This window comes from Vombatus ursinus, unplaced genomic scaffold (genome assembly GCF_900497805.2).
Source record: "Vombatus ursinus unplaced genomic scaffold, bare-nosed wombat genome assembly UNPS02009062.1, whole genome shotgun sequence".
NCBI lineage: Eukaryota > Metazoa > Chordata > Mammalia > Diprotodontia > Vombatidae > Vombatus > Vombatus ursinus.
Genome location: NW_020948840.1, coordinates 13,797,211 through 13,941,389, shown reverse-complemented (window position 1 = coordinate 13,941,389; position 144,179 = coordinate 13,797,211). Strand labels below are relative to the sequence as shown.

The window sequence follows — 144,179 nt, the reverse complement described above, 5'->3', positions numbered from 1 at the left end:
TCCCTAGGGCTAGGCAACCCATTCCAGTCATTCTAATTATGAGAAATGTCTTCATTGTATTGACCTGAAATTTTGCCCTGTTGCTTTTAACTATTTTTCCTACTGTATCCCAGTGGAGCCAAAGAGAACATGTCTATTTCCTTTTATCCATCTTAACTCTTAAGGAAAATAGCTATTATGGCCCACTTCAAGACTTTGTTTCCCCTCCAGGAGAAATTCAACAAATAGCAAACAGGTCAACAAACATTTATTTAATATTTATTAATTATTTGATGCCTACTGTGTGTCTGGCACTGTTAGGAGGTAGTGGTAGAAAAATAAAGAATAACACAATCCTGCCCTTTGAAGAACTCAAAATCTTTGTCTCTTTGTACTAGGTGTCCCCCATGCCTAAGATTCTCTGCCCCATTTGCATTTTTAATTCCCTGGTTTCCTACAAGACTCAGTTCAAGTTCCACCTTCTGCAGAACTTTCTCAGTCCCCACCAGAGCTGCTAATGCCTTTTCCTCTTAAATCACTTTTCATCTGCTCTGTATATGGCTTGTATAAACCTAATCATTTACAAACTGTCTCTCCTCCAGCCGCCACCAAAATGTTAACTCCTTAATTCCAGGGGCTGTGTTTTCGCCTTTCTTTGTATCCCCAGAGTTTAGCACAGTCCCTGGCATATAGTAAGCACTTAATAAATGCTTCTTGACTGACTGATAATCCAAATACAGGAAAAAGGATGGTGAATACAAGTTCATAAACAGATACGCTACAAGATAGAATGAGATGAGAGCAAAGGATAGTCAAAGTATTCAAGACAATTATAAGAGAATTCACTTTCATTTGGAATTGTTAGAGAAGGCTTCGTGGAGGGTCCCACCTAAGCTGAAACATAAGGAAAAAGAAAGATATCAACAAAGTTACTTTTCAAGAGTTAATTTCCACAACTGCAATAATGGAAGCAAGAGAAAAGCAAGGGAGAGGGAAGGGAGTGAGAGAAATAAAAGGTTTGAAAGAAGGGTTCATGACTGCTCCAAAACGAGAGTATGGAATTAATTACATAGAAATGATTTATTTCAAAGAAGGATTTTTTTTCCTCTTCATCATTACACATATCCAATCACATAATTATGATGGTTCTATTTTTACAACATCTCTTACCTCCTACCCCTTCTCTCCATTCACACAGCCACCAGCTTAGTTCAGGACCTCATCAGGACCTAGATTATTGCAACAATCTCCTTTGACCTCCCCGCCTCAAGTTTCCCTTCACTCCAGTCTGTCCTACACACTGATGCCAAAGTGATTTTCATTAGCCTGCAGATGTGATCATGCCACTCTCCTACTCAACCAACTCTAGTGGCTCCCTATTGCCTCTAGGATAAAAAGTAAAGTCCTCTGTTTAGCTTTGCCTCTTCACAATCTGGCCACAGCCTATCTTTCCAGATTCACTGGACATGACTCCCCTTCCTGTGCTCTGTAATCCAAACAAACTGGCCTCTTCTCTTATTCTCACTCACGTGAAAAATAGCACAATTTTTGCCCTTGAAGGGGTGAAGTGCCTTTGCACTGTCCATCCACCATGCCTGGACTGCACTCCATCCTAACCTCTATCTCTTAAAGTCCCTCCTTTAAGAAGCAGCCTAACCACTACTTTTTGCATGAAGCCTTTACTGATCCACCCAATCGCTAGTGCCCTCCCTTCCAAACAAACTCGTATTTAAGTATTTCATATATATTTGTATTTATTAACTTCATATTTATGGTATATATGTTTTTCTTTGTTGTCTCCCACATTAGAATGTAAGCTCTTTATGAATAGAGATTGTTTCATTGATTGTATTTGCATCACCTAAACCCAGTGAAGTGCCTGGCACATAGTAGCACTTAATAAATACTTGGTGATTGACTCATTTTGCACTATACTTTAATTTTTAATTATATTTGCAAAAAAATTACCTTTACCATCTTCCCCTTAAGTATTTATTAGGCTATTTTAAAAAGTAAACAAATATTATTACAAGAATCTCTGATCATCCTAGAAATAATATACCTTGGAGAGTCTGGTGAAAGATTTCCATAAAATGGCTAAAAATATATGACAGACTCAACTGGTTCCTACTCTGCTTTCTACAACCACTCTCAAATCTCCCTAGTCCTGAAAAAGAAAACTCACTAGACCCTGACATTTATGCAAAATATCATCCATTATCTTCCTTCCCTTTCATAGCCAAACTCTTTGAAAAGGCTTCTATACTCATTACTTTTACTTTCTCTTCTGTCTCTTCAAGAGATTCTACAATCTGGCTTCTATCATGATAACTCAAATGAGGCTGCCCTTTCCAAAGTCACCAATGAAGTCTCAATAGTCAAATCTGATAACTTTGTTTTAGCCCTTCTTGACCTCTCTGCTGCATTTGATACTGTTCAACACCCTCTCCTTTCAGATGTGTTTTCTCTCTGGGTTTTTATGACTAATACTAATAATATCTAGCATTTATATAGCATTATATATAACATACATATTATAAAACATTATATATATACTATAGCATATATTACATGTTATATAGTACAATATATAGCATTTTGCTATAAGACTTACAAAGTATTATCTTCATAACAACCTTGGGAGGTAAGAACTGTGATTATCCTTACAGAGGAGGAAACTGAGGCAGACAGAGGTTAAGTGACTTACACAAGGTCACACAGCTAGTCAATGTTTGAGGCTGTATTTGAAAGTCTTCTTAACTCCAGGCTCAACACTCAATTGACTGCACCAATTAGCTGTCTATTTCTCTTTCTTGGTTCTCTTACCTGTCTGATCTTTGTCAATCTCTGTTGTTGGATAATCATCTATAGCATGACCCCTAATCATAGATGTCCCCTAACACTCTGTCCTGTCTTCTCTTTTCTCTATATGTTCTCTCTCTTGGAATAGGGAAAAGTTTCCTATAGAAAGTGAATTTTTAGCTGGGACTTGAAAGAAACCAGGGAAACCTCAAACTCAGTATGTTCCAAATAGAATTTGTGATCTTTCCCCCAAAATTCACCCCTTTTCTGAACATCCCTATCTCTGTTGAAAGTACATCTTTCCAGTCACTGGAATCAACCAAATGGATTTTTGTACAGCATAAATATGATTGTGTCACTTTTTTTCTACTCAATAAACTCCACTGGCATTGTATACAGGAACAGCAATATTGTTTTAAGAAAAACTTTGAGCAAATAAGTCATTTTGACTATTATAATAAATATCCAAATTAATACAAAGAACATATGAAGGAAGACACTATCTACATCCAGAGAAAGAACTGATATAAAGAAGCATGTATAGAATGGTTTTACGTACATATACATATTTGTGTCTAATGGTAGCCATCTCTGGGGGGGGGGGTGAGAAAAAAAGAAATTGACATGATAATTTTATTATATCTTTAGAATTTATACATAATGGATTTGCAGTTTCTTGTAAAATCTTTTTTGTACCATATTATGAAAATGCTTATTTTATTCCATAAATTAAAAATTAAATAAATAACAATTTAAAAAATAAAAGAAACTCCATCGGCTTCCTATTAAAGAATCACAGAATTGGAGAATTGTAAAGAAATTCATCAACTCTCTATTCCAATGCATGAATGAAAGGAATCCCCACAATAACATAGTCAACAAAAAGTCATTCAAACTCTTCTTAAAGACCTCTAAGTAAGGAGAACCCAAAACCTCTCTGGGCAGCCCATTCCTCTTAACGATAGCTCTAATTATTGGAAAGTTTTCCTGACCAACCTTAAATTTGCCTCTTCACAATTTCTATAAACTGTTCCCAATAGTTTTGCCCTCTGGACTCAAACAACCCAAGTCTAATTCTTCTAACATAAAATAGGCCTTCAAGTACTTGAAGAAAACTATAAAGCACCCCCCAACCTTAGCGTTCTCTGCTCTAAGCTGAACACAACTTCTTTCTTCAACCAGGTTCTCTATCATCCCAACTGTTCTCCGCTGGGCACTCTACAGTTTGTCAACTTCCTTCTTAAACCCAGAACTGAATGTAGTACTCCAAATAAGGTCTAAGGAGGGGAGAGTAAAGTGGTATTATCACTTCTCTATTCATGGAAGACATTTTTTTACACCCAAGTGTAAGACTTTCAGTTGTGTCCAATTCACTGTGACTCCATTTGGGGTTTTCTTGGCAAAAATACAGGAGTGGTTTATCACAAAAACAAGGTGATCAACAGTGTCAAAGGCTGAAGGCCAATAAGGTTGAGGATTGTGAAAAGGTCACTAGATTTGGTAATTAAGAAGACACTGGTAATTTTGGAGAGAGCAATTTCAATTGAAAAATGAGGTCAGAAGCCAGACTTCAGAGTTAAGAAGAGAATGAAAGGAAAGGAATTGGAGGCACCATGACCTTCTCAAGGAGTTTAAAAACAAAAGGTCCCTTCAAAGACCACTGAGGATGGCTCAGCAATCATATCTGTTAGTTTTTCCCAATGTACTGGGATGTAGTTTGCTGAACTTGGTGCCTGGAATTATTGAAAGCCATCTTCGTGCTTTCTTACTTTTTCTTGACTCATCTAGGACTTCAACTCCCTATTAGCCGTTTTTATTTTATCGTTTCCAGGCCAAAGATAACTCTCTGGAGAAGAGAAAACAAAAAAATTAAGAGTTGAATAATTCTGTCATCTCTCCATTGGAACAAAGGGGAGCACTGTCAAAGAGACCACTTTAGATTTAGTGTGAGGAAAAACTTATTAACAATTAGAACTATTGAACAGTAAAGTGGGATACCTGGATAGGTTGAGGATTCCTTCTCCCTGGAGGTCTCCAAGCAGAGGTTGAGGGACCACTCATCCAGTATGTTTTAATGAAGAGTCTTTTTGTGTATAGGGTTGTACTAAATGGTAGCTGAGATCCCCTCCAACTCTCAAATTCTGTGAAAGTCTAAAGAGATAAAATTCATTATTAACTGGGATGCCAGGGGCCTCTGCATAGAGCAGAGGTATCAAACACCTGGCTTACAGGCCCAAGTGGCCAGCAACACTCCTTAGTGGCTGAATCAGATTAAAATGTAATTGTGAAATATTTAACAAAATAAATAAAAATACAATAAAATATAGCTAACATTATATTTAAACTGGGTTAATATGTTGCCTCTGAATGATTTATCCAACATCATACAGGTAGTATGGGCCAGACCTAACAGCATCCTTTTACTCTTTCCACTAAGGACAAGCTTTAAGTCTCAGCTCTGCCACTAGGTTTATGAGCTTAGAATGTCATAAAGATGTTAATCTTTAATCCTCAATCTCATCATCTATATAACGGGGATAGCAATACATATCCTTCATTACCTCAAAGGTAATGACTGTTCCAGGGTCACACAGCCAGTATGTGTCAGAAGGAAGGAAGACTTTAAACTCAAGCATTTCTAGCTTTGGGGCCAGCTCTTTAACTGTTTCAGCACAGCTGCCTCTCAAAGGGCTATTAAAAGGATTAAATAAGATTTTATGTAGATATAAATATGTGTATGTACATGTGCATATACATATCTGCATATATATATAGTATTTATAGATATAGACACAGACATAGATATAGATGAAAGTGCCAAAGTATAATACCAATACCACTCAGTGCTATGGATCATTGTTGTTGTGTTTGATGAGATGAGAGATTTCAGGAGAGAGAAAGTACTCCCAGCTGGAGGGATCCTGTAAAGCTTCAGGGGAGTAGCAGCACTGAGTTGGGCCCTGAAAGAATGTAGGGTGTCTCTATCTCTCTCCTCCTCCCTCTCAGCATTTATTAAGTGGGTGATATAATGAATGAGGGCAGCTAGGTGGTGTAGTGGATACAGTGCTGGGCCTGGATTCAGGAAGACTCATCTTCCTGAGTTCAAATCTGGAAAATCAAATACTTCCTAGCTGTGTGACCCTGGGCAAGTCACTTACCCCTGTTTGCTTCAGTTTCCTCATCTGTAAAATGAGCTAGAGAAGGAAATGGCAAACCACTCTTTGCCAAGAAAACCCCAAAAAGGATCATGAAGAGTCAGACACAACTGAAACAATTGCACAGATAGCAAATAGAAGCCAGGATCCCAGATAAACTAAGTTCAAGTTCCATCTCTGATATGTGCTAGCTGCCTGCTGTTAGAAAGATCAATTCATCTCTCAGTGATCTAGACCAGAGGTCTCAAACATGCAGCCCAGAGGCTGCAGATAAGCCTCAAAAGTTCCAAATGGTCTTGAACCAGATCAAAGTACAATTGGTGGGAAGTCCACATAGAGAATTAGAGGCAGCCCTCCCAGCCAAACTCTCCCAACATTCCCCTCCAAACGACTTTAAAATAACCCTTCAGATCAAATTTTGGAGTGGCAAAGTCAACGAAAGGTCAGAATCAGGCATTTTTCCAGTGTAAGACAACTTAGGAGGTCAGTGTGACAGGTCTGTAAATCTGGGGTGAGAGTCATCCCAGAGTGCAGCAGCAGCAGCAGCAGCAACAGCAGCGGTTATGGGCTTTGAAGGTTGTTGTGACATCAATGGCAACAGCACAAGAAGTCTTGGGAACTCTTAGCCCAGAGACAGCAAGGGGGTTGGACAGCTGGTCAGAAACAGATGACAGGGGTCCCTTTACTGGCACTGGGTGCAACTGGCTCTGATTGGCAACTCTATTGCCCATACACAGTTCTAGGTCTCAGTTTCAGCAGCAGAGAAGAGCATTGATGATTAATCACAAGGGGGCAGGGGTCCTGCTCCCAGTTCCAAGGAGGAGAGGTGCACTAGCACATGTAGCTGCAATAGAACAGGAGACCTGATCTCAGTGACAGCACCTCTCCCTGAATCGCACCACTTTGGAAGCACCAACAACTTGCAGATCACCAGGACTAGCTATGAAAACAGCAACACAAAAAAAGCCTGAAGCTACCTCCAAGTAAGCAGATATCAACTTCAACATAATGTACAAAGTGAAAAAATAGGCTGAAAAAAATGAACAAACAACAACAAAAATTAGAATTTGGTCATAAAAAGACTATGGTGGCAGGGAAGACCAAGACATAAACTCGGAAAAAAACAATATGAAAATAGCTATGAGTAAAACCCCAAAGAAAAACGCTCATTGAACCCAAGACCAGCAAGAATTCCTCCAGGAGTTGAAGAAAGAGATGAGTGGTAGAGAAAAAATTGGGAAAAGAAATGAGAGTGAGGCAAGAAAATTTTTAAAAAGAGAATTAAGAGTTTGGTAAAGGAGATACACAAAAAAAACTGAAGAAAATAATACCTTAAAAAACAGAATTGCCCAATGGTAGAAGAAGCACAAAAATTCACTAAAGAAAAGAACTCCTTAAAAAGCATAATTGTCCAAATGGAAAAAGAGATACAAAAGCTCACTGAAGAAAAGAATTCCTTAAAAATTAGAATTGGAACAAAAATTCGAATTGGGCAAGTGGAAGCTAATGACTCTATGAGATATCAAGAAACAACAAAACAAAGTCAAAAGAATAAAAAAAAATACAAGAAAATGTGAAATATCTCATTGGCAAAACAAGTTACCTGGAAAACAATTTGAGGAGAGATAATTTAAGAATTATTGGGGAGGATTCTGGGAGGATGGCAGAATAAGTCAGAAAATTCCAAGCTCTCCAGATTTCCCCCCCAACCAAGACAAAATTTGCCTCAGAGCAAATGTAGAGCAGTAAAAGTAAACAAGAGTTGGGGCAGAACATTGGTCCTCCTGGGACAACCAGAGAAGATCTGAAGAAAAATCCCAGGACTGAGGTTTGGTCCCTGTTTACACCTCCAGGCTAGTTCCACTGAAATAGCAAGCAGTGAGCCCTGGGGCTAGCTGGGTTGGGAAGTAGTCTCAGCCCTAGCCACAGGAATTTTCACCTCCTGAACAGTGTGGGGAATCAGGCATCTGAGCAGGGGAAAATTGAGGGAACCTCTGCTGATCAGGGATGCTAGACCTATCTGTGCTACTGAGACATGGTCTTGGGCAAGAAGGAACCAGCACATGCCCAGTGAGAGTAAAAGCAGTGGGGTAGATATGCCACTAGCCTAGGGCACTGAAAGGAGGGTGGAGTTCTTGGTTTTGGTTTCAGGCCAGAGAGGAAAACTGAAGGAGGATCTGAATTCAGAGACACTATCCCCCATGTCCCAAGACTAGAAGTGATTACAACAATAAGCCACTACAAATTAGGAGAGAGAGAGGGAGAGACAGAGACAGTGACAGGGAGCAGGCAAAGGAGAAAGAACTCAACCATAGAAAATTATTATGGGAATAGAGAAGGCCAGGGTTGGTCTTCAGAGGAGGATACTGAAATCTCTCCTACACCAAAGAGTAATGTCAAATGGTTACCTGCACAGAATGAATCTATGGAAGAACTTTAAAAAGATTTTAAAAATCAAATGAGAGAGACTGAGGGGGAAAAAATTAAAAGAAATAAGAACAATCCAAGAAAAATAAGAAGATTATAGAAAGAAAGTCAACCAACTGGAAAAGGAGATTCAGGATCTTAAGGAAGAAAACAACTCCTTGAAAATTAGGATTTGGTGCTAAGAAATAATAAAACAAAATATGAAGAATAAAAAAATAGAAGAAAATGTGAAGCATCTGACAAGAAAAACAACTGATCTGGAAAACACATCACAAAGAAAAAACATAAGAATATTCAGACTATCTGAAAATTACAATAAAAAAAGAATCTTGATACAATAATACAAGAAATAATTAAAGAAAATTGTCCTGAAGAATTAGAACAAAAGGAGAAAGTAAAAATAGAAAAAAATTCACCAATCACCACCTGAAAGAGATCCTATGAGGAAAACCTATTAGAATATTACAATCAAATTCTGAAACCCCCAGCTCAAGGAGAAAATATGTGCAATAAGAAAAAAAATCAATTCAAATATGGTGGTGCAACAATTAGAATCACACAAGACCTAACAGTGGTGATAATAAAAGAGTGCAGTTAAGGGGCAGCTAGGTGGCACAGTGGATAGAGCACCAGCCCTGAAGTCAGGAGGATCTGAGTTCAAATCTGGCCTCAGACCAAACACTTGACACTTACTAGCTGTGTGACCCTGGATAAGTCACTTAACCCCAATTGCCTAAGAAAATAAAATAAAATAAAAGACTGCAGTTCTTGGAATATGGAAGAGTAAAAGAACTGGGGTTACAGCCAAAAATATCATATCCAGCAAAGTTAAGCATAATCCTGACTGAAAAAAATGGACATTCAATGAATTGCCAGGCTTTCAGAATTTTGTTGCAAAAAAAACCCTACACTTAATAGAAAATTTGATATATAAGATCCAAGAAATATAAGGTACATATGAAAGAAAAATTACAAGGGACTCAATAAGGACAGTTTACTTTTTATAAGAGGAGATGTAAAACATATGTCTAAGATTGTTATTAGTAATAGAGTAGTTCAAAAGAAAGATTGGGGTAGACTCGAGTAAAGTAAAGTAAAACCATTTAGGAAAAGGTAAAAAGAGTAATTATCTTATACAAATGAGGTGTGAGAAGAAGAACTGACACAGAGGAATTAGATGGGGGAGGAGGGTGATAGTTCTGGAACCCTGCTCGTATCGAGAATGGGTTAAAGAAGGATATATATAAAATCATACTCATGTATAGACATACATTCATATGAATGTATGTCTATACATGAGTATGATTATATCTAAGTATATGTAAGTATATATGTTTACATGTATGTTTGTGTGAATATGTATATATGTATGTGTGTATATATATATACGCAGTGATTAACTGATACATTTTCTTTCTCCCAACTTTCCCTTTTATTATCTGTGTGATCTCGTTCAAAGTCACTTAACCTTTCTAGCTTCTGTTTCTTCATCTATGAAATGGGAATAATAACATCTGTAAGAACTACTTCATAGGATTGTGGTGAAACTCAAGTGAGTTCATATATGGTGCTCTTCCCAGCATCTAACACAGTACTGGATTGTTTTGTGAAGGCAAAGTAGACTATCTTTTACCTCAATTTTTTTTTTTGGCCAGGCAATGGGGTTACGTGACTTGCCCAGGGTCACACAGCTAACAAGTATTATGTGTCTGAAGCTGTATTTGAACTCAGGTCCTCCTGACTCCAGGGCTGGAACTCTATCCATAGAGCCACCTAGCCCTTTTTACCTTGATTCTTACCTAGTCTTTAACTACTGAGTAGGTATCACCTCAAATAAACTGAGACATGGAAAAGATCTTAGCTTAAAAAGGCTAAGGTCTCCCAGTGCATCCTGGACCATCACCAGTCATCCTGACCTATGTCTTGCCACTGAACTCTGATGACTCTGGAGGAGAAAGTGGGGCTGATGACTTCACAGCTCTTCCTCACTTAAGTCCAATTCACTTGCAAGTCAAGCCATCACCTTCCTCATGTCATTGGTCCTCTTTGGGAACAACAACATAGTGCTATACATAGTAGGCACCTAATAAGTGTTGATTCAATTAGATCATTTAATAACCTTTATGGTTCATTTTCTTAGGTTTCTTGAAAATTTGACAATATTTCTTTGGTCATTTAATTTCCTCTTCCCTAAAAAAGTCAAACCAGTGATTTGAAGTTACACTATTATCAAATGAATTCAATAAGCATTTATTAAGCACCTACTATGTGTCAGGCTCCTGGTTACAAAGATAAAAATGAGAACCACCCTCTCCATATTGATCTTTATTTACTTTAAGAGGAAAGATGTCCTTATAAATCTTTTTGGCATTAACAGACAAGAAAATACATTATCTATCGATATAAAAATATTTCTAGCACCATTATTCATAATAGGAAAAAACTAGAAATAAGCCATACGTCTAGTGATTGGACAAAGCTTTGACAAATTGTGACATAGGAACATGATTGAATAATATCATACCATACAAAGTGATTAATGTGAAGAAAAAATAAAATATGGTGAAACTTACATGGAGTCTTATAGAGTTAAGAAAGAATTTTTACAAGAAAATACACACTACTACTATGTAAATAATAATAGTAATAATAATAACCTTAATTAAATCTTTTTTTTAGAGACAATGGGTTTTATGTGACTTGCCTAGCTAGTGTCTGAGGCTTGATTTGAACTCAGGTCCTCTGGACTCCAGGGCTGGTGCTCTATCCACTGCACCACCTAGCTGCCCTCCATTAATTAAATCATATTAAAGCAGATCTTTCATCTCATGGAAACTTTCTCCAGTAATATCAGAATGCCATCTGAACTCAATAAAGGTAAAATTATTCATGTGTACCAAGGAAGAATAAAGACTAAGATCTTTGGGCTTAAATCCAAGGATCAAATTGAACCAAAGGACAAAGGCAATACTTAGAAATACATCAGTCTTCTTCAGGAAAAACCAATTGAACATAAGATTGACTATCATGGAGAAAGCTAAGGTTGTACATTTTAAGATACTAAATGACATGATCCTGGGAAAAAGACATTTAGAGCAATTAATACCTATGCAATACGAGTCTTGATATAATAATATGAAAAACAACAACAATAATAATGACTAGTGCTTATATAGAGCTTTAAAGCTTTCAAAGTACTTCATATGTTACCTCATTTGATCTTCTAACAGCCCTGGAAAGTAGGTGCTATTATTATCCCTATTTTACAGATGAGGAAACTGAGGTAGGTTAATTGATGGGGGGATGGGAAGGGGTCACATAGCTAATAAGTTTCTGAGGCACAATTTGAACTCATCTTCCTGACTCCAAGTCCAGCACTCTGCTCACTGTGTCATCTTGCTGCCCAGCTATTATACTTTTGGCACAGCTCTAGAAGTTATCTAAATAAAAATCTATAAAATACTAACAGAATAAAGAACCCATTACCCCAGGGTGATTTTAGAAACCTGAATGCCCCCTCGCCTTTCATAAGGAGAAAAGTGAAATAAATGATAGATGTTTTCAGAGAATGTGATAAACAGGTTAAAAGTTTATAGAATTACTTTGGGAACAAACAGATCTCACTCCACAAAGCAAGGGTAAAGCTGGACAACAGTTCTACGCTCCTAGATTGTTGACTATAACAGAAAGTGGTTTATTTCCAGATGGAGCCCATGAAATGCCAAAGATATGAGAGTGGAGACAAAAAGCTTTTCCACTCTGACATTCACATGAATTCAACCAACAATATATTGACTTAGAAGTGTTGGATCAACCTCTGAGATAAGACTTTAGTGGTATTGGCCCAAGATGGTTGTTGTCTGTTGGATGGCAGAAGACCAGGAGGAGAGGAAGGAGTGGGGTGGGTGGGAAGGCAATAGAACAGGGGATGTAGAATATCTACTGGGGAGAAAGTCTCCCTTCCTCTGGGACAGAGTCCCATTTACTTGTGCTAGTTGTGTGTGAACAAGAGTGTGGGACGATTTTAGCTTATCTGTGGACCTGGCTTGTGACAGCTCACTATTTCCCACTAATGGACACTAAAAAATAAGTCCAAAGGTACTACAGCCAGCAGTTCCTCTCCACCACTGAAACACTGTCCTGGTCCCTGGCCAGCCTTAATCTCTGGTCTGTATGTCTTTTCCCGTCTTATGTCCCGCCAAGTCTGAGTGCCTTTTGGTAGACTCCAGCTCACAATCTCTTAGGCTGGCAGATCCAAGAGTCTCTCTTAGCCATACACTCATCCACCCAAACTCTCTAAAAAAGACCGGTGAGGAAGGCTACGAGTGGGAAGAATGCCTCTGGCTGACTCTGAGCCATCATCAGGCAGTTTTCATTTCTATTAAAGCGTTAGCCAAACCCTCTCTGCCTCTCTTTCTCTCTGTCTCTCTATCTCTACCTCTCTCTCGCCCCCACTCTGTTCCTTTCTCTGTGTCTCTGTGTCTCTGTTTCTATCTCTCTGTCTCTGTCTCTGTCTCTCTCTGTCTCTCTGTCTCTGTCTCTCTTCTCCCCTCCCTTCCCCCCCCCCCCTCCCTCCCCCCCCCCCCCCCCCCCCCCCCCCCCAATCCATACAGCCTTCCTTCCAGCTTTGCCTCCGGCTGAGCTTCCAAGAGAGAAAAGTCCTAAGAAGAGGACTCCCGGTTCCTGTGCCTATCTCCTTCTGAGAAGCCAGGAGTGGGAAGGCGGGGCCAGACATTTCTGAGCCACTGGACTGCTTCTCCAGCCCTCTGGCCAGCCTGGCCAGGGCTGCTCCATTCTATCCTGGGATGCTTCAGCTCCATAGACCAACTGATAGCGCGCAAGTCTCCGGGAATGGAAAAGGACACCTCCTTGAGCTCCTCCGTCCCTCTTTGGCTACTTGCCATCCGGAACCGGGGAATCCCGAGTGCGAAGACGCAACCCAGGACCCTGGGGCTGCTTGAGGGAGGGTGAGGAAAGAGGTGGAAAAGCTAGGGGCAGGCAGTGGGTACCTGTGGAAGTAATGTCCGCAGAAGAGGCCAAGCAGTAAGGTCCCTGGCCGGCTGAAGAGCGGGCCCTGCCAGGCAAGCAGCCCAGCGGGCACCACGAAAGAGGGGAGCTCCTGGAGGAACCAGGCTATGCGGGCAGGCAACTGGGTAGCCAAGGGCAACAGGTGTTTGCCATATCGGCTGGGGCTGGAGCTCAGCAGGTTAAACAGCCCCAAGCCGACCAGCAGCGCGCTGCCGGCCAACACCGAGTTCAGTTGGCATACCGTGGGCATCTCGACGGTGCGCTTCTCACCACCACTCCGCGTGTGAAGAGCGCAGCCCCCAAAGGCCCATTTATAGGGACAGAGACACCTCCCCGTGTCCGCCCCTTCTGCCAGGTCCCCCGCCCCTCCATCTTACCCACACACACACCCCTCCCTCCCGCCCCCAGTCAGAGGCGTCGGGAGGGTATGGCAAATAGAGAGGTGGCCCTGGCCAGGACGTCACCCACCCTCCAGGCTGATGTCTTGGCTGAGCAGAAATTGTGGGAGGCAGCCCGAGGCGGGAGAAGAAAGTGAATCCACTCCCGGTGATTTTTTAAAACCCCGAGGCTCCAATCCAACAGTTTCGGCCACCGCCACTACAAAGAGAGAAGAGACTTCATCCCCTCTTCTCCCCGGTTGCCCTTCAGCGGCTTCTTTTCTCCTTAAAGACTGATCCTGTTCCTCGTAACCTCCGGCTGGGATGGAAAATGCGTGGGTGGTGATGCTGACGGTGAAGTCTGGTTTACCCGCCACCACCACCACTAGAACTCCCTAGGGACGCTCCTGTCCCCAGTCCTCCTGTCCTACCTTACCAAACATCCTCTCTTCTTCACTAGCGTCTCTTCTTAGAAAGGTACTACCAGAGGTGGCGTGGTACACGGGAGTGATCACTGGCTTTGGAGTCTGAGGACCTGGGTTCTTATCTGGCCTTTGTCACTTACTACCTGTGTGATTTAAGGCAAGTTACTTAAATGTCTCTGGGGCCTCAGATTTCTCATCTATAAAATAAAAGGATTCGACTACACAGACTCTAAGGTTCCTTTCAGCTCTTAATCTACCATCATATCATAGCTGCTTGGACATTCTGCCTCTCCATCATGCAGTCTCATTATTGAACTTATCCAGTTCCTATCTGTGTGGATGTCTGTCTCTCTCTGTCTTTGTCTCTCTCTCTTTCTCTGTGTGTGTGTCTCTTTCTCTGTCTCTCTGTGTCTATCTGTCTTTGTCTCTCTGTCTCTGTGTGTCTGTGTGTGTCTCTGTCTCTCTTTGTCTCTGTCTCTCTTTCTTTCTCCCTATTTCTCCCCTTCTCTCACTCATCCTCACTAGTGCTCCAACCTCTCCCACTCATTCCTCCATCTCTGACCACTCCTCTTCATCTTCATCTGTCTCCTTTCCCTCCATTCGTACTTCACTCATATTGTTAGCCTTTTCATTCATTTCTACCATGGCTGCAGGTCAGATCATTTTCCACTCTCCTCTACTAGACTCCCATTCTTCATTCTTCCCTTCTGCCCTAAACCCTTTAGTCTTTCCCCTTCTTACTTCTTGTTCTTCTCCTCCACCCGTCCTTCTTCACATCCTCAGTGTCCCCCACCTCTCCAAAAAACAGTCATTCAGTAGACAGAATGTTGTCTTAGGCCCTTAGGAGATGCAAATATATGGAAGACAGACAGTTCACAGGTCCCAGAAAAGGGCTCCTGCCCACTCCTATCCTTTCATACTTCTGCTACATCTCCCAATAAGTTCCCATGGAATTGGTAGTTAGCCCTGGGTCTGAAAAGTTAAGTCTGAGAGAACTCTCTGGAAGACACATTGCATAATTAAGCAGGCTGCACCTCACAAATGGCACAGGTGACTGCTAATGAAGTTGCTTTCCACTGGCTTCTTTCTCATCTTTCACAAACAGATAAAAACTATTTCTATTCCCATTCCTATAGTTCTTAGCCCAATCAACTTGTTCTTTCAAGGTGTTTCTGCCAATATCCTTTACTTCTCCTGTTCTCTTCCTCCTTGTTGCTTCCCTTTTTCCTTTTTTCTTCCTCTCCAGCTTTTTAGTCTCTTAATCCTGCTTAACATGACCTCTCTCAACCCTTCTTTCCACTTTCTTTTTTCACTCTAGATTTCCTCACTGTTTTCCCTCTGCCCCAAATCCCTCAACAAAATAAATCAAAATCACAGAATCTTGGGAAGAGAATCTGCTATGAAGATGATCTAAGTGAATCCCTTCATGCTGTAAATGTAAAAGATGAGGTCAAGAGGTGTTTCCCTTCCCAGTTTTAAGTTTAAGATCCTAGTCACCAATTGTCACACAGCTAGCTGGTGGCAGAGGCAGGACAAAAGTCCATCCCTGCCTGCTCTCTCCCACTTCACCCCTCAAAAATCCCAGATTCTTACCACTTTTTTTCATTGTTTTTGCTTTTAGCTTCCTCTTTAAGCCCAACATACCTTATTTCTTTCTTCCCATTTTCCTCAGTCCCTTCTGCTTCCTCTACCTCTTACCCCAACTTGCAATGTTTCTTCCCCCTCTCATGAGTTCTACACCAGAAAATTACTGCCAACCTCTGCCTTAGCCCTCAGAGTAGCTGTAGGAGTTAAGATGGTGTTGGAGGCTTCCCAATGAAGAAGACACACAGACCACTGACAGTTAATAGAAAGGCAGTTTTATCGCACGCATCCATAGGGCATAAGACACTCAGCAGCTCTCTTGGGGGTAGTGGAAGAAGCCCTAGTCAGTAGCACTTAGCATCCTCACTGGCCACTGCTTTTTGCCCTCATATGTGTGTTAGGTTCTGGCAGCTCACCAATGGCAGGAGATAGCTTTCTCACTCTGTAGCACTTTAAAGTTTGCAAAGCACTTGACATACTTTATTTCATTCAATCCTCACAACAACCCTGGGAGGTGAGTACTATTGTCATAGAAAGCTACTTGAGGAAAAACCCATAACGGATAACAAAGTGTTGTCCAATGACAAAATGAAGGTTAGTAAGCTGGACTCTTCATATCCTTGCCATAACCCCCTTGTACCATCTCATTTGTTCACCTGTTTACCCTCTTTCTACCTCTCCTCCAGTTAGCTGTAGCTTTTGGACCTGCCCAGTCTTTAAATGGATCAGAAGAAGGCAAACCTGAATAACCATGGCAGTGAAGAGTGCTTTCCTGCAAGAGCTCATTGGGTAGAAGGAATAGAACAACCTGTCCCAGTATGTACCAATAAGTTCCTGAACATGGCCCCTCAGGGGTATTAGGGACTAGAATAGAATCTCCCTGCCCCTTAAGACCTGTAAGTCCTGTTCTGGTTCCAGTTTCTGTTTCTACAAGGCTGAAATCTTGTCAACAGCAATGAATAAACTCAAGTCAAGGACCCTATGTCCTCTCATGCCCATTGCAGATTTACTTTTCATCCCAAAGTTCATTGTGCCTTAACAATGCATATGTTGGATAGAGGAAGCCTCTATTAGACCCAGGCTTTTCATTTATTGTCATTATCACTGTTATCTCATTCTTCTCATCTTTGTAATGGGATTCATACAGAAATAGCCTGAAGACGACACTATCCTTTTATTCCTTCTTATCTTATGTTCTGTGGACTGTTGTGTAGGTCTGTTCCTCAACTTATTCCCCTATAATCTTCATTTCTTCTGCTATGATAATAAAAATAATAATGCTATATTAACAGAATAAGGGGTCCATCGCTCTAGGGTAGCATAACTACTTTTTAAAAGTAGCTTACACCTCCTCACCAAAAAGAAGGAAGATAGACCTTCTTACAGCACATGATAAAGAAGTCCAAAAAGCACAGAAATATTTGGAATAAGCAGATATTACTTCACCAATCAATAGTCAAGAATGAAAACAGGTATGCACTATTGAATTTGTCAAATGTAGCTAAAAAATGGTTTCTTCAGAATGGAGGCTATGGCATGGCTAAGATACAAGATGGAAATCAAAAGGCCCTTCATGGGCAACAGCTACATGAAACCAGCCAAAGAGAGGTCAACAAATAAGTGTCAAACAAATGACTCAGAATCAAATGACTCTACAAAGTTGACTTGTTTAAAGAAATGGAGTGGTTTATGATGGTAATTCAGGACCGGGCCATCATGACCAGAAATGACAGGAAGGGTTATAGTTAATGAACCACTTAATGATCAATGTAGATAGAGAAAGGAAACTGTGCAACACATGACTGTAGGCTGTAAAAATTTAGCACCTACCAAATACCTAGCAAGATATGACCTATTGGTAAGAGTCACGTACATCAGAAGCTCACAATCTTTTGCTATCATCACCATTGTCACCTCATCCTCAGTGGTATCTTCTTTGTGCACGAAAGCTCCCAGCTCCTGTAGAAGTGGGCTTTTGTCATCAATATCCTATTTACCTCTGGATGAAGCCTATGCCATGGCTTAGATCCAAGATGGACTCAAAAGGACTGTCAGACAACAAATTCCCATACTACAAATATAGACCTCAAAATATTTTGTGAATTCAATTAAAAAATTCTACTAGAGCCAGAGCATTATCACAGACCAACGTGTACAGTCTTTCTGATCTTGAAAAACTTAAGAATAGAATTTTAAAACCTGCTCCCATACCAAATAGGGCACCTTGCTGGCACAGTGTGTAGAGTGCTGGGCCTGGAGCCTCCTCTTCCTGAGTTCAAATCCAGCCTCAGACACTTACTAGCTGTGTGACCCTAGGCAAGTCCCTTAACCCTGTTTGCCTCAGTTTCTTCATCTGTAAAATGAGCTGGAGAAGCAAATGACAAACTACTCCAATATCTTTGCCGAGAAAACTCCAAATGGGGTCAGTCACAAAGAGTCAGACATTACTGAAAAACAACTGAACAAGACAGATGAAGAAGCTGAAGCTCAGAGAAATTAAGTGGCATGATTTGAACTCCCATCTCCACAAAATCAAGCTCTGTTTCACTTCACTTTTGAGTGATCAATCTCCTACTGCCAAGTTTTCCCCACCTGCTCTGATTCAAGGTTCAAAGCTAGAGAGATCATAACATTCTGAAAAATCATCTAATCTAGAGATGTCAAACACCACAGCCTATGACTCCTACTTCGATTAAAATGTAATTGGGGGGGAAATCAACTAAATAAATAAAAACACAATAGGATATAGTGTTATTGTGTGGTTTTCTAAGTGAATATGTTCCCACAAGGAACCCTTATATATTTAGAGGACCCATTTCTTTTCAACTTTCACACCACTGAATCCAATCCTCTCATTTCACAGTTGATAAAAACTAAGGTCAACAAAATTAACTGATGTGCCCAAAGTTACAGAGTCAGGATTTCTAAGAAAGGTCTTCAATCTAATTGACTTCAAATCTAATGCCCCTTCCATATTCTACAATTAAAGATTAGACTTAAATACCAGCAAAATAATTCAGTGCTGGAGGCAATATTCAAAGCCAGGGCTCTCCTGACTCCAAGTCCAACAGTCTTTGTTTTAATTATATTATTCCCACCATTATATTCTGTCATTCATTCTGATTTTTTTCTTTTTCTCCACTTCTTTTCCCCCCGATCAGCTAGTCTAGATATTTGATTCTTCTTGAGTCAACATTTTGGAGAAAAGTTGCACTGGCATTTATGGCATTTAATATAAAAGTCACTTGAAGGTTTGTCATATCACAGAGGGATTAGATTTAGTATATGTAGATCCAAAAAGGCAGAATCAGGAACAGTGGTGATACATTGGGAGTTGTGGTGTGGAGAAAGTACAGAGAAATAGATTTTTAATTCAATATCATAAAGAATCTTCTAGCTATAAGAGCTATCCAACAAAGAAATAGTCTGTCTAGTGAGAAGGTGAGCCCCCTATCATTAGCTGGAGGCGATTATGCAGCAATTGGCTGAGCTCCAAACATTTTATTAAGTGCCCAACTATGTGCCCAACTATAGCCCAGAGAACTATACCAGGCACCACTGGTGTCTTCTCCTTGAGTTTCTCTTTCCCTCATCTCCATGATGTCCCCAGATCTCATCTTGACAATTATGTCTCCACAATATCTTGCGAATTTGTCCCCTTCTCTCCACTCACAGTCTCTACCCAAGTCCATGATCTCATCTCCTCTCATCTGGACTATTGCTTGGAGTCTCCTAATTAGTGTTCTTCCTCCCAGTCTTCTCTCCAGTGCGTTCTTGACACGGATGCCCATTTGATATTCCTGAAGCACAGACCTAACTTGGTCAATGCCCTGCTTAGAAACCATCAGTGATTCTCTGATATCTCAAGGACAAAAGACAAACTTCTCAGTCTGCCATTTAAAGCCCTCCACAGTCAGGCTCCTGCCTATCTCTCCAGACTTATTGCGTATTACTTGCTTTTACTTGCTTTCTTGTTTTGGGTGACTAAGGGTTCTAGAGTGGAGCTGGGGTAGCTACAGAGGCAGAGGGAAATGCCAGCGAGCTAGCTGTCTCTGGCGCAAGACCCCCTAATGCCTTTTGCCCAAAGGCCCCCTAATGTATGGAATGTTCTCCTCATCACCCCTCCTTCTCTGGATCCCTAGCTTCTTCCAAAGCATAGCTCAGGTGGCGCCTACTACATAAGACCTTTCCAAGTGTCCTCAGCTGTTAGTGTTCTCTCTCTCTCTCTCTTGAAATTACTTTACATAACTTTCTACATGCTTCATTTTTATTCACTATGAATATATACTGTTTCTTTGCAATAAAATGTAAGCTTCACAAAGGAAATGACTATTAGTGCTTGACTCTCTATCTCCTGCGCCTAGCACAGTACCTTGTGCAGAAGAGGTACTTAATGTGTTTTGAACCAAATAACTATTTTAAAAGTTAAATGGAACAGAAATTTATTTACCCATCTTCTCCTCTCTTGCACCTCCTATTTCTATGTCTCTTCCTCGTTTTCCTTTTCCCTTCTTTCCTTATTTTTCTCAAAATTTCAAGGTAATGTTTGTAAAGTGCTTGGTGCTAATCGTTTGACAAATGAGGATTCCCTTCCCTCTCCTTCTCTTTCTCCAACAATTCATCAAGCACCTCGTAGTTGTCCAACATGATACTACACACTTGGGAAGCAAAAAAAAATATTTACTTTAAGTACAAGGAATGGCTCTTACCCTTCTGTAAAGAGCTGTTCTTCCAGAAAATCCAAACTAACACACATGAAACAGTTAACAATAAATAGGTGATTAAGTGCCAGGCAAAATGAGTGGTACAGACTGTGGGCAGTATCAAGTGCTCAGTTAGAATGTGAAAAGATTTGTTGTTGTTGTTGTTATTGCTTTTTTTTTTCTTTTGTTAAAGCTCCATGGGAAAGCAAACTAGAGGCATGTGGACATGGAGTATTTTACAGTCTGGTGTGAGCCAGATTCTAAGGTACCTGTGGGAGTTCGGAGAGAGAGGAAACAATGAGGGCTAGAGTTGATGGAAAAGGCTTTAGAAGGGAGATGGTATAGGAGAAAGAAAAAGGGAGAAAAGGGCTGAGGAGATTGGAGGCCTGGGCTAATGTTTTTTTTATTTTGGTGTGATTGTGTACACGGAATGCTTAATTTTGTGATTAAAGGCTCCAAGACAAAAATGAAGATAGTACATCCCCATACAGAGAATTATCTGGAACTACCCACCACCCCATACTATGTCTGTCCTGTGCACTGGCCATAATGCTAAGCAAAGATTGGGGGTGGGGCAAGACAGTAAGAATAGTGCCAAAAACCATGGCTAATGGCTGAGTGTAATGGAGGATGTCCCATTCTTCTTCCTTTTCTCTTCTTTTATATGACTTTATTCTCTTGGTCTCTTACATAATTTTCAACATCTCCTTCTCTATTAGAAAGCATTTCCCTCTGCCTCTGTACCTACCCCAGCTCCACTCTAGAATCCTTAGCCACCCAAAACAAGGAAAGTGATATTTCCAGTTTACCCTAACCCTGCAAAAAAAAAAAAATCCTGCCTGGGAGCACGAGAGGTGATGACAGAGTAGGAGGAGCAAGTGTCAGGCTTATTCTTATATTAAGCAGTATCTTAGTACTGCTCAAATGCCTCAGTAAGGTCAAGGATTGCCAGGAAGAGAAGTGTGTTACCCACTCACTATTGGCAGCAACATGGATTTATTGCAAGGACACACACAGTAGTTCAGGGATTTTCTGAAGGAAGAAGCCCTAGTCAGCAGCCTTATAATAATCACTTTCACTTATGAAAAGGGAGTACTTCTTTCCCTGGTGTGAGGGGTAAGGTGGTGATATCCTGGGCCATGGATAGATAGCTGAAGTGGAGTCAACTAGCAGAACCTAACCGTGACTAATCCTTCCCTAGTTCAGAAGGTTTTATACCTGTCAAGAGTCTTGGATGGAAAAGTACTGGCATTGCCCTTGTAAGCTGCCTTAAAGTTTTATTTACTGCTGTCCTCTCTCCTTGGACAACCTTGCACTGGGAGAGGAGGCAGACAGGAGCTAGGAGAGACTTAAGATATGTTATATTATCTCTGGGAGGAGATAACCACTAGAGGCCAAGATGAGTGGTACCTATGCCAGCCTGGCATTTATGTCATTTTAATATGACTGCATTCCTATCTATAAGTCTTCAGGTTTGGCAGCCAGGGTATGAGAAGGGAAGAAATGAAGACAGGAGGAAGGGAAGAAGAGAAGGGAAGAAATAAAACAGGGGAGGAAGGAAGGAAGGAAGGAAGGAAGGAAGGAAGGAAGGAAGGAAGGAAAGATGGATGGAAAAAGGAAGGAGGGAGGGAGGAAGGGAAAAGGTATTACTCTTCTCTCTTTTTCTCTCTTTCTTTCTTTCTTCCTTCCTTCCTTCTTTCCTCCCTTCTTCCCTAAGTTAGCGAGGTTAGGTCAAGGCAGAGAAGAAAGGCAAGGAGGGAGAAAGCCTTCCCTAATTATCCATTTAAAAGTAAAAAGATCTCTCATTTCTCCAACATGTTTATCAGATATGCCATAAAACAATTATTTTTATACCTCCTTAATCTCCCATACTAGATTGTAATTCCTTAAGGGCAGAGATCATGCCTTGCTAATCTTTGTATCTCTCTGGCAGTCTAGAATATTGACTAGTGGACAGTGGATGTTTGTGGAATAATCATTGGAAGAAGCAAAAAACATTTAACCAAACCCTAGACTTGAGGTCGGGGGAGTTCTGGGTTCAAATTCTACCTCTAATACTAACTAGCTCTACAACCACAGAAAAATCATTTAACTTCTCATCTCAGTTTGCTCCTCTGTAAAACTAAAGATAATAATACCAAAGTGCCCCCTAAATAGGTTTGTTATGAGGCTCCACAACAAGCATGTCCAGGCTTACCTGGTATTCAGTTAAGACTCTTGGACAAGGTATACGTGAATTCACCTTGCCTTGGATCCCCATTTTTATCCTAACTTGGTCTCACTGACTCAATTTCTCTATATGGAGATCTGAAGAAATGTCTGTGCATCCACAAGGCCTAGATAGGGAGCCAAGTGCTTTGAGCAGCCAATATCAGAGTAAGATACGGGAGAGACAAGGTTCAATTAGTGAGAAGAAAGGAATTCAGAGTCTCCATAGGAGAAATCAAGAGAGGACATGGAGATGCCCAGTGTCACTTAGACCGGTAGAGAGGCCTACATTAGCATCATTGTTGTGGCCACAAAGAGGAAGAAGGATCAACCCAGTAAGGAACCATGTGCATTGAGGAGCCACCTAGCTACCCATCATTGGGAGTCTATAGGCTCAAAGGGAAGATAAGACCCATCAGAGCAGGAGTTGCCCTCTGGAAAGGGGAATAGAATTTTCTTAAATAGTGATGGACTCAGGTAAAAAGTCATTCTGTTATTTGTCATGTTGTCTGGGGTTTTTACTTTCTAAATAAAACTCCAGAGTTGAGGTCAATGTTTTGTTAATCCAAATATTTGCCGAACATGCATGAGTCAGAATTTTGCTATTGCAAAAGAGACCTCTCAGCTGAATCTGAACACTAGGTACCACAGAGGACAGAGCACCAGGTCTAGAGTCAAGAAGACCTAAGTTCAAATCCAGCCTCAGACACTAGCTGCATGACCTGGGGTGAGTCACTTAATCCTGGTTACCTTAGTTTCCTCATGAGCTGGAGAAGAAAATGGCAAACCACTCCAGTATCTTTGCCAAGAATACCCTAAATAAGGTCACAAAGAGTTGGACACAACTGAGGAAAAAAAAATGACTTAAAAAATGCTGAAGCTAGTCAATCATTTCAGGGGCAATGCCCAAGTGCTATAAGTTACGTAAGTAAAACTGCTTTGCAAACCTTCAATGTCAGCTCTTCTTATTAATACCTATCAATAGTAACAATCTATTCTTTTGAGGGTGCTGCTGAATGCTACTGAAGGCAGCCACTTAATAGTGCTGACTGGTCCCATTACAAATTTATTTATCCAATCTCAACAGGGCCCTCTTTGCTTCACTCCAATCTATTGACTCTTTCCCCACTGACTCTCTAGCCTTTCCCAGTAACATTTGACTTCTACCTTCTTTTCTCTCCCAAAGTTATCATCTGGCATTTCAACCATTTTTCAGCTCCCAGTACTTTCATTCTTCTGTCTAGAGTCCCAGGGTCCCCATTGTGGATCTTTAATAGAACTTATGACCGCCAGGTCAGGGACCCACACTTCAGACTGATCTCCCTCCTCCCTCATGTTTGAAGACACCTGGACCTCTCCAAGCTTATCAATGCCCTTCTGCAGAGTTGGCACCAGAAGTGAACACAACATTATTGATGTGTCCTGACAAGCAGAATTTGGTAAATAGCAAGTGGGTAACCCTGGAGGTAGGGAGTCCACTTTCTTCTCCATTTAAAAGTCCTGCCTTCTCTTCAAGATCAAAGTTCAAAACCACTAAGAAGTCTCCCCCAGTCCTCAGAAACTTTCTTTTTGTTTGAATTCCTATAGTACTTATTATCTAAATCAAGAATTTGGCACATACTACCACTATTGTTATTTTTTTTAATGGATATGCTCTATTATCCCCTCACCAAACTAGATTGAAAGTAACTGGAAATAGGGGGTGTGCCTTAGACCTCCCTGTATTCCCAGTGCAGAATTTTTCATGTGCTTAATAAATGTTTAATGATAATAATGATGTTAAAATTGAAAGAGCACTAACCTAGACCTAGATTTCTAGTCCTGTTCTGAGGCAAGTCATGTCATCTTTCTTGACCTCTGTTCCCTCATTTATAAAAGAAATTGCTTGGGGGGAGGGGTAGATGGGAAAAGAAAATTGAACTCTGTGCAATGATTATGATCAAGTTTGGAAGAGTAGAAGAATGGAAAAAACACATCTGCTTCCCTTCTTTGCAGAAATGAAAGACAAAAGTTGTAGAATATTGTATGCCAGACACCATTGATGTATCAGTTGATTTTGCTGAACTGCATTTTTTCTCTTTCATTTTTATTCTTTGTTAAAAGGGATAGTGCACTGGTTAGGCAGGGAAGAGAGGTATATCAAAAAATGAAGGTGATGTAAAAACTAAAGATATTAATAAAAATATTTTAATGAATTGGTTGAATCAGATGATTGCTAAGATTCTTTCCAGATCTCTTAATAGGTCTTCCCTCAAAATGTCAATTGACAAGCATATATCCATATTAGCCAAAAATCAGATGATCTTTATCCAATGGTCAAGATAAAATTATATCTCTAGTGCAAATATTGACTGGCTGTATAATGCATCTTGAGCCTTAATATAATAACTCAATATAATAAGAATGACAATACTACCAAAATTAATTCTTACCTTTAATGTTATACCAGTCAAATTAACAAGAGGATACTTTACAAAGCTTGATAAAATAACAAAATTCATTTAGAAAAATGAAAGATCTAGAATATCAAGGGAAATGATGAAAAGAAGAAGGGATGAAGGGAGAATAGCACTTCAAACTATATTATAAAGCAGCAGTCATTAAAACCATCTAGTATTTGCTTTAAAATAGAGATAGATCAATGGAACAAACTAGAGAAGGGAGATTTCAGAAACAATAGAACTCAATAACCTAGTGTTTGATAAAGTAGAAACATAAATTACCTAGGGACAAACCTCCGTATTTGATAAAAACTGCTAGGAAAAATAGAAAACAGTCTGACAGAAATTGGGCTTAGACCAACACCTTATACCACACTCCACAATATATACTAAATGGATATGTGCCCTTAATATTAAAGATCATCCTATAAACAAATTAGAAGAGAAATAGATCATGTATCTCTCACAGCTATAGAAAAGAAATGTATTTTTAACCAAACAAGAGATACTAGTAAGAACAAAAGATAAATTAGATAACTTTGATCACAACAATCACGCAGATAACTTTGATAACAATCCTCCAAAAAAGTGCAAAGTATTCACAACCACATAAAAAAATGCTCCAAATGACCAATAATATGAGAAATGTAAATCAAAACAACTCTGAGGTTTTATTTTACACCCTGAAAATTGGCAAAAATGACAGAAAATGGCACCTGTCAATGTTGGAGGAATTAACTAACTAATCTACTAACACGTTGGGAGAGATCAGTCAGAACTTCTAAGCTAATGGAAGTTACATGATTCATAATTATTGGGCAAGGCAGTAGGTGTACTACTAAATTACCAAAAATGAGATTGATTTTTCAGGAACACATCTACTGCCAGGATTGCTAAAGAGATCATACCTGTATTGTACTAAGAAGCCAACTTTAACAGAAATAACCAAGATAAATGTGCAGATAATGTGTATATGTTACAGTTAAATCTCTCCTTAAATCTCTGTCCCAGGATAGCCAAGAGTTATTTATTACCAAACAACCATTTTTAGAGGATGGAGTCTCAAACACCCTGTGACCTACAGCCAGGATATATCTCAGGGTCATGCTGGGTAATACAGTATCTTAATCCACTGCCCCCAATGGAAGTTAGGCTAGTTTTTTCCTTAAAAGGTATGAAGACCATCCTCAAGACTTGGTTGGCTCAAGGCATTAAAGGCTCAAGCTGTTGATATCACTTCCTGATAACCTGAGTATGAAGCTGTCATGAGGAACTCCAAGAGATCTCTGATGCTGAGTTTGTAGACCATAAAAGGCACCTCAGGCAAGGGAATTTTTCTGCAAATGAATCAACTCAAGGCATCCTCGATGCCTATCTTTGTTGAATAGCCTTCTCCTGCCCATGGCTAACAAATCTGCTTTTGTTAACTATTGAATGGACCTACAAGCATCTCATTTTGTTACAATATTCAATATAAACTATTAGGGGCTTGGACTGAATGGTACTCAGCCTAGAATAGCCATTAATCTGAAGTCAATATAGTAAGCACTTGATGCTAATGGGAAAAAAATCCAGACATTTTTATTGAGTTATTTTATATAAGCTCAGCATGATGCTGGGGCTATGTGGAGTAAAAAATAGTCCAAGTTCTTAAAGTGCTTAAAATTATGTTGGAAAGCCAAAATTAAATCAAATGAAATAAAAACCAGCCCAAAAACTTAATCTGATAGACAATGACTATATATAATGTATAGCTAGGTCCCCATGAAGTGGCTAATAGTACTATTAAAAGTTCTAATTACGTAATTATGTATTGTCATTGGTTCTATCCCAATGGAAACATGAACTATAAAATCAGGAGCAGCTAGGTGGTGCAGTAGACAGAGCACTGGCCCTGGAGTCAGGAAGACCTAAGTTAAGATCTGGCCTCAGACACTTATTAACTGTGTGACCCTGAGCAAGTCACTTAACCCTGGTTGCTTCAGTTTCTCATCTGTAAAATGAACTGGAGAAGGAAATGGCAAACCACTCCAGTATCTTTGCCAAGAAAACTCCAAATGGGGTCATAAAGAGTTAGACATGACTGAAATGACTCAACAACAAGCCTAGAGTAAGAAAGAGGAGCCTGGGCTTATCTCCAGTATGATAGTCATGAGACGAAAAATGTTCACTATGAAAGGCAAATATAATAGCAACTATGTTTGTGCCAACTAGTGAAGTTCCTTGTTTTCCAGTGAAGTAACGTCTGCTAGACATAATTGAGCCATCTAGCAAGCTCATCTATGAAGATCACAGAAGCAACCCAGGACCTAAGCAAGTAAGATATTTGAAAAGCCAAAATAAATGTCACAAAGTCCTTCAATTCAATGATTCAGCCAACTTTTATTAGGCATCCACTGGGTGAAGGACATGGTGGATAGAATCCTGGGCTTATGCTAAGGAAGACACAGTTCTAAATCTATCTTCTAAACCTATAGTTCCAGTTCTAAATCTATAATCCCTGTCAAGAAGGCATAAAGTGTTGAAAGGAAGTTTCCATGTACGTGGAAATTCCTAGTAGGCAGAAGTACAAAATGATCTCAAGTAAGAGACAATACTGGGGATATGGATTTGAGAGTCATCATAGTGATGGGATCACTGAAGCCAGAAGCAGGAATGTAGCTAGCTACATCAGCCTGCCTGATATACCATATCCCAAATCTTTGTTTTTCCTTGCTTGTCCAACTAGAACTAAAAACAAGTTCATCTTACTTCTTTTTTACTATGAACTCAATCAATTATGAATCAACCATAATGAAGTGGACAGTTCTGTGACTTTACCCTTGAAAGAGTTGCAAAGTGTAGAGTTCTTAGAATTTGTTGAAGACATAAACATCCCTGACACTCACCTTTACATCCATTAACCAAGATCAAAAGTTAATTGGTTTCTTGTTGTTAAGTTATTTTTCAGTGGTGTCTGACTCTTACTTGTGTACAAATAATTACACCCTTCTCCATCCACCCTTAGCAAATCTAACCTATATGAATCATACTAACTCTCCTCAACTTTGCTCCTCCCCATCTGGTTGTTTACCCCGATCTATGCTCAGCTCCTACCCTGGCTTAATCCTGATCTGAAAGCTGAGGAGTGGCATACATTTTTTCCTCTTAAATTCTGAGATTACTCCTTCTAATTGCACCTTCCCTCTTTCACTTATGGGAGCACAAATCATAGGTCTACAGCTGAAAGGGCTCAGTTCATCTACTCTAATTCTTCATTTAACAGATGAGGAAGCTGAATCCCAAAGAGGGTTAAGTTACATAGCTAGTAATTAAAAGAACTGAAATTCAGGACCAGGAGAGGAAATGTGGAACAATGGAAACAGGATCAGGGTTCAAATCCCACTCCTGTCTTTACTGCCCACGACCTTGGGAAAATCACTTAGCCTCTTGTCCGTAAAAAGACTGGAACTAGATAAGGTCCCTTCCAGCTCCAAATCTATGACCTATGATGCCTTGTCTCTGAATTTAATACTTTTCCCACCATGTCATCTTTCAATTAAGTAAACATTTATTAAGGCCCCATTCTGCTCTCCAGTTCGTTTTACGTATGAAGAAACTGAGACAAACAGGGGTAAGGGACTTGCCCAGGATCATACAGCTAGTAAGTGTCAGAGGCAAGATTTGAATTCCTGACTCTAGGCCTGGTGCTCTGTGCACTATGGCGCCACCTAGCTGCCCATGGGGCCAAGGATACTAGGCAACAAATAAATAGTCTCATCGAGCTTTATATTCTCCCGAAGGGAAACAGTATGTGACCTGGGGCACGTCACTTAATCACTCTGAGGTCAGTTTCCTCTTCTGTAAAACGTAGATGGCCACTGAAGTCCTTTCGAGTTCTGGAGCCATGCTCCTATGATCCTAAATAAACACAAAGTAATTAATGGGGGAAGGAGGAAACACTAGCAGCCAGAGATCTGGCTAAGCCTCATGGAGAAGGTGGTACTTCAGCTGAGCCTTGAAGGAAGCAAGGAATTCTAAGAGGTGGAAAAGAAGGAGTACATTCCTGGCATGAGGGACAGCCTGGGTAAAGGCCGGGAGATGGGACACAGAATGCCACAGATGGGAATTAGCAAGTATGATGGCTCGACTGGAACACATTTGAAGGACAGATTTAGACAATAGCTTTACAGAGGCATCTAAGTAGTGCGGTGGGTAGAGTGCTGGGCCTGGAGTCGGGAAGACCTGAGTTCAAATCCAGACTCACACATCCTAGCTGTGTGGCAAGTCATTTAACCTCTGTTTGCCTCAGTTTCTTCATCTGTAAAATGGTGACAGTAATAAGTGGTATCTACCTCACAGGGTTATCATGAAGATCAAATGAGATAATATTTGTAAAGTGTTTGGCCTGGCACATAGGAAGTGTTTAACAAATGCTTATCCCTTCCCTTCCTCCCTTCCCCTTTCCCATCCCAAACAGAGTCCATATTTTATCTTAAATGTAACCAGGAGCCTCTAGAGTTTAATGAGCATGGGAATGACATGATCAGGCCTGTACTTTATGAATCTCACTTTGGCAATTGTACGAGTTACACCGGAAGCTGCTTGATGACACAGAAATGAAGTCCCCTTGATCCATATCATATCCATGTTTCAAAATAGTTTTTATTTGTGAAGATTTTACAGGACTCTGTGTAATGGGACCACAGTTAACTTTTAACTCTAACATGAAGAGTTCTTTGGTTATCATGAGTAAAAACTGACCTACTATGCACTTATTATCCTGAGTGCCGGGGATAACAAAGAAATAATGAGCACAGTTCTTGTCCTAGAGAAGCTTATCATCTAGCTGGGAATATACAATAATATAGTGGGGATAAAGAGGCAGGAAAAGATTGCTAGTTCAGGGAAGTCTTGTTCTTGTTCAGTCATTTTTCAGTCATGTCCAACTCTTCATGACCCCATTTGAGGTTTTCTTGACAAAGACACTGGGGTGATTTGTCATTTCCTTCTCTAGCTCATTTTACAGATGAGGAAACTGAGGCAAACAGGGTTAAGTGATTTGCCCAGGGCCCCAGAGCTAGTAAATGTCTAAGACCAGATTTGAACTCAGGAAGATGAGTCTTCCTGACTCCAGGCCTGGTATCCTATCCACTGAGCCACCCAGAGGCCCAATTAGTGAAGTCCTGAGATATCAATGAAAGATAGGGAGATAAAGGGAAAGGAGGAAAGGAACAAGCATTTATTAGGTGCCTACTATGTGCCAGGCACTGGGCTGAGTGCTCTCCAAGTATCTCATTTGATCCTCTCAACAACTCTGAGAGGTAAGTGCTGTTTATAGTTGAGGAAACTGAGTCAGACAGTGACTTGCCCAGGATCACACAATTATTAAGTGTCTGAGGTTGGATTTGAATTCTGGTCTTCCTGACTCCAGGCTCAGCAGTCTATTCCCTGTGCCCTGTAACAAAGCCTTGAAGGTCATTCTGATAGTTTGGGTGCAACACAACAAGTAACAGAGAGCTATTGTCATGATCCAAGTAATGAAAATAGGGTTTAAGAAAGATCATTCAGGGGCAGCTAGGGCGCAATGGATAGAGCTCTGGCAGTGGAGTCAGGAGGACCTGAGTTCAAATCTGGCCTCAGACACTTGACACTAGTTGTGTGACCCTGGGCAAGTCACTTAACCCTGATTGCCTCACCAAAAAAAAATTTAAAAAAAGAAAGATCATTCAAATATCAGTGTGGGGGATAGACCAAACCAGACTCAAACGGGAAGCCAAGAAATTGTCCAGGAAGGTGTTGTAATAATTTGGGCACGAAGTGATGAAGGTTTGAACCAGAGGTATCAGGAAAAGGGGAGTAGAGACTGGGAAAAGAGAGAGCACTGTTTCTGGAGTAGAGCAGACAGGTTCTGTCACTTGTTCCCAGCAGGTTTTGAGCACCAGAGACTGGATGAATGATGATACCATTGACAGAAATAGGAAAGTTAGAATTTGGGGTGCAAAGATACTAAGCTCTATTGGGAAAAGGAACTAAAGTAGATGACTCATGAGAAACTGTACTAACACAAAGACTCAAGAGATCTGATCCAGCTGACTGACTTACCTCTCTGGATTGGTCTAGTACCCTACTAGACCCCAACTTCAGCCCTGTCTTCTCAATCCATGGTACCCACAAGCCTCTTCTTAGCTGAGCACCTCACAGCCTCTGGAATGTAAGCCATATTATCCGCCGTGCTATATCAACCTGGCCCCACTCCTGCTCCTGGCCCTTCCTAGTCTGCCCTATGCCACTGACTTGGTATTAACAGTGAGAGAGAGTTAGGACAGTACTTAGTTGGAAGGACTGATGGAGTAGAGAACAGGGTTGGTTTTTTGGTTTGGTTTGGCTTGTTCAAGATAGAAGGGACTTACACCACAATTCCAAAGGACTCATAATGAAAACGCGATCCACCTTGAGATGCAGAACTGATGGACTCACAGTATGGATTGAAACATATATATGTGTATATATGTGTTTGTGTGTGTGTGTGTGTGTATGTATGTGTGTGTATGTGTGTATATATATATATATATAGTAAGTATGTATATACATATATATGTTCTCTCTTTTTCTTGGTTTTTTTTTTTTGGAGCATGGCTAATGCAAAAGTTTATTTTGTATGACAATATTTGTAATGGGTTTTATATTTTTTGCTTTCCAAATTGTGAGGGGCAGGGATGATGCGAGGGAAAGAATTTGAAAATGAAAATAAAATAAAATTGGATTTTAAAAATTTAAAACAAAAAAAGATAGAGAGGACTTGTATATATCTAAAGGTAGAAGAAAAGTAGTCAGTGAATAGTAAGGTTAAGGATTTAATGGAGAAAATGAGTTGTAGAAAGGATCTCAGCAGAAGGCTATGAAATAACAGAGCAGAGGCAGAAGATTCACTTCAGAGAGAAGGGAAGAAACTACCTGCTGAGAGAGCAGAGAAGATGAAAGGGTACAAGCAGGCACATATAGGGAGCTAAAATGGCACCATACTGGGAGGTTCTCCATGATCCTTCACAAGTGGAAAGACAGAGTGGCAGTGGGATGTTGGTGTGACCAGGGGCTGGACAAGTTTAATGGAAGGACAGAGGAATAATGGCATTGTCAGTCTTATCCTTTCTTCAGCCTGCCTCCTAGGGAGAATAAGATCTCTGCATGTAGTCTATCCCATATCCAATCCAAATTCCTCATTACTGCCATGTTGATATTACCAAAATTCAGGTTTAACCTTATCTTGTCAATCATTTGCTCATGTAGCATTCTTCAGTAATTCTTCATTGCCTTTAAAAGAAAGTCCATTTGGCATTTAAAGTCCCTCACAATCTGGCTCTAACCTACCTCTCTAAGATGATTACACACTAACCATGTATGTATTAACAAACACACATATATACATGCATACATGTGATGATGATTGTAAACTCTCTATTTTTGATGTTATGGTTATTGTTTGATGTCATAGTTATTGTTTTACATTATAATTATAACGATGGGTCTCCAATATGGAGTTACTTAGGTTAAGTGGTCCTAATGCTCATAGAAACATATAGCTGAAACAGAAAGTTTTAATTTTTCCACTGTTAACTTAGGGTCAGGCAGATAAGACTTGCAGCTTTTTGATTGAATGAATTCTTGACTTCCTTAGAGTAGCTAATATTGGATTATGCCACCAATTTGTGGTCCCAATAAAGGAATTCCCACTACTGTGGCTTCACCCTAGCCTACTATCAATAAGGGACCCCGAAACCTTTCCATCATAGCTGAGTCTGATTAGGAATGCCTCCACCTACAACTGCACCAATGACCAATCAACCAAGCCCATTTTTAGGGTATGTAATCTTGCCACCTGAACCCCAAGTATGAGTATGTTTCTTTCTTGATACATCTTCCTCGCCTTCATGCTGGGTGAGTTTCTTGCATCATGGGAATGAATTTGTCTGTTTTTATTGTCATATAGTATGCATATATAGTTTGTTTGCCTGCTGGCTACAGCACATAAACCTGAGTGATTGTATCATTTGTCTGAGTATCAATTTTCTAGAAATTTTTGAACCCAGGTATTTGCTTTAACCTGAACCATGAAGTCAAACATAGCTAGGTAGGTAGGTAGGTAGATAGATAGATAGATAGACAAACATGCATACATGCATACATACATACATGCATGCATACATACATACAGAGATGAGGCAATTATTTGGCACAATAAAGTGCTGGACCTAGAGTCAGGAAGACCTGAATTCAAATTTGACCTCAGGTACTTACTTATCCATTAAAAAAAATAGGGATAATAAGAGCACCTACCTCACAGGGTTGTTGAAAGGACAAAATGAGATAATAAGCAAAGTGTTTCACAAGCATTAAAAGCATCTTATAAATTCTAGTTATTATTATTATTGATTGCTCTTCTACATAAATTACATTTTTCCTCCTGTTCTGATGTCTTTGCACACACTGTTCCCCCTCACTGAAATGTTCTGCTTCACCTCTGCCTCCTCTAACTCCTGATTCCCTCCAAGACCCAGTTCAAGCACCATGTCTTTGAAGATACCTTTCTTAATCTGCCCAGTTTTCAGCTCCTATTCCAAACCACTATTTTGTACATATGCTGAATTTAATTATTTGTGAACATAGTATATTCCCTTCTCCCTATTTAGGCCACCACACAACTGAGCCGGGAGCTAACCATCCAAGTCTAGGTAGATGATGAGCACTAAGCTGGGCCAGGCCTACCTAATAAATCTGTTGCTCAAGTATGCCTGAGGTAGCACTTGTATTCATAGTACTTCATGACCCAATGATTTTGATTGCAAGCCACTAGTTTTATTGCCCGTGCCACAGTTACAGAAGAACCAATCTTAGATCATCAGTTCCTGCTCTCACACCATCAATCAGAATTGGCCAATTGACTAAAGAAGTTGAGAAAATAGAGAGTGTTCCCACTGTAAGATAAAATTAATTCTTTGGTTCGCAATGCAATATGTACTATTCTTATAGGACCTTTAAAGAAACCTTAGTTACAGTTTCCTTTCATTGAAAACAATTGATTATAAATGACTTGGATCAAGGTATAAATTTTTTTTAATTTGCATGTGACACAAATCTAGAAGGGATGCTATTGGAGTTCAGAGTAACTAACACATTGATTGGCAAAGTTAGGGTCCATAAATACCTTTGCCTTGACAGAATATTAGACTGAATCTAATGAGATGAAATTTAATAGTGATAAATGTAGTTTCTTATTCTTGAATCCAAGATATCTACTAAAGTCAGATGTGGTACAGTAGATAGACTGCTGGACATGGAGTCAAGAAGACCTGATTTCAAATCTGGCCTCAGACACTTACTAGCTACGTGACCGGGGCAAGTCACTGAACCTCTTCCTGCCTCAGTGTTCTCATCTGTAAAATGAGGATAATAACAGAATCTGCCTCCAGGGTTGTTGTGAGGATAAACTGAGATAATATTCATAAACTGTTTTTGCAAACCTTAAAATGCTATATAAAAACTAACAATGAGGGGGAGGGGGAGAAGGAAGAAGAAAAAGGAGAAGGAAGAAGAAGAAGAAGATGATGATGATGATCATGATGATCATGATGATCATGATGATGATGATGATCATGATGGGAGGCATGTCTAGATAGCAGTTTTGTCTGAAAACAATCTAGCTGTTTTAGCAGACTCAATATGAGTCAACATTGTGATGTGGTTGACAAAAAAATCTAATGAGATCTCAGGATGCTTTGAGAGACATAACATCCATTATTAGGAAAGTCATAGTTCCACCACGTTCAGTCATGATCAGAACACATCTGTAGTGTTCTATTCAGTTCTGGGCACCATTTTTAAAGTATGGTATTGATTAGCTGGAGAGCATCCAGAAGAAGATAAACAGGACAATTAAAGTCCTACTCACGTTGTATAAAAACCAGTTGAAGGAAATGGAGGTGTTTAGCCTAGGAAGAAAGAAGATGAGAGGAGACATGAATGCTAACATCAAGTAACTAAAGGGCTATCAAATGGAAGAAGGATTAGACTTGTTCAGCTTGGCCCCAGAGGGCAGAAGAGCTAGTAGCAGGTGGAAGTTGCAGGTGTAATTTAGATTTAATGTACTGAAAAACTTCTTAAAATTAGGGCTATCCAAAAATCAAATGAGCTGCTTCAGGAGAAAATACATCCTCCCAAAAACTCTTCCCAAAGCCTCCATTTAAAGAGGGCTCAGGAAGTCCTCAGGAAAAGGTTGGATGACCACTTATAAATGATGTTGTAGAGGGAATTCTCATCCATCCCTGCTTGCCAATTCGATTCAGTGAACATTTGTTTGTTGTTGCTGTTTTTGTTAAGTCATTTTTTCAGTTGTCAAACTCTCTGCAATCTTATTTGGGGTTTTCTTGGCAAAGATACTGGAGTGGTTTGCCATTTTCTTCTCCAGCTCATTTTATAGATGAGGAGCTGAGGCAAACAGGGTTAAGTGACTTGCCCAGGATCACACAGCTAGTAAGTGTCTGAAGCAGGATTTGAACTTACAAAGATGAGTCTTCTTGACTCCAGGCCCAGCATTTTATCCACTGTGCCACCTCACTGTGCTAAGCACTGGAGATACAAATAAGAAAAAGAAAAACAGTTCCTGCCTTCAGCGAGCTTACAACCCAATGGGGAAGACAAGACACAATATGAAACTAAAAAAGGAGATACCACCAGAGGAGGACCCAGCATAAGGATACAATGTTGCTTGGAGTCAAAACCAAGTAGAGCCATTGATAGAAAATAGAGAGTTACCTGAAGAATTCTGAGCCCTCAATAAAGGAAAGCTTTGGGGGGAGGTTTTTGCTCCATCCTCCAGTCATCAAATCAGAGAGAAGAAATAATTCAGGGAGTTGAGAAGGTGATATGTATCAAAAGCTGAGTAAGTCGACATGGTGATGAGATTTCAGGTGACCAGCTTATTCTGGCAAGGCATCATGTTCCATGGAGTCAAATCAAGAAGATCCACTCATGGAAAATGGAGAGTAGCCAAAGGACATATCCCATTATCTGTCCCCAAATGTCCACTCTCTTGCTCTAATCCATATCAACCCAATACCCCTCTTCAATTCCCCACTTCAGATATGGCCATTGTGCCCTCTGGAACTTTTGCTCCATAAATAACAAACTTTCTTTCACTTTAACCCTCTTCCTCTCACATTCCTTCCACCTCCAAACACTCATTAATATCTAGCCTCCTTGTGATGACACTGCTTCACTCATCACACTTTTCTACCAGCTCTCTTTGAATTCCACTCCACCATCATCATGCCTCCATCACCCCACCCCACCCCCATCATCAGGAGTTTCATTTTCATGTATATTCCCTCAGGTTTGGTACTCACACCTAATCAGCATCCTCAATCACCTCTCTCTGCTCCTCTGATCAGAGGGCTGGAGGATAAAGCAAAAAACTCCTCCCAATGCCTCCATTTAAAGAGGGCTCAAGGGCATGGCACAGAGAAAATAACACCAGCCCTGAAGTCAGGAAGAAATGAGTTCAAATCTGGCCTCAGATACTTACTAGCTGTGTGACCCTAGAGAAGTCACTTAACCCCAATTGCCTCAGAAAAAAAGGCAGGGGTTGGTGCTCAAACACTCAGCCAACTCTTAATTTCCTACCAGCTACACTCCTTGGAGTCAGCTCTACCATGAACATTCCCCAAAGCCATGGACCCTCTGCCCTTACCCCTTCCAGCTTTCTTTTTTGTGGTTGTTGTCTTCCTCCATTAAACTATAAGCTCCATGAAGGCATGGACTATCTTTCTTTTTCTTATTTGTATCCTTTCTTAATTGTATCCTCACAGTGCCTGGTGAGTAGGAGAAACTTAATAAGCATTTATTGTATTATCTTGTATTCCAGTACAGACTGAACTTTCACTCATCTCTCAATTCTTTGGCCAATATAGGGGATTGGAATACTCCTTGCTCCCCACTGGCACTTCCAAACTCTCCCTCTACCACTATCACTGAGTATTAACTCCTCCGCTGATGTTCATCACTTCCAAATTTATTATCCAATTCAGCTCTTGGTGGTCATTCTCTATCAATCTTTGAGATATTTGCCTTTCTTCCTCAATGAGTTCAGTACCTAGCTCAAAGCTTCTCTCTCCACCCCAACTCCTGTCCTCGTATTAGGGACCTCAACAGATGATGCTCTCTTAAATCCCCTAACTTCTCAGTTCCTCAATGGACTCAATTCCTGTGACCTATTTTTCCACTCCACCTCAGCTATACGCAAAGTTGGTCATATCCCTGATCTTGCTATCACAAACAAGTATTATACTTCCACATTCATGAACTCTAAAATTTCTTTATTAGATTATAATCTATTATCATTCCATTTTTCCCTATGCCTTTTAACCCCTAAACAGGTTCTTTGTCCTCCCCATGATCTCTATTACTTCCACCTTTAAGTTCTTTCCTAGACCATCACCCTTGCCCTGGCTATGCTCTCCTCTCTTCCATTGTGTGACCCATGGGAGAACCAATTCAGCTCAACATTATTTTCTACTGTCAAATCCCTCACCCTCTTTTCCTTTTGCTAATCATGCCTCCCCAAAGCCTAGACCTGATTCACTCTTACCATCTATTTCTTTCACTCTTGTTCACATGCTACTGAGCAGAGCTGAAGGAAACTATACTGATTGAGTCCACTACAGGTAAATGTTATCAAATCTCAACTGGGTCCTCATTACAGCAAGGCAATTGCTCTTCTCCTAGTTAATTGATTTACTAACCCATTCTCCACAGTGGCTGTTCCAAACCCACCCTCCCACATCACGTCCTCCTTCAATCATCTTCCCTGAGGAGCTTACTTCATCCTTCACAGAAAAACATTGAGGATATTCTCTGAGAGCTCCCACTGTTCTCATCATCATCTCATATCACTCAGTCATCTTCCTCTACAATCCCCTTTTTCTCTCTTGTCACACCTAAAGAAGTAGCCCTTCTCTTTGCCAAGGTCAGCTCTTCTACATGCATCCTGAATTCCATCCCTACTCTCTTCTAACAAATCACCTCCATGATCATCCCTATCATCTCTCTTATCTTCAATGTCCATCTACTGACTCTTTCCTTCCTGCCCACAAACAGATCTATGTCTCCCCCATCCTTAAAAATAAAACCTCATTTGATCGTACCATTCTTGCTGCTATCATCTCATAGATATCCTTCTCTTTTTAGCATAAATCCTCAAAAAAGCTGTCTATACTGTGTCTCCACTTCCTCTCCTCTCCCTCTTTTATCAATGCTCTTCAATCTGACTTCCAACTCATCATCCAACTGAAATTGCCCTTTCCAATGACCTCTTAATTACCAATTCTAATGACCTCTCTTCTTTAGGTTTTGCATCCTTAGTACCAGTGCCTGGCACATAATAAGTGCTCATTCTTTTTGACTGAATGACCGAAGTATCTTCCTCAAACCTACCCACCTACACACACACACACACACACACACACACACACACACACACACACAATGTGTGTGTGAAGAATTCACTGAGCTTAAGTCTTTGTACATATGACCCATTTATGTATGAGTCCTTTTTAAGGTAGAAGACAGTCCTTTTCTACTGTAGGCAGATTCACAAAGCACCCTAAAATGGCCAAGATTCTAAAACAGCTCTAATGGATGAATAATTAAACAGACTATTAAAAGCAAAACAGGCTAAAATAAACTAGTGGTGGTTTTTAAGGGATATTTATTTACTCTATCTAAAAAGTGAGCAGAGTTTTCTCATTTTGAAAAGACCAAGTAGTTCAAAGGGATCATTGATTTAAAGTATAGTTCTCACCTGCCTCAAGGCAACTCAATTTCTATTACTTCCAGTCTACTCCAGTGCATTGATTGTGTATTATATTTCGTGCCTCAAGCTAAACAGGTCCAGAACAGAATTTTATCTTTCCCCTAAATTCCACTCTTATCTCTGACTTCCTTTATTTTCTTTTCCTCACCTCCAATATCTTGTTAGCAAGTTCTGTCATCATCACCCCAGTGTTTCCCATACCCATATTCCCCCATTCCCATCTCCGTTATCAATGACTCCTTTTTGCCTATCAAATAAGTCTTAACCTGCTTAAGCTAGAATTGTAAAGTCCTCCACAACCTAGGGAATCTGATTCCTTCTTGTACTCTTCCCTTCCAAATATACTAAACACCAGCCAAATTATTCCTTGAGTTCCTTCTGGAGCCTACATTTTGTGAAGAGGCTCAAGTCTGTCTACCTTCACATCCCTCACAGCCCTGCTCTTGACTTTCTAGACTTCAAAATCATGTTCCCACTCAGGGTACCTTCATTAACCCCACCCGCTCTTCAGTTCCATTTTACATGTTGTCTTCCAGTATTAGAATGTAAGCTTCTTGAGGGTAAAGACTGACTTTCTTTTTGCTTGTGTTTGTATCCATAGTAACAACTTAATAAATGCCTGTTTCCTTCCTTCCCTTCGTTCTCCTGACCCTCATTTGGCAAGATATTAAGACTCTATCCAGTCCTGTAGCACCTCTGCTGTTCTTCATTATCTTTCAAAAATCACTCAAAGTGACTTGGCCATTACATCTACCAATTTTCTTCAGTAACTTGAGGTGCAGTTCATCTGGGTCTGGTGATTTGAAGTCAACTAGGACAGCTGGACACACTCTTTCTATCTACCTACTTAACTTGGATATCAACCTCCTAATCACTAGTTTTGTTCTGTACTTTCTAGTACAAAGCTCATTCTCTTTGACAGAGAAAATAAAAACAAAAAAAAAAGAGTTTGAAGAATTCTGCTTTTCCTCCATTGCCTATTATTAGCATTCCATCCACCCTAAATAGCAATCTTATTTTTTTTTTATCCTCTCATATCTAGCTTTAAAAAGTTTTTGTTGTCTTTTGGGGTTGGTTATAATCAGACCAAAACATAGAAGTTATCTTCATTGGTTTCTCCACTCTTTTGTCTTTTGAAGAATGAAATGATCATTAAGGCAGGCCAAAAAATTAACTGTTCTTTTTTTAAGACAGAAAGAGTGAGAGCTCAAGGATATGTTTAGATAATTGAAGGTTCCTCATCACTACAATACCATGCCATCGTGGCAGATCTATGATCAATTTCCCAAACATCTATTTTCTGTTCTGCAGAGTTGATTTGTAATATACTCTGATGATACCATGTTTATTTCTTCTTCTGTTGATCTTCACCCAAATGGTCTCTACCATGCTGTCTTCATATTCTTCACATTTGTCTATCTTTTAAATAGATGATTCTATCTCCTACTTCTCTCCTTCTTGACAGTCCCTTTCCCTTCCCCAGGCTTTTGCCTATCATTTCTTTTGCATAAGGTTAATTTCCAAAGCCATATTCCAATCATGGGTCCTATTCTGCCAAATCTTAGTGATAGATACCCAGAAATCCTGGAGCCAGCTTGAATTGGTTTGCAAGAACCAATTGTTAAATTTTCAGTATGAACATTTATACTTCAGAAATCAACAAATGCTATAAATTATGGTTTGATTTGTTGTTTTGGTGTTTGTCTAAACTTAAGAAAGTAATGGAGGAAATGTTAATAATTTTTATTAAATTTAAAAGTGTGTCATGAGTACATTTTTTTTGTTTGGAATGTAAGTTGTTAAACATGTATCAGCTGGTAATACCTATGTCAAATTTGCATCCTAAGATTAGGATAACTATTGCATCTCACATGCTACCCATACTTCATACATTTTTATATAGACAAATGACACCATATAACATTGTTTTGTTTTGTTTTGTTTTCCTGAATTTAGCCTGTGAATTTATGAGCACTTCCATTGCTAGTCACCCTACATTGTGAATATTCTCTGTGTTCTCTAACTTGGTGGAGATTGTTTCCTCCCTCCTCCTTCCTTTTCAGCCTAAAGCCCCTTTGATTAGATTTGTAAGACTCTAGGAAAATATATTTTTTCCAATTCTTTTAAGTACAATCTATTTCTAACCAGTAGTCCATTATTCTAATATTCTAAACTATGGCCCATAAATCCAAACCCAATTCTCAGACTCCATTTTTGTAGTGAATTGTTCACTTCCCAAAGCTGCCTTTCAATTCTCAAGCCCTTGCCTCCAATTTGCAGATGTGACAAAAACATTGTCTCCCTAAGGTCTTGAGTGACTTGTCTCAAATATCACAATTTTTAGCAACTGTTCTTAAGGTCCTTTTGACACCCAAAATGGGCAATAGTCATCAGATTTGAAAAGTCTTAAGAGAATCTTTTTAAAATCTTGGATATATGCCCCAGAAAGATCACTGACTTCTCTATTGCTATTATTGTCAGGAAGAGAGTGATCAGTACCTCACCCACTAAAGAGTCACAAAGCATTCTACTTGCCTCTTTTGACCTTTATTGGATAATCTCTGATTAGTTAGCCCCTAGGGATTGATTCATCATTCCCTGGAAGATAAGACTTCTCTCCTCAGAGGGTAATTTGCCTTCTTTAAAAAAAAAAAAACCCTCATATTTCTTAGCTTCAAGTGTTCACTGATCTTTTTCCTTTTCTTCTGTTATTCTTAATCCTTCCAATCTTCTGACACAGGTCCATTTTGCTCAACTCTGCCCACCTCCCTCCCTTATGGTTGCTTCATCTCCAAGAAAGGAAAGGCGTGTAGACAATACAACACAGTTTTCTGCTGATGATGTACACTGATTCCATCCAGTAGCCTCAGTTCTTATGTTAAAGACTCAAGAACCCTACACCCAAACCTTGGCTCCTCCGACTGCTTCTCACCACAGGTAGGTCATCACTCGTGGAAGAAGGGTGGAAGCAAAGGTCAAGCCAACCCAGAAACTCTCTCTCTCTCTGAGTGTCTTTCTGAGGCAGTCTCACTTGCCTCCTCTCCCCTCATCTGCCATCTTACTTCTCCCATATCTTTGGAGTTGGACTTGCCTATTAAAGTTTCCAAAAGCCAAGAGGTATATCTGTCTCATCCTTTCTTATTGTCTCCTTGATTTCATCTGAAGTACCTCTCTCTTTCTGCCACCTCTCATCACTCCTGCTTACATACTTTCTCTTTCTCTCCCCACCAGCAGCAAAAGTCCCACTGCTCTGACCAATAGGAGGTCAGAGTGAGAGGGGTGCTCAGCTACTTCTAAGAAGGTATGCCTTCAAGTAGCCTTACCTGGGCTAGAGACTTGAAACTGTTCAACTCGGCAAGCAAAATTTTCTGAGACAGTTACTGAGCTACTAGCTTCCTCAGTATCTATTGGGACCCTCAGTCTGGCATGAAAGTCAGGACTGGCAATGGCCTGGGATGCAGTGGATGCCCTTGGCACCTTGAATGTCTGACCAAGCTCTAAGTACTCCACAGCACCTGCTTCGGTCACCTTCATGGCCACTGGAACAAAGTGTTCTCGTCCACCCATTCTATCAGGGGAAGTCTTCACATGCTTGGGATAGACATCCCTCTAACTCACTTACGGGTTTGAGGCCTATTGATTACCCTCAACCTGGTTTAGCCTGTCTTCCTAGACAGTTGTACCAGAATATGGCCACTGCACATACTACAGCTTCTTGGAGCCACAGATGAGAGTTGAGGGCCAGGTGGACACCAAAAGTGATGAGCACCCCTGAAAAGGGCTCCGCACCCCTCACACCAGAAGTGCGAGTCCTCCCTGAACACTAGGATGGCAGGCTTGTTGGGAGGGGGCCTTGGTTTCTTTCAAAACTCAAGTGCCATTTTCTATGGGAAATCTTTCTTTCTTTCTTTCTTTCTTTTTTTTGGTGAGGGCAATTGAGGTTAAGTGACTTGCCCAGAGTCACACAGCTATTGACTGTTATATGTCTGAGGTTGGATTTGAACTCAGTTCCTCCTGACTCCAGGGCTGGTGCTCTATCCCCTGCACCACCTAGCTGCCCCTGGGAAATCCCTCCCTCTCTCTTTCTCTCTGTCTCTGTCTGTCTCTCTCTCTCTGTCTCTCTGTCTGTCTCTCTGTCTCTCTGTCTTTGTCTCTCTCTCTCTGTCTCTCTCTGTCTCTGTCTCTCTCTCTGTCTCTCTGTCTGTCTCTCTGTCTCTCTCTGTCTCTATCTCTCTCTGTCTCTGTCTCTCTCTGTCTCTCTCTGTCTGTCTCTGTCTCTCCCTCTCTTTCTCTCTCTCTGTCTCTGTCTCTGTCTGTCTCTGTCTCTCTCTGTGTCTCTCTCTCTGTGTCTCTCTCTGTCTCTGTCTCTCTGTCTCTCTCGCTGTCTCTGTCTCTCTCTTTCTCTCTGTCTCTCTCTGTCTGTCTCTCTGTCTGTCTCTCTTTCTCTCTGTCTCTCTCTGTGTCTGTCTCTCTGTCTCTCTCTCTGTCTCTGTCTCTCTGTCTCTCTCTCTCTTTCTCTCTGTCTCTGTCTCTCGCTGTCTCTCTCTCTCTCTCTCTTGCACACAAACACACACAGAGAGCTGCTAGTGCTCTTCTTCCCAAAATGACATTGAAATAATTTTGTATATATTGTATACAGAGACACATGTTGTGTCCCACATTAAAATGTAAACTCCTCAATAACAAGAAAGGTTTCATTTTTGTTCTTTGTAGTCCTAGCACTTAGTTACAGTTCTTTCCTCCCTGGGCTGTTGTGAGGATCAAATGAGATAATATTTGTAAAGCACTTAGCACAGTGTCTAGACACAGTAGATGCTCAATAAATGTTTATTTTACCCCTTCCCAGTTAGTACAGTGCCTGCTACATGATTGGCATTTAATAAATGTTTGTTTTTTTGTTTTGCTTTGTTTTTTATAATTTTTTTTTTTTTTGGATAGGCAATGGTGTTAAGTGACTTGCCCAGGGTCACACAGCTAGTGAGTGTTATGTGTCTGAGGCCAGATTTGAACTCAGGTCCTCCTGAACCCAGGGCAGTACTCTACCCACTGCGCCATCTAGCTGTGCCTTAATAAGTGTTTGTTGTCTGATTAATTAACACACATTAAATAACAGAACCAAAAAGATTTCATTGGGCCAGAATGATAGTCTAAATTTAACAAGAAGAAAATAATAAATTAAAAGTTCTAGGTTAGTTTAAAAAAAAAAGAGGAAATGCATAAGTACAGGATAGGGAAGGTTTGGCTAGGCAATGAGAGTTTACATGAAAAATCCCTGAATTTGGAGTCAGGTGACTCAGGCTACAATCCTAGTTTCCTATCTACCTGTGTGAGCTTGGGTCAGTCCTTTCACCTCTCTAGGCCTGCATTTGTGCACTGATAAAATAAGGTGGTTGGGCAAGCTCTCTCAGCTCCCTTCTGGCTCTAAATTGTATGAACTGGTAGCCTGAAAGATTTAATGGATCAAAAGCAAAATATGAGTCAACAGTGTCAAATGGTGGTCAAAAAATTCAGAAAATCTTAATCTAGTTAATAGAAGCACAGTAGAAAGAAAGAAGTGACTGTTTCCCCTGATCATATCACAGTTAGACTACTGTGTCAGTTCTAGGCACCACATTTTAGGAAGGTGTGTCTAGCAAATAATAGGTGCTTAATAAATGTTTATTGATTGATTGATAATGTGTTAAGAGGAGAACAATCAGAACGGTGATAGGACTAGACACCATGCCATATAAAGATTGGATGAAGGAACTGATCGGGCTTAACCTACACAAAAGAAGACTTAGGGGGAATACAATAGATGTCTTCAAGTATTTGAAGGGCTGTCATGTGGCAGACTTGTCCTTCTTGGCTCTAAAGGGCAGAACTGGAAGAACCTGGCAAAAGTTTCCATTGGGCAGATTTCAGATCACTATAAGGAAAGAATTCCTAAAAACTAGTGCTGTCCCAAAGTGAAATGGGCTGCCTTGGAGACAGTGGATTCTCTCCAAATGGGAGTTTTCTAGCAGATACTGGATGGCTGTTTATTAGAGATATTATAGAAGGGACTACTATTCAGGTAAGGATAAGACTAGATGGCCTTGGTGGTCGTTTCCCAAGAGCATGGAGTCAGATCAAACTGTTTTGCAAGAGTCAATTGTTAAATTTTCATTGAGAGCATTTATGCCTTGGAAATAGGCTACAAATCAGGGCTTGATTTATTATTTTGTTTATTATCTAGATTTAAGAGTGATGAATAAAATGTTAATCATGCAGATTATAATGTAAGTGTGTCATGGGTTCTTTTTTTCAGAGAGTTGGTTGTTAATCATGTACCAGCACACTCCTACTTCTAACTCTAAGTGTCAGCTGTTTATGAAAATAGAGATCCCATCCCCCTGACCTAGGCAGAATATAATGGGACTATCATATCACCTCCTTGGGACTGGATGCTACATTTCTAATAACTCAACCTAAAATGGTAATAGATTCTTCTTGCCTGCCATGTCACAAGGTTTGGTAACATTTCATTCAATGCAACCAACATCTTTTAAACTTCTGCTGTATACAAAGCACTGTGATAGGTGCTGAAGATAGTGACTAAAACAAGACTGTCTTGCCTTTGGGGAGCTTACATTCTGCTGTAGGAGGAGCAGGGGAATCAACTACAAAGTACAAATAATTGCCAGGCGTAGTGGAAAAATCTCTGTTCCTAGGGAGACAGCAGCTGGTGAGAGCTACAGTGGGGCTAAAACAGATAGAAGAACCTCTCTAAGTCCTGCATCAATATGGTGAGCCCCCTGGGGGCAGGAGGCCACAAGTCCACCTAAGGAGGGACCAAATAGCCCAGGTCAAAAGCAGAGCAGTTCAAAAATTTTGTGCTGATCAGCAATAGGGTGGGACCTATAAGTGTCCACTGCACTTCCAGCCAGTCTGAAAAAGGAAGTATTTAAGTGACCAAATGCAAAATATAGAAAGAGTAATTCCACAAAAGTGTCATCAACTCTACAGACCAGCAAAGGTCTCATGTAGGAGGTGGTGTCTGAGCAAATCCTCTATACGGAGCAAAAGGTTCTATGAGTCAGTGACGAAGATCAAGTTAATTCCAAACATGGGAGGTCCTGTCTGGAATTCTCTCTGTGCAAAGAAGCCAGAGATGAAACATCAAGGGAAAATCTAGCAGGCCAGTAGGACTGACCCAGCAAGTGTGAGAGAGAATCCTGGGAAAAAGTGAGAGCCAGATCTAAATACCCAGCTGAGGATTTTGTCTTTTATCATAGAGGTGATAGGAAACTATGGAAGGTTTTTGAGTAGGAAGAATTATACAGTCAGATCTGTCTTAGGAATATCCCTTTGGTGAAAAACAGATTGATCCATTAGAAGGATATTGGAAAAAGTTCAAGTGAAAGGTAATAGGAACCTGAACTAGGGTAGAGGTTGTGTGAGTAGAGAAAAAGAGGCAGATAGAAAAGATATTGTGGAGACAGAATGAATAAGACTTTTCAACTGATTAGATATTAAGGTTTAGGAAGAAGGGAGAGTAAAGGATGACTCTAAGGTATCAAACCTTGGTGACTGGATGAATGGCAATGTAATTCTCAGAAATAGGGAATTGGAAGAGGGATGAGATGAAAAAGAGGGGAATGTAAGTTCTGTTATAAACACGTTGAGTTATACAAGCCTATGTGATACCTAGATAAGACATGCCCAGCAGGCATTTGGCAATACAGGTAGGGGCTTCAGGAAAGATAGATGACAGACAGACAGATAGATAGATAGGTAGAGAAGATGGAAGGAGGATAGGTGGATGGATGGATGGATAGATAGATAGATAGATAGATAGATAGATAGATAGATAGATCTAGAAGTCATCTTCATAGAAGTGATAGTTGAACCCAAGGAATGAAATGAGATCACTAAGGGAGAATGAAGAGAGAGAAGCAAAGGAGGCCTATGAGCCTTGGGAATGCTCCCACTTACTAGAGAATGTGAATAATAATCCATCAAGGCAAACTAAGAAGGAATGGCAAATAAAGCCCTCAAATCTTATAAGACTTAGCTCCATCTTTAAATAGGTTGTTTAAAGAAGTACTATACAACAGGCTCACAAACGACCTTCTTTGCGTGTGTGTGTGTGTGTGTGTGTGTGTGTGTGTGTGTGAGAGAGAGAGAGAGAGAGAGAGAGAGAGAGAACAGGCATTAGGAGATGTGGTACAGTGAAAAGGGCTCTGAAAAAGATTCCTGAGACCTCAGCTGTAGAAAAGTCTTGAAAATGATACTGAGCAAATTCCTACATTTGTTCCCTTTACCATAAAATGAGAATAATTGTATCTGCCCCTCATCTAATCCTCAGGGTTATTGGGGGAGAATTACATGAGAACATCAGTAAGTATGCAAGTATAAGTGCTTTGAAAAGTACCAAGTGCTATAGAAATGTGAAATATCACCACTAAAAATTGCTCTGAGTCCAGAACAGGTTGTACCTAGGACATGTCCTAAGAAGTACAGAACCAGAGAGGAGGTATCCTTGGACAGAGTATCAGAGCTCACCATCTGGAAATCAGACATGCATGCAACATCCTGGTCTATGGGGAAGAATGATTCCTGAGACAGGAGGATGTAACCCTTGAGTCTGACCTAGTGTTCAGTCATATAACAGGCATAAAAAGTCACAGTCCCACCTGTAGATGGTTAATTTCCTGAGGTCAGGGTTTATATCATTTTTCATCTTTTCATTTCCAGTACCTACTACATAGTCTTGCACAGATAACATTCATAATAAATTAATTTTCTAAATTGTTTGTTGAAATGGGTCCCTGGTGGTAAACTTGCAAGTCCCCAGAGCACACAGAGATGTCCCTAGTGAACATTTCCAGGAGACAGTAGATAGACAGATAGATAGATAGACAGATAGATAGATAGATAGATAGATAGATAGATAGATAGATAGATAGGTCTGAAAAGCATTTGCTTAGAGGTGATAGTTGAGGTAATGGATGCTGATGAAATCAATTTGATCTGATCAAGGGAAAGAGTGCCCTGTCTTGGGTATCCAATGTTCTCAGGTAAGTATGTAGGCTAGGACAGGTAGAATGGTTTTGCTCCTGGCTGCCTTGCTACAGCCTGACTCCATTTGGATGAATACAATGACATACATGGTGTGATAGAAAGAGGAACTGACATAGAGTTTGAAGACCTTGTGTTTAGTCCTGGCTCTAACATTTCACTGGCTCTGTGACTGCTCAGAATAAGATCATAGAATTATAGATTGGGAGCTTTAAAGGGCTTCAGAGGCCATTCAACCCCCTCATTTTACTGAGCTCGGTTAAAGACCTCAGCTTAAAAAGGCCAAGATCCCCCACTGCATCCTGGGCCATCTCCAGTTATCCTGATCTATATCTGGCCACTGGACCCAGATGGCTCTGAAAGAAAAAGTGAGGCTATTGATTTTGCATAGCCCTCTCTCCCTTAGATCCAATTCACCTGCATGTCATGGCATCACCTCCCTGATGTCATGGTCCTCTTCAAGAATGAAGGACAAACAATAACAACAACAGATGAGAAACTGAGTCCCATTGAGATTTTATATCATGCCCAAGGCCCTGCAAGTAGCAAGCTTCACAGGTAGGATTGGATCACAGGTCTTCTGACTGAAAAGTCATTGTTTTTTCCATTGTACCATGCTCACCATCACCTAATTTTTCAAAGGCTCAAAATTTTCATAATTCTAACAGGGATAATAATATTTCATTCCCTAGGTTGTTTTCAGGGAGAGGAATGAGAATTTTACAGTAACTTCCAATCCGATCGAATTCAATTCATCAAAGACTCGTTTAAAAAAAAGTTTTGTCAAAGACTTGTTAAAAAAAAAAAAAAAGACCTATGTGCCAAATAATATGATGCTGGAAAGAAAACATAATGAAAATGAAATAATTCCTGCCTTCAGGGAGTTTACCTTCTCCTAGGGGGTTACCCAGAAAAAGAAATGATGAATATATATGAAATAAATAAGAAGTAATTTGGGGATCAGGGGGGTACAAAGAACTGAGGAAATCAGGAAAGATCTCTTGGAGAATATTGTACTTCATCTAAACCTTGAAGGGTTCCAGGAGGCAAAGGTGAGGAGGTAGACCCATCCAGGCATGGCAGACTGCCTGTGCAAGATCATAGATGTGAGATATGGAATGTCATATAAAATAAAGAATAGCAAGTAGATTCATTGAGCAGATATGTAAAGTGAGTGAGGGGAAGTAGTGAGCAACCAGCTTGGAAAGACAAACAGGATCCAGGCTGTGAAGGGTATTAAATGTCAAACAGAAGATTTATCCTACATAGCGATCCATCAAAACTTCTTGAGCAGGGTAGGATAGGTAATCCATCAGGGAAGAGCGAATGGATTACCACACACTAGGGAGGATCCTTTTGAAATCAGCATAAATTTGTAATGTACCCAGTCAGAGTTGTTCACTGACTTCTATTAGTAGCATTCAGCAGCATTCACATAGGAGTAGATTATTGGTAATAATTGTTATTGATAAGAAGACCTGATATTTAGGTTTATAAAGCACTTTACCTACATAACTCACATGTCATATGGCCCTTACACAACTTTGATACTTATGCAACTGACCAACTTTGGCTTGGGGGCCTCTCTGACAATAATAATCTGAATGGTTCACCTTTGCCGCAGAAATAACACAACCCAGCTTCTGCTCTTTTAAAACCTCTCATTTACTTGGCAAACATCCAGGCTAACGAGTTATAGGCCAGAGGATAAGTCTTATTTAGACGGTCAAAAAATGGACAATACCCAAAATGCAAAACGACTTTTTTACCAAGCTCCTTGCCAAGTCAAGAAAGTTCTGTTCTTCATTCCAGGGGGCATCAAGTGACATTCCTATCTAGTGGGATTTTCCTTCCCTCTGCATCTGCATGGTTCATACTACTCAGAGAAGAATTAGTTCTAATACACATGGTTCCCTGATGGCCTTTATTCCATTTGTCCTCTTTGGTACCATGAAGAGGATGTGGCCTACTGACTTCTCTCTAGGTTCCATTAAGACTAGGCATCTCTGTCTCCTAGAAGCTCCAAATTCATTTCCTCTCTCTCATTGAACCTCTGTCCCTTCTTCTTTATTTCTGTATGGGGCCAGTTCCTTGGCGCACCCAGTTCTCTGTGTAGGCCTTGTGGATACACAGGTCTCTCTCTAGGTATCCACCTAGCCTACTGTCTCTACGTCATACTTCTCTTTGAATTTCTTCATGTGTTTGTCTGTATATGTCCGACTGCTTCAATTTTACCACTACATTCATCTCATATCCATCTCTTCCTGGTCCCACTGGCACTATCATAGTTCAAGGCTTAGTCACCTCTCACTGGACTACTGCAATAGCATCCTAACTTGTCTCCATGTCACCAGTCTACAATCTATCCTATGAATTTCTAATCAGCTAATCTCCCTCATGACACTTCTAGGATGGTGGTGGACTGGGAGGTCATAAAGGAGGTTCATTCTTCACCTGCCCTCAAGGAGCTTACAACTTAATTGGGGAGACGACATGCAAACTTTAGAAATCTGTAATGTCATTGTTGTGAGTATAACCTCAATTGACACAGATCACAACACCTCTCTTACTTAGTAGATAGTCTTTGAGCATTGAAGAACGGATGGTCCTGAGACCAGCACAATGATGAGTCTTTCCAAATTTTGTTAGTTTTGCCTTCAGACAGTGGACATTCAGCTTGATACCAAGTCCATACTCAAATATTTCTCATCTTGGTAGATGACCCGTCAGAACATATACTCTTCGGTCACAGCCTTGTAAATCCCAGAAGAGCAGAAGAAATCCTGAGGTAAAATAAAAGAATGTCAGATGCACTCAAGGAATTAAAGAAATAAAATCAATCAACCAACAAGTATTATTAAGCATCTACTATGTGCCAGGCACTGTGCTAGGCCCTAGAGATACAAAGGCAAAAATGGAAGAGCCCTTGCCTTCAAAAAGCTTATCTTCTATTAGGAAAAAATACCAGAAAGAAATGAATGCAACTAAAGAAATCTCAAGAGGATATAATGATAAAATCCAATAGACTGGGAAACAATATGGTATAGTAAATAGGTAGAGAGCTGGTCTTAGACCCAAGAAGACCTTTCTTCAGCATATGTGTGACTGTGTGTGACTCTGGGTAATTAACTCAACTATGCTCTGGGCAATCTTTAAAACTCTATGTTGCCGAGAAAGTAGGTAGAAATGGATTTTGCACCCAGAGTTCCCCATTCTAATAAAATCACAATCCAGGCCCTATATCTATACCCAAAAGGAATTTAAACATATCAGTGAATTGATATGCAGCATCATGTAGAGGCTAGGGCACTAGAATTGCAGTCAGGAAGATCTGTGTTCAAATGATGCCCTGGATGCTTACTATTAGTGTGAGCAAGTTATTTCACCTTTCTGTGCCTCTGTTTCCCTACCTATAAACTTAGGAAGTAAGCATGATGGCTTCAAAAGTCCCTTCTAGTTTTAAATCTATAATGTGACTAAAACAATTATCAAAACAGTTGGCAGAAAGCAAACAACATAGATGAATGAAAAATGTTCAAAAATCAATATGGTTAGAAAGATTGCGAAACAGATGGAATTGATGTTTGCAGAAAAGAGATCAAGGAAAGGACATCTCTAAGAACTAACAAAACCAAGTAATATTCTGGAAACAGAATTAACACACACACACACACACACACACACACACAGACAAACAAGGTGGAAACTCGAAATTCAACTCACCCAAGTACATTAATGGCAAACCTCAAAACAACAGCCTTAAAGTAAAAACCTTCCAAATTACCAAAGGGAAGAAAAGCATCTCTCATCAAAAACATCAAGGATAGTCTCATGGTTTCTTTATGAAAACCATAAAAGACTGAATAAAAGCTGACAGTTCTAGGAAGTTTTCTTGTATAATTTCCTGAAATGTAATGGTCATAGAATTTTCTTGAACATGTTCTTGAGACCCCAATAATGTTGAGATTTCCCTTCCTTGAGAGGGAATTTTAAGCTGTAGTCAGTTTTTCATTCCTCTCGTGATTTTTAATAGAAATTTCAGTTTTCATTAATTCTTCACTGTTACCATTTAATTGTATCTCCTTATGTTCTTTTGTACTGTTTTCCAGAATCAGTTGCCCAGGAAATCCAACCTTTCTTTTTGAAAACAAAAGATAAACATTTAAAATCAATGACCAAGTTGAATAATTCATGGCGAAAAAAAAAATCGAACTTCAAAAAAACTTTTGTAACTACACTGTGGAAAGACCTAGAAAATAAAGGACAAAGAACAATTGATTTTTTTCACCTTCCAATTCTCCTGGTGCTCTCCAGACCCTTCCAAAGCTCCCAGGGTCACAGCTTCAATGGGTTCCATCTCTAATACTCTTCACTTAGGGCAAGAATGAACAGACACAATAAGGACAAAAGCCACAGCAGGGCCATGTGTTCATGTTTAATATCAATATGAGTGGGAAGATTAGGCCACTCACTACACAATAAATGGACCAGAATCAGTCACAGAATATGAATACATGATTTTATGTGTGAGATTGTATTAAGTGAGCATCCTATACATGCTCATAAGCAATGGGCCTTCATTAGCCAGTCCTCTGGTATACACACATGCACGCGCATACATACACACACACACACACACACACATATATTCACAACTATAAATGTATATATAAATGTACATATATATTCACAAATATAAATATATTCATTACTTATTTGTATATATATCACCTCCTTCTGAGCCACTCCAAACCCCAAAATTTGGTGAGAGAAAATATGCGTGACCTGTTATGGAAAACAGAGCCAAGATATCTTATTTTTATCAAGCTTTCTTAAGGATAGGAAAAGGTCCAAGACAAAGGGAAAAATAGTGAGCTGATTTGAAAGGTACAAGAGAGGAGACATAATAAAGAAGTCAACAGATGCCTCTGCTGCCTGAGACAGTCCTATTGACTTTGGCAATGGAAAGGTTGAGCTGCTGGAAACGGGGCTATTCCTGACAGAGAAGAGTGGGTAACTGGGCATTCAAGACAAGAATGAGTTAGCCTTCAGGGGCTTGCCTGAAGGTAGAAATCATGCTCCAATATAGCATCCTCTTCCCTTATGCCCCCATTAAAAACCTTCAAAGGGAGAAAGAAGCTGACAAGAGGCTGGTACATGAATTTCCTCAGGCCAACAGAAGAATAGGAAAGAGTTCAAAAACCCCAAAAACAAGTCCACAGGCTATTGCTTCCCAGCCAATCCCTTTCCAGCAAATAAAGGGTGTAGTCTGAGAAGAGGTAACTGGCTGAAAAATCAAGTAGTACATAATCCACCCCACCCCACCACCCAAAACCAAATACTGCTGGGATCATTTTTACATCCTCAAGGAGAGCATACAATAAAGAAGACACTGCAAAACTTAGAGTTCAAGGATGTGGGTTTGTATTCAATCTCCAGTATTTATTAGCTAGGTGACCATGGACAAATCATGTCCCGTCTGGGACCCTGTTTTCTCAACTATGAAATGGAAATAACAACACTGGCATGACCACATACACATCACAGTACTGTTGTGAAGAAAGCAAGTTATAAACCAGAAAGCATCATGGAAATGTAGGTTACTGTTATTACTATCCTAAATGTCTAAGAAATCATCTGTGATAGAAACTCGATGTCTCAGGGATCTCCCCATGATGTCAAGGTAAAAACCTTGAGTAGACATTAAAAGTTCTTAAGTAGAAGAGTCAAGGCAAGTTACTATGCAGAAGTAGTAAGGGCCGGAATTCTATGTAACTGCCTGAAATTCTAGGAAACTAATATCTTTTCCCAACTGCAACACAACAGGGGAAAGCTTGCCGTCTCTTCTATCTGAACAGCATGGTTGAATGAAAAGAACACAGGATCTTGGAAGCTCTGGACTCACTAGCTATGTGCCTAAGGGTGAGCCCCATTTTCTGAATCTATTTTCTGTGTCTTCAATATAGGGATAATAATGTCTATGGCAACCCCCTTTCTAGGACTATTGGTAATGAACAAAGTCCTTAATAAACCTTACATAAATATGTAACATAAATACACATACATAGTACATACATACATACTACATAAATATGTAACATAAATATACATACATACTACATACATACATGCTAAATAAATATAAGTGATTACTATTCTTACTCTCTCTCTTTTGAGAGAGAGCTAAGGGCATAGGTGTTCATTGTGCCATCTTGGACAAATCCTTTTTAATCAATCAACTAATCTATGAGAATTTATTAAGGACCTGTAATGTGTCAGGTACTGTGCTAGGTCCTGGAAATACAAAAATAAAAACAAAACAAAAACAAAACATTCTTTATCTTCAAGGAGCCTGCATTCTATGGAAGACGGGAAAAGATTCCTTATCTGTAAAATGATGTCTAAAAGTCCCTCCTAACTAACATTTGATGATTTTATTTTGGATCAAGCCTACTAGGTTTTTAGCATAAGTTAAGCTTTATTATGATAGGGACTGTACCCAACAGTAGAGTTCTGCCTGAGTAAGTAGATATGTGGCCCTTAAAGAATAACCAACAGATAGCACTTCAGAATTCTGGTCCATCAATACTGGTTTCTAACCCCTAGGACAGGTATGTTTCCAGTTGGGCTCTCCTCCCTTGTTCTTGATTAGTTCAAGGGAATTGCCAATATTCTGATGAAACTTTTAAGTATGGGCTTTGAAGAGGAGGGGAGAGAGAAGCATGATGAGAGGCTACAGGAAGAAAGGGAGAGAAGTAGCAAACCATAAAAAAATATAATGGGGAATAACCAGCAGGTCCCAATCTTTGGAATATACATAGCATGCTCTTCCAGCCAGCAATTGAAGGGAATGCTCAGTGACCTTGCTTCTAGAAATATGTGACGGTGCATAATAGAGGAGTCCTGCCATGATTTAGGCATATACAGTTATCCAGTTGGCTTACTTTGTAGTGGTAGACTTTTAATTAAATATCTGCTAAGCCAGAAAGTAATATATATACAAGGCACAAACAGATCAAAATTCATTCTCTCCTTAGTAGCTTTCTAGTGAGAAGGAAGAAATACTTTAAGCCACTGGATGGGGGCCTACCTGTTCTCCATGTGGCCACAAATACATGGCACTGCTACTTCTCCTGTCTCTGTTATGTTTCTTCTCTCCTGATCTTAGGAAAGATCAGAGTGAGTATTAGCGATGGAGTGGACCAGATTATGACCTCATGAAACCTGAAAGGTTAGAAGAGGGTCCCCTTCAGTAACCAGAGCTATTAGCTACAGAAGCTAAGACCAGTCAGTGAGGATCCAGCCCTGAAGAGCAACTAGTTGAAGCAGCTCTTTGAACCTTTTCAGGTTTACAAGGTCATAATCTGGTCTAGTCTGTCTCTGATATTCATTCACTTAAGATGAGGAAAGAAGCCACATGACAGAAACTGAAGAAGCAGCAGCCATGTGGAGAAGCTTATAACATTTCTTTCTTCTCACTAGAGAGCTGTATGGGACAAAGGGAACTTTCATCTGTTTGTATCTTTTGTATGCATGCTAAATTCTGGCTCAACAAGCAATTAAAAAGTTTTCCATAAATTCAATTTAATTCAATAAATGTTTATTAAGTGGCTATAATGTGCTAGGCACTATGTTTAATACTGGGCATAAAAAAAAAAAACAAGAAAAAGAAAGACAGTCCCTCCCCTCAAGGTGCTTACAATCTGATGGAGAAACTCAATACACAAAAGAAAACTGGGAGAGAAGAGGCAGGGGTGGGAGGGGTGGGAGGTGAGGTATGATGTCTCTTGGAATCAAAACTAGGGGCAGTTAGGTGGCGAAGTGGATAGAGCACCAGCCCTGGATTCACGAGGACCTGAGTTCAAATCTGGACTCAAACACATAACACTTACTACCTCTGTGACCCTGGGCAAGTCACTTAACCCCATTGCCTAGCCCAGGAAAAAAAAAAAAGCACATAATGTGACTGATGGAAAATGGAGTTCCAGAACCTGAAAAGTTGTGAGGAAGGCTTTGGAGGAAATCATTGGTCCACCCTCCAGCCCTCCAATCAGAAGGGAGAGGCAACTGAGGGAGTTGAAAAGGTCCTGAGCATCAGATTATCAAGCATATCCATCACACAGGAAATAGTCAAAGGATACTGTGCATACTCTATATTGAAGGCAGAGTCCTTCCATTAATACCATTCCATGTTTCTGGAAGCAGGCTCATCAATCTTCCACTCAAATTGCCAGCAGGCAGAACATCCCATACATTCTCCAAGGTCCAGTCTCCATTGGCCAGTCCCCAGTTACCACAGTTGTATTAGCAACTCTAGGCAAGACTCTCAGAGAAGGTTGTGTTCCTTTAGCTTTGATCCCCAAACCTGACAATAATATTGTTGAGAAGTAGATGTATAGAAACATAGACTATTACATATATGTGTGTGTGTGTGTGTGTGTATGTGTAATTTCATCCAACATGTTGGGCAGTCTCCCTATGGTGAAATTATGGGAATACACAAATAAGAGTTACACTGAATGAATAGGAATGGATGGGTTATAATCTGCAATATTAAAGGATTTAGACACATTAATGAGATCACAGACTCATCTCAGTATTAGAGTGTGACTACCTAGAAAGCCCATAACTTCTTAAGGATCAAACAAATTGTTCAAAATAAGAACTGGTCATCTTTGTTACTAATCATTCAATAGTCAGGCAATAATTTAATACTTAATTCAATAAAGAAATGGAAACAAATAAAACCCACCAGAAAAGTTATTAAGATGAGCCAAAGGGAAAGAAAGGATCATAAAAGACAAATCATTAAGATAAACTAAAAGAGAAAAGGAATCACAAAAGACAAAATAGTCAATTTTGAATAATATAAAACTAAAAGGTTTTTGCACAAGCAAAATCAATGTAACTAGAATAAAAAACAAGTTGTTGATGAGAAAAAAAATCTTTACATCATATATCTCTGATTAAGGTCTGATACCTAAGTTAAACAGGAAATTGATGCAAATGTATATGATCAAGAATTATGTCTTAACATAGTCAAAGATGCTTAATAAACATAGTCAAAGTTTGCTGAATTGAATTACTCTTTTATTACATTAGACAAATTACTTTAATCTCTTTAAGGCTCATTTTCCTTTTCTGAAAAATGAGGAGTAGGGTTAGATTATCACTTAAATGATCTCTCCCTTCTAGTTTTAAATCTTGAAATCCCATTACTCAGAAACTTAGCCAAAGACACCATATCCCCAGCATCTAGCAGAGTACAAAAAAGAACCAGTGCCTGCTTTGGAGGAATTTACATTTTACTGGAAAGATCATAGATTTGGAGCAGGTGGCAACCTTAAAGGTGATCTATTCTAATTCCTTCATCTTACAGTGGCATGCCTAAGGTGACACAAATTACAAGTAGCAGAGCTTAGATTAGGACTCAGATCCTCTGCCTTACAATGTAATATGCTTTCCACTGTGCAATACTACTTCCAAATACATGTACATGTATACGTACATGTAGATATATGTATGTATGTTTGTATGTAGTTATATATACATATATACATATATCAGGATATAACAGGTACAAAGATCAGTAAATACAAGACAATTTCAGGACGGAGAGATCACTAACTGAGATAATCAGGAAAATTTCAGCATGGAGGTGGTACCAGCACCAAGTCTTAAAGAATGATAAAGATTCTTAATGGCAGAGAGAAAACAGGAAGGTCACTCAAAGTGTGCAGAATAGCTTGTACAAACACATGGAGATAGGACACGGAATGTTGATTTGTCCAGTATGGCTGAAATATAGAGTATGAAGTAGAATAGTATTAAATAATGCTGGAAAGACAGATTGAACTCGTATTGTAGAGGTTAAAGCTAATAAGTTTGCATTTTATCTTAGAAGTAATAGAGAACCACTTAAAGATTTTGAACAGACAAATAGAATATTTCAATATATCAAAAAATAATTCATCCTGACTAAGCAAAATATATAAAAGAATGATTTAATATTTGGAAAGTAATCAATACTCATAGGAAAAATAACAAATCTACATAATTGTATCAATAGATGTTGAAAAGGCCATTGGTAGAACATAGCATTCACTTGTGTTTTTTAAAAAGCATTAAAAAGCATAAGGATAAAAGGACATTTCCTTTTGAAAACTCTCTTTTTAATCAAGAATCAGACTAGAACGGGAAAAATTTAAAGCATTCCTATTAACAACAGATGCAAAGTCCATTCCACTGCAAAATGCCCCAATCCATTCTTTAAAGTCCAGTCAAATGCCATGTCCTCCAGGAAGCATTCTCTAATACCCCAAAAGCCTCTTCAAAAGTCAAATAATATTTTATTTTTCACTTCTTGAATGCATCCATCATATAATATTTTCATTATATTTATGTATATTGGTTTCTTGATCACTTACTACAAAATCATAGAAGCTTAGCAGTGGAAAAGGCCCCAGATATCATCAAGTCCAACCCATACCCAAACAATCATCTCCTCTGTAGTATACCAATGAATACTGATTTATCCTTTGCTCGACATCTTGAGGTCATTTGCCAAGAGGTGACCCTTCTTTATTCCTTATCTCATTACTATTCACAGGTGATTACTCTTATTCCTTTTTTTAACTGGCTCATTTTTAAGTTTTATTGGGGTTGTTTGGAGTGGGGCGAATCTGGGTTTCCAATCAGTCCTTAAATGACATGACCTTGAAGTCCTTCAGAAGTTTAAGGATCTCAGGGTTCATCCCCCCTGGGACCAGTAAGGGCAGCAGAAGCAGCAGCCACACTGGAACAGCAAGATTTGAGGCTCAATTCTGCCTCCATGAGACTTACTACTCATCTGTCCCTCAGTCTAGATCATACTCATGCAGTGTGTCCCTGGGAAAAGTGTGTTAGCAAGACTTCTCTCCTCACTTGAGTCCCTATCCACAGAAGTCATGCTGCTGGTACTGTATTTCAAGAATCAGTCAATAAGCATTTATTAACTGCTTACTATGAGCCAATCACTGTGTACTTAAAGATATAGAGAAAGGAAAAAACACAGTCCTTGTGCTCAAGGAGCTCAGATTTGAATAGGAGAGACAGCATACAAACATGTATATACATATAAAATATATATAGTACAAATCAAAGATATCTCAGCAGAAAGAAAATTGGGGGTGGGGGAGTGGGATGACAGATAGACGTGTTAAAGAAGGTGCAATTGGAGCTGAGTCATCAAGAAGACTGGGAAAGCCAAGAGGTAAAGGTAAAAAGGGAGCACATTCCAGGGCTGGAAGGAGCCAGTGAAAAGGCATGGATTTACACCCTTTGATCCAGCAATACCACTACGAGGTCTGTATCCCAAAGAGATCATAGAAAAGGGAAAAGGACCCACATGTCCAAAAATATTTATAGAAGCTCTTTTTGTGGTGGCCAAGAATTGAAAATCGCGGGGATGCCATCAATTAGAGAATGGCTGAACAAGTTATGGTATATGAATGTGATGGAATACTATTGTTCTATAAGAAATGACGAGTAGGCAGATTTCAGAAAAACCTGGAAAGACTTACATGAGCTGATAGTGAGTGAAGTGAGCAGAAACAGGAGAACATTGTACACAGTAACAGCAACATCGACCAGCTTTGATAGACTTAGCTCTTCTCAGCAATGCAAGGAGCTAAGACAATTCCAAAATACTCATGGTGGAAAATGCTATCCACATCTAGAGAAAGAACTATGCAGTCTGAATGCAGATCAAAGCATACTACTTTCTCTTTTTTGTTATTGTTTTTTTCTTTCTCATGGTTTTTCCCTTTTGTTCTGATTCTTCTTTCACAACATGACTAATGTGGAAATATGTTTAATATGATTGTACATACATAGCCTGTATCAGATTGCATGCCATCTTGGGAGGGGGAGGGAAAGGAAGGAGAAAAATTTTGGAACTCAAAATCTTATAAAAAGCAAATGTTGAAAACTAAAAATAAATAAATGAATGATTTTTTAAATACGAGAAAAAATTTTAAAAGAAAGAAAAGTCATGGATTTGGAAGATAGAATGTCTTGTGTGAGCAACAGCAAAGAGGCCAGTGTCACCACATCATAAAGTCAGTATGTGGAAGAGGATAAAGTGTAAGAAGTTTGGAAAATTAGGGAGGGCCTAGATTATGAAAGGCTTTAAAAGTCAAACAGAAGATTTTATATTTTAACCTAGATGTTAAAAGAAGCCATTGAAGCTTATTGAGTAAAGGGATAACATGGTTAGACCTGTACTTTTAGAAGATCTCTGTGATGGTTGAGTGGCGGATGGGTTAGAAGAGGGAGAAACTTGAGGCAGAAGGACCAACCAGAAGTTTTTTGAAATAGTCTTGGTGTGAAGTAATTAAAGTCTGCATCAGGATGGTACTTGTGTGAGAAAACAGAAGGGAACATTTACAAATGAAGTTGTGACAGTAAAAAATAAGACTTAGCAATAGATTGGATATTACATAGGGTGAGTGCCAATAAGGAGTCTAGTATGACACTGAGGCTGTAAACCTGGGTGACTGGGAAGACCATGCCACCCTCTACAGTAATAGGAAAGTTAAAAAGAGGGGAAGGTGTAGGAAGAAAGATAATGAGTATTGGTTTTGGATATGTTGTATTTGAGATGTCTATAAGACATATAGTTTGAGATGTCTAAAACACAGTTGTAAACCAGAAGTCAGGCAAGAGGTTTGTTGTTGTTCTGTCATTTTTCAGTCATGTCTGGCTCTTCATGACACGGGGTTTTCTTGGCAAGGATACTGAAATGGTTTGCCATTTCCTTCCTTGGCTCATTTTACAGATGAAGAAACTGAGGCAAACAAGGTTAAGTGACTTGCCCAGGGTTACTCAGCTAGTTAGTGTCTGAGGCCAGGTTTAAAACTCAGGAAGATGAGTCTTCCTGACTCCAGGCCCAGCTGGAATCATTCATTCATTCATTCATTCATTTATTTATTTAAAAAAAAATTTTTTTGGATTTTTTAAAGAATCATTCACTTATTTATTTTTAGTTTTCAACATTCACTTTTATAAGATTTTGAGATCCACTGCACCACCTAGCTGTAGACTAGAAGTCAGGTGAGAGGTTAGGACTGGATAAATAGATCTGAGAATCATCTGCATGGAGATAATAATTGAATACATGGGAGCTGATGAGATCAGAAAGTGAGACAGTGTAGAGGGAAAAGAGAAAAGGACCCACAAAAGAATTTTGGAGGATACTTACAGTTATTGAGTAGGGCTTGGAAGAAGATCCAGCAAAAGAGACTGAGAACACAGTAAGGAAGAGGACCAGGTGAGAGCAGTGTCATTAGGAGCAATACCCAGAAGATAATGATTGACAGTGTCAACAATTGCAGGAAAGGCAAGAAGAGTGATAACTAAGGAAAAGGCTGTTCGATTTGGTAATTAAGAGATCACTGGTGACTTTGGAGAGAGTAATTTGAGTCAAATGATAAAGTCAGAAGCCAGACTATAGAGGTTTTGAGAAAGTGAGAGGAAAAGTGAAGTCACAGATTGTGGACAGCTTTCTCAAGAAGTTTATCCACCAAAAAAAGCAGTGATGTAAGATGATGCCTACTTGGGATGATCAGATCAAGTGAGTGGTTTAAGGATGGGGAAGACATGGGCATGTTTCATAATACCTACCATAAGCAAAATTGATCTGTTTCTCTTCTTGTGTTGGGGAGATAGACAGGCAGGCTATTTGGGAGCTAATAATTTTACTGATAACCCAACTGTGTCTTTCTTTCCTGGAAAAGAGGCAACAGGAAGAAGATAGGGATTAGAATCACAATATGGTCATTGGGAAGCAGTTTATAGTGGAAATGTGACTGAATACCCTGTATACATTGGTGAAATGTTAATTGTCATCTGTTTTGCTACGCTATTTAATCAAATGTCTGCTTTAAACTAATATCTTCTGGGGGCAGCTAGGTGGCACAGTGGATAGAGCACCGGCCCTGGAGTCAGGAGGACCTGAGTTCAAATCCGGCCTCAGACACATAACACTTATTAGCTGTGTGACCCTGGACAAGTCACTTAACCCCATTACCTAGCAAAAAAAAAAAAAAAAGGAAAACCAAATTACCAATATCACAAATGAAAAAGAATTCACAACAAATGAAGATGAAAGAAAATTATTAGAAAATTGTGTACAGCTACATGACAAAAAAATAAATAAACTAATATCTTCTGGTTGGTCTAGTTAAGAAATATCAGTGAAGTTTTATATACTATGGTTTTGTACAGATACTGAACTGAAGAATGCCTTGAACCTGAAGTAGTTTCAACAGGGCCATGATTAAGAGATGAACTATTGTTCATAAGTATCTACATTCTGCACCAATGTAATAGATACGATATCCCAAGATTGACATTTCTTCCTTGGGGGCAATACAGGGGAGGGAAGAGAAGCAGTGTAGAAAGGAGCACAACTTTGTTACTGATAGGAAAATAGCCAATAGTCATAATCTACACTGAAATTTCTCTAGGTCCTGCTCCTGGGCTGATTTTCGTGGACCCACAATTGGTGTAATGGTAGCAGAAACATGTTGAAAGAAATTTTCCCAACCCAATTTGAAAAGCAGACTGATTTCAGAGAGTATCACCTCAGACAGAATCAAAGAAGTTCAAAAGACAGATTAAAATCTGTGGGATTAGTTGGGTAAAAATGGTCTGAATCACAAAAGAGCTTGGAATAGTCTCTGGGACTATGAGCTAAAAGATCTAATAAAACCCTTCTACAGGAGAAAAAAATTCTACATAGTGGCAGGTGACTAAGAGATAGCATCCAAGACCTGTAGAGAATAACCCAACTCTAAATGATCAAAAGATGAAAGTTCAATTAAGAGAACAGTCCAACAGCCAATGGCAACATCTTTGTGGTGGGAGATCTAGCAGAACAGAGAGAGAAGCATTCCAGCTGAGACCTCTTAGCAACATGAATTACATGTTTATGATGACATGTCCACTCCTACGTACATCACTTGACCATGTGTATTCTTTATCTCACCACTGGATGAACAGCATGGCATAGTAGATAGAGCACTGACTAACCATGTGAAAAGGGTAAGGTACCTCACCTCTCTCAATCTCAGTCTCCTCAGATGTTAAATGGGGATAATGGCAACCTTTATTACACAGCATTGTTTTGAGTATCAAATGAGATAATATATGTAAAGCGTTCTGTACATTTTATATAACTATGTAAATGTTAGCTCTGTTATTATCTTCATTAGCAGTAATATTTCAGAAATTTGTAGAAATGTTTAACACACACAAGTACAGATACACATTTCATTCAATAGGAGGAAAAGTGGAAAAGGGAGAATTAGAGGGAGGGTAGATTAAGAGAGCTCTTAAGGAAAACAAACTCTAAGGATGTTCAAAAATATTTATAACTCTCTTTGAGGTGGCAAAGTGAGAATATGAGGATTGCCCATATATTGGAGAATGGATGAATGAGTTATAGTATATAAATATGATGAAATATTATTGTACTGTAAGAAATGATGAAGGGGATGGTTTACCTGAGAAGATTTGTATAAATTGATAAAAAGTGAAGTGAATAGAACCAGGAAAACAATTATGATGACAACAATATGTTAAAAATAAACCGCTTTGAAAGAATTAGGAACTCTGATTGGTATGATGACCAACCATGACTGCAGAGGATAAATTATGCCACCCACCTCCTGATAGAGAGATGAAAGGACTCAAAAGTACAAAATAAGACACACACATATGTGTATATGCATATATGTATATGACATATATATGTATATGACATGGCCAATAGGGGTATTTGTCTCCCTTGATTATGTACGTTTATTACAGAAGTGTTTTTTCTTTCTTTTTTCTTCTCAGAGAGTAGGGTAGGTGTGGGAAAGAGAGAAAGTAGATTTTTGCTCATTGAAAAATATAAACATAATTTTAAATAAAGAAAGACTACATGTACATCTTGGTACCACATGAAACTTTTACAAAAACTGTCTATGTGCTAAGACCCAGAGATATTGCAAACAAATATAAAAAAGCAGAAATAGTAAACATTCTTTACAGACCACAACACAATAAAAATAGTAATTAGTTCAGGGAGCACAAACAAAAGACACAGAGCCAAATGGAGTCTAAACAATGAAATCCTAAATAATGAGTAGGCCAAAGAAAAAATCATAGAAACAGTTATCAATTATATGAAAGAAAATGATAACGATAAAATAAGATACCAACTTACTAGCTATGTGACCCTAGGAAAGTCACTTAACCCCAACTGTCTCACCAAAAAACTAAATAAATTAATAAATAAATAAAATAATATACCAAAATTTCAGGGATGCAGTTAAAGCAGTCCTCAGGGCAAGAAATCCTATCCCTACAAATATATATTAACAAAATAGGAAAAGAGAGGAGTAATGAACAAGCATATTTAAACATTAGAAAGCCAATAAATGACCAGATATAAAATAAGTACAAAGAGAAGATATTAAAAATTAGAGGAGAAATAAACAAACTGGAAACCAAAAAAACTTATAGAAACAACCAATAAAACTAAAACCTGATTCTTTGAAAAAAATAAAATGTATAAACCTTTAGCCAATCTGATTAAAATAAAAGGGCAGACAATCAAATAAACAAAATAGCAAACAAGGTGAAATCATAATAAAACCAGAAAAAATAAAAAGAATGACAAGAATCTACTACATGCTATTATATGCTAATGAAGCTAGAAACACACAAAAAAAGAGGAGTGCCTTCAAAAATTTTAAAAACATAGACTGACAGAAGACCAAACAGAAATATTAAATAATCCAATCTCAGGAAAGGAAAAAGAGTTAGCTGTAAAAGGAACAAGCAAAGAAAAAAACTCCTGGTCCTAATGGATTCAGCAGGGAATTCTATTAAATGTTTAAAGAATAATTAATACCTATACTATACAAATTATTCTCAAAAACTGAGAAAGAAGGTACTCAGATTCCTTATATGAGTCAAATATAATCCTAATACTTAAACCCAGGAGGAAAAAATAATGTGCAGAAGAACTACAGACCAATATCATTAACAAATATTGATTCAAAATCTTCAAGTAAAAACACCGTCAAACAAACTACAGCACTTCAGCCAAGAAATCTTCATCATCAATAAATTGGATTTATGCCAGGTATGCAAGGAGGGTTCAACATTAGGAAAACAATCAACACAATCATATTAAATTAAAAAATCCAAAATCACATGATTATATCAATAGATGCAGAAAAGGCCTTTTTCAAAGTACAAGATTCATTTATACTTAAAACCTACAAAGTATAGGGACAGAGGTGTCTTTTTAAAATATAAAAAAATTCTATCTAAAACTAAATGCAAGCATCATATGCAAAGAAGTTAACTAAAAACTTAACCACTAACGATAGGAGTAAAGCAAGGGTCTTCACTCTCCCCACTATTTTTCAACATATTTCTGGAAATGCTAGCAACAATAATAAGACAAGAGAAAGAAATTAATAACATAAAGATCAGTAAAGAGGAGATTAAAAACTATCCCTATTTGCCGATGAAATGATAATTTAATTTCCTAAGTAAATTATCATTTACTCCAAGGTAGTCAGAAAAGATACTAATTAAAACAATTAACAATTTCAATAAAGTCACAGGCTACAAAATAAACCCTTAAATTGAATTTCTATATAATATTTTTTTAAAAATACAACAGGCAATAATAGGAAGGGAAATCCCATTACAAATAACTACAAAATGCTTAAAATATTTAGGAATCAATCTACCAATACAATGTAATACTTTACTTGATTCAATCATGAAATATTCCTTAAAGAAATAAAGAACAAAATAAATAGCTGGAGGATTATTCAGTGTCCATGACTAGTCCATGCAAATATAACAAAAATAACTATACTACCAAAATTAATTTACAACTGTAATGGTTTGCCATTCCTAACATCAAAGAAACATTTTATAGGACTTTATAAAATAATAATAAAATTAATTTGGGAAGGTAAAAGATCTAGAATATCAAGGGAAGTAATGAAAAGAAGTAGGGATAAAAGGGAAATAACACTCCCAGACCTCAAGCCATATGTAAAGCAGCAGTCAACAAAACCATTTGGTGTTGGTTAAAATATGGAGATGACAGGGGCAGCTAGGTGGTGCAGTGGATAGAGCACCAGCCCAGAAGTCAGGAGGACCTGAGTTCAAATCTGGCCTCAGACCAAACACTTGACACTTACTAGCTGTGTAACCCTAGGCAGGTCACTTTAACCCCAATTGCCTAAAAAAAAAATGGAGATGACAAGGGAGAATCAGAAACAATGGAATTAATAACCCAGTGTTCAATAAATTGGAGAATAAATTACTTAGGACAAACTCTGTACTTTATTAAAACTGCTAGAAAAACTGGAAAATAAAATGACAGAAATCAGACTTTGATCAAAACTCTGTGTTAGATTCCACAATATGTTTTAAATGGTTATATGAATTTACTATTAAAAATCAAAATATTTTTAAAAATCAGGTGAGAAGCAGACCATGGGTAGGAAATGTATCCTTAACAGTAGAGTATGTATAATATATATCTTAAGCATAGAGGCAATTCTAAATGATAAAACATATAACTTTGATTACATCAAAATGAAACTTTCTACACAAACAAAATTAATAAACCTAGAAAAATGGTCAAATGGTGAGTGGGGGCATAGAATCAATGCATCAAATTTCTCTAATAAGGTTTTTGGTATGCAAGATAGATAAACAATGAACAGATATGCTTATATACACATATTTACACATACACACCTGTCTGAAGTTTGTCCCCACTCCAATCCACTCTCCATTCAGCTACCAAAGTTATTTCCCTAAAGTACAGGTCCAATTATGTCACTCTTTTAATCAATAAACTCCACTGGCTTCCTATTGCCTCCAGGATCAAATGCCAAAGGCTCTGTTTAGCATTCAAAGCCCTTCATAGCCTAGCTCCCTTCTACTTTTCCAGTGTTCTTACACTTTAATTCCCAACATGTACTCTAAGATCCAGTGACACTGGCCTAGTGCTTGTTCCATTAACAAGACACCCTATGTCTCAGCTTCAAGCATTTTCTCTGACTATCTCTCTTGTCTGGGCTGCTTTCCCTTCTTCCACTCATGCGACTGACGTCCAGTATCTCCCATGTCTCACAATCAAAACTAAAGTTCTTCAGAGAGACCTTAAGAGTATATTGTTTCTTCTGATACCTGTGTGAGCACTTGCCTTCTGTGAGTTCTCCATAGAATAGTCCTTTAGGTAAACGTTTGTTTGGCATATGAAAAATTTAATGTCCCTGCCAGAGATATGCTCTCTGCAATAGAGTTTGAATGCCTGGAACTTCAATTTGAGAGAAGATCTCAACGTATAGTACTTTATTTTGCCAGCTTATCTTCAGAATCTTTCTAAGACAATTCAAATGGAAGCAATTCAATTTCCTGACATGATGTTGGTAGACTGTCCAGGTTTCAGAGGCTTACAACAATAAGGCTAACACAATGGCTCTATATAGTCCTTTAGTTTGATCAGTGGCCTAATACCTCTTCTCTCCCACACATTCTTTCAAAGCCTCCCAAACACTGAGCTAACTCTGTTAATGTGTGCACCAACCTTATTGTCTATGTGGCCATCCCTGGAATTTATACTGCCAAGGTGAGTGAACTTATCCATAGTATTCAAAATTTCTCCATTCACTGCAACCAATGGTTCATGTATGGATGATGAAGTGCTGGCTGGTGGAGAACCTCTGTTTTCTGGTGCTGATATTATATACAATTATAATGACCTTATATTCTAATAGAGGAAGAAGAAAGAAGTGTTTCTTTAGAACCATAATAAATTAGGGGTGACAGAGATAATTAAACAAGCAGAATGCCTAAGGGTAGTTTTAATCTGTTGAGTGAACTTAAGAGAAGGAAGATGGGCAATGGGAAAAGGAATAGACTAGAGAGGAAAGTAGGAAGAAGGAGGTAGAGATTACTATTTCTTATAATCAGAACATGTAAGAAGCGCATACAAACAAGAAAGAATGGGTATGAGGAGCAGGTGTCATATGAACCTCACTATTATCTACACCAAACAAAAGAGAAACACACACATACACAACAAATACAAATACAAACATACACATGTGTGAATGCATCATATTTTCTTGTACTTTTCCCTCTCTTTGATCCTTGTACCACTTTATATAGGAAAAATATGGTGTAGGAGTAGTGCACTAAGCATTAATGATCTATAGTTAAAGCCATTTTCTTTCCAGATCACTGCCCTTCCTAACTTCCTCTTTCTTTTACCCTGACCATGGTTGTTACCCCATCTTTCTTTCCTTTCCATCACCTTCTCTGCTCCCCAACTTCATGATCTTACCTCTGAAGTTGTTCTTTCTTCTGGTGACTATTACCTTTGCCCTTATTCTTAATTCCCTCCTTTCCTCTTTCCATGAGGAAAAGAGATATAGTAGGAGGAAATTCACAATTAATAATCATAATCAAGAATGTGAATGGGATGAAATCACTATAAAATGGAAGAGGTTAGCAGACCAGATTAGAAAGTTAGAAAGCAGAATCCGACAATATGTGGCTTACAAGAAATATACTTAAAACATAACATTCACAAAGATTTGAGGTGAGGAGCTAGAGAATTTTAAAAAAGCAAAGGTAGCAATCATGATATTAGGCAAGGCAACCATTAAAATAAATATGGTTAAAAGAGATAAATAAGAACACTGAATTATTATTAAAGGTGCTATCAAAAATGAAATAATATCAAAATGTAACATACAAATACACCAAATGGCATAGTATCTAAGAACTTAAATAGAAAATTAATCATTACAGTGAACCATAGAAAGCTAAACTAAAATAGCCAGCTACGTCAACATGCCTCCTTCTGACCTGGACAAATCTAACAAAAAAAGATATACGAAGAAGAATTAAATGACAGGAATAAAATTTCAGAAAAGTAAGATATGATTGATATCTGGAATTTACTGAATAATAATAGAAAGGAGTATACATATTTCTCAATATTGCAGGGCACCTTTAAAAATTAACCAAACATTTGGGCATTAAAATCTAACAAATAAATACACAAAATCAGAAATATTAAATATATTCCTTACCGAATACAGCAAAATAAAAATTATAATTCATAAAGTGCCTTTGAAGAAAGAGGTTAAATTAAAATGAAAGCTAAATAATTTAATTCTAAAAAAATTGAAGCTTCAAAGAACAAATCATGGAAACAATAGATAAGTTAATCAAAGAAAATAACAACAATGTGACAGCATACTAAAATTTTGGGATACAGACAAAGAAGTTAGAAGGGGAAAATTTACATCTCTACACACTTTCATCAGCAAAATAGAAAAAGAACAGATTAGTGAATTTGTTGTGCAACTAATAAAAATTTTAAAACAATAAATCAAAGAACTCCAACTAAACACCAAAATAGAAAATTTTAATCTTAGATATAAAAAGTCACCTCAAAAACATTTTAGAGGAATAGGAAAGGACATAACTTTTACAGCTGTGGATAGAATGAGAGTTCTTGACCAAACAAAGAATAGAGAGGATAACAGAATATAAAATGAACAATTTTGATTGTTGTTGTTGTTGTTCTGTCATTTCAGTCATGTCTGACTCTTCATGATCCCATCAGGGGTTTCCTTGGCAAAGAAATTAAAGTGGTTTGCCATTTCCTTTTCCAGCTCATTTTACAGGTAAGGAAACTGAGGCAAAAAATTAAATGATTTGCCAAGAGTCACATGGCTAGTAAGTATCTGAGGCCAGATTTGAACAGGAAGGTGAGTCTTCATGACTCTAGGTCTGATACTTTATCCAGATTTGAAACAGATAAATATAAGGTAGTTGAAATTAGAAGGAAAAACAAAAGAAAAAATATTTGCAACAAGTTTCTCTAACGAAGGTCATATATCTAGAGTATATAGGGAACTAATTTGAATTTATAAAAACAAGGACTATTTCTCAATAGATAAACGATCAAAGAAAATGAACAGTCAGTTATCAAGGTAAAAAAGTCCAAATTGTCAATTCCATGAAATCACTAATAATAATCCAAATCACTAACAATAACAGACATGCAAATTAAAAGAACTCTGGGATTCTACCTCTCACTTATCACATTGGCAAAGATGATTTAAAAAGGAAATAATAAATGTTGGGGGTGGTGTGGAAAAATAGACACACTAATTTATTTTTGATGGAATAATGAATTAATCAAGCCATTCTGTAAAACAATTTAGCACTCTGCCCTGAAAGTCACTAAACTGTGCATAGCCTTTAACTCAGCAATACTCCTGCTGGGTATATCCCCCAAAATATTAAACATAAATGGAAATGACCCACATGTACAAAATATTTGTAGCAGCTCTTTTTGTTGTAGCAAAGAACTAGAAATTAAGGGGGTGAGGTCAACTGGGAAATAGCCAAACAAATAATATGAATATAAAGGAATATTTTTATACCTTAAAATTTTTTGAAAAGGATGGGTCCTGGAAAGACATATATGAACTGATAAAGAGTCAAGTAAGAAGAACTAAGAGAACAATTTATAAATGACTATGATAGTATAAAGAAAAACAACTTTGAAAGACTAAAGAACTCTGAACAGTACAATGACCAAACATGTCTTCAGAGAACATGTTAACTACCTCCAAAAAGGGAGGGATGGTCTAGAGAGGCAGAATAAAGCCTACATTTTTTAATGTAGTCATTTTGTTGATTTATTCTCTTTGACTAGGCTTATTTGTAATAGATGGCATTTTTTTTAAATTGGAGGAGACTAGAAGAGTAGAAGAAGGGGATTAGTGATAATGATCCCAAAAAAGGAGGTGGAAAAAAAGAAGAGGAAAATTTTTACATTCACAGAACAGAAGGAAATTCAGAGGAAAACACAGAACAGTATTGAATAATTTATTGAATAATAAAAATGTTTTTTTAAAAAGAAACTTTATTGAATAATGCATTTTGAAAACAAGGTGCATAGTGCTAGCTATAGCAGTAAGATGAGAAAAAGAAATTGAAAAAATTATCTTAGGCAATAAGGAAACAAAACTATCACTTTTGTAAATGATGTGATAATATACTTAGGCAACCCTAGACAGTCAACTAAAAACCAGTCAAAACAATGTTAGCAAATAGAAAACAATCCCAAATAGATATCAGCATTTCTATATTTTACCAAACAAGCCCAGTAGGAAAAGATAAGAGAAATTCCATTAAAAATAACTGCAGACAGTATAAAAGAGTTGGGAGTCTACCCGCCAAGATATGCACAAGAACTATACACATACAATTACAAAACACTCTTCACAGAAATAAAATCAGATTTTAACAATTGGAGAAATATTAATTGCTTATGGATAGGGCAAGCCAATATAATAAAAATGACAATGCTGCCTAAATTAACTTACTTACCCCATACCAATCAAACTACCAAAGAATTATTTTCTAAAGCTAGAAAAAATAATAAGAAAATTCATCTGGAGGAACAAAAGGCCAAGAATATCAAGGGAATAAATGAAAAAAAAAAAAGTGAAGGAAGATGGCCTAATAGTACCAGATCTCAAATTATGTTAAAAAGTGGTGATATCACCCTCCTGAGGATAAACAACAATCTGTAAGTAGTAGTAGCTGCCACACTGGGGACTCTTCTGGCCAGCTTCAGTTGGATGATGCTGCTATTTCCTTCTTTCCTTCCTTCCTTCCTTCCTTCCTTCCTTCCTTCCTCTGCCTCTATCCACATGGGGAATCATACTCTTACATGTGGGTGTTCTGTCCAAAGGAATATAAATTTTGATCCCTTAAACCTCACAAGATATCTTGAGCAGTTTGGGGGCTAGAGTTTTTTTCTTTCCTATTTATTTAATCTTTTTTTTTTTTTCAAAAAACTGGGACAATTAACTCTTTTGTCTCCTGTAGTTTTCATCTATGATTTCTTGAATTACAGCTCTGAAAAACCAGGCTTTGATAAAGCCTATTAGGATTCAAATGGAGCTCCTTGACTATGCCTTTAAACCCAAATCACTCTGGCTCTCACTGATTGACCAATAATAGGTCCTGGCCCAAGACTAGCTTGCCCATTGTTTGTGCTTTGATAGCTCAGAATGAGTGTAAATAGCAACTGTTTCTATTCTGGCCAGAAACCCTGAGGGTCTTCCCCTCCCAGATTGATTCTTTTGAGTAGGCAAACTAGGCCATCTTTTGTCTTAATTCTTACCTAGCCTTAAATCACTGGATGGGTGTTGCCTCAGACAAACTGAGACCTGGGAAAGACCTTAGATTAAAAAGGCCAAGGTCTCCCACTGCATCAGAGGCCATCTCCAGTCATTCTGACCTATGTCTTGCCACTGGACTCAGATGACTCTGGAGGAGAGAGTGAAACTGATGACATTGCACAGCCCTGCCTCGCTTAAGTCTCATTCACTTGCAAGTCAAGTCATCACCCTCCTGATGTCATTGGTCCTCTTCAAGAACAAAGGATGAATAACATTAACAATAACAATCATCAAAACTATCTGGTACAGGATGAAAAATGGAGTGGTTAATCAACTGAATAGATTAGGTATAAAATATATAGAAGTAAATGAGCAAAGTAACCTAGTGTTTGATAAACCCAAAGTTCCCAGATAATGGGGCAAGAATTCACCATTTAGGGGCAGCTAGGTGGTGAAGTGGATAGAGTTCTAGTCTTGGAATCAGGAGGATCTGAGTTCAAATCCAACCTCAGACACTTCACACTTATTAACTGTGTGACCCTGGACAAGTCACTTAACCCCAGTTGCCTTATAAAAAGGAAAAAAAAATTCATCATTTGACAAAAACTGCTGGGAAAACTGGAAAGTAGTCTGGCAGAAATTAGGCATAGATGACAACATATAGAAAGATAAGCTCAAAATGAGTACAAGATTTAAACATAGGGTGATATCATAGGCAAATTAGGGGAGCATGGAAAATTTTACCTGTCAGATCTACGGATAAGGGAAGAGTTCATAACCAAACAAGAGATAGAAAGATGACAGGAGGTAAAATGGGTAATTTTGATTATATTAAATGAAAAGTTTTTTGTGCAAATAAACTCAATTATTAGCCAAAATTAGGAGAAAAGCAGAAAATGTGGGGAGGGGAGGATTTACAAGTTTCTCTGATAAAGGTCTCATTTCTCAAATATATAGGAAAATGAGACAAATTTATAAAAATAGGAGCCATCTCTCAATTGATAAATGGTCAAAGGAAATAAACAGGCAGTTTTCAGAAGAAGAAATCAAAGTTATCAATAACAATACGAAAAAATGTTCTAAATCACTAATTATTAGAGAAATGCAAATTAAAACAACTCTAAGGTACCACCTCATATTTATCAGATTGTCTATGAGGACAGAAAAGGAAAATGACAACTGTTAGAGAGGATGTGGGAAAATAGGTACTGTTGTTAGAGTTGTGAACTGGCCCAATCATTATGGAAAATAATTTGGAACTATTTCCAAATGACTAATAAACTATGCATACCTTCACCCAGCAATACCACTACTAGGTCTGTAGATCTGGGATCAAAAAGTCCTTTCCTGTTACTATAGAGGGCAACACCAATCTCCTTTTCAGAGGGACAGTAAACCAGGTTTTGTTTTGTTTTGTTTTTAATATATTTTTATAAATGGGTTTTATTATAATTGGTTCCTTTGTAATACTATATATTTTATGCTATGCATTTAAAATTCTGGCATAGCATCTCCTTGAGTCTCTTGTCCCCATGGTTGCACCATTCAGCCAAGTGCCCAGGAAACCAGGGTTACATTTCCCTCCAAGACTAGAAACTTTACAATCCCATGCAAAAGTCAGGTGGGTTATAATTTAAATCTTTAATCATACAGCAGTAACACCAAAATCAACATTGACACGTTAAAACAACAAGTGATTATCCCAGCATCCTTGGTTATTGTCCCACAGTCAGGTGGGTTACAATTTAAATCTTTAATCATACAGCACAAGCATCAAAATCAACATTGACACATTAAAGTAACAAGGGTGATTATCTCAGCATCCCAGTTCTGTTGAAAACAAATGTGAATTAACAATAGCTGTAATAGACATACATAATCCAAAGTCTCACTTGACAGGGTACTTCAATGCCAAAATGTCTAAATTACATGTAAGACATAGTACATGAAGGTCCTAAGAGTACCAATTACTCAGTATTTATGAAAGGCATAGTATATTCCAGGCAGTGTAGTAAGTGCTGGGCATATGTGAACAAAAAAAAAAAAAAAGAAAGAAAAGAAAAGAAACAATCCCTATTCCCAATGAGTTTATATTCTAATGGGGTAGACAACAAGTATATATAAAATTATATGTGGTAGAAATATAAAGAAATATAAATCTCTCGACAGAGAGATTGAATATTCTAGAGACAGAGAAATGATTGAGGATGAAATATGATGACAAAGATGAGAAAGGATATAACCAAGAGCACATCGGGATGAAGGAGGAGGTGGTTGGCAAGGGAAAAGGCCATACTTTTGTCCAGGACTGCTGGAAAGGAGGAGAAAGTGGATGATTAGGTCAAAGGGTTTTGAGATGAAGAAAAAGAGAAAAGAGAGAAAGTGACATCAAATAGCCTGATTTTTTTCATGAAAGCAAAAGGTAAGTTCCTTTGCTGAGAAAGAGGTTGGGGAAGAGTGTGGGAGACTTGAGGAGTGAAGAGAAAGTTTCAAGTGGGACTTGAAAAAGGAAATCAATTAGGGAAGTATAAAGGGATTGCCTTGATGGAATGAGGACCCAGTTTAGGTTGGATAACATGAATCTGTAATATACCCAGTTAGCATAGTTGTGAGAATCTCACCTTTGTTCAATAGCTTGTGAGTAAGAGAGAAAAAGGAGGATATTGGGAGTAATCTAAGCCTGGAATTTTGCAAAAGAAGAGTGGCATAGGAAAAGAGGACAAGAGATTCAAAAATAAAGGACAGTGTAGAATTGAAATTACTAATTATCGGGTTGAGATTGGAGAGGGAAGAAAGTGAAGTCAGAACAGGGGTAATGGCCTGAGAAAGTACTGAGAGGAATAAAACCTCACAACCAAATGATGAAAAGTACATATATTAAATACATCCTTTGTTAACCACTCTGAAATAAAATTTTATTTAATAAAAGGCACTTGAAGAAAGGATTAAAAATTAAAGAGACTAAATAACTTAATCCTAAAGAATTGGTTTGTCAAAGAACAAATCATATAAATAATAGAAAATTTCATTAAAGAAAAATGACAAAAATGAGATAACATACCAATATTTTGGGATGCAGACAAATCAGTCTGTATCAAATCATATACACAAATATGCCATTTCTATGTTCAAGAATTCTGAAATTCCATATCTGATCACAATCTATTGCTGCTTTCTACCTCTCCATCTGTCTTCCTTTTCCAAACCCTATTCCTCATCCACACCACGACCTCTATCTCCTCAATCTATCCCTCGACCCCTCATTTCTCTCCCAAGCTGTTTCTCTTGTACTAGATACTCTCTCTTTTCCCCATACTGACCTTTTGGTGAATGAATTCAACTCTATACTGTGGCCTTCTCTTGGATCCCTGACCACCTAACCATACTGCCAATTACACTCTGCCTTGGATCACTCCCACTATCTGCTTACTGCCTTCTGTCTGGGTTGAAGGTGGAAAAAAATCACACAACCATTCTGACTGGGTACACTACAAATTTATATTACTCAGCTTCAACTGGGCCCTCACTGCTGCTGGGCAATCCTACTACATCCCTCATCAGTTCACTATCCCACTCTCTACAGTGGCTCTTCCATACCTTTTCATCCCTCCTCAAACTTCCCATTGTTCCACCTCACCCAACCTTTCAGCTGAGAACTTCACCTCATGTTTTACAGAAAAAAATGAGGCCATTCACCATGAGCTCTCTCTTCCACCCTGAGGCGTACAGTGGATAGGGTTCCAGGCCTAGAATCAAGAAGACCTGAGTTCAAATCCAGTCTCAGATACTTACAAGCTGTGTGACTGTGGGCAAGTCACTTAACCTCTGTCTCTCTCAATTTCTTCATCTCTAAAATGGATATAATAATAGCACCTGCCTCCCAGGGTTGTTTAGAGGATCAATTGAGATAATATTTATAAAGCACTTAACACAGTACCTGGAACATTAAAATGGTAACTATTCACTGGGATTCTTATAATCTAGCCACGGTTCAGATTCCTAAAATCTAGCCACTGCTCAGATTCTTATAATCTAGCCACTGCTGGGGTTCTTATAATCTAGCCACCGCTCAGATTTTCACAATCTAGCCAATGCCCACAGATGCTCAGACTCCTTAAGAGTCTGCCTAATATGGCAGATATTCTAATAAACCTTGTCTTTGGCTGAAAGAAGGCATGGGTCGAATTCTTTCAGGCAGGACCCATGTGTTATGATTTTGGGGTCCCAGGACCCCTGAACCTCTAAACCATATCACAATGACCAATAATTCCAGAGGACTCATGAAAGAGGCTCCCATTCCTGATCCACCCTGGTGGACACAGAAAACAGTGAGATGTATATTTTTTGGAACACAGTCAATGAGAAAATGTATTTTGCTTGATTCTGTATATTTGCTACAAGGGCTTAATTTGTCTACTTTTTTTTTTTTTGCAATGAGGGATGGAGTAGGAGGGAGAGAAAATAGATTTCTGTTAAATTGAAAAAAATAAAATTTAATTTAAAAAATAAAAAATTAATAAAAAATTAAAAATTAAAAAATTTTTAATGGTAGCTATTATTATGTCACTCACATGCATTCTGCCACTATCTCCTCCTTCACCCTATCTCACATGATGAAATAGTTTTACTTCTTCAAGCAATCCCATTCCATCCTGTCTCCTCCAATAGATTATATGCTCTGTCATCCCCACTCTATTATTTATCTTCAATCTCTCCTGTCTACTGGCTCCTTTCCTACTATCTACAAACATGCCATCGTCTCCCCCTTCCTCACTTGATCCTTTCATCCCTGCTAACTATCATCCTATAGCTCATCTGCCCTTTGTGGCTAAACCCTCAAGAAGACCTTCTGCAATTGGTGCTTATGCTTTCTCTCCTCTCACCCTCTTCTTAATTCCTTAGAACCAGTTTCAGCCTCATCATTCCACCAAAACTGCTCTCTCCAAAGTTACCGATGATCTTAGTTGCTAAATCCAATTACCTTTTCTCAGTCCTCATTCTTCTTAACCTCTCTGCAGCCTTTGACATTGCTGGTCACTCTCTTTTCCTTGAACCCCTCTTCACTCTAGGTTTTCAGGACACTATTGTCTCCTGGTTCTCCTCCTACCTGTCTGACTGCTTCTTCTCTGTCTCCTTTGCTACATCCTTATCCAGGTCACACCCTCTAACCATAGGTGTCCCACAGAGTTCAGGGCCCCTTTCTCCCTGTGTACTACTTCATTTGGTGATCTATTCTGCCTTAGCCCCTCTGCTCACCTCCAATCTCACATCTCCAACTGCCTTTCAAACATCTTGAACTGAATGTCCAGTGTACATCTTAAGTTCAATATGTCCAAAACCAAACTCATTCTTTTTCCCCGTAAATTCTATCCCCCTCCTACTTTCCCTGTTGGTTGGTTGTTGTCCTTCATGCTCAAAGAAGACCAAAATGACATCATCATGTTGGGATCAATGTACAGTGTATCCATCTGTGGTTGATCAAACCAATATGAGCTCTGAAGGCTCTACCATAGGTCAGGGACAAATAGTCTATATTAACATTTGGAATGGAGTTGTCTCCAAATTTGCCCATCTCACGTTTCTTTTGCGTCACTGTAATTCTGCTTTGCTCATAGAGTACAGTGCCTTCTTTGATGCAAGCACACTATACTGGGCAGTCCTGTGCAAGGTCTCCCACGTCTTACCATCTCTTCCAAAGTTCTTCAGAGAGACCTTTAGAGTGTTCTTGTATTGCTTCTTCTGACTTCCACATGATCATTTGCCTTGTTCAAGTCCTCCATATAATAGTCTTTTAGGCAAACGTATATTTGGCATTTAAACAACTGGCTGGCTCATTAGAGTTGTGCTCTCTGGAGTAGAGAGGTTGCATGCTTGGCAGTTCAGCTCAAAAGAGGACTTCACTGCCTAGTACCTAATGTTGCCAGGTTATATTCAGAATCTTCCTAAGACATTTAAAATGGAAGCAATTCAATTTCTTGGCATGATGCTGGTAGACTGTCCAGGTTTCACAGGCATGTGACAACAATGAGGTGAGCACAATGGCTTTGTAGAACTTCAGTCTGGTAAGCAGTCTAATACCTCTTCTCTCCCACACTTTCCTTCAGAGCCTCCCAAACACTTAGCTAACTTTTTCAATGTATGGGTTAACCTCATCATCTATGTCTACCTCCCTGGAAAGTATGCTTCCAAGGTAAGTGAATTTATCTACAGCATTCAAAATGTCTTCATTTGAGAGTAAGAAATAATTTACCTCTCAGATCTGTGGAGAAGGGAAGAATTTATGACCGAACAAAAGATAAAGTATTACAAGATGTAAAATGGATAATTTTGATTATATTAAATTAAAAAGAGTTTTCACAAACAAAACCAATGTAATGAGGATTAGAAAGAAGAAAGCTGGGAAACAATTTTTATAGTAAATAACTCTGATAAAGGCCTCATTTCTCAAATATATACAGAACTGAGCTAAATTTATAAGAATACAAGTCATTTCCCCATTAATAAATGGTCAAAGGATATGAACAGGAAAGAAATCAAAGCTATCTATAGTGATATGAAAAAAATGTTCTAAATCCCTATTGATTAGAGAAGTACATATTAAAACACCTCTGAGGTACCATCTCACATCTATCAGATATGACATAAATAGAAAATGATAAATGTTGGAGGGGATGTGGGAAAACTGGGATACTAATGAACTGTTAGTGGAGTTGTGAACTGATCCAACCGTTTTGGAGAACAATTTGGAACTATGCCCAAAGCACTATATAACTGTGCATACCCTTCAATTCAGCAATACCACTACTAGGTCTGTATCCCAAAAGGGGAAAAAGGGGGAAAGGAATTTATTTGTACAAAAATATTTATAGCAGCTTTTTTGTGGTGGCAAAGAATTGGACACTGAGGGGATGCCCATCAATGGGGGAATGGCCAAACACGTTGCGGTATATAATTGTCATAGAATACTATTGTTCCATAAGAAATAATGAGCAGATGGGTTTCAGAAAAACCCTGAAAAGACTTACATGAACTGATGCAGAGTGAAGTGAGCAGAACCAGAAGAACATTGTACACAGTAACAGCAATATCGTACAATTATCAACTGTGAAGGACTTAGCTATTCTCAGCAACACGATGATCCAAGACAATTCCAAAGGACTCATGATGAAAAATGCTGTCCACCTCTAGAGAAAGAACTGATGGAATCTGAATGCAAATCAAAGCATACTATTTTTTACTTTATTTTTTTCATGATTTTTTTCTTTTGGTCTGTGTCTTTTTTCACAATACAACTAATATGAAAATATGTTTTGCATGATTACACATGCATAACATATCAAATTGCTTATCATCTCAGTGAGGGGGGAGATGAAGAAGGGAGGGAGAAAATTTGGAACTCAAAAATTTTTAAATAATGTTAAAAATTATCTTTACATGTAATTGAGAAAAAGTAAAAAAAAAATGTAAACTTTTCCATTTGCTGTAACCAATTGTTCTATGTATGGATGGTGCGGTGATGACTGGTTTTCTTGGTGTTAATTATCAAGCCAAAATCAGCACAAGGGCCAGAGAATCGATCTATACTCTGTTGCATCTTGGCATCAACAGCTTCATTGAGTACACAATCATCTGGGAACAAAAAGTCCTTTCCTGGTCTTCAGAGTCATTTTGCTGACCTCATTGTTATATGTCCATGAAACCTGGACAGTATACCAGCTCCATGCCAGGAAACTGAATGGCTTCCATTTGAATTGTCTTAGGAAGATTCTGAAGATCACCTGGCAGGGTAAGATACCAGACATTGAGGTCCTTTCTCAAGCTAAACTGCCAAGCATTCAAACTCTACTTCAGAGAACACAACTCTTATGGGCTGGCCATGCTGTTTGATTATACCAAAGAGTATTTTCAATGAAATCTTCATGGCTTCTAAATGCCTTCTCTCCCTCTTCCTCTACCAAGAACTTGGACTTTCAGGTTGTGTGTTGGGTCCCTAGGGGGTGATTACTACCCAGGGCTTAAATACACTCCACGGGTTCACACACCTAAAAGTGAGCCTTCATTGGTGTACTTCCTTTCAATATTCCATCTGTATTCATAATTGGGCCAAAGTCATTTTTTAAGATGGCTTAGTAGAAATAATAGCTATAAAATATTTATCCCATAAAAAAAAAGTCCTTTCCTGTTACCGTAGAGAGCAACACCAACCTCCTTTTCAGAGGGGCAGTAAACTTGGTTTTGTTTTGTCTTTTTAAAAAATTTTTTTAAATAGGTTTCATTGTAATTGGTTCCTTTGTAATACTATATATTTTATGTTGTGTATTTAAAAACATTATTCAGAGAAGGGGTCCATAGGACTTACCAGATTGCCAAAGGGATCTATGAGACACACAAAAAAATTAAACCCCCATTCTATACCATGCAGAACATTTTCTCTGAGCATATCTTGACAGGAGAAAGGAAAAGAAAACAGAAGAACATTGGGTGCCATGTCGGGTGGGCAAAAGAGAACCACCAAGTGGACAGAAAGAGGAAATTTGGTCAGAAGAGTACCCCCAAGTGAACTGATTTGCCCAAGCTTAGTGTAAAATAATCTCTAAAGCTGTCTTGAGGCTCCAAGTTCAATAATCCAAAGGTCCACTAGGTGGACCTATTCCCGCCTATGTTCCCTGGGTGAAAAATGAGCTTAGTGGTGTGTAGAAAATGCAGGGTCCAAAGTATAAGGGCCCATGCTGAGTAACCCCCTGGCAAGTCATAGGCCAAAGGCCAATAATACTCAGTCTTTCAAGACTGATAAAATGAGATAAAATGGTCAGTTCTGTGTCAAGAGAGGGACTCTCCAACTCTACGCTCTCATCTCCAAAGATTGCACAGGTAGGTGATGCAGATAGGACCCGGAGTCAGGAAGACCCAAGTTCAAATTCAGCCTCAGACTAGCTATATGACCCTGGGCAAGTCACTTAATCTCTGTTTGCCTCAGTTTCCTCATCTCTCAAATGGGGATAATAATAGCAGATACCTCCCAGAGTTGTTGTGAGGTTTGAACGAGACAAAAATTATAAAGTGCTTAGCATAGTGCCTGGCACATAGTAAGTATTATATAAAAGTTATCAAGACCATCATCTTTATACTGCACCTCTGACATATTGAAAACATTTCTAAGGCTCTCCACATAATGGAGTTGGCTACTCCATTAAAGAGGTTTTTACCACCACAAAGCATGTCGTTCAATTAAAACTAAATCATCAGTAGATTGGCTTCCAATTTGCTCTAGCAAAAGGTCAAGCATCCAACTCACCCAAAGACTGTTTGTATACGAATTATTATTGGTATTGTTATTATCATCATAACATTGACTATGGTCCAAGGGCCCACAAGAACTCTAGGGTTTACGTGGACTGTGTTCAACCCTTGGGCCCTCACCTCTGAGGAATCAGTTTCTCTCTTGACTTACCTGGATTTCTCTGGGGAAAATCTCTATAGTAAAGTACCATATCCATAGTAAGTTTTCTCCCAAAGTGGGTTAACAAGCTCCCTCATTCCCACACAGGCAGTCAATGTACAATTGTTCAATTGACTTGTTGAATTATTGAATATTTAGTATGGGATAGCCTTTATTTCATCTACCAAAGGAAACACTCAAGATACAAAGGACTCACAAATACTCGTGAATAAATATAGGAAACATAAATAGCTCATTGCATTAATTATACTCTCCTGGAAGGTAGACATCCTTTATGAGCCTACTGAACAAGTCACCTGGGACCTGCACCATCTGAACAACTCACAGCAATAGCATGGAGAGTTGGCAAGGCCCAGATCTCCTCGCATTTCATGGAATTGCTTCAGTCTTTCAGCTTCATAATCCTTCCATTGGCAACCCACTTAGCCTTCAATAAATGTGCTAAGTAAATCTCTCTCTGGGAGTAGGGAAACTGATACTTTACTTTTGAACTCATAATTGCCCATGAGATAAGCTCCCAAGGCTAGAAACATCTGTTTTCAGGACCACAAACCTCTGACTCACGTTCAGATAAAGAAAAAGAAAGGCAGAATTAAGCAACCAGGTCTAGAAACTCTAGGAACTCCTCTCATGATTACTTGAGCAAGTAGAGGTCTCTCCCCATGTGTTTCAACAAGCAGTCATTTTATGTTCCTCTCCTCTCCCGCACCCTCCCCACTTCTGTTTAGAAGTCCAAGGGAGACAAAGTATGCAAAAAGAGTGTTTAAAAAGCAAGCTGTTTCACTCCTTGCTCTTATAGACCTGAATGGAGCAGCTGCTCCTGGTAATAGTCCATCTTCTCAAGACCACCTCATCTAGTCATCTGGACACAGTCCCAGCCCCCAGAAACAGGGGAGTCTGTGGACCCTTCTAACAAAGATCCCATAATCTTATCAAATGCCCCATAATCTTGTCAAATGCCTAATTGTTTGGAGACCAGACCTATGATTTCATTGTCATAGGAAGCTCTACCGATGTGAACAGGTACCTACTCTAAAACTTAGAGGCTTGGAAAGTTGTCCGGAATCCTCAGAGATTAAATAACTTGCTCAGAGTCACATGACTAATCTACACAGACAGGATTTGAACTCAGATATCCCTGCCACTAAAGCTAGCTCTCTAACCACTATGCTATGTTGCCTCTCAAATGAGCAAGTGGTATACAGACACTGAGGAAACCCAAATTAACTTTTCCAGGAAATTGTGTTCCTCTGGCAGGGACCAGGTTGATGAGAGGCCTGAATATTGATAAAATCTGAAGTTGTTTGTTCATCTTCACCTCTACCAAAGTTACCTTGCTGGTTAGCTAGTTGAAGAAAAATTCTAAAACCTTGGACATTGGGAAATTCTTTTCCAAAAAGCAGTTTTCCAGTTTACTGTTAATCAATGATGTTAAAACTAGATAAGAAGTTTAGAATACCTAGATCTTAGCATTTTCTTCCCCACTCAGCAACATTCCAGAAAAAGATAAATCCTCAGTCACTGGACTGAGGAATGCGAGCTCCTTCAGGATCAAGAGATATCCTTGTGCCTTTGGGAACTTGGAATGTTGTTGTTGTTTAGTCATTTCAAGGGTGTTTAACTCTTCACGACCCCACTTGATTTTCTCGGCAAAGATACTGGAGCAGTTTGCCATTTCCTTCTCCAGCTCATTTTACAGATGAAGAAACTGAGGCAAATAGGGTTAAGTGATTTGTCCAGGGTCACACAGCTATTAAGTGTCTGAGGCCAGGTTTGAATTCAGTCTTCCTGTCTCCCGGCCCAGTGCTCTATCCATTGTGCCACCTAGCTGCCTCATGGCAATGACTCTTCCATAATCACCCAATCATTAAACATCACCAAGCTGGCCTAACCTAACTCATCTGGATGAAGCAGGCTAGAGTCTCATTCCTCTCTCTGAAAGAGTAAACATAGTCTTGCTACTGAGTTTAGTTTCCAGCCTGTCTGTCTGCCACCATTACTCTCAACCTCTCCTCCTCAGAGGTTCACCCCATCCATGTATGTCATCACATCATGTGTCATCTGCTGTCTTTGAGGACATTTTCCCACCTTTCCCAAAGGATTTAGTAAAAATTAATAACTTAGTAGAACTTTTCCTTCCCTTCCCAATCCTTCCCCTCACACTTATGGACTTCAATACACACATTGATGTTCCTTCCAAACACACCAGGTCCTCAATTTGTTCACTTCCTCAGCTTTTGTCTCTGCCTCCTCCACCCCTAGGGAAGAACAACAAGGTGGTGCGTTGGATCTAATGCTAGACCTGAGGTCAGAAAAACCTGAGTTTGAATCCTGCTTCAAATACTCACTAGTTGTAAGATCCTGGGCAAGTCACTTAATTTCTCTGAACTTCGGTTTCCTCATCTGCAAAATGAGAATAATAATAGAACCTTCCTCACAGGGTTGAGGTGACCATCAAATAAAGACTTTTTTATTAAAAGCCTACTATGTGCCAGGCATTGTGCTAAGTGCTTTACAGGGATTATCTCATTTTTTAAATGATAGCAACTGTAAAGTGCTTTGCAAACTTTAAAGAGCTACATAAATGCTAGCTATTATTATTATCAATGTTATTATACCATGATCTTCTCTTTAATCCATAACTGTCAGTGCTTATTGATTTGACTACTACCATCTATTGAGTCAGCTAGGCGGTCCAGTGGATAGAATTTTGGACTTGGAGTCAGGAAGATTTGAGTTCAAATCTAGCCTCAGATACTTACTTAACTATGTACTCCTGGGTAAGTCACTTAACCTCTATTAGCCTCAGTTTCCTCATCTGTAAAATAGGGTCAGTCACAATAGCTACCTCACAGGGTTGTTACAAGGATAAAATGGGATCACGCTTATAAAGAGCTATGCAAACCTTAAAGTGCTATAAACATGTGAAATATTATTGATTGTACGACCTCCATGAAACAGGGATCTGAAATTCTTCTCTCTGATTATAATCTATTTCTTCCATCTTTCCCTCTGCCTCATTCCTAAACCTATTCATTTTCCCTAGGCACTCCAGGCCTTCTGTCATTCCCTGTTCTCTCTGTCTGTTACTGCTTTTCTGGACGTACTTTTAAATTATAAAACAGGCACTTAAAAAAAGACACATTCATTAAACAGCAAGGATGAGAATCAAGAGAGAACATCATGTAAGCCCAGAGAAGAAAGAATCTTTGCGGAAGATACCAAGAAAAACAATTTCATGGGCAGTCAAAGGGGTTTCAAGAGCTCAATACCTCTTCAACCAATTTAGATCCTTTTTTTTTTTAAAGCAAGATCAGGTTTGAATTGAATCAGGTTGAATCAGGATTGAATACAAAAGTGCACCCTTGCCTTGTAAGAATAGAATCAAGAGAGCAATAACCAAGAATGAAGTAAGGGTCCTGTGTAAAGCTTAAGACAACAAGGGATATTAGCTATATTAGATTAAAAAAAAAAAAGGAGGCTCAAAGAACTGAACAGAAAAAGATTAAGCACTTACCACTTGTCAAGCACTGTGATAAGTACTGGGGATTGTTGTTGTTGTTGTTGAGTCATGAATGTGACCTCTCTTTATGACCCCATTTGGAGTTTTCTTGGCAAAGATACCAGAGTGGTTTGCATTTTCTTCCTCCAGCTCATTTTACAGATGAGGAAATTGAGGCAAACAGGATTAAGTGACTTGCCCAGGGTCACACAGCTAGTAAGGTATCTGAGGCCAGATTTGAACTCAGGAAGATGAGTCTTCTTGACTGCAGGCCCAGCTATCCACTGTGCCACCTAGCTGCCCCAAGTACTTGGGATACACCAAAAAATCAGAAACATTCCTTTATCTCAAGGAAGAGTAACTTCCAATTGTCCCAGAAAGCAGAAGTAGTAACAATGGCTCACGAGATCATAGTTTTAAGCTAAAAGGGAATTTAGAGGCCATCTAGTCCAAATCCTTCATTTTCCAGAGGTGGAACTGAGTGCCAGAGAGTTTAAGTGACTTGCCCAATGTCACACAGTTACTAAGGAAAGAGTAGCAAAAAAATAAGTTTTTGCTTGATATAAATTAATTTATTACATCAAGCCGAAGCTTACAAAAATGGCAGGAGGTAGTATTTCTCAGAAGGCAGTAGGTTCTCCCACACCTTAAATCTCCAAGAAAAGATTAGATGATCATTTATGGTTTTTGTTCAAACGACTTCTGAGGACTAGATGACCTCTTAGGTCCCCACCAACCTTACCAACCAAGATGGTAGTTCATCCAATAACCAAGCTTAAAATAAGAACAGACCACAGAATTTGGCCAAGAGTTAGGTTACCATTGTCCTTGAGAGAAAGAGGAGGAGAACAGCCCTTCACAGTCTTGATTCTGTGGTTGACCAATTCAACAATACATTCTTCTCTACCCTTAAATACCTTGACCTTTTTCCTTTTGAATAATGTTTCACACCTAGCCAAACTCCAACTCTGAGTTATTCCCACCATATGTCTCCCCCAGTTTCAGGAATACCTGAATTTAAGACCCATCTCAAGCACTGGAATGAATGAATGAATGACTGTTCAAATTAATGAATGATAAAATATTTATTAAGCACTTACCATGTGCCAACAGCTATTCTAAGCACTGAAGATACAAATACCATCAAATTAGACAGTGTCTGCCCTCAAAGAGCATACCTTCTAATTGGAGATGATAGTACATAAACAAGAAAGTAGAAGGTGGCATGCACATAAGCTAGTTCTAGGTAAAACAAGTTGAAAGCTCACTTATCTAATCCCAGGTTGAAGGTTCTAGTGAGAAGAGGGTAGAGGAAGAGAAGGAGAATGGCTGAAGCACAGGCTACATGGTTTGGAAATAACTGGGAAGTGATGTGGTGGCCTTCCTCTGGGCAAGATAAGATGATACCTATCAGAGCCCAGGGTGCCAAGGACAGAGTCAAAGTTCCATTGAGACAGGGATGAGGAGGACAAGGCGAATGGCTGGCGTGCTGCTGATTTAGAAATGGCCTTGAAGTGATACTTACTAGTTGTGTGCTACTTACTAGCTTGCCCTTGGCAAGTCACTTACCCTCTCTTAGCCTCAGTTTCCTCATCTGCAAAATGAGAATAATGCTAATGCCTACCTCACAAGGTTGTTTTTTAAGGATTATACTATACATAAAGGACTTCCCAAACCCAAAAGTGAAAATTATATAAATGTTTACTGCTGCTGCTACCACTACTACTGTTAGAAATCCTAAGCAAAATAATTACACAAGTATAATAATTGAGTTATATAAAAATTTATGTGATTTAATCCCAATGGGTTCCTTGCTGCAATACAACAAGCCTTTCATCACAAGGGAATGGTGTAGTTTATTTAGATTTTAGTAAAGTGCTTAAGTGTCTTGTGCTATTCTTGTGGAAAAGAGAGTGACATATAAGTTAGGCAGCAGTACAATCAAAAGACAGACGAGGAAGAAGTGAATTCAAAGCATAAGTGAGAGAGACTATGTGAAGGCATGGAAATAAGAGATAGACTTCGTATTGTTTGGGGAACAGCAAGTAGGATTATTTAGTTAGACAACTTCGTATTCAGAATACGTCAGTGATTGAAAAAAAATATAGGGGAAAGGGTTATCACTGGAATTTAATGGACTTTAAATATCAAAAAGAAGGTTTCTGTATTTTATCTTAGAGGCAATAGGAAACCACTAAAGCTTCTTGAGCAAGAGAGTGACATGGCTAAAGGTATAGTTTAGGAAAATCAATTTGGAAGCTTGTAGAGGATAGCTTTGAGATGAGGGAGCCTGGAAGCAGAGAAACCAATTAGGAGGCTATTGCAAAAGCCCAAGCAAGGGCATGAAAAAAGATGATTGGGAAGTCAACAAGCATTTTTTTTATAATTAATATATTTATTTTTAGTTTTCAATATTCACTTCCATAAGATTTTGAGTTTTAAATTTTCTCCCCATCTCACTTCTTCCCCCCACCAAGACTTTACACAATCTGATATAAGCTCTACATATACATTCATGTTAAGCATATTTAGTCATGATGTAAAGAACATTAGTCATGACATAAAGAACAATTAGAACTAATGGGAGGAACCACAAGAATGAAGCAATAAAACAAAACAACAAAGGGAAAGGATAGCAAATCGTATGCTTCATCTGCATTTAGACTCCAAAGTTCTTTCTCTGGATGTGGATATCATTTTCCATTGTGAGTCTTTTGGAGTTGTCTTAGATTCTTACACTGTTGTGAAGAGTCAAGTCTATCAAAGTCAGTCATCACACAAAGTGGCTGTTACTGTGTACAATGTTCTCCTGGTTCTGCTCACTTGACTCAGCATCAGTCCATACAAGTCTTCCCAGGTTTCTCTGAAGTCTGCCTGCTCATCATTTCTTATAGCACAATAGTATTCCATTATATGCACATACCACAACTTGTTCAGCCATTCCCCAATTCATAGGCACTCCCTCAATTTCCAATTCTTTGCCACCACAAAAAGAGCTGCTTTAAATACTTTTGTACATTGGGTCCTTTTCCTGTTTTTTTATGATCTCTTTGGGATACAGACCTAGAAGTGGTATTGCTGAGTCAAAGGGTATACATAATTTTATAGCCCTTTGGGCATGGTTCCAAATGGCTCTCCAAAATAGTTGGATCATTTCACAACTCCACCAACAATGTATTAGTGTTCTAATTTTCCCACATCTTCTCCAACATTTATCATTTACCTGTTTTGTCATGTTGAACAATCTGATAGGTGGGATGTGGTACCTCAGAGTTGTTTTAATTTGCATTTCTCTAATTAATAGTGATTTAGAGCATTTTTTCATATGACTAAATTTGGCTTTAATTTCTTCATCTGAGAACTGCCTGTTCATATCTTTTGACCATTTATCAATTGAATAATGATTTGTATTCTTATAAATTTGACTCAGTTCTCTATGTATTTTAGAAATGAGGCCTTTATCAGAGATACTAATTGTAAAAATTCTTTCCCAGTTTTCTGCCCCACTCCTAATTTTGGACGCATTGGCTTTATTTGTGCAAAAACTTTTCAATTTAATGTAATTAAAATTATCTATTTTGCATTTCATAATCTCTTCTTTATAGTTATATATAGAACTATAGAGATAGTTCTCTCTTGTTTGACAACAAGTATTTATTAAGCACCTGCTAAGTGCTTTACAAATATTATTTCATATGATCCTTACAGCAACTCTGTGAGATGGGTGGCTATTGCGATCCACATTTTATAGATGAGCAAAATGAGGTGAACAGAGGCTAAATAACTTGACCAGGGTCACAAAGCTAGTATGTGTCTAAGGTCTTCCTGACATCAGGCCCAGAGGTCTATCCACTATATCACCTGGTGACCTAGATGCAAGGCGGATACGAGAGAGGCCATGAAGGTAGAATTGACAAGATTTGCAGCCTCAACAGATGGAGGCAGGGATTAGTGAAGAGTCCAGGAGGGCTCTAAGTTTGAGAACCTGAGTCACTGGCGGAATAAAGGACTCTAGTCAGAAATAATGACATTTGAAAGAGGGGGCAGGGAGAGGGAGTAGGAAAAATGAGCTCTGTTTTGGACACATGAATTTTGACATACCTGTGCAATACTATCCCGGTAGAGATGTCCAACAGGCAGCTAGTAAAACAGAATTATGGGTAGTCTTCTTGAGCATCTGTGGCAGACCAGGGTTGTCACTGGGTTGCTGTTTCACAGCCCATGCCCAGCATGCATCAGAATTGGAAGAGTGAGTCATTTAAGTCAATGGCACTGCTGGTACAGTTGAACCAGAAGGTGTTTGGGGGTCTTGGCCTGTAATCAGGCCAACATATTGCTGAGGCTAAGCAAGGAGCACAAAAGTTTGGAGAGGCAGGTACAGTCAGGCATTCAGTCCCTCCAATCTGCCCTGTGTCTTTCCTCCTAAATAAGTAAAGATCCTCTAGGCTGAATCTCTGCTCCTGCAATCAATTCCTGCATCAGTTCCTTGGATTCTGATTCTTTAAAAAAAAAAATACAGCCCCAACTTGGTCTTTTATTGCTCAGAGCCCTTTTCAGTCCCCACCTGAATTCAGACACTTAGGCAGATCAATCACCCTGCCAGGCACTCCTACAAACTATAAAGTTTTTGTGGCCAATAAACCGCAATTGAATCTATTAGCTAATGCACCAGCAGATTAGTTTAGAATGCCTACACTTTAGGCTCACTGAGGTAATGGGACCATCTATAGTATAACAACGGACTTGCAAGGGTACAGGCTAAAGGAGATGATAGGAGATGATCATATCCATCCCCTAGAATTGTTAAAGGCTTTCACAAATGGCATTCCACTAAGCCAAGATTTTGAGCTCCAGGTAGGCTTCTGGGGAAAGGGAAATTGTTCAAGGCCAAGGCCCTACTGATGCTGCTGAGTCAGAAGCAGGCATGTGATGACCCAGCCAGTGATCAGGCCAAGGAGTCAGTGCAATGTAGTGGGAGCCCACGCACACAGCTGTCACATGCGGCCCAAAACTTGGGGTGAAAAGTTGAGTCAGATAAACCTTCTTCCTTCAACACACCCTGTATCTTGCCTCCTTTTTCTAAGTAAGAAAAGACAAGCAGAAAAAAATGTACTTGGGCAACTGAGAGGTATGGTACTTTTTGCAAAAGCATCAAAGACTCACATTAAGGAAGATTAATGAATGTTCTGAGAATTTGGAGTGAGATTGGGAGCTAAGTACTCATTATGTCTAGAACTATTAACAGAACATTGTGCTGGGAAGAAAGGGCAGAAACCTTCAATAAAATGCATAAGAGGTTTGGTTTCATGTAGTCAAAACAACGCAAATGGGGAAGAAAAACACATTTTAGTTAAATACACTTCATATTGTCTATCTTTGGGGGAAAATGCCTGAAATAGTGGAAAACTTGGAGTCAGGGACCAGGGTTTAGGTCCTGGCTGTAGCCTTTGCTTTCTATATGACTTTGGACAATTCATTTAAACACTTTGGGTCTCAGTTTCCTCATCTGCAAAATGAGAATGAACTACAGGATCTTTAAGATACCTTAGATTTCTAGATCCTATGATATTCTGATGTTTGTTCATGAAATGTTTTTGCATGATTCCAAATTCTCTCACTGGTACTTCAGGCTAGGCTTGTTCTTGGAGTAGTAAAAAGTATTCAAGACTCACCTTTCAGAGCTTCTTCTTTCCTCTAAGCTTGAGGACTAGAAGCTGTACCCCTATTAGGAATATTGGCAAAAAGGAAATACCCCATCCTCCCATCCTCATACTTCCTTCCTAATGATGTGTCTCCATGGGTTAGTTAGCTATCTTCTGGAATTTCTCAGCTCCCTATAACACAGACATAAAATCAATCCATTAATGAAAAAGCATTTATTAATGCTTTAATAAAGAATTTATTAAATGCTAAGAAGCATTTTATTTAATGTTTTAATTTAATTAATGTTCCTACTATGTGCCAGGTACTGTGCTAGGCACTGGGGGATAGAGACAAAGAATGAAGCAACCCCCAAGAAGCCTTCAGAAATGGAAGGTGTACTTCCAAGGACCTTCTCACACTTCCTTGTCTCCATACCCCATCCCCCCAAGGATAATAATGTAAAAACGTTAAAATAAGCCACAATAGGACAGTCTAAAAATATTTAGAATACTATTCCAGACTTTATAATATTTTAATAGCTGTATGTGCTTGTAGGGGAGGCTAACAATGCTGTTGCTGGCACAAATGTAGAATAAAGGTCAGCAGTGCCACCTGACCTCCCAAGTTGATTTGCATACAACCAGGGGCATGCTGGGATTGAAAAAACCCTTTTGCAACAGCTCCAGCCAGTTTTACAGTTTTGCTAAGAGTCTCCAGGATGATCTCAAAGGGGACCCAGGCTATTGATTAAGGAATATAATATGAAATAAAAATAATTTTAGCCCCTATTTTATGTGACAAGCTTATGAGTGATTCACATAGTCCAAACAAAGCAAGAGGAAATGCATTTCAAAAGATAGACTAGTATAATCTTACCTTGAGCTAATCCTATTTTCTTTTTCTGGTGCCTTCTACTGCTGTAGCATATCTGACACCAGGCTGATACCAGTCTCTCACTACTGCTCTCTTGGAGCAGGGGGTGCCAAATGAAGAGAGCAGAACCAGAAGAACAATTTATACAATAACATCAGTATTGCAGAACCCAGGCAATTCTGAAAAACTAAAGAACTCTGATCAAATGAATGATCAGACATGATTCTGGAGAACTAAGAAAGAAAAGTGATGTCCACATCACCCCTGAGACATGATGGACCAATATGAAGAATCTTTCAGACACTCAGTTTTTGAAGTGGCTAACGTAGGAATTTCTTTTGCTTGATGATGTTTGTCTTACAATGGGGTTCTTATACCGAGAGTTTTTCTTTTCAATGAGTGGAGGAATGTGGGAAGGAGAAAAAATAAATGCTTGATAATTGAAAAAAATAAAATAATTTTTTCTCTAAAAAGAATACCTTCCTTGTTCAGCAAGGCTCCCAGTTTTCTAAGCAATAGCTCCTCCTCAGAGGAGCTCCCAGGTACTATTTCCTATCGTCAGTTCCTCAAGAATGGCTGCATAATTAAAAATTTCAGGTAATTCAGATAACACTTTCTGATTTACCTTGTCTAATTTTATGATAGTGTGCTTAACTCTGCAATATCCTGAAACTTTTAAATTCCTGTGAAAATTCTTAAAATGTCTTTAGTCTTATAATTGGGGTCTATTTCTAATATTAAGAGAACTCTCTGATTTTTAAGTTACAGTATGACAGCAGATGTCAGCCTTTCAGCAGCCATCTTTTTAAAATTCCATGTTTGGCAAATTCAACAAAAACAGTAATATTAATTTGAACAAAAACTGTGTGCATTATTACAGCAAGCAAAACTGTATGTAATTAGAACATAGCACATGAACAAAATAATATAAATGCAATGAGTACAAACTCAAAAATTATAAAAACAGTATTAATAATTTGCTCTCACATACCACTATATAACAAATATTTATGCAAACAGTATACAGTCAAAACTTGCTCATAACTACATATCAAGAAAATTCATCAATAAACATTTTAATATATTTCCCCAATTACATGTTAAAACAATTTTTAACATTTTTTTAAAGATTTGAGCTTCAAATTCTATCCTCTCCCTCCCTGCCCTCTCCACTTCCTGACACAGTAAGCAATCAGATATAGGTTATACATATGCAATCATGTAAAACATTTCCATATTAGTCATTTTGTATAAGAAGATTCAAATAAGAAAAAAGAATGAAAAAAAGAAAGTGAAAAATAGCAAGCTTCAGTCTGTATTCAATCAATATCAGCTGTTTCTCTGGAGACAGATAGTATGCTTCATCATTAGCCCTTTGGGATTGTCTTGGATCATTTGCATTGCTGAGAAAAGCTAAATCATTCACCATTCTTCATCGAACAGTATTACTGTTACAGTGACAACATTCTCCTGGTTCTGCTCACTTTACTTTGCATCAGTTCAGGTTAAGTCTTTCCAGATTTTTTAAAAATCATCCTGCTTGTCATTTCTTATGGTGCAATAGTATTCCATCACAATCATACACCACAGCTTGTTCAGCCATTACCCAATTGATGGGCATCCCTTCAATTTCCAATTCTTTGCCACCACAAAAAGAGTTGCTATAAGTATTTTTGTACAAACAGGACCTTTACCCTTTTTCAAAAATGTCTTTGGGATATAGACCTAGTAGTGGTATTGCTGGATCAAAGGAAATACGTAGTTATATAGTCCTTTGGGCATAGTTCCAAATTGCTCACCAGAATGGTTAGATCAGTTCACAGCTCCACCAACAGTGCATTAGTGTCCCAGTTTTCCTACATCCTCTCCAACATCCATCATTTTCCACTTTTGTCATATTTAACCAATCTGATAGGTATGAGGTGGTACCTCAGAGTTGTTTTAATTTGCATTTATTAATCAATAGTGATTTAGAGCATTTTTTCATATGACTATACAGATCTTATAGAGACTATAGAGAACAAAGTCCAAAAACTTTGTTCATATCCTTTGACTATCAATTGAGAAATGACTTGTATTTTTATAAATTTGACTCAGTTCTCTATATATTTGAGAATTGATGCCTTTATCAGAGTTACTTACTACAAAAATTGAAACACTTGTTGAAAAAAATTTTCCCAGTTTTCTGCATTCCTTTAAATTTTGATTACATTGGTTTTGTTTGTGCAAAAACTTTTAAATTTTATATAATCAGAATTATCTATTTTATATTTTGTAATGCCCCTATATTTTCTTTGGTCCTAAATTCTTCCTTTATCCATAGATCTGACAAGTAACTATTCCATGTTCTCCTCATTTGTTTATGGTATCACCATTTATGTGTAAATCATGTACTCATTTTGATGTTATCTTGGTATACAGTGTGAGAAGTTGGTCTATACCTAGTTTCTACAATTTTCCAGTTTTCCTAGCAGTTTTCGTCAAATGATTAGTTTTTTGTTCCAAAAGTGTGGATCTTTGAGTGCATCATATAGTAGATTACAATGGTCATTTACTATAATATAATGTGTACCTAATCTATTCCACGGACCCACTGCTCTATTTCTTAGGTAGTGCCACATTGTTTTGATAATTACCGCTTTATAATGTAGTTTGAGATCTGGTACAGCTAGATCACCTTCCTTGACATTTTTTTTCATTGATTCCCTTGATATCCTTGACATTTTGTTAGTATTTTTTGCATAACAATATTTTCAGGCTAGTAGCAGATAGATTATGGGAGACAATTTGTCTGGCAAAACTTAAAGATAACATCCACTAAAATTTTAAGAATAGAAATCAGAAGAAACAGGATCTCCTTGGAATAATAACTGTCATTAGAGGTAGCTAGGTGGTACAGTGGACAGAGCACCAGCCCTAAAGTCAGGAGGACCTGAGTTCAAATCCAGCCTCAGACCAAACACTTGACACATACTAGCTGTGTGACCTTGGCCAAGTCACTTAACCCTGATTGCCTCACTAAAAAAAAAAAAAAGGAAAAAAAATAACTGGCATTTATAGAGTTCTTCAAGACTTGTAAAGAAAGCACTACACATTTGTTATCTTAGTTGTTCCTTACAACAACTCTGTGTAGTAAGTGCATATATGTATGTACATATATGTGTGTATACCTCAATTTTTGTTGTTGTTAGGTCATTTTTCAGTCGTGTCTGACTCTCTATGACCTCATTTGAGATTTTCTTGGCAGAATTACTGAAGTGGTTTGCCATTTCCTTCTCTAGCTCATTTTACAGATGAGGAAACCGAGGCAAGCAGGGTTAAGCGACTTGCCTGGAATCACACAGCTAGTAAGGGTCTGAGGCCAGATTTAAACTCAGGAAGGTGAATGTCTTCCTGACTCCAGGGATAGTGCTCTACCCACTGCCACCTAGCTGCCCCAAAAAATCAAGTATAAGACTTTACATTTATCCCTTTTGAATTTCATCTTATTAAATTCAGCCTAGTATCTGCTAAAAAAAATTATCTATCCCTCCCAGTTTGGTGCCTTCTTCAAATTTGATCAGCATGCCAACTCTGCCTTTATCCAAGCCATTAATAAAAATTTTAAATGGTAAAGGCCAAATGTAGATCCCTACAGTCCACAATGGAGTTCCCTTCCCTAGTGGAAACTGTCTTGTGGGTAGCTTCATTCTAACAGCCCTGAATCCCCCTGACTATGCCCTCATCTAGCCCACATTTAACTGCATTTTCCAGAATAACATGATACTTTTTCTCACATGCTTTAAGATCTAGGGCAGCTAGAAGGCACAATAGATAGAGTGCTGAGCCTGGAGTCAGGAGGACCTGAGTTCAAATCTGTCCTCAGACACTTATTAGCTAGCTTTGTGACTCTGAGCAAGTCACTTAACTCTGTTTGCCTCAGTTTCTTCATCTGTAAAATGAGCTGGAGAAGGAAATGACAAATTGCTTTAATATCTTTGCCAAGAAAAACCCAGATGGGGTCATGAAGAGTCAGACATGACTGAAACGACTGAACAATAAACTGCCCCAGTATCTTTGCCAAGAAAACCACAAAAGGGGTCACAAAGAGTCGAACGCTACTGAAAAACGACTAAAGAACTGTTGAGATCTAGGCAAACTACATCTCTGCCCCATCCCAGGGGGTCTTTCACCTGACACAGTCCCTTGGAGCTATAGCTTCATTCGTTAGAGGACAAGCAGCTGCTTTCTTCCTCAGTACCCAGCTCCCTGCTCTTCAGGAAAAGCCTCATTGTATTCTTAGTGCCATGTGTTCAGCAGTCCTTTTCCCCTTGCTTCTCTGTGTGGCATTCTCCTGTCTCCAACCCTCTGCTACCACCTGGCCCTTGGTGAGCAACTTCAAGGGCGCTACTAAAGCCTGGGAGAGCCAATTGTTAAATTTACACCTTGAAAATCAGCAAACACTACAAAGCAGGGCTTGATTTATTGTTGGGTTGATTGTCTGCTTAAGAAAATCATGGAGAAAATGTAAATACAGGTCAAACTTAAAAGTGTGTCCTGCAAATTTTTTTTTTCAGAGAACTAATTGTTAAACATTTGCCCTGAGTGAAAACCACCAAACTTAAAAGAACTGCATGCAGGTGCCGAAGGAACTAGCGGCTATGACTCAGAAGGAAGAAAAGAAGGAAAGAAGGAAGGAAGGAAGGAAGGAAGGAAGGAAGGAAGGAAGGAAGCAAGGAAGGAAGGTAGACTATAAAGGGTCATACTCTTTATTCCTCTTTCAAGGATGATGGTAACCTATCTCTTAGCCAAATTCAGTGGATTGTTCTCAGTCTTTCATGGCCTTTCTGCTATTGTTTATGACCTGTCCTTCTTCAAACTCTATTTCCTAGGTCTCCATGATATTGTCCTCATCTAGTTCTTCTCTTAATTATTTAATAAATGGGTATGTGAGAAAAGCTAACAGTTTGGTTCCCACAGAATTGATAAGAAAACAGGACAGGGGGAGATTAGGTTATTGATTACACAAATACGTAAACAAGATAAGGGAGTACATCAGGCAATGTCCCCAAAAGTAGCTTGTTTGTCCAGGCTTTCTGGCTTTCCCCTCCTTTTATCTTACTTTCCTGCTGAACCAACAGTTCCTTGTTTCGTGCCTTTAATGTTTCCCCAAGTAGACTGTGAGCTCTGAAGCCCAGCCAAAGGGAAGAAGAGTGAGCTAGTGGGTGGGTGGGGGTTCTGCCTTAGGGTCTACATAAACTGGCTTTGAGCTACACTCCCTGACTCACCCTGACAGGAGCCATCTTGAGCAATGCTGAGTGTGTCCTTTCTCATGAGAAAGCAACAAAACTCTTTTTTGCCTCTCTTAAAAAAAAAGTCTCTGATTTGATTATTTTGGGGGGGTCACAAACACCCCACACAGGTATTTATTAAGAACCTACTATTCAAATCAAAAGTGAGGCCAGAAGAGTGGTGATGGATGGAAAGAATGGGTAGAAAGCTTGGAATTCCTGTAAAGCTGATGTAGTAGATGATTTTAAAATGTATAGATGTAAAGATGATGAACTAGATGATTTTTAAAAGTCATGGAAAAAACTTCTATGAACTTGTGTGGGACAGCGACTCTAACACAATTAAATTCAGAGACTTCTCAAGGTGGAAGCAAAGGTTATTTTTCATTGCAATTGTTACGATCTCCCGAGAAGGAGCGTCTGCTCCTCCAGTACACTACCAGCAGGAGAGAGGCGAGGCACAGAGAACAAAATGAGGTTATATACCCTAATGCAAACAAACCTCCACTCACCACTATCCCTTACTCCCATTGGCTGGGAGGCGGGCTTACATTCTAGGAGTGAAAATTTTTCCTGTTTCTATTGGCTGGGACAAAGAACAAGGAAACAGGGTATAGCCAATCCAAACATACATGTCCTTCTTTAGTAAACCTAATGCTGACATGACAGTGGTGTGGCAATCAGGAGGGGGTTTAGGGCCGAGTTCCTATAGGTTTAGGTAATTTAAACTTATGGCCTATTCGTTCTCTCAGAGCCTATCTCTAGTTTTGAGACAGTCTTTTCATCACCACCCTGAGAAGTCTTCACAGAGATTATATCTCATTCAAACTGATACAAAATAAGGAGAATGAGAATAATTTATACTATAACACCAATATTATAAAATGAAAACTGTGAAGACGTTTTGAAAAAACTAATGAATGATGAAATGAATAAAACCAGAAGAACAATTTATGTCAGGGGTGGGGAACCTGCAGCCTCTAGGCCACATGTGGCCCTCTAAGTCCCCAAGTTCAGCCCTTTGACTGAATCCAAAGTTCACAGAACAAAGTCCTGATGATGCAATAGCAATATTGTAAAAAACAAACAACTTTAAAGGTTGTAAGAACCAGGTCCTGATTAGTGCAAATAATGGATCTGTTAAGTGATCATGTTCCACTATCCAATTCACACTATCAAAAATTATATGTAAAATATAGTAATTGCTTCCAGCCCAACAAAAGTATGCAACAATTTTTTAAATAACTTTTTATCTGTTTGTTAATGTAATATAATAGAAAAGAATAAGAAAATGTTTTTCTGACTCAAGTTTGTTACCAAGTAATTGAGTAGTTATAGAAGGCAAAATTTTAAAAATTAAAAGTTACTGGTGGGGCAGAGCCAAGATGGCAGAGTGACTTGCTTCAGCTCTCCCCCAACCCCCACAAATTTCCAGCCCAAGACAACCCGGATGGTTGATTGGAAAGGTCTACTGCACCACACTGGGAGAGGAATGCAGCTCAGCATGGGTGCACAGGCAAAGATCAGGTCTCAGCAAACCTGGAGCAGGCCTCAGAGGACTGAATCATGGGCAGCTCTGGCAGTTTCCAGGCTTCTCAACCCACAAACACCAAAGACAACTTAGAAGGTCAGTAGGAAAAGTCTGTGACCTCAGTGAGAGAGAAGCTTGGTCCCAGCCCACTCCCTGTGCAACCCTGGGGCAGTGGCTGCTTCTGTAGCTTCCAGCCCACAGACTGAGGGGGAATCGAGTGGCTGATCAGAGGAGGATTGCGGGGATCTCTTTGCTGGTGCTGAGGCAGGATTTTCTTGCTTTGCCTATGCTTGGATCTGGGTCACAGTTCCGGGTGGTGATCCTGGGGTGAGAAGGAGCACTGGTGTGGTGGAGCTTGTGGTGGTGGAGAGGGAATCCTCCTCACAGTTCTAAGGCAGAAAAGAGTGCTTGTGGTCACTCATAGACCAGAGCCCAGGCCAGGAAAGGAGTAAACACTTCGCCCTTGATCATACCACCTTGGAAGAACTGAAAACTTACAGGTCCCTAGAAGTATCTCTGAAAACAGCTGCACAAAACCCCCGAAGGTTGGGACAGTACATTCTCCACACTGGAAGCAGACCCCTACCTTAACAAAGAGTTTAAAACTCAAGCAATTGACTGGAAACATGAGCAAAATGCACAAAAAAAGTCAGGCCATAGAATCTTTCTTTGATGACAAAGAAGATCAAAACATACAACTAGAGGAAGACAACAAAGTCAAAGTTCCAACACCCAAAGCATCCAAGAAAAATATGAATCTGTCCCAGGCCATGGAAGAGCTCAAAAAGGATTTTGAGAGGCAAGTAAGAGAAGTAGGGGAAAAACTGGGAAAAGAAATGAGAGTGATACAAGAAAATCATGAAAAACAAGTCAATAGCTTGCTAAAGGAGACCCAAAAAAATACTGAAGAAAATAACACCTTAAAAAATAGACTAACTCAAATGGCAAAAGAGGTCCAAAAAGCCAATGAGGAGAACAATGCCTTAAAAAGCAAAATTGGCCAAATGGAAAAGGAAGTCCAAAAGCTCACTGAAAAAAATAATTCCTTAAAAATTAGAATGGAGCAAATGAAAGCTAGTGAGTTTATGAGAAAACAAGACATTGTAAAACAAAGCCAAAAGAATGAAAAAATAGAAGACAATGTGAACTATCTCATTGGAAAAACAACTGACCTGGAAAATAGATCCAGGAGAGAGAACTTAAAAATTATTGGACTATCTGAAAGCCATGATCAAAAAAAGAGCCTAGACATCATCTTTCAAGAAATTATCAAGGAAAACTGTCTTGATACTTTAGAACCAGAGGGCAAAATAGAAATTGAAAGAATCCACTGATCATCTCCTGAAAGAGATTCCCAAATGAAAACTCCTAGGAATATTGTAGCCAAATTCCAGAGTTCCCAGGTCAAGGAGAAAATATTGCTAGCAGCCAGAAAGAAACAATTCACGTATCGTGGAAACACAATCAAGATAACACAAGATGTAGCAGCTTCTACATTAAGGGACTGCAGGGCTTGGAATATAATATTCCAGAGGGCAAAGAAGATAGGATTACAACCAAAAATCACCTACCCAGCAAAACTAAGCATAATCGTTCAGGGGAAAAAATGGATATTCAGTGAAATAGAGGACTTTCAAGCATTCTTGATGAAAAGACCAGAGCTGAATAGAAAATTTGACTTTCAAATACAAGATTCAAGAAAAGCATGAAGAGGTAAACAGGAAAGAGAAATCATAAGGGACCTATTAAGATTAAGGAACCTGTTTACATTCCTACATGGAAAGATATTTGTAACTCATGAGGCCTTTGTCAGTATTAGGGTAGTTGAAGGGAAAAAAATATGGATAGATAGAGGGCACAGGGTGAGTTGAAGATAAGGGGTGAGAAAGGATTTTATTGGGAGAAGGAGAAAGGGAGAGGTAGAATGGGGTAAATTATCTTACATAAAACAGACAAGAAAAGGCTTTTATAGTGGAGGGGAAGTGAGGGAAGGTGAGAGGGAATGAGTGAATCTTATTCTCATTGGATTTGGCTTAAGGAGGAAATACCATGGAAATCTATCTTACCCTACAGGAAAATAGGGGGGAAGAGGATAAGAGAGCAGGGAGATGATAAAGAGGAGGGCAGATTAGGGGAGAGGGTAATCAGAAGCAAATACTTCTGAGGAGGGACATGGTCAAAAGAGAGAATAGAATAAACAGGGGATGGGATAGGATGAACGGAAATATAGTTTTTCACAACATGACTACTATGGAAGTGTTTTGCATGACTGCACATATATAACCTGTATCGTGTTGCTTACCTTCTCAATGAGGGTGGGTGGGGAGGGAGGAAGGGAGAAAATTTGGAACCCAAAGTTTTAAAAACAAATGTTAAAAATTGTTTTCACATGCAACTGGGAAATAAGATATACAGGCAATGGGGTATAGAAATCTCTTCTGCCCTATAGGAAAATAAAAGAGGAAGGGGATAAAAGAAGGCTGAGAGATAGAATGGAGGGCAGATTAGGGGAAGGGGTATTCAGAATGCACACCATCTTGGGGTGGGGGAGGGATGAGATCGGGAGAAAATTTGGAACTCAATTTCTTATGGAAGTGAATGTTAAAAACTAAAAATTAATAAATTAATAAATGAATTAAAAAATTTTTTTAAAGTTACTAGATACCATACCAAAAGATAAGCCTACATTCATGACATGACAAAAACATTGTTATTGTTGTTTAAAATATTTCAGTAGCATACACCAAACTGGCTTCTCTTTCTTTAAATCTTTATAAATATGTTGGTAGGTGCCCAGCTCTTTATCCACATTTCAGCAAAATTACATGCTCCCATTTCTCATACAATGAACCAAATGTAGTTGTGTGACCTGGGTCATTATCTAAAATCAATAAGGCTCTAAGTGAAATATTGTTGTCCTTGCAACATCTTTCAAAAGCTAAACTAAAATAACTTGAAAACAATCTTCAAAAATAACTTTAGTCATCTATGCTTTGTTATTTGAACACCTGAGAACTAACAGCAATAAAGGATGTTGAGACTGATAAACAAGCATTGGTTTTAATTTTAAATCCCCCTCAGCACTATCTCCAAATAAAAGTGTCAGGTCATCTTTAGACCCTTGATATAGAGATTGAATTTTTTTCTTTCTTAGAAATGTGAGCTCTGGAAAGTATCTTTTGTCAGAATAAGCCTTTTTCATCCACATTAAAAATCTTTTATTTCCTTCAAAATATCAGGGTATTTAGCTACAGCATCCTCATTTGTACTGGCATTCACTACAGTAATTTTAACGTTATGTAATTTAACTTAATTTTTACAGCAATTAAACCAACCAATGCTTGCAGGAAAAGTTTCTTTACCTTTCACTTTATTTCTACTTTCTTTCACTTCCTTAAATATATCTGAAGTTTTTGTGTGAATGACTGTTATTCTAAGAACAATTAGGTTTTGAATGCAACATTTAATCCCTACAACTAAAAGATGCTCCATTTTTATCAATGTGACACTTCTATTCCTTACAGTTGTTTGCAAGCCACTAAAAACTCATGCAATTTTGCCTTTTTCTTTTTTTTTTCAATAGTCATTCTGATATCTCATCCTAGTTACTGGGACCACATTCATGCCATTAAATTACATCAACTTTTTGTTCTAACGTAATAACAAGCCTCTTACTTTTTGCATTGTCAGTATTTCCATCTGAAGTATTATTTCTTTTGTCCATTTTATTAGGGACTCTTTTAAAAAATTAAAATGACTGTTAGCAATAGGGTACATAGCACATCGCATCCACAGGAGACAAATGCAGACTGACAACATTGTGGTATGCCAAAACCTTTGATTAGCTCGCACATGTTACATTAATTGAATTTGAGTTTGCATTAAATACAACCTGGCATCATTCTTGTAATTAGCATTAAACTGAATTTCACATTATTTGAACTTGCATTAATCAAACCTAACTGTGCAATGGCCATACATGATTCCAGAGGACTAATGATGAAATGTGCTATCCATGACAAAGAAGTGTTAGATTTTAGGTATAGAATATAAACACACACACACACACACACACACACACACACACACACACACACACATATCCATTGACGGAATTTGTTTTGCTGGACCCTTCATATTTGTTATATAGAATTTGTTTTTCTTTTCTTTTTTCCCAATGGGTGGGGAGGTAGGAAGAAGAAAAAAAAATAGGTTTCTATTCATTTTTTTAATGGAGAAGTGGGAGGTAGTGCTACAGATATAGAATATTCCATGTACTTTTCAGATGAGGTCACTGTATTGTTAATTTTACTTAATTGTTTTACTTTGTTACAAGAGACCTCTCATGGAATGGGAGCAATCTGTAAATGTTTTTAATTCTAAAATAAAACACCTAAATAAGACTTTAAAAAGAAAGAAAAAAGAATAGGTTCAGGTAAAGCAGACATAGAAATGGAAGAAATAGATTACAATCAGAAGGAGAATTTCAGAGTCCAGTATCATGAAAATAGCACAATTATAGATGAGACATCCTATATATGACTATTCCAATAGATGGCTAAGGTAGAGTGAAGCTGTTAGGTGTGAAAGTTGAGAAGATAGATGAAATGGGAAGCCAAGCATTTGGGGGAGAGGGTAGTTGGCCATCAACGTGTATATTCAGTATGCTACCTTACCTTGTTAGTTGAGGTTTTGTAAAGAAGGTACACAATATGAGTCATGAGTTGTAGTATTACTGTAATTGTGGTATTATTTTCTAGATGGTAAACCATCATCTCTAGCTAGATGGTAAGCTACTTGTGGCAAGGAATGTTCTCCGCACTACTCTGCATCTCTCTCAATCCATGGTTCAGGCTCAAGGAAGGCACTTAAGTACCCTGGTTAATGATTTTCCCCCTGTTGTGGAAAAGGGCTGTCTTGGGAGTTTGGGGTTTGTTCTTTTTTTTTTTTTCCCAAATAAGCAATTTGCCTAATCCTCTAACCTGAGTGCACCACTTCCAAATAAAGTTGGATCACTTACAGTATCCTAAAAGGAGTAAAGCTCACAGGTCAGCTCTTCCTCATGGGCCAGATTGTGAAATCATTCTCCATAGGGTCAGGAGGGCATGACAGCAGAGCCTTCCTGGGTACATCGTGTAGTCAAACAATGCTCTGGGTTTGTCTCCCACCTCCAGCTTCTCACGAATAACAGTGGTAGCCTGGGGTTCGGAACAATGCAGAGCTAATGACCAAAAATGCTTTTTGTGGCTAAACATAACTCAGAACACCATGGCTAGAATGGGCCTTGGAGAATTCCAAGTCCCGCCTTCCAAATATTGATTGAAGAGGTTCTCCCACAGTGTTCTAAGCACTGCGCCTCTTCTCCACCCAGCAATCATAGGGCACTTCATCACAGCAAATTGTATTTGAAAACCATCCCTTTTTGTTTGTCTGTTCTGGGTTAGTTTGGAGTTTAATATTGCTATTACCTCCCTAACAGCAACCATATGCACAGAAATGATTTTGGGGATAGTTGCTGTTGGTTTGTGAGTATATGTGTTTTAAGGATAAAGGGCTTGCTTGGAACTTAGGACCTCTGTCCTCAAGTCTTCTGTACCCCACTGCTGAAGGAGCTCTTTCAAAAACAAATAAATAAATAAAAACCCACCATTTTGCTGGGCATAAAGACAGTGATACACCTGGAGTTAGGAAAATCTGATTTCAAATCATACCTTTTCCACTTACCAACTTTGTGACCAGTGGCAAATCCAAAATTTGAGCTTTGGATTCTCCATCTGTAAAATGAAGTTTAAAAAAATGGATAAAATGGATTTTTAAAAAAAGCTAAAACAACAAGGTTGTTGTATGACTTAAATAATATGGTATATATATATATATAAAGCATTGTGGAAACCTTAAAGGGCTATAAGGCTATTATTATTACTGCTATTATTATTATATTCCAGACAGACTGCCTTTCTTGATATCTCCCATGGCCTTGGTGTCAAGAAAGACTTGCATTTTAACTTTCAGCTCTGACACATACCAGCTGTGACATCCTAGACAAATCTCGTAACTGCTCAGTTCCTCAGGCAACCCCCTAAGGCTACAAATTGCAGAATAGTTGCCAATCCACATTACTCACACATTTCTCTCCTTGATTATCCCCAAGCCAATTAAATCAAAGACCTGGACAAAAAAAAAAAAATGGTGGTAAGAACAAATTCCATTAATGCCCTAAAGGGAAGGATATGTAGGCAAAAGGAAACATTAGTTTTGGTTGGGAAAATGTGCCATCCTTCTTACTAAGGTTTTCTTCACAGCCTTCCTGGTACAGACTTTTCAGGTAAACCTGGTAGAATACATGTACCATTTAATCTTCTAGCTCCTATGCCTCTCTATCTACTTGTCCCAGGTACATTGATCACACCTGGACAACCCAGACTACAGATGAGAGAAAGATCCCAGTTGCAGAAAATGGGCTTGGGACAGCTAAGTACCACAGTGGATAGAGCACCAGCCCTGGAGTCAGGAGGACATGAGTTCAAATGTGGCCTCAGACACTTACTAGCTGTATGACCCTGGGAAAGTCACTTAACCCCAATTGAAAGAAAGAAAATGATCTAGGATTTGGAATAAGTCATCATTCATTCAATCAACAAGCATTAACTATATGCCAGGCATGTAAGTTCTGAGGATATGAAGACATGTACAAACACACAAACAGTCCCTGCTCTCAAGCTTACCTTTTATAAAAGAAAAACAACACACACACATAAAGCTTAAGTTTCAAAACCCTAAAGCATTTTATGAGCTGCTACTTAAGTGAGACTCCTCTCATTGGTGGAAAGGATGATTAGTTGACATTGTACTTGTATGATAGACAAAGCTGGTACAAGAACTTGGGAGAAGAGAGACCTTCTTGTTTCCTGCTTCAAGATGGACAACATGGTTTCAGACCCTCCTTGGGGAGAAATCCAGAAAGAGAGACAAGACTTGGAGTAGGAACAGATACGTAGAGAAGTCAATGCCTCAACATGTCTCTGATTTCTAGATTCTCTCTCTAGAGACTTCAAGAAATTTCTTTGGATAAACTCTGGAACGTTTTCATTTCATCTTGATCTCAGTGAGAAAGTGCGTTCATTCTGTGTGTCTAGTATATTCTAATCTGAACAACCTGTTATTTTTGTTTGCTATCTACTTGGATAAATGATTCACTATTTGTGATAGTCTTTTGAGTAAAACTAGCATTTAGCGGGAAGAAACCAATACTTCAGACACGAACTTGAGGAACTCCTTCCACTCTGAGGGAGAGTGACCAGGAAAGCAGAATTAACTTAAGAATAAAATCATTTCTCAGGGCAGTTAGGTGGCTCAGTGGATAGAGCACCGGCCCTGAAGTCAGGAAGAGCTGAGTCCAAATCCCGCCTCAGACCAAACACTTGACACTTACTAGCTGTGTGACCCTGGGCAAGTCACTTAACCCCAATTGCCTAAAAAAAAAAATCATTTCTCTTAGACCAATAATATTTGAAGGGAGGAAGAAATAAATAAAATTCTAGTCTGGTACTTATCTTGGGGAGAAGAACAGAGCAGCCAGCCCCCTGGCCCAGTCACTGGCTCCCCAGTGGGCAAGAATCACCATCTCCCTTGGAAAGGGATGTTATCCAGTCTTAGACTTGTCAATTAATGCCTCCTAGTGGGCAACATTTAAACAAACTCATGTGGACATACATAAAACTTACATGGGCAATATATACATGTTACACACAGAAAAGTAAATATGAAATATATGGAAAGTCATTTCCAAGGAGGAGGCCACTAGCAACTTCAGATATGACAATAGGCTTCCTATAGGAGTCAATATCTACTATGTGCTGGGTACTATGCTAAGTGCTAGGAGAAGGTACTTGAGCTGAGATCTGAAGGAAGCTAGGGATTGTATAAGGCAGAGGTAAGGAGAGAGTGCATTCACATATGGAAGATGATGAGGACACAAAGATCCCCTCTTGAATATATCCTGTGTCTCGTTTCTAGATCAACACAGAACCAGACCAACTTCCTGTCCATGAAGAAACCTAGGAAAATACAGACACACAATCTGAGGTCCCTTTCAGGCATAAAATTCTATGATTCATTACCAGTTATTGGTAGCTAAGCATTTCATTCCATTTATGGGCGTCTCTTTTCTACAGTGATCCAAAATATGTCTATGTAATTTCTACTCACTGATCTTAGTTCTAAAATAATTCTATTTCCTCTCCCATCTAACAAACCTTCAAATGTTTGCCCCCAAATATATGCCCTTAAATCTTCTATTCTGCCTTGTTCCTTCAGCCATTTTTAACAGTTTCCTGTCCCTTCACCATCCCAGACACCCTGCTCCGCATATATTCTAATTTATCAGAGTCCTTCATAATACACATTACCCATACCTGAATACCCTGCATTGCTGGTCTGGTCAAAGTGGAGTAGAGTAGAACTGTTAACTGCCATTTTTCACAACTGAATTAGTGTCAACTGATTAATTGATTGACTGAGTGACTGAATTATGCCCTGTTATTTGTATCCTCACAATGGCAAGAGGCATGGTGGAACCCAATGCCCAGCACATTGGGTAAAACCTCTGTGGTAAAATTATGGAAGAACAGAGGCAAGAATTTTAAAGATGGACAGATATAAGTGAGTTGAGATATGCATAAACTATGACGAGATCACAAACCAATTGAGGTATGAGCACCAACTAAAATCCTACATCTTTTTCAAATAAGCAGCTATTAAGCCATACATCCCCATTCTGTATTTGGGTAGTTGAATTTTTCCTAGCACAAATGTAGGACTCTGCAAGTATTTCAATTGAATTTTAGCTTGTCAATTTCAGTTTTGTTTTGACTTGTCAAAATATTGTCAAATCTTGATAGTTTCAATTAATGCATCTTCAGCTTTGTGTCTTATGGACACTTGATAAATGCCTTCTTTGTTTCATCCAAGTTATTGAACTGGATAGGATCAAGAAAAGAACCCTGCAGTAAATTGCTAGAAGTCTCCCTCTGTTTTGACATCAGAGTTGTTCAATCATCTATGAATCTACCTCTACAATTATCTGACTAGTATTTCTAAATCCTTTCTAAAAGGATATTATGGTGTGCTTTGTTAAATATTTTCTTGAAATTAAGAAATTATCTCTATAGAATTTCCTTAAACTTTCAGTCTGGGCTGTTTTTCACCAGATCTATAATTTTACCATTGCAGAGTACTGCCAGTGGGGGACTTCCCCCAACAATGCAAATCAGCACCTTCTTTGCAATTTATATTCTTGGTTTCCTGGGGCGTTGAGAGGTTAAGTGACTTGCCCAAAGTCATACAGTCAGTAATTGTCAGAGGTAGGACTTCAAAAAGGTCTTTCTGACTCCAAATCCAACTAACAATTATATCATGCTGCCACACATCAATCTAGATATACTATCACAAAGGGATCTGCAGAGAGTTTGGCATGACTTTTTCCTCTGTGATCCCTTGATAACACTTAGTGATTACCACTTTCCTTTCTAAGTGATCACAAAACACAAGTTTAATTGTACAAGATTGTGATGGATTGGGCAAGTTGGTGGTTAGCAGTTAAGGACATCCTGTAGCTAGGTGGAGACACAGGTCTAACATTCAAAAGAAAGGCTATTTGATAATTAAATAGGGATGAATGAGGATATTAAAGTAGAGGAGAACAGAAGAGAAGAGAAGATGAGAGATGAGACAGAATGGGATAGAACAGAATATAAGGTGAAGCAAGTCAAGGTGAGATAAGAGGAGAAGAGAAAGGCCTCGTTGAGCCTTGGACAACTATTAGTTGACAACCTAATTCCAAGCTTTTTGCAGAAAGATCATATGTCTATATTTGATTATATTAGGAATTCCGTCCTGAAATTTAGAAAGATAGAGAAGTGGAAAGATAATCTGGCTCCTCAAATTCTGCTCCCCCCAAAAACATAGTAATAAAAATATCAAAAAGAAACAAAACTACTAGAAACCCTCAGAAGGAAATTGCCCTTCCACCCGTCATTCTTCAGTGCCCTCTGAAATGCCTATTCCACAGGCAACAAACTTCCCTTCACCCTTTTCTCTCACACTCCTTACATCTATCAACTGTTATTGAAACCTGGCTACCCCCAGATGACCCAGCCTCCCTTTCTAGTACTGGCTGTACCTTCATTCTTTCTTGTAGGTTCACCGGTCTAGGCAGGGGGATTAGAATATTCCTTGCTCCCTATTGTCACTTCCAGGTTCTACTTCTACTTCCATCACTCAATATCATCTCTTTCTTTAAGGAAGATTCAGGCCATTTGTGTCTACCATCCAATCAAAATCCTGGTATCTATTGTCTACAGGCCCCCCAAGTTATTCCCCTTCCCTTCTCAGTGAATTTGGTGCCTGGCTCATAATTGCTTTTCTCCTCTCCAACTCTTGCCTTCATATTATGGAAATTCAACATGTCTATTGACTCTCCCACAAACTCTCTAACCACTCAGTTCCTCAATCTACTCACTTCCCATGAGCACCCTGCCTCAGCCACACACCCTCTAACCACAGGTGTCCCACAAGGTCTTGGGCTTTCTTCTTTTCTCCCTCTATATTACTTTCCTTAGTGATCTCATCAGTTCCCTATGCTAATGATTCCCAAATCCAACTATCCTGCTCCAACTTTTTCCGCAGACCTCCAATTTGACATCTTCAACTACCTTTCAGACATCTCAAACTGGATGTCCAGTAGAGATCTTAAACTAAACATGTCTAAAATAAAACTTATCCTCTTTCCCCTTAAATGCTCGCTGACTCTTACCTTCCCTGTTATTATAGAGGGAAATACCATTGTCATGCTTGACTCCTCACTATTTTTCACACATACACCCCCACTTTTCCAATCTGTTGCCAAGGCCTGTTGATTTCACCTTTGCAAAATCTCTCAAATATGTCCCCCTTCGCTCCTCTGACTCTGCTATCACTCTAGTACAGGCCCTCATCACCTCATGCCTTGATTACTGCAACTGCCTGCTGATGGGTCTGCCTGACTAAAGTCCCTTCTCACTACAATCTACCCTCCATCCAGCCACCAAAGTGATTTTCTTAAATTGCTAGTCTGACCATGTCACCCCCTACACGACAGCCTGCAGTGGCTCCCTATTGGCTCCTGTATCAAGCATAAAATGTTCTGTTTGACATTCAAAGCCCTTCATAAACTAGCCCCCTCCTAACTTTACAATCTTCTTATACATTACTCTCCGCCACGTACTCTCAGCCATTGGCAGTGGCCTCCTGACTGTTCCATGAACAAGACACTCCATCTCTCAGCTCTGGGCATTTTCTCCAGCTGTCACCCATGCCTAGAACACTCTTCCTCCTTTATGCCCCATCTAAAACCCCATCTTTTACAGAAAGACTCTTTCAACCTCTCTTAATTCTAGTGCCTTTCCTCCATTTATTATTTCCTACTTATCTTGTAAATAGCTTGATATAATATGTGTATGTGTTTGCATATTATCTGTCCCATTAGTTTTGTAAACTCCTTGAGAGCAAAGACTGGTTTTTGTCTCTTTTTGTATCCTCTGCACTTAGCACAGTGCCTGGTACTGGCCCTTAATAAATATTTATTGATTCATATAAACAGGGAAACATTCAAATAAATAAATGAAAATTCTAAAATAATGTTTAAAATTTGGATTTTAAAAAGTGAAGATGCTCTACTATTCCCATGCTGCTAAATGTAGCTGATAGAAGTCATACAACTCTCCTGCCTCAGTCCACTAAAATTATGTTACCTAATTTCAACTGGACCTCCACTGTTACATGGCAATTTTTTAAAATTCTCTTCTCACTGACTATCACACGCACTACAAAGTCTGTCCCAAAGCTTTTCTTCTCCCCTCAACCCCATCTCCCTCTCCTTCAGCAAAACACCCTAACATCTACTCTGCCAAGAAAATAAAAGCCATCTAAACCGAACTAAGGTAAACTATTGGTTAATCTGATCTAATGGGAAATAAACATTAAATTATAAAAGTTTAAACATAAACAAGGTTGGGGCTGCTAGGTGGCACAGTGGATAAAGCACAGGCCCTGGAGTCAGGAGGACCTGAGTTTAAATTAGGCCTCAGATACTTGACACTAACTGTGTGACCCTAGGCAAGTCACTTGACTCCCATTGCCTAAAAAATAAATAAATAAAAATAAACAAGGTGAATTCACAACAAAGGATTTAGTTTAAACTACTCTACGCAGTAACATGCTAGTAAAGTTGATAATTTTAAGGTAGTAGATGATTGTCTACAAATACATAAAATGTGCAATGAACAAAATAAAAAATAGATATCTTAAACAATGGCATAAAAAGAAATCAAGCTAGCTATAAACTGGGCCTATCCCTCCTTTCTCCTCCAGGCTTCCACAAGCCTATTTGGAAGCAGATGGGGCCACTCCAAGAGCCTGCACTATGGAGCAGACATAGCTTCTCACATCATTTGGATTAGCAGATAGCAACCAATCATAATCCTTCCAGGAAAATGGGTATTCTACAGTCCTTGCCACGTGCCCTTCCACTTCATCTTGGGCAGCTAGGTAGCACAATAGAGAGAGTACTGGACGTGGAATCAGGTAGATCTGAGTTTGAATACTGCCATAGATGCTTACTTAGATAATTACTTAGCTGTAAGACCCTGGGCAAGTCATTTGCCCTTTCTCAGACTCAGTTTCCATATCTTTAAAATGAAGATAATAATAGCCCCTACCTCCCAAGTTTGTGACAGTAAAACAATATTTTAAAGTGCTTTGCTTTTACATAAGGCACTATATAAGTGATAGCTATTATTATGATTATTATTATCCTAAAGCTCTCTAGGTCTTACTATGTGCCCTATTTTTCTATTCTATCCTCAGACACTGCTACATGACCTTCCATTGCCCCCTAAAAACCCCGAGTTTTGTCATATGCCTCACTTATCAATCCTTATGAATTCCAAGCCTTCCCATTTGCATTACAGCTGAATTCTCTTGAATATGGAGCCTTCTCAATTAGAGTGTTGGCTCCTTGAGAGCAAGGACTGTCTCACTTTTCCACATATCTCCCCAATATTTAGCACAGTACTTGGCACATAGTAAGTGCTTAATAAAATAATTTTTCATTTATTAAAAATGGAATAATTAAAAAATTAGGAATGACATGTCATAACATTACTGATCTTAAACTATATTATACTATAATAATCATTAGGAGTACTTGTTTCATAAATGAACATTTCTTCCAAATGGATTTATACAAGAATTCTATCAAATGTTTAAAAAGAAAGTAATAGCATTGCTACAAAAATTATTCTCAGAAGTAGAGAAAGGAAGCACTCTACCAACTCTTTAGTGAGACTGATGGTGAGACAAATCAGGGAAGGACAAAATGAAGAAGGAAGATATAGATCAATACTATTCATGAATATTAATGCAAAAATTTCAAATAAATTCTTAGTGAAGAAACTAGAGCAACAGGTGAAAAAATAATTCATTTCAATGAGATTGGATTCATATCAAGGATTCAAGGGTACCTCAATATTAAGGAAACAATTAGCACAATTAAGTACAATGTATAAATAGCAAAAGGCACACAATTAATAGATACGAAAAAAGCATTTGACAGAATAAAGAATCCACTTATGTTAAAAATCCTAAAAATAAAAGCTTGGAAGGGCCCTCATCTAATACAATTTTTAAAAATATCTAAACCAAGGACTAACATTATTCACAATGGATAAAACCTGGAAATTTTTCTAGTACAAACAGGTATAAAGAAAGGTTACTTTTCCTCACCACTATTATTTGGTATTGATTTAGAAATTTTAACAGGGCAACTGTGGATAGAATGTAGGGCCTGAAGTCAGAAAGACCTGAGTTCAAATCCAGCCTCAGACACTTACTAGCTGTGTGACCCTGGGCAAGTCACTTAACCCTGTTTGCCTCAGTTTCCTCACCTATGATATGAGCTGGAGAAGGAAATGCAAACCACTCCAGTATCTTTGCCAAGAAAACTCCAAATGGGGTAACAAGAGTCAGACACAACCAAAACAACCAACAACAACAACAAAAAAGAAATGTTTACCTATAACAATAGGACAAAAGAGAGAATCTAAAGGTGTAAAGATCAGACAAAATTATACCTACTTTAAAATGACAAAATTTACTTAGAATTGGCAACGTAACTAATCTAGATGATTAGCTTTGGTGAAGGGGCAATAAACAAAGAAATAAAATCCACAAAACATGGGCAGCATTTCACTGTAGTTCTACCTAAACCAGAAAGACAGTATTCTAAGAGAAATTTAATCCAAAATAACTATGAAATCCATAAGATATCTGCAAGTAAATTTATCAAGACACACTCTTTCCTAAGTACAACTACACAGTGTGTTTTATAGAATTAAAGGAGGACATAATATTAGAGAGAAATTCATTACTCATGGTTATACTAATATAATAAAAATGAAAATACCACTTTAACTAATATGTAGTTTTAGTGTTATACCAACACTATTTAGTACTGGTTTTTTAAAATGAGAAAGAAAAATTGTATTAAAAAAATTAAAAAGTAGATAAGCAAGACCCAGAAGCAATCAAGATAGTATCCCGGTGTTCAATGAACCCAAGGCCATAGAACTATCAGAGGAAGAATGGGAAATAATGAGAAAACCTAGAAGCAATTGTTTTTTTTTTAAGAATGTTTTTATTTTATTTTTTCTCAATTACATGTAAAAACAATTTTAACATTCATTTTTAATAAATTTTAAGTTCCTAATTACCTCCCTTAAAAATGTATATAATGCAGCAGGTAATGATGAGATCCATAGAGGCTAGAACCAAATTTCAATTCATAACCCTTCCTTGAGAAGGCAAGTAATTTGATCTAGATTACACATGTGCAGTCATAAAAAATATCTCCCTGTTAGGCATGTTCCAAAAGAGAACACAGATTTCCCCCCCTCCCCAAAAAAGAAACATTTTAAAAGTATGCTTTGATCTGCATTCAGACTCCATCAGTTCCAAAAAGTAATTTTGCAGAAATTTGTTTAGGTGCAGGGGTGAGGAACCTGTGGCTTTACGGCCACATGTGGCATTCTAGGTCCTTGGGTGAGGTCTTTTGACCGAGTCCAAGCTTTACAGAATATATCCTTTAATACATACTTAAATACAGAATAAATCCATTAAGGGGATTTGTTCTGTGAAGTTTGATTCAGTTAAAGGGCCACACTTGAGGACCTAGAGGGCCACATGCGGCCTTGAGGCCACAGGTTCCCCACCCCACTTACATAGTATGCCCCAATAAATTCTAAATGGATGCTTGACCTAAATATAAAAGGTTTTCAAAATGGAACTTTGACTTCATCACAGATATCCTTCAATGACTCAGATCACAATCTGTCCCTGCCTATCTATCCTGTGACATTATTACAATGATTCATATCACAACCTGTCTGTGCCTGTCTATCTTGGGACATTACCCGTGCTCTTGTACACATTCACCTCAGATCCATCTCATGTGCTGGAGGCTTTTGTCCCTTTCTCCTGACACCACTGTGGTGCCAGGGCGGCAGTCTGGCCCCTCACCTATCATCCCTTCCCCTTAGCACACAAATAGTTCATCTCTTTCTATCATACATTTTCTTGATAATGGTATTTACTCCTGTTCTTCTCCACAGTTTCTCATTGGTTATAAATTGAAATCTGGTTCTAGCCTCTATGGATCTCATCATTACCTGCTGCATTATATACATTTTTAATTCTCTACTGATTGTAGCATTCCAAATCTTGCAGCCCATAAAAAGGTCAGTCACATCATAAAAAATTAAGAGTAAATTGGGAGGATTTACAACTATAGCTAGTTAGAAAATTCTTAACCAAATAAGGGATAGAGGAGATTACCAAAGACAAAATATATAATTTTGATTACCATAAAAAGGGAAGTTTTTTGTACAAAAACAGAAATCATTGTTGCTAGATTAAGAAGAGAAATGGTTCAGTGAGGAAAAAAATCTTTTGAATCAAATAATGCTGATAAAAGACTCATATCAAAACTATACAAGAGAAAATGAATGCATGACACCAAGAACCATTCCCCATTAGACAAGGGATCAAAGGATATCAACAAACAGTTTTTGAAAGAATTACCAATACTCAGTGACTATATGAAAATAAAATGCTCCCAATCATTAATGCTAAGACAAATACAAATGAGAACAATTCTGAGGTTTCACCTTACATCAGTCAAATAAGCAGGTGGATAATAGTTACAAAAATTATTCTAAAAACTGTGTAAATTTACCATAAAAAGACAAGATAAAAGTGATAAAAGCTGGAAATAGTTGATGCTCGTAATACACTGTTGAAATAATTAAATTAATCCAACAGTTCTGGGGAGGGGGGAAGTTGTAATTATTCAAGAAAAATCATTAAACTGTATATATAATTTGATCCAGTTATCCCTCTATTAGGTATATACCCCCCAAGGAAGTCAAATACAGAGGGGAAAAAAAGATGACATAGTATCACTTTTAGTAGTAACACAAAACTGGAAAATAAGTGGGTATCCTTCAATTAGGAAATAGCTAAGAAAACCGTGGTATATTACTGTAACAGAATATTATTGTTCCATTACAAACAAATATGTGGAACTCAGAGAAATATGAGAAGACTTGTATGTGTTGGTAAAGAGTTAAGTAAATTGAACAAAGAGAAAAATATATACAATGATTTTAATAACATTATGTTTTTATTTTTTTTCTTTTTTTTTCTCTAGAGGGAGAACAGGTCTTTTTTTTTTTTTAATTTGTGGGGCAATTAGTGTTAAGTGATTTGCCCAAGGTCACACAGCTAGTACGTGCCAAGTGTTTGGTCTGACCAGATTTGGACTCAGGTCCTCCTGATTTCAGGGCTGGTGCTCTATCCACTGCATCACCTAGCTGTCCCCAACATTACATTTTTAAAAGAATACTTAAAATACAAATTCTAAGGAATTGTGATGACTGTCATACAATTACTTCTACTGTAAGTGTACCCCAAGGCCCTGTCCTCATTATTCCCCCAAAAAAACTCTTCCTTCTGACACTACTAGCTATGTAACCATGGAAATGTTAAATGGATTAAAAAATACAATTCAATAATGTGTGGCTGATAGGCTATTTTTAAAAAATTATAAACAATTAGAAGACAATTTAATTATAAAATAATACAATTGAATTACTAAAATTAGAAGATAATGGATATTACAAAGTTGAAGAGCTAAAAATTTCATAAGTATTCAACAAAAAAATTAATAAAGAGGCAAAATAGATGGATTTGATTATATAAAAAGTTTTTTTGTATCCAACTTGAAAAGGAAAAAAATACATTGGGAAAAGGTCTTGGCTATAAACTTTTCTGATTAAATGTCTAACATCCAACATCTATAAAGAACTGATGCAAATTCCTAAGAGTAACATCCATTTCCCAATAGATAAGTGGGTTCAAAGACATAAAGAGATATTTCTGGAAATAATAAATATAAATGATCAATAACTCCTCCCTTGATATTGTTCAAACTCCCTACCAATCAGACATGCAAATTAAAACAGCTCTGAGATAGTACATTGCACCAATTACATTGGCAAAGATAGCTAAAAATGATAAAATTCAATGCTGGTGGGTCTATGGAGAAAAAGGCAGTGGAGCTGTGAATGTATGCAAACTTTTTTGAAAAGAAGTATGGCATTATACAATAAGAGCTATAAAACTATATATAACCTTTGACATAGTGATCCCACTAGTAGGACTATGCCCTAAGGATGTCATTGTCACTGACAGGAAGAGGGGAAAAAAAGATTTATTTATACAAAAATAATCTTAGAAGCATAATTTGTAATAGAAAAATCTGGCAGCAACCCGTTTGTCTAACAATTAGAAAATTAACAAACTGTGATAGGTGAATATAATACAATACTAAAGAGCCATAAGAAATAACTAATATGAATAAGATATGTAAATATATAAAGATGTGAAATAAAGTAGAATGAAGCGATAATTAAAAGAACAATATATACATTTACTACAACTATGTAAAAAGCAAACTATCAGCCACAAACTGAAAAAAAAAAAAAAAGAAAGAAAACGTGTTGGAGTAACGAAAAGATCAAAATGTTTGGTAAAGGAAACAAACAGGACAATTCTGTTCATAACTTGTTAATTTACAGCTTTAAAAAAAAACCTGTGAGTAAAAAGTTTATGCTTTTCTGTAAAATCTTTTAACTCTTGTTTGTATATTCATGTTTGTTGATAGTTGGATGGTTACTAAGTCCATAATTACTAGGAAAATTAGCAGAATCTTATCTTCAATTGATAAAAGTAATAGTTTATAAATTTGTGTGTTTTACGAACTAGAAATTTTCAAGAATGCCCATGTATTTGTGAATCCTTAGGTGGTTTGGCCTGATTGGAGTACAGATACCTTCGAGCAGATACACAAGCCCTGGAACAGCTATGTAAGCTGCAGCTGTAGCTTCAGGAGCTTTCACCCCACAGACAGTGTAGAGGTCAGACAGCTGATCGGGGAGGATTGCAGGGCCCTCTGCTGGCTCTGGATAGGGGCGCAGGTGAGTTATGATTGTGGAGGAGGAACTAACACACAGCACAGAGAGAGAGGTGCCCTGCTGGCTGTGGTCATTCACAGAATCCCTGCTTTTGGTTCCCAGGCAGAGGAGGGAGCCAAAGTTTGCAGCCTCAGGAGAGGCCACAAGAAGTAAAAGTGTTTGTGGTGACAACCATGCTGGGGGTTCTGGTGAAGGCTCAGGGGTGGAGAGGAATGTCTGAAGTCAAGCCCCCAGATAAAGCTCAGAAAACAACAGCATGAAAAACCTGAAGCTTGAGACATTATCCCCCACACCTCAGGACTAGAGCCCAACTCTAACATAAAGTAAACAGCCAAGAAATAAACCACTAAAAAAATTAGTAAGCAAAAGAAAAAGAACCCTACCATAGATAGATACTATGGTGACAGAGAAGATATGGATTCAAACTCAGAAGACAGTAAAATCAAAACAACTACTTCTACTTCCCCCCCAAAATAATGTAAAATGGTCACAAGCCCAAAAAGAGTTCTTAGAAAAGCTTTAAAAAGACTTTAAAAATCAGAGAGGATGAGGAAAAATTAGGGAAAAAAATAAGTGTAATATAAGAGAATCAAGAAAATTATTAAAAGAAAGTCAACCAATTGGAAAAAGAGATGCAAAAACTTAGAGGAGAAAACAATTCCTTAAAAAATAGAACTGGGCAAGAGGAAGCTAATGACTTCATAAGACACCAAGAAATAATAAAACAAAATCAAAATAATGAAAAAATAGAAGAGAATGTGAAACATCTCTTTAGAAAAACTGCCCTGGAAAATAAATCAAGGAAAGACAACATAAGAATTGCTGGACTACCTGAAAGTTATGATCAAAAAGAGTGTAGACACCATACATCAAGAAATTAATAGGGAAAATTGCTCTAAAGTTTTGGAACTAGAGGGTAAAACAAACATTGAAAAAAATCCACCTATCACCACCTGAGAGAGGTCCCAGGATGAAAACTCATAGGAATATTAGAGCTAAGTTTTAAAGCTCCAAGTCAAGGAGAAAATACTACAAGCAACTAAAAATAAATAATTTAAGTGGAGCTACACTCAGGATAACACAAGATTTAGCAGCTTCTACATTAAAAGACTGAAGGGCAAGGAGCATGATATTCTGAAGAGCAAATGAGCATAATCCTGCATAGGGGAGAAAAGTGAATATTTAATTAATACACTTCATTTTAATTAATTAATCAATTTATTTATTTGGTTAATTAATTAATCAATTTATTTATTTGGTTAATTAATATTTAATGAATTAAAGGACTTTCAGGTATCTGTGAGGAAAAGAACAGAACTAAGTGGAAAATTTAACCTACAAGAATCAAGAGAAGCATAAGGCAAAATGAAAGACCAATTATAAGGGTTTAATAAGGTTGAACTGTTTACTTCTTACATGGGAAAACATTATCTGTAACTCTTAAGAATGTTATCATTAGGGGCAGCTAGGTAGCACAGTGGATAGAGCACTGGCCCTGAATTCAGGAGGACCTGAGTTCAAATCCAACCTCAGACACACAACACTTACTAGCTGTGTGACCCTGGACAAGTCACTTAACCCCACTGCCTAACCAAAAAAAAAATATATATATATATTATCATTACTAGGGTAGTTTGAAAAAGCATATATAAACAGAAGGCTTGGAGCTGAGTTGAGTATGATGGAATGATCCTAAAAAATAAAATTGGACAGGAAGAGGTAAAGGCTCATTACGGCTGATGCTTTGCCATATGAAATTTGGTGTGTGTATAGTCAAGGAGCGAATGATGACAGCTATCACTTTACTTTTTGCAATTTCAATGTAAATACAAATCAGCAGTAAGTGAATCTGGTCACAGAATGGAGTAGGTGCTTAGCAATGCAATTAGAGGTAGAGAGTGAGTCTGGCTACTGATAGCTCCTGCCTTAGGAAGCTTATGGTAATTTCAAGTGTTTAAAAGGGAAAGGATACCTGGGTCCCAGGGAGGGATTCTTTAAAAGGGTGCAGATTAGGGAGATAGTGGTTAGAAGTAAATCAGACATGTGAGGAGGGATAGGGCAAAAAAAAGAGGGTGAGAAGGCTAATAGGAAAAATAGGATGGAAGGAAATATACAACTAGTATTTATGACTTTGAATGTGAATTGGTTGAACTCACCCATAAAACAGAAATGGGTAGGAGAATGAATTAAAAAATCAGAATCTGACAATATGCTATTTACAAGAAACATAGGTTAAAAATGAGAGATACAGCCCCTCTCTGTCTCCTCTGCTCTGCCAGCAGCTCTTCAGCTTTGCCCCTCAGCCACTGAGAATGCACGCCTGCATCAAGTTCATCTCTACCCCTGCCCTTGTGAGGAGTAGCTCTCAGCTGCTGAGTGGACCATTATCTACAGTGATGCTAAAACAGTCAGAGGTTCAGACAGATGAGCACCTCAGCATTGTGGCCGCATCGGGTCCCTTGACCGCACTTGTCCCCAGATGTGGATTCCAAACTAGTGCCATCTCAAGGGACATTGACACAGCAGCCAAGTTCATAGGGGCTGGGGCTGCCACTGTGGGGGTGTCCGGCTCTGGAGCTGGGATTGGAACTGTGTTTGAAAGTCTCATCATTGGTTATGCCAGGAACCCCTCCCTGAAGCAGCAGCTCTTTTCCTATGCCATCCTGGGCTTTGCCCTATCTGAGGCCAGGGGGCTCTTTTATCTGATGGTGACCTTCCTCATCTTCTTTGCCAAGTAATGGAACCATTTCTATCCCCCAATGTTTCTCAGCGTTCCTCCTCGTCATCCTTCCATGTCTCTTCCACCCTATGTATACCTCCTCCTCCATCTTACCAGGAATCCTTGGGGAAAGCCATGGGCTCAGGGTTTGATAGAAGGAAGACAAATAAATACTGTATTAATAAGCTGGGGGAAAAAATGAGAGATATACACAGGGTTAAAATAAAGGGCTGGAATAGAATTTATTATGCTTCAGCTGAGGTAAAAAAAAAAGCAGGGGTAGCAATTATGATCTCAGACAAAATTATAGCTAAAATACACTTAATTAAAAGAGATAAACAGGGAAACTACATTATGATAAAAGGTACCATAGATAATGAAGTAATCAATACTAAACTTATATGCACCAAATGCTATAGCATCCAAATTGTTAAAGGAAAAGCTAAATTAATTACAGGTGGAAATAGATAGCAAGACTATAGAGGGGGACTTTAACCTTCCCTTCTCAAAACTAGATAAATTTAACCAAAAAATAAATAAAAAAGAAGTTAAGGGGATGAATAGAACCTTAGATAAACTAGATATGACAGATATCTCTAGACACTTGAATGGGAATAGAAAGGAATATACCATTTTCTCAGTGGTACATGATACCTTTACAAAAATTGACCATATATTAAGGCATAAAAATTTTATAGGTAAATGCAGAAAAGCAAAACTATTAAATGCATCTTTTTCAGATCATTATGCTATAAAAATTATATTTAATAAGGGAACATGGAAACACAGATTAAAAATTAATAAGAGACTAAATAACTTAATCTTAAAGAATTAGTGGCTTAGATAACAAGCCATAGAAACAATAAATAATTTTATTAAAGAGAATGATAATAATAAGACAATATACCAAAACCTATGGGATGCAGCAAAAGCTATAATCAGCAGAAAATTTATATCTCTAACTGCCTATATCAATAAAATAGAGAGAGCAGACCAATAAATTGGGTATACAATTTTAAAAACTAGAAAAAAATTTTAAATCCCCAATTAAATACCACGTTAGAAGTCCTAAAAATTAAAGGTGAGATTAATAAAACTGAATGTAAGAAAACCATTGAATAATAAGTAAAACAAAGAGTTGGTTTTATGGGGAAAAACAAAGTAAATAAGCTATTGGTTAATTTGATGTTTAAAAAGAGAGAACAAAACCAAATCACTAGTATCAAAAATGAAAAGGGTGAATACACCACTAATAAAGATGAAATCAAAGCAATTATTAGGAGTTATTTTACCCAAATATATGCCAATAAATTTAACAAATTAAGTGAAATGGAAGAACACTTACAAAAGTATAAGCTTCCTAGATTAATAGAAGAGGAAATAGAATATCTAAATAAACCTACTTTAGAAAAATAAATTAAATAGGCCATAAATGAGCTTCCCAAGAAAAAAGCATCAGGACCAGATAGATTTTCAAGTGAATTCTATCAAGTATTTAAAGATCAACTAATTCCAATATTAAATAAATTATTTGGAATAATAGGCAAAGAAGAGGCCCTACCAACTCCTCTTATGAATCAAATATGATACTGATACCTAAACCAGGAAGACCAAAAACAGAAAAAGAAAATTATAAACCAATTTCAGTAATGAATATGGATGCAAAAATCCTAAATAAAACACTATCTAGGAGACTACAATAATATATGACAAAGATTATACATTGTGACCAAGTGGGATTTATACCGGGAATGCAGAGATGGTTTAAAATAAGGAAAATATTAACGTAATTGATCATATCAGTAACGAAAGTAACAAAAATCATATGATTACATCAATAGATGAAGAAAACATTTTTAACAAAATACAACTCATTCCTATTTTTAAATAATATTTTATTTTTTCCTAATTGTATGTGAAGACAATTTTTAAATTTTGAGTTCCAAATTTTCTCCCTCCTCCCCTCACTTCCCCACCAAGACAGTAAGCAATTTGATATAGTTTATACCTGTGAAATCATGCAAAATTTATTTCTATATTAGTCATGTTGTAAAAGACGACACAAGCCAAAAGGGGAAAAATACATGAAAAAAACAGAGAGTGAAAAATAGTATACTTTGATCTGCATTCAGACTCCATCAGTTCTTTCTCTGCATTTGGATAGCATTTTTCAGCATGAACACACATTCCTATTAAAAACATTTGAAAACATAGGTATACAGGGATTTTTCCTTAAAAATGACAAGAAGTATCTACTTAAAATCATAAGCAAACATTATTTGTAATGGGAATATGCTAGACACCTTCCCAATAATGTCAGGAGCGAAACAAGGATGTTGTTATCACCAATATTATTCAATATTGTATTAGAAATGCTACAAAAAGAAAAGAAAAAGAAATTAAAAGAATCAGAATAGGCAATGAGATAATATAAACTATCTCTTTTTGCAGATGATATGATGATATATTTGGAAAATCCTAGAGATTCAACTAAAAAGCTAGTTGAAAAAGTACTAATTTTAACAAAATAGCAGGATATAAAATAAACATATATAAATCATCAGCATTTCTATATACCACCAACAAAACCCTGGAAGAAGAGATAGTGAGAGATATCCCCACTTAAAATAACAATAGACAGTATAAAATACCTGGGAGTATACCTGCCAAGACAAACCTAGGAAATACAGGAAAATAATTATAAAAGTATTTTACACAAATAAAGTCAGATTTAAATAATTGGAGAAATATTAATAGTTCATAGGTGGGCAGAGCCAATATAAAACTGATAAACAGAAGCATGCATGGCATGATTTTACATACACACACAAATACATGCTCACGCATAATGGTGTGTGTGTGTGTGAAATAGTGATCTTCTCTACTGCAGGGTGGGAAGGGAGAGAAAGAAACAGTTCAAAATTTAAAATGTAACAAAAAAATTGATTTCAATTTTAAAAAAAGCTGGGAAAATGATATGGAGGTTGATAGATGACAGCAAAAAAAAAATTACAAAAAAGGTATTATAGGCAGATGTCATGGATCTCAAAAAAAAGGAGAGATCACTAGGGGTTGGTAGAAGCAAAATGTTCTCTTCTGCCCCTCTGTGATTAGGTTTTTGCCTTTCCGCAGTTCCCCTAGCTATAGAACAAAACAAAGTTGCCTTGTTCTGCTTCTTAGAGATCAATTACAGATTAAAAAACCTCTGCCCTGCCTCCAAGATCAATCGTAGACCCAAACTGAATGTCCACCATTTTTACTCCTCCCCAACTGACTTTGTATAGGTATATGTCTGTGTCTGTACCTGTGTCTGTGTATAGTTATAAGTATAGGTATAGATATAACTAGGGAACTGTATTCAGAGTTCACTTGACAGAGAGAATCACATCAGCCAACTGATTTCTCCCTACCATGCCTTGTAATAATTTGCAAATGTTTCTATTTTATCTATACACCAAATTTGTGAATTGCGGTCCTTTTATCACAACAGTCTGGAAGCAGCAATGAGAATCAAGGAGTCTGGCTATCCCTTCTCCTGAACCTATGAGTTCCATTCAAGTCAAAAAAACATTTATTCATTACCAAACACTGTTCTAGATGCTAGGATACAATGACAAAAATTAAAATCTTCGCTCTCCAAGAGCTTACATTCTGCTAGAAATAGGAGAATAGAAGAAGTGAGTCCAATGAATAGGGTTGCAAAGGATATCGAATTCTCAGAGTAGAGCCAGGCTTTTTTAAAGGGAGTTGAAAGGAGGAATAATGGTTGATTAGTTCAAGTATGTAGAAGAGTTTTTGATAATGGAATGAGGATTCTGAAAAGCCAAGTGGAATTGTTTAGGGAGATAAGTGAATCTGGTCTGATCATGCTCAAGAAGCTTCTCTAATTCCCTGTTGCCTCCAGGATAAAATGTGTACATGTCTATTTGACATTTAAGGCCTTCTAAATCTGGCTCCAGCTTATCTTTCAGCCTGATAGAGTATCACTCCTCTTCATATACTCTGTACAACTTGACCTACTTACAATTTCCCATACACCTTACATTTCCCACCTCTTTGTCTTTGTAAAGTCTATATATCCCTGTACCTAGAATTTTCCCTTCTCATTTTGACTCTTGAACTCCTAGTTCCCTTCAAGGCTCAGGTTAAGTAACACCTCTTTCGAGAGTCCTTTCCAAATTCCCCCTTCCCAACTCACTTTATATTTATTTTACATGTATCCTTCATTTGTTGATCTGCGAACATATGGTTTCCCCTCACCCCAATTGAGTGTATGCTCCTTAAAGGCAGGTCCTTAATAAATGTTCATTGATCATACTGAAATGAGCCTTTGGAGGAATAGGGTTCATCAGTATATAGATGGGGGTGTAGAAAAAATGGTATTTGAGGCATTCAGCTTGTATTTAAAGTGATAAGTTTGGATGACTGAAATTGGAAAGCCAGTACAATAGCCCATAGAATGGTAGTGCAAGGTCCACTACTACTGCCTCCATCCCACAGGACTTAAAGAATCAAGGACCAGCCAATTTAATTCTCTCCCGAAGTATATGATGGAATTTGAAATTCTGGCACTTCATAACACCTGCACAAAACTTTACCTTTCTTCCCCACAAATGAATGGAGTCTTCTCTCTCTCTCTATCTCTCTGCACAATTTAATAATCAGGTTAAACAACTCAGTTTCATTGGGCAACATATGTGTTTTTTAATAGTAGCAATTAGTTAAATATCATAAGCACAGTTAACACCCTGATACAAAAATTAGCTCATTTAAAGCCTAGGCTATAATTTAGTGGTCCTTAAGGATCACATGGTTCCTTCTGCTGCTGCTTTAGAGAGTTTATTTTAGATGAAAACTTAGAAGTTCAATCCCAATTGCTGTGAGTTGGGAAAAGAAGAGACCTCTTCTTAGGACTTCCTTCAGCCTTTATCTGCTACTTCCAGAGAGTTGTAGAGGCAATGGACTAGATTACTTCTGAGTTTCCTTTTCTGACATAGCTCAGGACTTTGCTCCTCAGAGGTGTGCTGAGACTCACACTTGCTCCAATTTCTTCACTTCTTCAGAATTTCTCCCCAGACATAGATCCTTTCTTTTATACAAATTTCTAAGGGCATGACCAAGTCTTTCACACAGTGACTTTGACTGATTCACATAGGTATACAGATCCTTTTCACAATTGGCTGTGATTGACTGATTCAATGAAGAAGTGTTCTTTCTTAACAATGGTAATTACTTTCAAGTGGGTGAGATACACATAAAATTAAAAAGACAAAATTAAATTCCAATGCTAGATGAAGTAGCCAAGAAGGCTCCAGGGAGAAAGGGAGAAAAAGAGGGTCGCCTTCTCATCCTCCTACCTAATACAAAGATGTCAATTTATCATCACCTCCAAATTGAATCATTTTCACCATCTATATGCTGTTCCCCATCATTCTCCTCCATGCTCCTGTACTCCATTCTCCATCAGCTCTGTATAGAAACTCCCCTGAAGCCAACTACCAAAGCTTTCCTTCTGCTTCCCAGAATTCTGCCCAATTTCAAGAACAAGACCACAGAAATTTAGAGATATTGGATAAATACCTCAAATAATGGATAGATATCTGGATTGCCCTAGTCTTCCTTGATGGAAAAAGCTCAGACTCTAGAGTCATAGTATCCAGATTCAAATCATGTCTTTGACACTAACTTGGTGAACTTGGGCAAGTCACTTGGGCCTCAGTTTCCTCTTGTGTAAAATGAAGAGGTTGAATTAAATGATTCATGAGATTCCTCATAGCTCTAGGACACCAGGATCCTATGACCCCTGGGGGCACAGCAAGGTCTGCATTACAAAGGGAAGAAAATGTAGCTCAGCAAAACTGATACAAACAGTATACACAATGTTCCACACATAGTCTCCCACCTATGAAAAGAAGGGATAGAGGTGCATTTTCTCATCTCTTTGGACTACAACTTTAGTGGAGGGAATGTTGAGTGGTTATGGTTGCTCTAAATAATCTACAAGTTCAGTTTTCACCACACAGAGCTTTTATCACAAGGCAGAGAAGAATTCATCTCATTTTGTCCTGAAAAGTATTTCTCATTCTCACTTCAACTTCTTTCACATCAGGATTTTGGGTCACATTTTAGCTACCTTCTGTTTTTGTGGTGTCCCTTTCTTGTTACAACTCATTGGTGTAATCTGGAGTATGCTCTACTGCTGGAATTCTTAACTGAGCAGCTCTCTGGACAGAAGACCTTCATGCTTGTGAATATTTGATAATTATAGTTTGTTGGAAAATAAACATAACCTTCTTTTTAGATACAATTTCATTTGTCTTGGATCTATTTGCTAATTTCATTACAGTCTGCTCTTTGTGAGTCACTCCAAACTTTTTTTTTCTTTTTTCCTAAGACTACCTCTATTCTTTTCTTCTAGATTTTGGGGAAATAGAATGAGCCCTGCCTCTACTAAAGGAAAAAAAGGATTTGACCTTGGGTCACCTACCATATAGTTAGTTCTCTTGTGCTAACATCTTCTCACCCATTACTTTTGTTGGTTAGTTTGAACCTAGGGTGGGAGAGAAGGGGGAGAGAGTGGTATCTGAGTGGGTGCATCTCTTCTCCAGCTTCCACAAATGATGACTATTCCTTGTAGCCAAGTTAGACCATTCCTTCTACATTCCTGATTTACAGGAACCTGGAGATGGAGGTCTGTGGCAGGGCATGGTTAAATTGGGCTGCGCCTAAAATGAAAACCTGGCATGACCCTGGCCCCAACTGAAGATTTTTAACTATTATGGACTTTGGGTGATTGGGCCTACTTACTGTTCCTTATACATGATATGCCTGCTCCTAACTCTGTGCCTTTGAACGTGCTGTCCCCTATACCTGGACTATTCTCCTCCCTCATCTCCCTCCCTTAGAATCCCTAGCTTCTCTCAAAGCCTAACTCAAGAGCCATTGACTAAAAGTGGCCTTTCCTAATCTCCCCAATTGCTACTACCTCTCCTCTGAAATTATTTTGTATATATTTTGTACTCATTTAAATATGTACATGTTGTTTCCACCAAAAGAATATAAACTTGCAGGCAGAAATTGTTTAGTTTTTGTCTGTATATTCCCAGTACCTACTATGCTATCTAGTACATAGTAGGTGCTTAATAATCAATTAATAAACATTTATTAAGTGTCAGTTATATGCCAGGCACCGTGCTAAGTGCTGGGGATACAAAAAGAAGCAAAATATAGTCCCTGCCCTCAAGGAGCTTACAATCTAACAGGGGAGACAATATGCAAACAAATATATACAAAGCAAGCTGCAGTGAATCCTCAACATTTGCACTTTAAACTTTCCAGACTTCAAGCATTTGCATGATTTTATTAGTAACCTCATTTTCACTTCTGCATTGGCAAACATGCACATTCAGGGCTAAGCATAGTGGAAGAAAAAATGAGAGGTACAATGCACGCAAGTTTGTGGAGCAGCTAGTATCCTACTAGGCATTTCACTGCTATGCTCCTATTCTTTGAGACTTTTAAGGACCTCAAAACAACACATGAAGCAAATGTCACTGACAGATTTTTTTTAACAATTTCTTTTATTTTACTTTCAACCTCAATATCCTCTTTATTCTTTATACTTATTTTATTTTTTTTTGTCATATTTTGAGTCCTGAGTTGTCTCCATTCCTCTCTCCCAACCCCACATTAGAAAAGATCAATATTTGGAGCATATATACATATGTATATATGTGTGTATGTGTATGTGTGTGTGTGTGTGTGTATATGTGGAACCACACAATACATATTTCCATATATCAGTTCTTTCTCTGGAGGTAGATAGCATTTTCCTTCATTAAGTCCTTCAGAGTTAATTTGAATGTTCACTTAATTCAGCATAGCTTAGTCATTCACAGTTAGTCTTCAAACAGTATTGCTATTACTGTATACAACATTCTCTTGGTTCTGCTCGTTTCACTCAGAATTATTTCATGCAAGTCTTTCCATGTTTTTCTAAAATTCAACCTGCTCAACATTTCTTACAGCATAGTAATATTCCATTATAAGCATATACCACAACTTATTTAGCCTTTCCCCAATTGATAAACATCCTCTAAATTTCTAATTTCCACCACAAAGAGAGATGCTATATATATTTTAGAACGTATAAGTTCTTTTCGTTTTTCCCTGATCACCTTGGGAAATAGACCTATTAGTGCTATTGCTGGGTCAAAGGGTATACACAGTTTTGTAATTCTTAGGGCATAATTCCAAATTGCTCTCAAAAATGGTCAGATGAGTTCACAATTCCACCAACAGTGTTATTAGTGTCCCGATTTTTCTACATTCCCTCCAACATTTGTCATTTTCCCCTTCTATCATTTTAACCAATCTGATAGATGTGAGATGGTATCTCAAAGTTGTCTTAATTTGCATTTCTCTAATCAAAAATGTCTTAGAGCATTTTTTTTCATATGGGTATATAGATAATGGATTATTTTAAGCTGGCATATCCTTCATGACCTCCAATGCCATCCACCAGCCATGAAGGACGGAATGTCAAAGGCAACGTTGAGACCACATCAGTCTTGTCACCTTCTGACAGCAATGACTAAGATCCCAGCAACCTCTCCCTTGGTTTTCAAAGGGCAGCCAAGGAAGAGAGGTTTACAGCAATATAGTGTATAGTACAATGCCCCCATACCACTATCTGACACAGGAGAAAGTAAATTTCAGGTTGAAAAGTGTTTTAATTTTAAGAATTTTATTTGTTATACAGTATCGTATGTTATTAAAAGTAAATATTGTCTGATATCAATGTTTGGTTTGGTTTTAATTAAGATGTTAGCACAAAAGGTCACCAAATTTTGGGGAATTATTAACAAGAAAAAATGTTTTACATGTTACCAATTTTACTTGGTTTACTACATTTGTGAGTTATTTAATGGTTACTGTGTTAGGAAAAGTGCAGATTATCAGAAACAATGTTTTGTTATAAAGAACTGCATGCAGAAAAATGTATTTTCAGCAATCTCTAGCAAAAGATTACAGTTTTGGGGCAGTCACAGGAACCTAGGCCCCATTTCCTATAGGTTCAATGTATCAACATTTGCATTTTTCACTTTTGTGCATTCTTCTAGGAACATTACCTCCATGAAAGTTGAGGTTTGACTGTGTATACCCGTTAAATAGGAAATAATTAACAGAAGGAAGGCACTGGAATTAAGAGGGGTTAAGGAAGCCTTTCTGTAAAAGGTGGGGATTCAGCTGGGACTTGAAGGAAGCCAGGGAGGTCAGTAGTCAGAGTGGAGGACGGAAAGTGTTCCAGGCATGGGAGACAGCCAAAGAGAATGCCCAGAGCCAAGACATAGAGTGTCTTGATCATGGGACAGCCAGGAGGCCAGTGTCACTGAATGAAGAGTACATATTCGGGAGCGAGGCATAATAAGACTAGAAAGGTAGGAGAGGGTCAGGTTATGAAGGGCTTTGAATGCCAAAAAGCATTTTATATTTGCTTCCAGAGATAATAGGAAGCCCCTAGAGTTGGGGGAAGGGAGAGAAGTGACATTATCAGACCTGTGCTTTAGGAAAATCACTTTAGTGGCTGAATGGAAGATGAATTGAAGTAGGGAGAGACTTGAGGCAGGCAAATCCACCAGCAGGCCATTGCAATATACCAGGAGTGAAGTGATGAGGGCTTACCTTAGAGTGGTGGCCTTGTCAGAGGAGAGAAGGAGGTGTGTTTGAGAGATGTTGCAAGGGTAAAATTGACAGACCTTGGCAACTGCTTGGATATGGAAGGTGAGGAATCCAGGATAACACCTAGGTTGCGATCCTGAGGGACTGGAAGGACAATGTTTCCCTCTACAGGAATAGGGAAGGTAGGAGGTGGGGAGGGTTTGGGGGGATTTGAGACATATTGAGTTTAAGATAAATGAATGAATGTCAGAGAGAAAAATATAAGGATAAATAATATATGAATATATAAATAAATAAAAATATAAGGATAAATAAAAAATATATTGTGGCTTGAAACCAAGTAGTATGGGGCTATTACCATGGGTATAGGCCAGTCACCTAAACCATGCCTGAAATTCTGTAACCATATTCCAACTTGAAATTCCCCCTTTTTTTTGTTACTGAGGAAACCGTACCTTTGACCTTACAGAATGAAAAACCTCCAGGGATGGGAAGAAAATCAGCACGCAACTAAGTCCAACCCATACCTGAATGAGAATCCTCACTACAACATTCTCAGAAGGTGACTGATTGTCCAGCTTCTATTTAAAAACCTCCAATGTTAATGACCTCACTACCTCCCCAGGTAGACAGTTCATTTTTGGACAGCTTCACTTGTTAGGAAGGTTTTTTTCTCACATGGAGGGCAGGGACAATTTTTTTTTGTTTTTTTCTTTGTATCCAGAGGCCCTAGAAATATATTCTCAGTGTCTTCCTAGCAGGTACTTAATGAATGCTTTGTGGATCTCATTGAACATAATATGCTTTTGTACAACTTCTCTTTGTTGCTTTTTCTTCTGGGCCCAAAGACAATAGGGCTAATCATCACTCTACATGATAGCCCTTCAAACATTTGAAAACAGTTCTCATGTCTCCCAGAGTCATCTCTTTAACTGATCTTCATGTGTCAGTCTCACGATGCTGTAGATATAGCAATGAACTTAGGAAAACCTCAGTTCAAAATCCCATCTCAAACACTAGCTATGTGACCCTGAACAAGTCACTTAACTTGTCTGGGGCCTCAGTTTCTTCACCTAGAAAATGGAGGGAAGGGAAGACTTGATGACCTATAAGGTCTCTTTCCACTCTACTTTAAGATTTAGATTTTTCTCCAAACCCCAGCTGTTTCCTGGAATTCATACATAGGAAGCATTTCCTACAGCCTCTACTTCTGGTTGGATAGCTGCTCCCAAAACCTCCTTTTAAGGAGGGCACCCAGGACAGCCATATCTCATTCCTCTCCAGGCTGTCCTCCAGACTTCTACGATACTCCAAAGTTGGGTCCTTTTGCCCTCCCCTTTCAGCTTTCTTTTCAGTGTTTACTTCCCTCATGAGAATGTAAACTCTGTGAGGGCAGAGACTATCTTTCTATTCATATTAGTGTGTATTTCTATTTGTATTCTGCTATGTCTGGCATATAGTAAGCACTCAATAAATGCTCATTGACTGACTGGTTAGTGATCCTTCTGCCATCCTGGCTGATCTCCTCTGGATGCTCAGTTTATCAATGCCTTTCCTAGAATTTGGTGCCCCGTATTGAACGTAATATTCCAGGTGTGGCCTGACCAGGACAAGGCACAGTAAGACTTCACCTCTTACTATACTATCCTTCCTTTAATCCAGCCTAGATATCATATTAACCTTTTTGGCCTAATTCATCATCTTCGCCAAATCACATTGTTGACTGATTTTTGAATTTATAGTCAACTCCCTCCCCATTCTATGCTCCTATCCCTTCATTTTTTCACATAGGCTGTTGTTTAGCCTATGTGAAATTTTTTAATTATTTTAAATTTAAATTTAAATATTTTAATTATTTTCGTTCTTATGAAGCTGAATTTTTGAAGCTAAATATAAGACTTTACATCCATCCCAATTAAATTTCATCTGATTTAAATTCTAACTTATAGAAATCTCTATAATCTTGACAACTATAGGACATTAGTTCCCTCTCCTTTTCATCCCTTCACCCCAGTTTCAAGTCATTTGCAGATTTGATGAGAGTGCCATCAATACTAAGTCACTGACAATGTTCACCAGCACATTGACAAGGGCAGACCCCTGAGGGTCTCCATTAATGATACTTTTCCATGGTCCTACTCCAATTAAGTGTCTAATCTCACCAAATCTCAGTGATAACAATGAGGTTGAATTTGTCTCCTTGAATTAGGTGCATCTGGATATAGACACTTAAAACCATGGGCTTTATTATTGGCTTTCTTTCAGACATTATCATCTATGAATTATTCAGATCTCCTCATCGTGCAGGCAGCACAGTACCTGCACACAGTAGGCAATTAATAAATATTGATTGATTGATTGTTCCTCTTGTCCTCCTCTGATAAATCCTCTACAGGGTTATCTGTACTACAGAATGATTACAATGATTTACCAAGGGATTCACTGTAGGCAGGAAAGCTATCCCAAACTGAATCAATGCTGTATCCTGGCTAAATATCCTTTCCTTATTAAAGCTAAATAAATCTCTCTTTGTTAACTGTTAGCTGGACTACAAGTGTCTGATTTCATCTCATTTCTGAATGTAAAGGACCAGACTGGCCTGAGTAAAGCTTAGCCTACATCAAATTGACCCTGACATTCTAAAAACTATCATCTTCTATCTTTTCTCTGTTTCATGGCCAAACTCTTAGAGGGGAAAAAAAGTTGCCTATGCTCATTGCTTCAAATTCCTCACCCCCTCCTTACTTCTTAGCCTCTTGCAATCTGGTTCCAATTCTGCTACTCAACAGAAACTGCTCTCTCCAAGGTTGCCAATGATTTCTCAACCCTGTTCTCAAGCCTCATCCCTTTCGACATCTCTGCAACTTTTGATCCTGTTAATAGGCTTCCTAGATATTCTCCTCTCTAAATGTGACACTGCTTTCTCCTGGTTCTCCTTCTACACATCTGACTATTCCTTTGCAGTGTCCTTTTTAACATCCATGCCCTTTCCTTTTGTATGGCTGTACCCCGGAGCTCAGTCCTGATCCCTCTTCTCTCTCCTCCATCTCTTTCAGAAGTCTCTTCAGCTCTTGTAGCTTCACTTATCATTTCTATCCAGATAACTGTCTAATCTATATACCTTTATATATTTAAATATCCATATATTTCCAGCACTGTCTTCAGTTGCAATCCCATATCACTAACTACCTGCTGGACAGCTCCACCTGCATATTCCTCAGGCACCTCCAAATCAACATGTCCCCAGCAGAATTTATAATCTCTTCTCTAAAACCTACCCCTTTTCCTAACTTTCTCATTTCTTGTTGAATTGAATTAAAATGAATATAATGAAGCTAAATCATGAGGTATTGCTATATGAGGCAAACAATGTCAATATTATGATTCTCCTTTTACAGATGAAAAAAGACTGAGAGAAGTTAAGGGATCTCCTACAAGATATGTGGCAATAAGTAATAGAACAGGGACTGGAATCTCTCTTCTGGTTTCCGGTCCACTTTTCATTTCTGTGAATCACAACAACAACCATAATAATTAACATGCATACATAGCATGTTAAAGTTTGAAAAATGCTTTGCCTTCATTAACCCATTGGAGATTCACCTATCAAGTAGATACTTCAGGTTTTGTTAGCCCTTTTTCACATGGGGAAACTGAGACTCAGAGGGTCTAAATGGCTTACCTACTCCACTACTCTATGGAAGAGCTTGACTTCAAACTCTGTCAAAAAACATGCTTCTATCATATTTTCAAAATATCCCTAGGATGAAAAGGCTTTCAGCAATGTTGTTTGCCTAGTCCTGGTATTATGGGTCAGTAACCAGCAGATGGAGATATTTCTGACTAGACTGATTTCTATTTCTCTTTTAACTCAATGAGCTGGTTGGTCCCTTAGCAGGTTTCCTGACCTCCCAAGCTGCCTGGACTACAGCATAACTAGGAACTTTCCTCAACCTAGCAAATAACATTAATAAAATTAGGCCTGCCTAGGTATACTGCACCAGCTAGGTGGTGCAGTGGATAGAATGCCAGGCCTGGAGTCAAGAAGACTCATCTTGCTGAGTTCAAATCTGGTCTCAGACACTTACTAGTTCTGTGACCCTGGGAAAGTCACTTAACCCTGTTTCCCTCAGTTTCCACATCTGTAAAATTAGCTGAAAAAGGAAACAGCAAACAATTCCAGTATCTTTGCCAAGAAATCCCCAAATGGGGTCATGAAGAGTCAGACATGACAGAAACAACTAAACAGCAGTACCTGTCACCAGGGCTTAGTTAATCCTTTCCCTTACATATAGCACCCCCTGCTCTGCCTATCCCTCACCAGCCTTGACCATTTAAGGTCTCAGAAGAAATCATTGCACATTTAAAGACCTCTAACTCCAGGCTTAATCCTCTTCCTCATCCCACCACCATTCTACAAGCAATAGCCCACTGATCTGTAGTCAAAGAGAGGACATTATTTAAAAATCATTCCACATTCTCCTCCATTGAAACTGAAAGTAGCCCCTCTTAGCTCTCTGAACCACCTGGAAGAAGCCAGCTTTGAGTGTTTCCCGAGAAAGAGAGGCCCAGCTGGCTCCAACATTAGCCTTTCTGAGCAAGAGACACCAAAATAAACATCATAGAGGTGTCACCTTGGGAGTCCCAGCACAACTTTCCAGCTCACAGGCTCAGTGGTTTCCAGACATTTATGGAAGTCTCCATCTGTATCCAGGCTTCAGAATGAAAACGTCTTTCTTCTTTGACTTGTTCCATGCTTGCCACTCATTTTTTTTCTATCTAAACCAAGTTTATTATTCATTGTTGAGCACCTACATATGGTAGGTACTGGCCATCAAAAGGGGGAGAGCCCTTGGGACATTTAATACTCTCCTTGAGGAGACAAAAGATACATAGACAAAGATGAATAGCGATGTGAGACAGAGAGACTGTTTCACAATAAGGACAATAAGTAATACAGTAATATGGTAATAGAGTGTGTGAGGCAGAGATCACTGGGGACTGGGCAGAATGAAAGGAATCTTTAGAGGAAATTGGATTTGACCAGAGTCTCAAAGAAAGGGTAGGACTTAGAAAAGAAGAAAAGAGGTCAGATATTATTCCAAGAAAAGGAAGTGTTATTTTAAGAAAGCAAAAGAAGGAAGAAAAGAGGAAAGGAGAGAGGAGCAAGGAAGGAAGGGAAGAAAGAAGCACTATGTGCCATGCACGGTGCTAAGTACCTTACAAATATTATCTCATCTGATCCTCATAACAATCCTGGGAGGTAGGTACTATTATCTCCATTTTAGTTAAGGAGGCTGAGGCAAACTGAAGTTAAGTGACTTGCCCAGGGTCACACAGTTGGTAAGGATCTGAAACTGGATTTAAACTCAGGTCTTCCTGACTCCAGGCCCAACACTCCATCCATTTCACCACCTAGCTGCTTTTGTCCCTAAAGGGAGGACATTGAGAATGGGCTTCAGTGGTGTAATTCTAGTGAACAGTTCCGGCCTGAACTGGCTCAAATTGCTCGTTCTTCTAATTCCCGTACAAGCTCTATTTGAACCCCAGCCAGTGTAGACATACATGAATGAAGGAACACCCTTCATTTACCAGCAGTGACTCGTAGCAGAAAGACCTTGTCCCCAATCCTGTTAGGTTATACTCTGCCTGCCAGCAACAAATGCAAAGCTCCTTGGACTCCCTTTGCCACACATAGACTGGCTCAGTCCAAGCTCCCCAACCTACTTCCTGCCCTCTGGCACCTCTGAACACCCTAGAAATGGCCCTACAACCAACTACCATTTTGATCCAGCTGTTTCCTCTTATCCAGGGTGTCCTGGAAGAGTCCTAGAGCATTTTTCATATACTGTGTAAGGGGTCATGTGGGAAAGTTTCCTTTTCCCATTTTGATTGTGAGACCCCTGATGGGGCTGGATCCTGTTGGTAAGACAGTGGAATGGTGGGGAGGGGGAAAAGGGAGGGGGACCAGAGCCAAGACGGCGGAGTGGAAACAGTGACTTGCTTGAGCTCTCCCCCAAACCCCTCCAAATACCTGTAAAAAATGACTCTAAGCAAATTCCAGAGCAGCAGAACCCACAAAAAGACAGAGTGAAACAAATTCCCAGCCCAAGACAACCTAAATGGTTTAGTAGAAAGGTCTATTGTGCCAGGCTGGGAAAGAAACACAGTTCAGCGTGGGCGCCCAGGCAAAAACCAGGCTTCAGTGAACCTGAAGCAGGCCTTAGAGGACTGAATCATGAACAACTCTGGCAGTTTCCAGACTTCTCAGCCACAAACACCAAAGACAACTTAGAAGGTCAGTAGGAAAAGCCTGTGACCTCAGTGAGAGAGAAGCTAGGTTCCAGCCCCAGTCCTAGTGTAGCCCCAGGGAGGTGGCTGCTTTCAGAGCTCTTGGCCCTTCTATCAACTCCCCATCTCTTATCCCCTTCACCCCTTTTTTCTTGTAGTGTAAGATAGATTTCCATACCCAATTGAGTGTGTATGTTATTCCCTCCTTAAGCCAAATCTGATGAGAGTAAAATTCACTCATTCTCTCTCTCCTCCCCCTTCTCCCCTTCACTGTAAAAGCTTTTTCTTACCTCTTTTCTGTGATATAATTTACCCCCATTCTACCTTTCCTTTCTCCTTCTCCCAGTACCATCCTCTCTCACCCCTTAATTTTATTTTTAGATATCATCCTTTCATATTCAACTCACCCTGTGCCCTCTGTCTTTATATGTATGTATATACACACACACACACACACACACGTGTGTGTGTGTGTGTGTGTGTGTGAAGAATGCTTGGAAGTCCTTTATTTCATTGAATATCCATTTTTTTCCCCTGAAGGATATACTCAATTTTGCTGGGTAGGTAATTCTTGATTTTAATCCTAGCTCCTTTGACCTCCAGAATATCATATTCAAGCACTCTGATCCCTTAATATAGAAGTTGCTAAATCTTGTATTATACTGATTGTGTTTCCACAATAGTTGAATGTGGGGGAGGGGCAGAGCCAAGATGGTGGAGTAAAAGCAGTGACTTGCTTCAGCTCTCCCCCAAACCCCTCCAAATACCTGTAAAGAATGGCTCTAAACAAATTCTAGAGCACCAGAACCCACAAAAAGACAGAGTGAAACATATTTCCAGCCCAAGACAACCTGGATGGTTGATTAGAAGGGTCTATCATGCCAGGCTGGGAAAGAAACACAGTTCAGTGTGGGCGTGCAGGCAAAAACCAGGCCTCAGTGAACCTGAAGCAGGCCTCAGAGGACTGAATCACAGGCAGCTCTGGCGGTTTCCAGACTTCTCAACCCACAAACACCAAAGACAACTTAGAAGGTCAGTAGGAAAAGTCTGTGACCTCAGTGAGAGAGAAGCTAGGTCCCAGCCCCAGTCCGGCACAGCCCCTGGGAGGTGTCTGCTTCTGGAGCTCTCAGCCCACAGACTGAGGGGGAATCGAGTGGCTGATCAGAGGGAGATTGCAGGGATCTCTTTGCTGTTGCTGAGGCAGGATTCTCTTGCTTTGCCTGTGCTTGGATCTGAGTCATAGTTCTGGGTGGTGATCCTAGGGCAAGGAGGAGTGCTGGCATGGTGGAGCTTGTAGTGGTGGTGGAGAGAGAATCCTCCTTACAGTTCCAAGGCAGAGGATGTTACTGGGAGAAGGAGAAAGGAGAAGTAGAATGGGGGTAAATTATAACACATAAAAGAAGTAAGAAAAAGCTTTTACAGTGAAGGGGAGAAGGGGGAGGAGAATGAGAATGAGTGAATCTTACTCTCATTGGATTTGGCTTAAAGAGGGAATAACATACATACTCAATTGGGCATGGAAATCTATCTTACACTACAGGAAAATAGGGGGTAAGGGGATAAGAGAGTGGGGGGGTCATAGAGGGGAGGGCAGATTGGGGGAGTGGGTAATCAGAAGCAAACACTTCTGAGGAGGGACAGGGTCAAAAAGAGAGAATAGAATAAACGGGGGCGGGATAGGATGAAGGGAAAAATAGTTAGTTTTCCACAGAATGACTACCATGGAAGTGTTTTGCATGATTACACATGTATAACCTACATCAAGTCGCTTGCCTTCTCAATGAGGGTGGGTGGAGAGGGAGGAAGGGAGAAAATTTGGAACCCAAAGTTTTAAAAACAAATGTTAAAAAATTGTTTTCACATGCAAGTGGGAAATAAGATATACAGGCAATGGGGTATAGAAATCTATCCTGCCCTACAGGAAAATAGAAGAGGAAGAGGATAAGAGAAGTGGAGGGAGATAGAAGGGAGGGCAGATTAGGGGAAAGGGTATTCAGAATGCACACTGTCTTGGGGTTGGGAGAGGGATGAGGTGGGGAGAAACTTTGGAACTCAAAATCTTTTGGAAGTGAATGTTGAAAACTAAAAATAAATAAATTAATGAATCTTTAAAAAATGGAATTGAATTAAAATTTAAAAAATTAAATTAAAAAAAAAGACAGTGGGACATTCCAAGATTCAGTTCAGATTTCATTCTAAAAATCACTGCTTTTCCCCTAGATGAAATTTGTCCTGAAAGGTCATAAAAAAGTTGGGGGTGGGGGTGGGAGTACAGAAATTTACTAGATCAATCAGTTTATACACATCCTCTGGCCTGACAGATCACCAATAAGACAATAATAAAATACTTGTACACAGAGTGTTTTCCTGCCAGGAGTGTTCTCAACACATCATAAAACAACAGGACACTACAATGAAAGAGACTAGAATCACGCTAGGCTGTAAATCAAAGACCATCACATGGCTGGGCAGGAAGATCAGGAGCAAATCTGAGGGGGCTGTGATATAAACAGGCTCTGAAGGCTAGAGATGGAAGGAAAGAAATAAGCATTTATCAAACACCTGCTTAATATGCCTACTAATTAAATACCTACTCTGCCCCTGCGCTAAGCACTTTACAAATATTATCTCATTTGATCCTCACAACAACCCTTGGTGGCAGGTGCTCTTATTATTCCCATTTTACAGTAGAGGAAACTGAAGCAGAAAGAGGTTAAAGGACTTGACTGGGTCACATGCCTCACCTTGCAAGTGTCTCAGGCCAGATTTGAACTCCAGTATTTCTGACTCCAGGACCAATTTCCTCAGGCACTAGTATCTTTTCCTCTGTTTAATTGCAATTTACTCTTTATTGGATCCAAAAATTGTTTCTTATTCATTCCTGATGTTCTCTCCTTTCCATCTACCCACTTGCTACCCAGTCAATGCTTTCTCTCACAGAATTTCCAACCTTATCTGCTACCTCTTCCTCCACTGACCATTCTGTCAGGGTTTTTTTGGGGGGGGGATGGATTTTCTTTGGCACAGACAAGATGTTTTTAATACCAGCTGGGGCACCCCATTTTCCAAATAAGTTACCACAAGTCCATGTCACTGTGTGAGTCAGAACCCACTCAGAACAATGGTTCATGAACTCTGACTGATGAGTCTACTTTTATTAGCTAGGCAGAGTGCACATTTGTTCAAACAAAATTTAGTCCAAAAACATAGCAAATAATTGACCAGAAAAAAATCCCCTTTTGCACACATGTGGTATACTCTCCCATAGATCACCACATCACCAGTGGAAGAGGGTACACAGAGAGAGAATACATATGACTAGGGAATACATATGGAGGGTATACATGTAGGAAACATATAAGTGGGTAAATGCCAGGAATCTATATGCCTCTGTGCCAAGGAACATACGTAGCAGGCACACATGTAGGGGGCCAAGGGAACACAGACCTCTAACACTACAGGCCACCTAATATCCTCTAGTAGGATCATCATGCTTCTCCCTTCTGGGCATAGCCACTGTGTTCCTGTGGTTGCTAAGCTTCCTTTTGCAACCATATTCTGGCTTCCACTGCTCAGGGCTCTCTGCTAGGCTTTCTGCTCCCATCTGATGAGGTGTACTCACTAATTAGAAAGCCCTTCCTTACAAAAGATAAGCTAACAGCTCTTTTGTCTATAACTGAGGCCATGAGTCTTCAAACAAAAGGCAGCCAATAAAAACCAGCCCAAAGAAAAGCTATGTGTCCTCTAGCTCCTGGACAATGGGTTACTGCTATGTCAGTTCTTCAGAAATCCACAATTTCATCCCTCTGACAGCTGCCTCTGGTGACATAGATGATAACCTCTGTACCACTTCACAAAAGGCTTCTAGACATCTCTCTGTAACCAAACTGGTGATGAGGTTCACTGACCTTAGCTCTGCTGGTCCTCAGAAGACAAACACAATCCATAATCAGGCCTGTTGCTGAAGACTTTCTAGCTCTACATGACCCATTTGGGTTTATGTTCTGCTGGGCATAGATTTTAATAATCTAAAGTCCCATCTGTTCCATGATAGGGCATCAGAATGGGACTAACGTCAATTGTTGGTGAACATTTATTAAGCATCTACTATGTGCCAGGCACTGTGCTGAGTGCTGGGGATAAAAATAAGAAGAAAAAAAAGGCAATTACTTGACCTCAAAGAGCTTATAATCTAATGGCAGAAGATAATACACAAAAGGAAGCTGAATGGGGGAGGAGGAGGGTAAAGGTACCCAACATGGGGGAAGGGTGGAAAAGCCAGTCAGAGAAGTCCTAATGTAGGGCAGTCAGATGAGAAACGAGGAGTTTACTACTGAGAGTAAACGAGTCCCAAATAATGCAAGTTTTGTTGACTTTTGAAGAGTTTTGCAGGCCATGGGAATTTTCCTGTTCTCCTCTCTACCCCTGAAGTTAGCGTATTCCCCTCTAAGTTTGTTTTATATCTGCCGCTTATAGTTTTTGTGCTTCTTGTTGTTCAGTCATTTCTCAGTCATGTCCAACTTTTTGTTACCCCATTTGGGGTTTTCTTGGAAAAGGTTTGCCATTTCCTTCTCCAGTTCATTTTATAGATGAGGAAACTGAGGCAAACAGGGTTAAGTGACTTACCCAGAGTCAGACAACTAGTAAGTGTCTGTGGCCAGGTTTGAATTCAGGTCTTCCTGACTCCAGGCCCTGTACTATATCCACTGTACCACCTGACTGCCCCCAAGATGTTTTCTGTGCATATCTTTATAAATAGAAGCCCCTTGAGGGCAGGAACTGTTTCACATTTGTTCTTGAATTCCAAGAACCTAGCACAGTGCGTAGTATGTGGTAGACACATAATGAATGCTTGCTTGATTGGTTGAAGCAAGAAAAAATTTTGCCGATCTCTCAATCTTGTGAACCAAACTGACCTATTGGAACCAATGATTCCAATTACCACTGGCATTTATAAAGCACTTTAAAGTTTAACAAAACACTTTCTAAGCATGATCTCAACTGAGTCTCACAACAACCAAAGGAGAAGAGTACTACTAGCCTTTTTTTTTCTTTTAACCAGACCTGTGATTTCACTGGAGTAAAGAATTTCTTGGTGTGAAAACCCTTCACCAATGTACATTCATACCCATTCAACAAATTATTGTATTAGAGACTTGTCCTGAGGCACTAAGACAGAAGTCAGAATGGTATAATCAAAGCAGTTCTGGCTTTGGAGTCAAAGGACCTGGGTTCAAATCTCAAATCTGTGATTTACCTGTAGGACTCCCTGGCCCAAGTTTCTTTATTTATAAAATGATGGCACTAGAATCTGAACGATAAGGGCCCTTCCATCTCTACATCTACGATTCTGTGATCAGGTTAATTAATATGCCCAGAGTAATACATCCAGAGGAAAGACTTTAACCCAGGCCTATCTGACTCTGAATCCAACCTTCTATCGATCTTGCTTCTGCATCTTGCTACCATACTTTCAGTGATGCAGTTCTAAATTGACTGCTCAGACCTATTGAGTGTGAAAAACATCTGGATTGGTGACGGGTTCTGTCGGCATTACTCTATTAGGGCACAGCTGAGTGTACAACTGATCCAGTAGTCACATTTACATCAAATACATTAACTGAGGTCAGGTTTCAAGTAGTCCATCAAATCATCCTCGTGTTTATTCAGAGATACCTGTCCCAAAAGAAGATGGTTATTCTTACTTGTACTCCTGATGCAACAATAGTGTTGATGTCTAATTATTTTAAATCCTAAAGTGTCCCCAGGGCTGATCTGGTCAATTATGACAAGGAAGGCCACAGCCAAGAAAAACAATGAGGACTTCCCAGAAGCACCTGTGAGTCACTAGAATATCTATAATCTTATGGCAGAGATGCTCACGATAGCCATTCTATCAACTATCCCAGAGTATCTGGTACAGTTTTAATAACTCAAAGCATGTGGCTCAGAAATTAAGACCCCCCCAAAATTTTTTTTTCAGAAAACAAGCCAGGAGAAGAGCTTTTCCCAGCTTTTGTAGCCCTCAACATCTCAGATGGCCATATGCTTCCTTTAAGACAAATCTGCATATACACTTCTAGAAAGAAGAATACAGCCAACTGAAGGGACCCACATACCACCAAGCATGACCTCGCCCCTCTTCTTGCCAAAATAGGTATTGACTATAGGGCAAACGCTCAGACGTAAGCCCCAGGAGGGTAAGAACTATATTAGGGAATATTTATCCCATAAAGACTTAAGGCAAGACTAGGAATATAAATGTTAATATGTATCTTTAAGAATGTAATGTAACCTTTGTGATAATACCTCTCACATGACACAAAAGAACTGAGTGCATTCTGGGGGATTTCTCACCTCTCTGTCTCCTGATCCTACCTGGATAATCAGAGAACTTCACTGACACTGCCCAATATGTTGTCACCAATTCTCCCCTTATAAGTATTTGGTTCACAAATTTCAGATGATGAACAGATTTATTTACAGGTCAGAGAAATAAAATAAGATTCAGGAAAAATAATATCCACCTATATGCAATCCTTTCCTAGTGATGTGCATAGCCTCAGTCACTTATAGATCTGCCCCAGGCAGGACTCCAAGGAAGAGGAGGGAGAGGATTTTCAACTTTTTGTTGAGTTACTGAACTTATTCCAGGTCGCTTGACTCACATCTTGGGTAGGAGGATGGAGTTACTAATATTGGTCTCTGTATTTGTATTAGTGGAAAACTGAAGGTCCATTTAGATTTCCACTTCTTCAGAAAAGAAAGTCTCTAGGCCCACTCAAAATACACTAAAACTCTAATTGATCTGTAACATCATCAATGTGGGTATTTCCTGAAACAATATCTGAATTTCAGTTCCTGAAACAAAAAGCATCCTATCAATGCTTCCATATGTGGTTCATGTCTTCCCATAAATTTGGCAAGAAAAGTGGGTCCATCCAATATGCTGAAGTCTTTCTCACATAAATACCAGCAATGATCACTTACATTAAGGAAGATGGAGAACTAAGAAAAGGCATTAAATGAGGGAAAGAATTAGTTAGAGGAATAAGAAAAGAGAGGATTCTTCTGTGCCATGGAAGTCAAACAAAGGAAAGGAAAAAAATAAGCATTCATTAAGTGCCTATTATGCGCTAAGCACTTTACAAATATCTCATTTGATCCTCATAAACCTAGGAAGTAGGTGCTATTATTATATTTTACAGTTAAGGAAACTAAGGTAGAGAGGGATTTACTCATAGATAGTAAGTATCTGAGGGCAAATTTGACCACAGGTCTTCCTGATTCCAGGCCCAGTACTCCATGCCATCTAGAACAAAGAATTTTAAGAACCAAGGAGTGGGGTAGGTCAATGGTGTTCAATGCTGCAGAGTAGTCAAGGTGAGTGAAAACATAGAAAGGGCCAATAAATTTGTCAATTATGAGGTCACTGATTAAGACAGCAGCTTGGTTAAGTATCAAAGACAGAGGATGAGTTTGATGGATTGATGGGCAAGTGGATGTAAAGAAAATAGAGTAGATTATTCTTTTTTAAAAGTTCAAAAAGGTGGGGCAGCTAGAGGCACAGTGGATAAAGCTCCAGCCTTCGAGTCAAGAGGACCTGAGCTCAAATCCACCCTCAGAAGCTTGACACTTACTAGCTGTGTGACCCTGGGCAAGTCACTTAACCCCAATCGCCTCACCAAAAAGCACCCCCCCAAAAAAAAAAGTTCAAAAAGGAAAAGGATAGAGTGAGAGGATAGTAGCAGGCTGGAGGGACTTTTTTAAAGAAAAGTCAAATAAGCAGTTCTTCTTCTAATAGCAAAGAATTGGAAACTGAGGAGATGCCCATCAATTGGGGAATGACTAAACAAATTATGGTATATGAATTGATGGATTACTATTGTGCTGTAAGAAATCATGAAGGTAATGGTTTCAGAAAAACTTGGGAAGACTTATATGAACTGATGAAGTGAAGTGAGCAGAGCAGAACCAGGAGAATAATTTACACTATAATTATAATATTGTAGAGATCATTTTGAAGACTTTGTAACTCTGATCAATACAATGACCCACCACAATTCCAAAGGACTCAAGTTGAAAAATGCTATCCAGATAGAATGCTATCCTGATAGAAAACTGATAGACTTATAGTGCATATTGGAGCATATTTTTTTTCTCTTTCTTTCTTTTTCTTGTTACTTTTTTTTGTCAGAACACAGCTAATGTAGAAACTTGTTCTGTATGACTTCATGTCTGTAATGGATTTGTATTTCTTGCCTTGTCAATGAGTTGGG

The 144,179-nt window shown here is 38.6% G+C and overlaps 1 protein-coding gene, 1 long non-coding RNA gene and 1 pseudogene across 2 annotated transcripts in view; 1 reads left to right on the top strand and 2 right to left on the bottom strand.

Moving 5' to 3' along the window:
• The window catches only part of SRD5A2 (steroid 5 alpha-reductase 2), a 61,621-nt gene extending 47,960 nt beyond the window's left edge, over positions 1 to 13,661 (bottom strand). Inside the window, exon 1 of the mRNA XM_027850289.1 lies at positions 13,373 to 13,661. Coding sequence (XP_027706090.1) covers positions 13,373 to 13,641 — 269 coding nt within the window. The 5' untranslated portion in view covers positions 13,642 to 13,661. The remainder of the gene's footprint in view (positions 1 to 13,372) is intronic.
• A 36,003-nt stretch (positions 13,662 to 49,664) lies between these two features.
• On the bottom strand, positions 49,665 to 103,409 carry LOC114034764. Its single transcript, XR_003568134.1, has 4 exons — positions 103,260 to 103,409; positions 67,675 to 67,857; positions 61,680 to 61,783; positions 49,665 to 50,800 (listed from the first exon to the last, which is right to left on the bottom strand). It is a non-coding gene; the product is annotated as an uncharacterized LOC114034764 (long non-coding RNA).
• A 16,097-nt stretch (positions 103,410 to 119,506) lies between these two features.
• On the top strand, positions 119,507 to 119,947 carry LOC114034635 (annotated as a pseudogene).
• Positions 119,948 to 144,179: the final 24,232 nt, after the last annotated feature.